This window comes from Epinephelus fuscoguttatus, linkage group LG6 (assembly GCF_011397635.1).
Source record: "Epinephelus fuscoguttatus linkage group LG6, E.fuscoguttatus.final_Chr_v1".
NCBI classification, from domain to species: Eukaryota; Metazoa; Chordata; class Actinopteri; order Perciformes; family Serranidae; genus Epinephelus; species Epinephelus fuscoguttatus.
The window spans coordinates 38767889-38870605 of record NC_064757.1 but is presented as its reverse complement, the minus strand read 5'-3'; the positions used below and the strand labels follow the sequence as shown (position 1 = coordinate 38870605).

The following is a 102717-nucleotide window of genomic DNA, read 5'->3' as shown; positions in this document are numbered from 1 at the left end:
CCATAAACATATAAATACTGCGGTGACCCTCGTGCGTAATTGCGCAAGATGGCACTGGCACATACTCCTTTTTGCCTCCACCTTTAATAAATGTGATTCTTCATGTCGCACATCAATGTCAAACATCCTCAAATTTAAAAGCAACACATCAACTACATGTTAAGGAGTAGAAATATTTGGTCTACCTTTAGATCAGACCACTTCTTTTTGTTCTGTCACTATCAGTGCAGTCCAGCAGCGTTGATGTGTTGCCACTTTTTTTGCTTTATTAGTGATCCCGCTGCTGTGGCCACCAAATAAAACCTTTCTTCAGTCCTCCACCTCCCGTCAAAGGGTCTCTAGCTCAGTCTCGGAGAAATTCCGTTTTTTGGTTTGTTTCTCACACCTGTCGCCGTGACTCACAACGAGAGAACACTCGCATGCTGGCTTATTTATATGCAGATCGCATTCATGAGGTGATTTGCATTACCATTTATGGTTGAACTAAGGCGTGAAGAGGGCGGAATATGAGGTGGATCTGGGTGCGCACAACTCCAGGAGGTCTGTGATTTATAAAGAGAACATTGCGTCCAAGTGTGCGTGCACACGGTTTTATAAATCAGATTATTTTTTGGCACACGCCATTTTCAGCTTTTGGGCGCACGTCAGCTTTTAGTATGAATCCTAAGCACTCTTTCATAAATGAGGCCCCAGGTGATTTAAACACTGACTACAGCAGTTTCACATTACAAAGCAGAGTGTCTCCGATGCTGTTTGGCATGTCAGAGATGGGCCGCTAGCCCACCACAAGCCTTTAAATGCCTTTTTCCTTTTTCTCTGATCAAGACGTTAAGAAGATTTTTACTGTGAGCTTAATTATCCACACAGGTCTCTTTCTATCCAAAACATTTCACTAACACCGACCATACCAATAAGTTAGAGACTTTCAATGGTTTATTGCATGTGATAGATTATGGGTTTGGAGGAAAGCATGAAGGGTTGAGGATCGAGGGATTAGAGAATGAAAGGTTAAAGATGGAGGGATGATAGGAGGTATGATGAAGGACAAAGGGATAGGGTCGAGGGATGAAGGATGCGGGATGAAAGGATGAAGATGGAGGGATGAGGGGATGAGGGGATGAGGGTCGAATGAATGAGGGATGAAGGGATGGAGATTTAGGGCTGAGGGATGAAGGCTGGGTTTGTGGGTTGTGGGCAAGTGCAATGATGGATGTGTTGGTCGAAGGCAGGAACGTAGGAGGGATCCCGCAAGTGAGACTCAGCCTCAGACAGAGACCCCACTGATTTTTGTATGCAGAGAGGAGCAGGTGTGGTCTTTGTTCCCGAACCTAGGTTATAAAACTTCATATAATAATAAAGCAGTTTCACGTTACAAATCAATGTTTTCCCAACGCTGTTTATTGCAGATGGGCTTTCAATTACGGTGGCTGACGCAAAAACACAAATGTCCCTATCTAGAGCCAGTGTTTGGTTTGTCTGCTGTTGGTTCCTGTAGAAACATGTTGGTGCAACATGGGGATCTCCATAAACGAGGACCAGTTCCCTACGTAGATATAAACAGCTCATTTAAAGGTAACAAAAACACAACAGTTCTTATTTTCAGCTGATTATACACTAAAGAAAACATACTCATTATATTAGATTCCATTTCCGCTAATATATCCCCCTAAATCCTACACACTGGGGTACATGTGGGCGGAAATCTTGACAACAAAAAAACCCACAGACTTTGAAAGTACTCCCTCCTCCTGCAGCTCTCCTCTCTCTGTTCTAAGCCCCTCCCACCAGACAACCGCAGGCATATGCACGGCTTCATACAGTAACCCAGTGTTTCCCATACATTAATTCATTTGATCTCATCTCATGGAATTACACACAGCTCATTCACTCAGCCCCATCTTGCCCCGCTCCGTCTCTTTGTCTATCAGACCACAAATAGGTTAAGAATTAGCTGCCAGCCACCCTACGCTCCCTCCACCCTGCTCCCTGCCGCTTTGAAGCAGCATCTCTGGACCTTGACTCAGCTGTAGCGACCAGAAATGGGTGTCACAGCCAGCTGGTGGCCAGCATCAGTGCCAGGTCTAACCGGTGTAACAGCAGCAACAGAAAGTTTGCTGATCTTCATAGAGTCAGGGCTGTCTGGTTCCCCGGAGCTGGGGTTTTTAGCTGGCTGGATTCGACTGGGCATCTCTATAGCTACCCGCTCTCCTCTCAGTGAGGTGGTCTGTAGCGCTAAACTATTAGCAGCATTTCTTTCTCCATCTCTGACACACTTCATAATGACGTGTGTTTTATTTTAGTGTTTCTTTCAGACTTCCTTTTTTATGACTCCACCTTCCTGTTTTCAGTTGCTTTGCAGGGCTGGCAGTTCTTGTAAATGCCGAAATAGCAACTTTCTCTGCAGGATTCTCCACCACTGAATCAGGCTTTCACTGAAGGGACGTGAACATGCATCTGCAGTTGTAAAACAGCCAATAGGAACGCCCTCTCTCTGGAATGACCTGTGATTGGCCAAAGTCTCCCGTCAGATTTGCCTAGATTTTCTAAAGCATGAAAGTGAAGTCTAGTTTTCTCTCAGACCACTTGAATTTCAATAAGCTCAGACTTTTATGGGTATATCAGCCCATTGACGTTAACTGTTTATGTTGTACCTTTGTTCTTCTTTGTTGTCCTTGTTTTCAGCTGTATGTCCCTTTCTTGAAGAACATTGTATGTGCACACATACTTGATTAACCTTATTTCTCCTGTTCTTTAATCCTTCCCCCATCTTACTCTTTCGTCTGTTTGTTCCATGCAGTGGTGAAATGTAAGTAGGCACATTTACACAAGTTTGAGGATTTTATACAAAACTTGAGTATGCAACTATCTACTTCTACTCCATTACATTTTAGGATGTAATATTGTACTTTTTACTGCACTACATCTATTTTTGGCAGCTTTGGTTACTTATATTTTCAATGCATGGCTTGCAACAGACTGTATTTAAACTGTGGTAAAGTAATATCTACATAATCTTTTTGCCACTGGTTGTATGTCTAACTCTCTCAGGTGTCTTTGTTTTACACCACTGACCTTTCCTTCCTGTTCTTAGCTTTTCTGTTTCCTTGTAGGTTTCTGCAGCGTCTCTTTCTGTCCCCCTACCTGAGGTTTCAGTTTCCACGAAGCCCAGGGGAGGAAGCTATTGTGGTTTAAAACCCCAACTCTACTCTGTTTTTGGGCAAACTTAGTTAAAACTATTGTGGTCTAATACAAAAGCTCTGCAGCTCTGCAGAAGAACAAAAGTTATAATGTTAAGTCTTTCTGAGGTGATTGAACTTTATGGTTACTGTAATTTCTATGTGTTAACCGGCTGCACCTCAAGAAAAGTTATATTCATCTGTGAATACACTGAGCATGTTGTATTCATTCACAGACACACAGCAGCATCAGTGAGCCATAGTTTATTCAAATGACAATGTGACCACAAGGTGTCGCCAAAATGCCTAAAAACAAAATTTAATATTTGTTTTGTGTCTGGAATTTCCAATGTAATGTGTCTTTTTCATTGACCCATTGTCACTGCTGAGCTCCTGAGTGGCTTTTTGCGCTAATTATGATATTTAGTGGGGCGTCAGTGGCTTAGTGGTAGAGCAGGCGCCCCATGTACAAGGCTGTTGCCGCAGCGGCCTGGGTTTGAGTCCAGCCTGTGGCCCTTTGCTGCATGTCACTCCCTCTCTCTCTCTCTCCCCTCACACTTAACTGTCCTGTCCATTAAAGGCAAAAATGCCCATATCTTTAAAAAAAATTATGATATTTATTGTCCCCAAAATTGTTAGATAGGTGGTAGATGTGGTAGATAGACGATAGATAAACATTAAGTTAATGCTATTTTTAGCATTTGAAGAACAAAACAAAAGATAAACAAACAAGCAAAAAAAGAAAACAAAACCAAAAAGGTGTAGGCCAAAGCCTTAGCCTTTTACACCTACCTTTTTCACATTCATTATTTCTGTCAGCTCCCTTTCAATCATACAGAGCAATAAGAAACTGACAGAAGCTAGCAGTAGTTGCCGTGGCTGCAAAAGACAGATTTGCATTTTGCAAAATCAGTCACCACACTTGACTTTTAACCCAGTAACATTGATTCCTTTGCTGTGGTTTGAGGTCTGTGTTTAGATATTTGTCAGTTTGTACTTTAAGATGAGCAAAATAAACCAATTGATGGTGGATGGATACACAACCAGCAGGATGTGTTTCGGCAAACGTCTCTTTGTAATCTTCTCCAGACTTTCCTCTAAACCAGTGGTGGACTGAATACAATCACTATACTTCACAATGTTGAGGTATTTTACCTCAGTATTTGTATTTTATGACACTTTATATGTCGGTTATACTACATTACACTACACATTATACTATACTACACAAGACATTATATACTATTTTACTCCACTACAATTTTAGTTACTATTCACTTAAAAGATGATGCATTATTGTAGATTAAATAACCCAACAGTATACAAACAACTTAACATAAGCCACCTTTTTAATATAAATAGTATTTTTACACTGTGGTAACTGGATAACTGAATAATATTCTCATGCTGGAGTTTTGGAGACAAAAGGAAAAATGAACAGCTGCTTACATGGTAATAGATTAATACAATAAACACTGACAAATATGAATCAGTGAAACAATTTAATATTATTTATTTATTTTTCATCACCACAAGGACTGAAACAAAGGAATATAATTTGAATATAGCAGCCGCAGGTTGTCTGATGCTGGAACAGAAGCTCCTGTGGCGCCTCAGTCTGACTCTGCCGGCCCTTTCGCTGTCTCTGAGTTGTTCTTCAGGGGAGACACAGCGACATTTCAAAGGACAGCAGGTTTTGCTTGGTAGGAGCTGCAGGAAGGTACAGTAGTCAGAATACTCAGGCTGGGCTTAGTGAAGTTAAAGGAGGTCATAAACAGGTTCTGACAAACTATCAGATGAATAAGGATTGATTGATTGATTGATTGATTGATTTGTTTATTTAAGTGTCATGCATGTTAAAGTGCCCAGCCCACATGGGCTTACAAGACACTACACAATATATGTACAAACAATTCAAAGATGGCAAAAACAAGAATCTTATGTATCCATCGTCATCGACAACAAAAAAAGTCAAAGTATTGTACACTTAGGTGGGATACAGTGTTTTCTGTCTTTATGTCCATGCTTTTTCAATAAATCTAGCTAAGACATACAGTACAGGCCAAAAGTTTGGACACACCTGCAGTGTAAGATAGATACAGTTAAACAAAAGCTATTTAATCTCCATAACAAACAATGGAAGCAGGAGATTTGGAGGAAACCCAAACTTAGAAGCTATGTTCAAATTAAAGAGGACGACTATACAGAACCATACTTAACCTTAAATTTAGGGAGAGGTCAGAGGTCCTTGTGTGCACAATTAAGATCTGGTACCTTGCCCCTGGCGATTGAAGTGGGCAGGTATAAGGGTATCCCTGAAGAGCAGCGTATTTGTGTTTTGTGTTATCTTGATATTGTTGAGGATGAATTTCATTTCTTGTTTCATTGCCCTTTGTACAATGACTTGAGGAAATCTTTGTTTGAAAAAGATCAGGGGAAGAATCCCGACTTATTTTGGATGTCGGAATTTGATATGTTGAGTTGGTTCTTCAAGGAAGAGATCTACAGTACAGGCCAAAAGTTTGGACACACCTTCTCATTCAATGCGTTTTCTTTATTTTCATGACTATTTACATTGTAGATTCTCACTGAAGGCATCAAAACTATGAATGAACACATGTGGAGTTATGTACTTAACAAAAAAAGGTGAAATAACTGAAAACATGTTTTATATTCTAGTTTCTTCAAAATAGCCACCCTTTGCTCTGATTACTGCTTTGCACACTCTTGGCATTCTCTCCATGAGCTTCAAGAGGTAGTCACCTGAAATGGTTTCCACTTCACAGGTGTGCCTTATCAGGGTTAATTAGTGGAATTTCTTGCTTTATCAATGGGGTTGGGACCATCAGTTGTGTTGTGCAGAAGTCAGGTTAATACAGACAGCCCTATTGGACAACTGTTAAAATTCATATTATGGCAAGAACCAATCAGCTAACTAAAGAAAAACCAGTGGCCATCATTACTTTAAGAAATGAAGGTCAGTCAGTCCGGAAAATTGTAAAAACTTTAAATGTGTCCCCAAGTGGAGTCGCAAAAACCATCAAGCGCTACAACGAAACTGGCACACATGAGGACCGACCCAGGAAAGGAAGACCAAGAGTCACCTCTGCTTCTGAGGATAAGTTCATCCGAGTCACCAGCCTCAGAAATCGCAAGTTAACAGCAGCTCAGATCAGAGACCAGATGAATGCCACACAGAGTTCTGCAGCAGACCCATCTCTAGAACAACTGTTAAGAGGAGACTGCGCGAATCAGGCCTTCATGGTCAAATAGCTGCTAGGAAACCACTGCTAAGGAGAGGCAACAAGCAGAAGAGATTTGTTTGGGCCAAGAAACACAAGGAATGGACATTAGACCAGTGGAAATCTGTGCTTTGGTCTGATGAGTCCAAATTTGAGATCTTTGGTTCCAACCGCCGTGTCTTTGTGAGACGCAGATAAGGTGAACAGATGGATTCCACATGCCTGGTTCCCACTGTGAAGCATGGAGGAGGAGGTGTGATGGTGTGGGGGTGTTTTGCTGGTGACACTGTTGGGGATTTATTCAAAATTGAAGGCACACTGAACCAGCATGGCTACCACAGCATCCTGCAGCGACATGCCATCCCATCCGGTTTGCGTTTAGTTGGATGACCATTTATTTTCAACAGGACAATGACCCCAAACACACCTCCAGGCTGTGTAAGGGCTATTTGACCAAGAAGGAGAGTGATGGAGTGCTGCGGCAGATGACCTGGCCTCCACAGTCACCGGACCTGAACCCAATCGAGATGGTTTGGGGTGAGCTGGACCGCAGAGTGAAGGCAAAGGGGCCAACAAGTGCTAAACACCTCTGGGAACTCCTTCAAGACTGTTGGAAAACCATTTCAGGTGACTACCTCTTGAAGCTCATGGAGAGAATGCCAAGAGTGTGCAAAGCAGTAATCAGAGCAAAGGGTGGCTATTTTGAAGAAACTAGAATATAAAACATGTTTTCAGTTATTTCACCTTTTTTTGTTAAGTACATAACTCCACATGTGTTCATTCATAGTTTTGATGCCCTCAGTGAGAATCTACAATGTAAATAGTCATGAAAATAAAGAAAACGCATTGAATGAGAAGGTGTGTCCAAACTTTTGGCCTGTACTGTAGATCTCTTCCTTGAAGAACCAACTCAACATATCAAATTCCGACATCCAAAATAAGTCGGGATTCTTCCCCTGATCTTTTTCAAACAAAGATTTCCTCAAGTCATTGTACAAAGGGCAATGAAACAAGAAATGAAATTCATCCTCAACAATATCAAGATCACACAAAACACAAATACGCTGCTCTTCAGGGATACCCTTATACCTGCCCACTTCAATCACCAGGGGCAAGGTACCAGATCTTAATTGTGCACACAAGGACCTCTGACCTCTCCCTAAATTTAAGGTTAAGTATGGTTCTATATAGTAGTCCTCTTTAATTTGAACATAGCTTCTAAGTTTGGGTTTCCTCCAAATCTCCTGCTTCCATTGTTTGTTATGGAGATTAAATAGTTTTTGTTTAACTGTATCTATCTTACACTGCAGGTTATTATTAAAAATATAATATAAATCAGAGTGAGAGGATACTGCAGAGACATCTCTTGACCAAGGGAAATTATGGGCTCGATCCCATTTAAAAATCTTTTTGGTTAGCCTTTCGTCTGGCAGCCGAAGAAGTCGGTTCCAGAGCTGAACCATTTCGCATCTTTGCTTAACAAGACAGGATTCCCAACCTGTGTCCCCATCAACAACACCCTTTGCAGTGAATTTATGAACTCCAAGATAGCACCTCAGGGCGCGACTCTGAATCGTGTTACTTTCAGGGGAATCCCTAAAGTCCCATATTCCAGCCGCATAAAATAAGACTGAGCCAACCACTGAATTAAAGAGCTTAGAAAATGATAAAAACCCAAGGTCAGGACACCTTTTAATTTTATTCATTACTGACCCTAAAGCCCTTCCTGCTGACTCTGCCAGTGCTTTCCTTCCTTCGTAGAAATTCATATTTTCTGTAAAAATAAAAAGAGGTGTATATAAGAGGTCTCGATCCAAGCTGGAATATATAGCTACTTTGCTGCACGTGATTATTTCGAAAATGCATAATTTGTGTCTTTTCACTATTAATAGCCAGTCGCCACTTATAGCACCATGAACTCATAATATTCAACATCCTCTGTAAATTAATTTCTGTCTCAGCAACCAACAAAATATCATCGGCATATAACAAAATACTTAAAGTCTTCAATATCTATGCCAAGCTTAGCCTGCTTGATTTCTTGAGCCAAATTGTTTACATAAAGGGCATTTCGGTGGTATTTCAGGGCCCACGTGGTGTCTCTCCTCTTGATCCTTGGCCTTGAATTCTCATTTCTTTAAGCATCCTGGGAGTTGACTCGCCTGCGGAGCTTCTGCAGCCCACTTCAACTGGGCAAACCTTTGCTTTCAAGCTGCAATGCTCAGTGTCAGCTCCCAGCTTGGTGTACTTAAGGCTTTTATACGCCTCCTCAACAGCCTCCTCCCAGGGCACAGTGAGCTCAATGATGTAGATGAGGCACAGTGAGGAAGACCAAAGCACGAGGCCTGGTCTGAGGTCAGTAGAGTCGATCTCAGATGGAATTGGATATTTAGTTTGATCAAATCTGAAATGTTTAATCTCGCTCAGTTACTTTCCTTTACTTGGCCCCATATTTCTCACTGCTGTCTCTTTTTATTTTTGATATGTATGTCACATGTGGACAGCGTGACCTGTATATGGGCACTGCCCCTTAGCAATGTTCTAAGTAACTGCAGGTGGTTGAGTAGCAGCCTTCCTCAGCACAGTCATGATTCCACACCCACATCTTTCTTTCCTTCCTCTTTCTCTTCAGCCTTTCCTTCTCCTCTTCACCTTCTGTGCCAGTTTTAGTTTTGTGGAGACCAGCTGCCTCCTTCTCTCAAGCAGATCCTGAATTTGGGCATTCCTGTGTTCCTTTTTCTCTGCATTGCTTTTCAGTGCTCGAAGATTTTAAACACTTATTCCTTCTATGCAGAGCAGAACAACACGAGGCAACTTTGTCAGTTTTAAATCCTTTTAGACTCAACTGATGTTTATTCAGAAATATAAAGTGTTCTCACAGAAGATAGATCCTGTGTCCTAGTAGTGCTTTGTGCTCTGAAATTACAGAGCATTTCAGCAAATAAACCATCACACTGGTGACACAGGTAATCCTTTACGTTAAAGGTCTGTCCTGAATCGGAGCGTCTGGCCTTTTTAGTGCAGATGAGCATATGAGTAACATGGGGAATTCAGGTTATCACAAGCTTTTGAGCAGCTTTTCAAATCTGAACAAACTATATGTCTTTTAACTTAAGATATTTAACTCAACCTAACAAAGGTGGAAAACTGGAAGCAAACTTACATGAATGACTTCTGTTTGACTTATTATCTGGTTTCATGAAAGACTCTTTAGATCTTTCTCTGGCCTTGCTGTAAGCACAGTCAATCCGTTGAGAAGAGTAACTCCTTGTTTAAACTTGCTTTTAAGAGCCACTGGTTTTATATCAAAATCTCTCTCAAAAGAGCAAAGTCTTTGCAGTCTATAGAACTGGCTTTAAGGTCCAGCGTGTAGGATTTCAGGGGATAAATTTGCAGAGATTAAATAAAATGCATGATCGCCTTAAAATAAGATTTTTTGTATTTGTGTTACTTTAGAATAAGTCGTTTATATCTACATAAGGAACAGGTCCTCATTTATGGAGATCACTTAACATGAAGCTGCTTTATTAGGTATTTTTACCCATCACCAAATCACCAAGTTCAGTGAGAGGAGGAGACCTCTGCAGATAATTCAGCTCCCAGTAAAAACCTCCTGAATGTCTGGATCTTAAGTTATCAGAGAAAACAGGGGAGCACACATTAGCAGGTGCTTTTTTCCCCCTGAAACTGCTTTATTCTGTGTTTTTACTGGTTTAAGTGTGTGTTTGTTTTGGAGGAGAGGAGACCTCTGGGAACAATTCAGCTCCTGGTAAAAACCTCCTGAACAACGAACACTGACAGAATTCTAACCAGGAAAAGTTCAGCTGGTTGCAATGTGCAATCCTCGCCACTAGATGTCACTAAAGTCACCTCAGACGTACACACTGTTCTTTTACGGGATTCATTTTTGGTTTGTTCATTTGGCAGGGGTTTATGTAGTTTAATTTTGTTTTAATTTAACCACAGCAGACACAGGTGGCAATGCAGGTGACACAGATGATGACTTGATAGCCAGTGATGTGATTATCCCACAGGATGTCTTGTTATGTTTGGGAATGTATAAAAAGTGTTTGCAACCAGCATTCTTGTTCAGCCCCTGATGAAGATATATGTCAAAACGTTGGGCTTTTGATTCAGCATCAGAAAACACACAAAAAAAATGCAGCTTTTAGCCACTTCACTGTTCCTAGGACCACATTTCTACAGAGATTAATCTATAGGACAGTGATAAAGAAATTCCTGTTTGGGTCAAAATGTCATCAAGTGGCAAAAGGTTATTTACTTTCATTTGTAGTTTATTGTACACATGAGTAATAATCACTGGGAACATACCGTCCGCATATGAGTAACTCTATGTAAATATTTCTTCGTCAAAGTTGAAATGAAGAAAACATTTTTTCTTCTCGATCCCACAAATCTGCTTTTTCTTGTAATAAACTACACCAAAGCTGGCATAATGGCTCTTCGTGGACCATTTAAAGCACAATTTTAAGCCTCATTAATACTGTGAGGGAAGTGGAGCTGATTTCTGTTTGGATACCATCAGATTCACAGGTTTCAGGCTGCACTGTGGGGGATTTCACCACAAGATGGCGCTCTGTACTCAGTAAAGACATTTACATACACTGACGTTTCACAAGAAAAATTTGATTTAAAGTCATTTTCTGTGTCTTCCGCACTCCTCAAACAAGTCAAGAGTCCTCCTGCACAATATTTCTATTTTTATCACCTACATACTTTTGTCTAAAGCTCAGATTCAGCTCATGATTGAAGCAGGTGGGGTCAGTGTTCAGTGAAAGGCAACACACAGGTCATAGAGACAGGCTGATACAATCATTGGTACTGGGGGACAGACTTTATGTGTGTCTCCGATTTCTCTCTAATACTCACATACATGATAGGTTCATGTATTCTCATATTTTCCACCATGGTCATTTATTAGAAATGCACAGAGAAAGTTAATTCAGACGCAAAACAAACTTAAATCTGTTGCCAAGCCTTAACCCCAAAACATCCTTCATTATAAAAGCCATACAATACCTGAGTACACTCTAAATTTGAGATGTTAATAGGAAGTCTGGGTGACTTACTGTGATTATCAGTGTTGTGTGAACTTAGTCATTCATTGGTTGTTATCTGGGACAGGTTTGCTCTGTATTTCCAGGGTCAAGACCAAACAAAGTGAAGCAGATTTTAGTTGCTAGGCTCTCCACCTGTGAAACAAGCTCCCTGAACACCTGACATCTGCTAAACTCATTCAAACCAGGGCTTAAAACATTATTGTTCACTGCTGCCAATAACAAATTTTTAATCTGTGGCTATTTGATTTCTTTTGCTTCTTGTCTTTATTTTCTTTTAATGCATTTTCCCTCATTTTTAATCATGTATTTACTGGTTCTCACTTCTTGTCATATTGTATTTAAAGTGCAGTTTTAATGTTTTCTTAATGTCTTACATTTAATGTGTTTCTATGCCTCTGTAAAGCACTTTAAATCGCCTTATGTCTGGATGGTGATGTACAAATAAACTCACCTGGCCTGGCCTGTCATCATCTGTGCTCAAAATGTTCCATTACATGTATCTCAGGTTGTCCTCACTTGTGTCCTAACCTCATATATCAGAAGAGAAACAGTTGACAACATTACATTTTACTTAATTTTAATTAAATTCATTTGAACATCACACCTAATAGTTAGAGTAACTGATTTAATGTTGCTGAATGTGAACGTATTTCATATTATGTCCCAGAGAAAACGATTTTATTTATGATTTGACTGTTGTTTAAGGAACACAATAAAAACAAAAGTTTAACATTGTTTTTAATCTCATTAAGTCCAACAATCCTGGGCAGATTAGGAGACAGTGGGCTCCTGGGCACAGATATGCAACATGCCTCACCAGCTCTCCTACAAAGGAGCAAGACACACAGATTTTGTAGGGTTTTTTCTTTATTTTTGACTGTTGTTTTGAATTTCTTTGAACTCATTATGCATCATTTTGTGTCATTTTTTTGATATTTTGCATCTCTTCTCAGTTGTTTTGCCCCCTTTTGTAGTTATTATGTGCCTCTTTGCAGCTCCTTTGCATCTCTTTTTGGTCTTTTTGTGTCTCTTCCTGGTCAGTGTGTGTTAATTTGAGTGACCTCTTGCAGAAGAAGGCCAGGGTTCCCCCTAAGACTTTGTACCAGGTAAGCTGTTACCAAACCTTAACCACAAAACATCCTTCATTATAAAGGCCATACAGTAGCAGAGTAAACTGTGAATTTGAAATGGTAATCGGGACATGAGGTCTTTTATTGTTATTATTAATGTTGTGTGGTCTTTCATTACGTTTCATTTGTCATCTGGGACAGGTTTGCTCAGTGATTCCTGGATCAAAACCAAGCAAGGTGAAGCAGAAGTCTTTTTGTATCTCTTTGTGGTCATTTTGAGTCTCCTCCTGGTCAGTGTGTGTTAATTTGAGTGACATTTTGCAGAAGAAGGCCAGGGGTAACACTTTGTGCCAGGTAGGCTCGGTCAGTAATCCATATATAACTATAAAACAGGCCTGGATATTAATTGGAATAAAGGTAATTGCACTTTAAATGCCAATCTACTATGTCTGGTTGCTAATAAACAAAACAAGTATATATTAAGTGTTGATCTGCTTTCATATCGTTCAGCTTTTATGAGTAAAGTTATTTAATGAAATCATTGCTTTGTCAGCGCTCCAAAACGGATTATTTAAAAAAAAATTATTTTAAAAAATATATAGATATATATCAGTGAGAAAATGGGCATTTAAGTCAAATTCGTAAATACATATAAATAAATATATATTAATAAAGTTTGTAAAGTTATTAAAAGACTCCACAGTCCACCTTAAAAGAAAAAAAATATCAGTCGACCTTAAATATGCACACTGAGGGGGCTCGGTTGAGTGACGTCGCTCCCGCTGATTGGCTGAATCTTCGAGGTATGCGGGTATGCAAATAAGCGGGGTGGGCTCGTGGAAACGAGTAGGTGACGTCAGTTCCCCCTTCGCATAGAGCGAAACAAACATGGCGATAGACTCGAGTGGACGGGGGTTTACGCTAACTTTATTCGTCTTTTCTTGTGTTTTTGCGGGCAGACAGGCCGAGGAGGTGCTGGCGGAGCCGAGAGTCACCCCCCGGATACTCGGCATGAGGCTGGAGACGAGCACGACTCCGGCTGGGACCACCGAGAGAGGGGTTATTCAGGTGACCGAGGGCAGCGACATCCAATTCAGGTTCTACGGGCTCGACTTGCGCCCGAACACTTCGCGACTCATCAAGTTCATAGAAATTTACTCCAGCGATAAAGAGGATGATGATTTCGGCACGGTTATGTCCCCCTTCAATAGGACTTGTCCCGAACTCACCAAGGATATAGAAGTAAAGGGGTCCATGGTGGTTACCAATCAGAACACCTCCGGGGTGGTCAGCCTCCGGATCAAGCAGCTCCGCAAGAGCGAGGTAGTGAAGGTGTTCGGCTTGTGCGTCCGTGACCCCCTGGAGAAGGAGGAGACGTGGTACCTGCTGGATGACCAGGACGGCAGAGTGCGGGTGGTGGAGGTGGCGAAGTCGTTGCTGCCCATCTGGCTGCAGGTGATCCTCATCTCCTTCCTGCTCGTGCTGTCCGGCATGTTCAGCGGGCTCAATCTGGGGCTGATGGCGCTGGACCCGATGGAGCTGCGCATCGTGCAGAGCTGCGGCACCGAGAAGGAGAAGAAATACGCACGGAAGATTGAGCCCATCCGCAGGAAGGGTAACTACTTGCTGTGCTCGCTGCTCCTCGGGAACGTCCTGGTCAACACCACTCTCACCATCCTCCTGGACGACCTCACCAAGTCCGGGGTCGGCGCTGTGGTCGCGTCCACAGTTGGCATCGTTATTTTTGGCGAGATCGTCCCGCAGGCGCTGTGCTCCCGGCACGGTCTGGCAGTCGGGGCGAACACCATCTATGTCACCAAGCTGTTCATGCTGCTAACCTTCCCTCTGTCGTGGCCCATCAGCAAGATCCTGGACTGTGTCCTGGGCCAGGAGATCGGCACCGTGTACAACCGGGAGAAGCTGGTGGAGATGCTGAAAGTCACCGAGCCGTACAACGACCTGGTGAAAGAGGAGCTCAACATGATCCAGGGCGCGCTGGAGCTCAGGACCAAAACGGTGGAGGATGTCATGACGCCCATCAGCAACTGCTTCATGATCCACAGCGACGCCGTGTTGGACTTCAACACCATGTCGGAGATCATGGAGAGCGGATACACGAGGATACCTGTGTACGAGCACGAGCGGTCCAACATCGTGGACATCCTGTTTGTCAAGGACCTGGCCTTCGTTGACCCGGACGACTGCACCACACTCAAGACCATCACCAAGTTCTACAACCATCCGGTGCACTTTGTCTTCCACGACACCAAGCTGGACTCCATGCTGGAGGAGTTTAAGAAAGGTTTGTGGAAATATTCATAAGTTAGAGACGCATCTAAGAGAGTGATCGTTAAGGCAGTGCTGTGGGAGATAGTCACATCTTTTACTTTAGTAAAAGTAGCAGCACTACAGTATGGAAATATTCCTGCAGTCAAAATCTTACTTAAGTAACAGTACAAAGTATACGCATCAAAATATTAGAGATGTGTTAATGTGTATATCACTACATAGAATTAGCCACTCTTACCAGCTGCAAAGAAGCTTAACTTAAAACCAAACATCATCATTTATTCACTGATTTATATTTTGTTTTAGTAATCCAAATCTGCAAAGTAACTAAAGGCAATTAAATCTAGTAAGAAGTACATATTTGTCTCCAGAATGTACTTGAGAGGAAGTATAACAAGTGAAGTGCAACAAAATTGTACTGAAATATTTGTACATGAGTTAGTGAGGACAGGAAGCAGGGATTTGTGTCAGGTGTCGCTATCTTCTCACCTGGAAAATACAGGAGGGGCAGAATTATCAACACCATACAGTAACCGTGTAGTTTATGTGGGTGAAGCTGATAGTGTTTGGTTGTTTATGAGACTGTCAGAGGTGCAGGCAGTTCAGACACGAAGCGATGACACATGAAAGTGGCTGCAAAAGTCTTAAGTGTCAAAGTGAGTTCAGTGGCTTGACCTTTGACCCCTGTGTGGAGTTGACCACACAATAAAAGAAGTTTCCATCTTGAGGATTGGGGATGTGTTGATTTATCCTACCTGAGGTTTTGTTGTTTGTGTCGGTAACTGAAAGAATAACCAATACGTGGTTTTTGTTTTATGGGTTTTATTTAATCCAGGGTGTCAGGATGAAGTTCAGCTTTGTGCAGTGAACCTGACATGACTTGGCTGTGGTTGCTATGTGCATCAGGCGTTTTATTCGGAGACAGTATCTGTCTGCCAGACTCCCTCGTTGTCTGAGTATCTGAGTGGAAGTCATATTAGTTTTACACTTCAAGCTGGCGTTAGGCTGGTTGTATTTTCTCTAAGGTTCAGGAGGAATACTCAATTAAGTTGACATCTTTATCACTCACTATGTTCTGCCTGTAGACATCCTTGGTAGGATCACAAAAAGAGAAAGGTTTATTTTCTACAGAGTGAGGAAATGGTGCTGTTAATTTAAAGCTGTGTCTCTGACTCAGCTGACAACACCACGCTGAGGCTTTTTTCAGGAATCAAATGTAACCGTGACTGCGTTTTGCGATGGGCGATATCAAAAACACTTCCCTGTTTTACTTCTCTGTTCTTGCTTTGCTGCCTTTCCTCTTTTAAAACACACACACACACACACACACACACACACGCACACACACATGTGCACACTCCCTCTCTCAGGAGGATGTACACACACTGACGCCATCCCCTGCAGGGATGTATTTTTCCTCTCCCAGGCATCTTGTATCAAGGTCACAGACAGTAGAGACACTTGCTGTGTCTATATCTCAGCGTAGCCAGGAATGAGCGATTGCCTTTCTGTCGTAGTAACGAAGGTAAAATGTGACTGAAGTTTGTCGGCAGCATCAGCTCCGCGTTCATACCACTATGATGAATGCATCTTAACTTACTAAATGCTTTTATTTCACATCTTTTCACCGTTACTTATCTCAGATCGGCCGCTGTAGATTGACTTTTGAGATGCTGTAGTGGTGCACGGCGCTGTGTGACATTTGGCCAAGAAATGGCTCTGCGGCTCATCTTAGTAGGCTTGGCTGGTGAGGTGGGAGGGTTTGGCAACAAGCTGCAGTGCCTACACACACACACACACACACACACACACAGTCCGGCTGCACAGAGAGTTGAAAACAATGTACACTGGCTCAAAGCTTGGCAGAGAGATTTACTGTAAAGTAGTGATGAGAACACTCAGTTTCAAAGTGTTGAGTTTGAGGTTTGTGAAAATTCAGGAGGCCCTCAGTGACAACGTTTACATGCACAATATTTTGCACAATATTCCCGTTTACATCAATGTGCCCTAACATGTTGTTTAACATGTTAAAATATAGAAAAGTGGAACAACTGGATTGCTTGTGCCATTTTGCTTCTTTGGAGCAAAATATGATTTTTACAATGTCTCGCTCTTTCATTCCTTCAGCCACCTTCTTGAAAAGGTCGGCGTTGGGATATTTGCGAATATCCAAAAACCTGTTAATATCAAAGTCTTTCATATTGTTTGGAAGTAGGTGTCTTTCTCCTTCTGACAGGAAATGTTAGCTTCTCTTTTTGCATGCATCTCCACCCAAGAGCAAACTATTCACTGGTTGGTTTGTGTACAACGCACAGAGCTGACCGTAAACAGATAAGAGGCATCAGAACAACATCATCTGAGATGCATATTCTGAATGTGCTGATTCTGAATGTTCAGGCCTAATTTTAAATATCCAAATGAAATGTGCCCATTACATGACCCGTATCAAATAAGTGTGCGTGTAAACATATTCCATGCTGCTCATTACTGGTGGTCAGACACAGACAAGACTATTTTTTTGAAGATCTCAAAGTACTAATAAACATTTTCACAAGAAATGATGTCAAGCAAAAGAATAAGGCTGCAACTAATGACTATTTTTATTGTCTATTAACATGTCCAGTAGTTTCTGGATTAACCGATATGTTGTTTGGTCTATAAATGTAACAAAATGGTGTAAAACGTCGGTAACTCTTTGCCAAAGTCCAAGATGACGTCCTCAAATGTCTTATTTTGTCCACAACCCAAAGATATCCAGTTTTCTGTCATAGAATAGTAAAGAAAACAGAAAATCTTTGCATTTAAGACGCAAAAATCAGAGAATATGAACTTTTTTTTCTTAACAAGAACTACTTAATTAATTTAATAGTTGACATTCAATCAATTTATCATCGCAGTTCTACTTGGTAAAAGCACTATAATTACTTTAATACCAGTGAAAGTCACGTTCAAGGTAAGCTTAGTTGAATTTAGACGTCAGATACAGTTTTAATTGCATTATCAAAAGGTATTGTACATTGACAGCTTACTGGAAATAAGACTCAAGTGCTCCAATATAGATGTGAAAACATAGCACATCTCAAAATTCCAACTCAACGAGGACAAAATACTCACATTCACTCATGTATTTGGCTCACATCACAATATGACTCAAGACTGAAGTGCTGTTGCTGTGTTTTGCAAAGCTGCGGGCAATGCAACTGCTGCACTGTCTTATGAATCTTGAACAGCTTGAAACCAAATGTTTGCAAAATGCATAAAGAGAACCTAACAGGTAAACTGCAAGGCACGACAGAAACATTTAGATAGAGGATAGTGTGGGTGTGTATGTTCGGAGCATCTGTTGCAGGAGAAGGTCAATGTAAATACGGGTAGCTCAAAAATTAACCCTGTGTTTCTGTTGGTTCGGTGCAGTCCATCTAAATGTGGCCATTGTTTTCACTTAGTCACTTCATCAACACTTTTACTCTGATTTTTGTAAACACAGAATGTCTAGTAGCTTGACTAACAATGAGTACAGTGAGACAGAGCCAGTGCCAGGTGGTTCTTGTGAAGAGGCTTCAGCTCCAAAGAGAGTTCCAAAATCTGGAGGTACATAATCGAGGAACTGTTGAGATAATTTCCTCCTAAAGCAGCCTGTTTCCCTCTAAGATTAAGTATGCTGAAGATGTCTCTGGATTAGAAGCCCTTTTTAAATAGGAGCTGTGCAAATTTGCAGGAAAGCCCAATCAGTCTTTTTTCAGCATTGGCAGTATAAAAACAAAATCGGGGAGTGCAGCAAAATGCTGCCTGCCTACTTTTGTTTATACAGAATGTGCCTTTTTCAGGGCAATGGGGGGCGTGAGCAAGTAACAAAACGTGTAGCTCAGCGTGTGATGTAAACAGTGACGCACTCCGGGGGAAGCCATGGCTGGTCAGTCCTTTGGCGAACCCTCATAAGTTGGCCCGTCCTTCACTGTCCCCATCATCTGATGGTTAATGGCCTCTTCGTTTGTGAGGACAAGGAGGGCGCACAATTCCTTGTCTCCCCAGTTGCTCATCTTTACAGTGTCTGTCAGCTTTGCGTTTCCCTCTTGCTACTAGCTGCTCATTCGTGCTATCAGCTGTTTCCTGTTAGTCCACTGCCAGTGGGTCGCACGTGCAGCGTCATCACCAGTTCCTCCCACAAGTCTTCGACAGCCCCTCCCATGGCGGAAGGGTGCCTCGCTCTTTTTAAACCAAAAAGGTTCCGCCAATATGTCTACCCTACGAGGCGGAAAATTGGGCATCTCGGATCAGCTCGCCAATTCGGCTCTGTGTGTCTAAACGCTCACAGCTTGCCGGCAAAACGGCCCAACATTCGCATGTGGAATATCTTTGATCCAGCTGTGTCAAATGCTCATCATAGAATGTGATGAGGGGAAAGGTCCAAAAACTTGATATGAGTTTCCCCTCCCAGAAACCATGTAAATGCATAACCACTAGGTTTGAGTGGCACTTCATGCATAGAGGAGAGACTGCATGATGTATTTAGTGAAGAATTACCGGGCTGAAATGTGACTGTGTTATCTCAGCAGGTTGTTTGTGGTTGTTTGTGAGAGCAAATCTTATCTATTTTCTGTGTTTCATCTAAATACTCATCAAGTGTCTGGTAGAGTTTTGCCTAAGAAAACATAAGGGAGGTGATAATTTCAAATGTTCTTATTCAAAATGATAAGCAAACGGGCAAAGTCAAGAACATAAACAGGAAATTTATCTTAAAGACATGATAATTGCTTACTGAAACTATTTAGTGGATGTTGAAAGTCGTACTTCGTTCCAAAGAAGTTGTAAAACAGTTCTTAGCCTCGACACTGTGACCGCGTTGATGTGGTAACATGCAGACTTGATTGGCTTCTCCTCTGACCCAACTCCCCGCTTACATCTTAAGTTCCTGGAACTTGCTGCTTGGCATCAGTTACCACGGTGATGGCATCCAGCAGCGTCAGTGTGTGTGCACGACCTGTTTCTTTAGGTTGTGCTATTCATGACAAAATCTACTCTGTCGGCACAAGATTTCGAACTGTTTCCCTTCGAAGTTCAGTTCTGAATCGAACGCTAGGAAAGTCATCAATACTTTAGATTCTGACATTTCTGCTTCACTCTGTGTGTGTGTGTGTGTGTGTGTGTGTGTGTGTGCGCGCGCGCTCAGCAGCCTTTTCAGTCAACATGATGTGACCTTTCAGGTGGACTATGAAGTGACCTTTTTAGATGAAATGAAATTTTAATGACAGTGGCTGTCATTGCAGAAATAGCAACAGCAGACATCAAAGAAAAAAAGAAAGTATAGGAAACTTGTATGTGTATCGATACATGAGGATGTAGGTCGTAGACAATAGCGGTGCAGGTTGTAGAGCAGGCTGAGAGCTATCAAAATCCTGGATAAAATATGCCTCTCGTGTGCTCTTCATCACATGCAGGGTGGTTTAAATTCATGCACTCTGGACATCAGGCATAATTTAGAAAACACACAAACACAAGTGAACCATGAATTCACTGGAGGCACATCACACTCTGTCAACAGACTGTCACATGTTGTACCCTCAAGCAGTGTGTTATAATAGCCTGCATTTGGCCTCAGGGTCTTTAAATAGTGTCAGGATAGGATCAAGGGAAAAATGTATAAGACAATCCTTCCTTTGTATCTTTTTGTTCTAGTTTTACCATTTTTTAGGATTACTGTGCAGCCAAAAAATGCTATTGTGATTAAAAAAGGACAACAAACCTCATTTTCAGTAGCAATCTTATTCCTTACTGTAATCGTTTTAGCCATTTTAATCAAAATCTTGAAAACTTAAGCAATTAGTTGAACGGAATATTATTTGCCAGGTATTTTGGTCATCATTTTAAATCACTTTAAGCAAAATCCCAGTCAAAAATCACAGGTACTTTCTACTCAAATGCCAATATTTGCATCTGTTCTTGGTCTTTTATGATGTTAAACCACATGTGTTTGTTTTGAGTGATTATTAAAGTTTGGCTTTGACATTATAAAAAATGATTTTTCTGTTAATCAAGAAGTTAACTTGCAAATATATTGATCATCAAAGTCATTATTAGTTGCAGCCGTAGTTGAGCACACAGCCAGTGGATATCTGTAAGAGGACAATGTTAACAACAGCTCTCTAGTGATGGCACTGAATACTGCACATATGTGGGTCATGTAAACCGAGTGCTAATTCTCGTGGTCACTTGAAAGTCACTAATGCAGGAATCAATTTTGCATTTTGCATATTTGTTTTTGCCTATCACTTTTGGACTTTAAAGCCATGTACGTAACTTTTTTCATGTATTAATAGCTGCCAGTGTGAAGGAATAATAATGGTATTTTAGAAACTGAGACCTTCCCCGACTTTTTCAGTTGCCTTTAACATCCTGTGGACCCTGTGATGTCTTTGTAAAGATGTTTGGATCCATGTGGATGTTCCTGAGTGTCTTGCCTCTCTCCAGCTCCACTACAGCACTAACAGTGTGCAACAGCAGCAAATGTTAGCTAAGAAATGCAGTCTGCTAATATCAACAAACGACCAGCACCCACCACAGCACAGAGTCCTCACTTGATGTTCCTGTGAGTCCCGTAGAGAAAAAGATTGGACTTCCGAGTGATGCTGGTCTGATCTCAGACCGCCCAAAGTCCCTGCTGTATCAGCACACTTGTGTTGGTTGAATTTGAGTTGCTACTGCAGCTATGGTCCAAGCTGCTTTCTGCTCCTTTTTTGAGAATGTAGTGTCCTGGTGGTGGGGAGTGAGGCGGAGGGTCTGGGGGCAGTGCTAACTAGCTAATTCTTGTCTCTTTTGTGACCTGATAAACAGTAAATCCATCAGATTCAGTGCCCCATGTCACAATTTTAGTTTCCACTGCTGCTGAAAAGAAATCTCAACATTAGAGGAAGTGCTGACATGTGAAATTTAGTGTGATATTGTGGTTTTAGCAGGTTATGAATAACTAACGTCAGCTCGCTTGCTAATGCAGACAAATTGTGAGCTAGCTAACGTAGCAAAATACAGTCAGATCAATGCAACATAGCTTAGTTGCAGCTAGCAGGCAACCTTAGCTTGCTCTCTAATGTTATTGCTAGCAAAATCGTACCTGAGTGGTACACATGATACTAACTTATGTATTATGACAAATGGTGTTGATCTAGCCAACAATAAATGATGCAACTGTACAAAGTGCATTGCAGGAATGAAGTTATTCTTTATGACTGTAATTTATTTTCCAGCATCTTATCAACATGATGCAGGTCAATCACGGTCAGCCTCATGTTTGTCACTGTTTTGGCCGATGCACAGGTGATCTCTTGTACCTGTAGAGTCTTGTACTTGTACTTTAAATTACAGTATTTATCTGGCAAAAGTTAAATGTCTTGTTTGATATGGGACATCACAGGACAAAAGGCCACAAAGTTTTCCTGGTTATTTTTGTCGATATTTCAGTTGTAAATAAGTAGTTATTACCGCACTTCTTTGTACTATTAAGTATGGTTTGTGAAACTAAATAGGATGGGATGTGAGTCAGTGTGCAGGTCAAAGACTAATAGACTAAACACAACATTCCTCTTGAACACTTTGAGCCTCTCCAGGAAGTGAACCAGCTTGTGTTTTGTTTGTGGTTGTCAGGACCGTCTGCATTGTCTGCTGTTTATCAGTGTTTGGTCACTTATCAGGCCCCCCCACCCAGTCTCGAGGGCCCTGGCATGTGTGTGCTACGGTTTAATGACCGTTTGTCTGTTAGATAGTGCGATAGATCTTGAAAACATTGATATTTAAGTGTAATTTAGTCGGCCAACCACTGGTTTGATTCTGGCATGGATTAAAGATGTTTTCAAAGTAGGTCACAACACTTGTTTCAGATCGTATCACAGTGACACAAGTTTTACAGAAACAGTTAGTTGATTCATTGATAAATGGGAATTTATTGAGTTATTTTTGAGGTTGTTTAAAAAATACAAACATTCACTGGCTCCTTAAATGTAAAATTTTTGTGCTTTTCTCTTGTGTTGGACAGAACAGGAACTTTGACACTTCGTACTCTGGAACCATTTGATGGCCGTTGTTCAGTAATTTCTGGCGTTTTGTAGACTGCTTTAGGCTTGTGGAGAGCCCTTAAACTAGGCAACAGATTTGTAATTTAGGCCTATCATCCATCAGTCTACCCACAGAATTAGCATTAATTGGTGAGCGCTGATATGATCTGCTGTGGCCAAGTTTGTCATTTTAATCTGCAAACATGAAGGACAGAGCATTTCTTGACACTGTTGAAATAATTTTGGCAGTTGTTGGCCTTTTCTAACTTAAACCTCTCCCCTCTTTTCCATTCAATTCTTACATACGACATGAACACTGATATAGCAGCAAACTACTATAGATGTAGTGGAGTAACGTCGTCCTGAGCAGAACTTTTCTCTTTTTTGTTGCAGTAGACATCATACATGTTAAGCCCAGTTCAGACCAAAGACTCGCGACGAGATGAAACCGTTTTAGGACATTGCAGAGAAAAGCTGCAGCGGGGTGAACTGTCCTGTCCTGTAGATGCCTTCAGGGCTCACAAAAAAACTCTGGCATACTGATTACAACCGCACATTAATGAAATGGTCAAATTATCGTTTCATTTGGCCTTTTTTGGGATTACTGATCGTACATCGTACGGAGGGCCAAATTATCGTACAAATACAATAATTATCGTACACCTGGCAACACTGCCTGCAACTCAGTTTTTCAAATCACCAGCGGCTGGTTTTAGAAAATAAAGCACGTCACCTGTTTCAACAGCCAGTTGGCTTGTGAAGTCCGCTGGTGAAGTCAAAGTGACCGCAGACGGCATGTTCGCTTGCTGCGTTTTTGTTTTTCATTTTTCATCACTATCCTCATTCATATTTTATGAAGCTACAAATTATACTCAGCTACAAAATAAACCTAAAAAGCTGTAAATCAGAACAGAAGTACAGAGAGTTGTTGCATAGAGATGATACTCAGAATGGCACATTGCAAGTAGTTGCCTGTTTCAGCTTGTCTCATTGCAAATCTTTGGTCTGAACTGTGCTTTAGTACATGTAAGTCCCTATGTATATGTGTTTGTGTGTGTGTGTCCCACTGGCTAGCTAACCACCACCACTCTGCACTGTGCTCCTACGAATGATGTTGTTGCAGATGCGTAACGCCCACCCTCTGCTTCTTTCCAGTTGAACACCGTTAGCTCTGTTAGCACTGTTCGCACAGTTTGTGTCGTTAGCTGCTACCTGCCAGCCCAGCCACTCTGTATTCAGAGTGCAGACAATCTCGGGCTGGATTCTGAATCATAAATATGCTCTGAATGTTTATACTGCTCCTTGAACTGTTCGCTTTGTCATGTGCTCTGACAGATTGGACTCAGTAACCTTTGAACCACACTTACACACCCATTTATGAGAGGGATCTTGTGACACTCCCTGCATGTACACACACATCTATACATATATTTGCTTCACATTTGACCACCTCCATTTACTACATTCTTTCCTCACCCCCTCGCCTGAACTCTTAATCTAACTAAACCTAATCTTAACTCTAATCTCAACCTTTAACCCAAAGCCTATACGTGAACCTGACTTTTTAAGACGCGGGGGATCAGGAGTGTTTTCGCCGTTGGACCCTTTAAGTATGAAAGAGCACATAGTTTTACAACTTTTAGTCGAAGATTACCCAGTCTCAGCCTGATAAGGTCGTCACAGGGCAGACCTGAATCTCCACTCCTCTTTTTGTATAATGGGTGTGTCTCATTCACTCACTCTTCCCTCCATCTCTCTCTCCAATCACCCTGTTTCTCTGTGTCTCTGCCCATCTGCTCTTGTTCTTCAGATTTCTGTTTTGCCGATTAAGTAGAGAGCAGTTTGAAGCACTCTCTGCAGTGACTGAACGTACTAATAATCTCTATTGCTGCAAGAAAAACTGTTTTGTAGAAAGCAGCTATTAGGTTATGCAATGACCTCTATATTCACATGGAGGTGTGCCGGTAAAGTGAAGACATGGGAGGACTCGCAAAACAAGAATCTTGTAGATAACTGAACAGCCTGGAAACCAGCCCCTCCTAAATTATTCACTGAAAGTTGTTTATGAATAAATTGAGGCAGGAAATGGGCCGTGCAGTTGTGGCATTGTGCTTTGTTGTATTAATTGTGCAAGGTTCAGAGGATTGGAGACTTTTGAACTCTTATCTGCCTCCGTATTTTCTTATTTGTTCAGTACATTTGTTATCTGAAATTTATATATACTGTCTTCTGGACTCCTGATTTAACCCCGCCCATTTTCAGACTGATGGCTGTCAAAATCTACCCCTAAACATACAGTATGTGTTCAGTTTTTGATCTGAAACTCATCAAATATGCGGTACAAAGTCAGATCTGAACACTTAAATCTGTGTTTTGTTGAGGGATATGAAGGTAGGGCTAGCATTCGAAATGTATTAGACACAAACAAATTTGGAGAAGTGTTGAAATGGATGTGGTATCTTTTATTGTGCGTCTTTGTCTTTTCAACATCAGGTTTAGTCCACAATTGCATAAGAAAATTGCTGTGTTGCACCCTCAAAAACAAATGAAACATCATTCTGATTGAGCATTTATTAAAGAGGGCCTATTATGTTTTTCCTCATTGTGTATATCTGTGTCATATACACAGTGTTACAGGATGTTCATATTTAATGTGGCCAAAGTATCAAATAATGAGGTAAACATATGTAGAAGTAATCCCTGTGAGCAAAGATCTCAGGCTTCAGACCCCTCTGAATACTCTGCTTCCAGTATTTTTTCTCGACTTCGGCTACAAACTGATGTCAGCTCGAATCAGATTTCTTTATATGGTTATCTACTCCAGGTATGTTACTGCAAGTGCTTACTTTACATAGACTGCTACATGTCGCCATGTGCTGCCGTCGGGGAAACCTGGAATTGTGGTGGCAGATGTGAATTTCTGTAAAGGAGAAAATACTGCTATACAGTCTCTCCAGGAGAGATGCCGTGTCTTTTAGGCCTGTAACTAACGGTTATTTTCATTGTCGACTAATCTGTTGATTATTTCTTCGATTAGTCGACTAATCATTTTATGGAAAAATGTTGAGAAATGTTGTTCTGTCTCTCCCAAACCCCAAAATTACATAATGTCTTGTTTTGTACTCACGCCAAAGGGTTTTAGTTCACCATCATGGGAGAGTGTGTAAAGCTGCCAATATTTGAACGTAAGAAGCTGCAATAAGAGTATTTTGGGTACTTTTAAAATACTTTTCTATGAAAAATTACTCAAACCGATTAGTCGACTACTAAAATAGTCACCGATTATTTTAATAGTCGATTAGTCATCGATTAGTCGACTAATCGTTGCAGCCCTAGTGTCTCTAACCGCCTGGAAAACGCAAGGACGTTACTCTGTGCCAACTTTCAAGGACATGGAGTGTTGCACATGGTTGCGTCTGAGGTTGCTAAGCGACCATAACCAGTATCATAGCCTACTTACCAGAAATCCTGAGTGCAGAGCCGATCTTCTTCCAGGTGTTGTTTTGTAAGCGTGTATTAGGGCAAAAATCTTGTCTTTGGGACAGATGTTCCACTCTCTGGGCCGAATTCACAAAAGGATTGCGTGGCTTTTGTGGCTGCTAAACCGGTAAAAATGGAGCAAACAGATACCGTCTAATTCACAAAGCATGCGCAGAGGTTGAAATGCTCCACTAACTGCACTGCCAAGCAGATTGCGTTTCGGTGCTCCGGTGTTATTTGCACATATTTAAATGAGGTAATATGCATATATTTGGCACAAAAATTGCCCCTTTCTATGCAAATGAGCCTCATTGATAAACAATGTCTTATTCACAGCTCCTCGGTGCAAGCCTCTCGCCCAGACTTTCCAGTGATCGTGGCAGCAGTGATGTCTGTTAAATCAGTCTGTAAATAATATTTTGACATTATTATTATAATCATTATTACTTTAATGGCATCCAAAGATATTGATGCGTTGAACAGGTGACAGTCTGCGGTCGTTCTCAAAACGCACTTCTGTCACGCACTTCAAAAGCAACTTTAAATAATTTATTTTACGAAACGGGGGAAACAAACGTGAACAAAAACGGTTCCATAATTCATATTAAATTCAAAAGATAGCGAAAAAACAGCTACAAGTGAGAGGGAATAGTGATAAAGTGGTCAAACTTGGTCAAATCCACAGCCTCAATCCATCCGACACTGTTAGACTGACTCACCAGCAGACATCACTAGGCTACATGAGGGTATAGCCTACAGTACTCAGTACTTTGCCAAACAAAGTCTAATTAACAGCGCTAATAGCCACACGCAGTTAAGTGAAACAAATAACTTTGCCATGTGGCTTATTGCAATCAGGGGCAAATCAGGGGCAAACTGCACTCAGCTGCCAAACTTTGTGGGCGTGTTTGCGCTGGTGTATCATTAGGGCAATATCCTTTGTGAATAGGACGTTAAGACGGAGCAAACTGCGGGTGCAAGTGAAGTGCAATTCAACGTGCTATCAGCGGCTGCAGTTCATTCTTTGTGAATTCGGCCCTCTGTGTAGCTCTGCACCAAAGTGATCAACTTCTTCTTCATATTTACCACGGATATATCTGCTGACTGTGAGTGGTTGGTCCTTGTCACATGACATGTGGTGTGCGCTGCTGTGTTTCAAAAGTTGAACTCAGTTTATCTCAGGGCACAGCTGTCACGCACTGAACAATAGGTGCTTTAAAACGTGTGCACGCATGGCAGCATTGCAAGTCTACATTAAAAACAAAGAATTTGAGGGCGCAAAAAACGCAGCAAGTGTATGGTCCCTAAGACCACTGCTGCAGGACGGGGAGCTCTGTGCCTAGTAGTTACACATGCACACGTTGACGGAGCTAGCTGTTAGCATTACACAGCTAACGTTACTCAATGGTTATTGATGGGTTTAATGACAGAGTTGAGCCGTTTTGGTGTCAGTTTGAGATTGTCATAACCATTAAAGAGCTCTGTGTCGGATTTTAGCTACTTTGTTAGCTCGTGCTAACTGTGCAGAAAGCTGCAAGTAAACTTCTACATGCTAACGTGTAATCTTTGTTGCCAATATTGTTAATTTCACCCAAATTTCAGATCATATTCCTGCTGAAACGTGTCCTGTTGTGTTTAGAAGCTTTTTACTGGTGATTTTTCACAGTAGAAATTGCCACTGTTCTCCGTTATAGTCATTATACAGTCCATAGTCTGTCAGTCCAGCTGCAATGACGGTACAGGGACGGCTTTTTTGGAGGGAGGCTTAAAGAGACTGGCGCTGAAATTGCGTGTCTCAGTCATAAGGTGAATACTGGTGTTCCAGCACAGACATTATAAATGTATTTTTTTTACCATTAAAGCATGTAAACATGTTCTACTAGAAACCCAGAATTCAAGTGTGAACCTGAAATGAGCATCAAAGGTCCCCTACAAGAAGTGGACGGAGTTGAAGTTGGAAAGATGGAGTGTCTGGGTGCCCAGTAGCTCAGTGGGTAGAGCAGTATAAAAGCAGTGTCCTTGCCACAGGCTTGAGTCCAGCCCACGTCGTCCCCTCCTTCTCCCCTTTCATGCTTCAAACTGTCCTGTCACTGAAAGCAAAAAGCCCCAAAATAATCTTAAGAAAAAAGACATGATGGAGTTCAAACTTAAATGTGTGTGATAAATAAGGTTTTGTGTCCTCTTCACGCAGGGGTCATTAAGGCTTCCTGCTGTTCCCGTCAAACAAGTTAGGAACAGGAATGCTAGAGGGGTTAGCAGAACCAGACGCAGCTAGTACTCTGGGCAACCAGATTCAGAAGCTTTCTCTGCCACTGTCATTGTTCTGCAGGTAGCTGTGTGTGTGTCTGTCAACAGATATTTGACTTTCTGTTTTTTAAGCGACAACCCCCCAGGTGTTCTGCTGAGTCACAGAGTAAAAGCACACACACAAACCAACATTCACTCACTCGCGCTTTATATCAGCTGACTCCCTGTCTCCAGTGCTCTGATTTCATTTATGGAAGGCAAAACTTGAATGATTGATTTAGGTCTGCAACCACCAGTGTTTTATTCTCACTGTTGCGGGTGACAGCTTCTAAAAACACACTTCTTAATCTAAAAGACAGGCAGCTACACAGACAGATCATTCTTTCATCTCTTAAATAGGTTCAGTGCCAGATAGGAAAATATATTCTTACATTGCCTGCTGCTATTTTTAGGCTATAAAGCACATTTTGTTTCACACAAGAAGCACTTTTTTTTCTCAGTTACTGTCACACCATCTTCCTCGGCAGATTAAGTTTACACAGTTACAGAAGTGAAGGAGGTGGTCAAATTTCCATTTTTCTGAGCACTTTATAGGGAAAGATTCACCCTGAAGTCTAAAGTACATATTTTACCTTTTACTTGTAGTGCTATTTATCAGTCTAGACTGTTTTGGTGTTAGCTGATCAGTGTTGGAAATATTCGCCTTAGAGACATCTGCCTTCTCATGAATATCATGGAACTAGATGTCACTCGGCTTGTGGTGTTCGAAGCGCTAAAAAAATACATTTGAAAAACTCAACAGCAGCATCTCTTGACCCGGTTACTCAAGATAATCCACAGACCTTGTTGTGAGCAGTTTTATAGGGATGTGAGGTAACATTGGTACGTTATCGTTATTGGCCAATAATGGCTTTAAAATGACCTATCAGAATTGGCTAACATGCTTTTCTTAATTTGCACAATGAATGAATATTACATACAAGTGCTGCACGATTCATCTAATCGCAATCACGATGTCAGGCTGTGCGATTACATAACCGCATAAAAGGCTGCGATTTGCATGACTGCCTATCCTGTAGTGTGTGGAGTTTGTTGACATTACACCCACAAGCTATTCTGCTGTGTGCAGAATGTATGGTCAGGTGTGCAGCAGTGAGTGACCAACATGGACACTGAAGAAGAGCATGAGCATGACCATGAACACGCTGAGTTGGTGGCGAAAAAAACCCCAACGTCTATTATATGGCGATGCTTTGGATTCAGGTACGGCGACGTTGAACAGAAAGACGTGCTGTGTAAAACTTTAAAAGTTAAAGTCGCCACGTCCCGCGGCAACACGACCAATCTATATCAACACTTGAGACAACACAGCACAGGGAAAAGTAGGAAGAGTGCATGCGAGGGAAAGCCGAGCCGTGTAACATTAAAGACAACGAGACAACTGAAAGCCACCAGAGCCTCATAAAACAACATCCAAGCACAGTTACGCAAACATTTGTAAGTGCCATGGGGAAATCATGGACTCCATAACAAACTATATAATAACAAATGCAAAACTGAGCAATTTTGCTCGGGCTCAGCCCACTTGACATGCTGCTGTGTTGTGTTACGGCCTATTCACTTGCTGGAATTTGTCATTTACGTGACAATGCCTTAACACAACACAGGCAACTGAGTGTGTGTATGGTGCCGTGCTGTGCTGCTGTGCGAGCAGCTTGACTGTGCGTAACAGTTGATGGTTATTTACACTGTCCATCACAGTAACTGTGTCAGGTCAGGTCAGTGCCTCCCTAATATAATGTAGGGGAAACACTGAATCAAGCAAGAAGACTATTATACTATATTAGACTGTTATACCTAATTGCAAATTGCGATATTGTCCACCACAATCGCAATCGCACATTTTTCTCAAATTGTGCAGCACTTGAAAAATATTGTATTTCAGGTCTCAATCTGCTGGTGGGCCATTACGATAAGAGTATGCATGTATAATATGATGTTAAATCCACGACAGAAGAGACTTGATGATAACTAAAATTAGGTGGGGATAAAAGTGGATATCGGTCAAATAAGTTGCCAATTGGCACATCAGATATCGGCCAAAAAATTCAGTATTGTGCATCCCTACATTTTGATGCATTGGACAATTTTTGCTCTACCGAACGACATCTACCAACGGTATAACCACTCAGAAGGAAGCATGCATCTACTCATAGACGAGAGGCTCGTGCTTGTGACAGTGCGAGACGTAAATATTCATGGCATCCTCCTCTGCTGTTAGCTCAGTGTTGCCAGGTGAGCTAGCAGTAGATGCATGCTTCATTCTGCATCGTGATACAGTTGGTGGGTGTAGTTTGGTAGGAGGAAAATAGTTCCTACATTAATTGTGCTTTTCTTAATACAACACCATACAGTCATTAATTAAGAACCTCATACACAGAAATGTAATATAAAAGAGACATAAAAGAAAGTGTAAAAGAACAACATTAAATATTTAACTTATCACTACACCACATTTTGCAAATTCTTTATTCTTTATTATTCAGGGTCCACATTAGTTGCTAACACAGTAACGACTGGGGGTCCACACAGAACGCAAGACAAGATATTAAATGATCACATCATAAATAATCCTCAACATCAATAAAATTAAATGAAACAAAAACAAGAGGCAGTATTGGTAATCTCACATTCACAGTCTCATCAGTGGAGGTAGCAAATGTGGCCTGTCTCCGAATATGGGTGGACCTGGACTTCACAAACCTTCACTCCGCCTTATCGAGACTCCAACAATCAGCAGCTGGAAATCAGTAGCAGACAGTTTTCTCCCTGATTCTCTCCCTTCTTATCAGCAGCCTGCTGCTTCGCTCTCTTTTCCTGTCTTGTCGCTGTAGCTTGAAATGCTGACGGTGCAGCCGCAGTTCTCTCAACTTCAACTTTTAGTGTGTTTGTTTTGTGTGTGTATGTGTGTGTGTCACACCAACACGTCCAGAGAGTTGTGTGCCATAATGATATCAGTCAGCATGAAGAACGAGCAGCTCAGCACAAATGACTGGATGTCTCCAACACAAGCACGCACAACTGTCTTGTCTATTTGTTTGAATGGAGGTTTTGCTACACATCATATTACATAACACTGGGCCGAATATAAACGTAGTATTTCTCTTGTGTCAAAAACTATTTTGGAAAAAGAGAGCGGGCTGGAGGCATTTTAGTTTCAGATTTTATGGGCAACAAGGTCAGTTTGGTATCGGATTTTTGGTGCTTTCGCCAAGACGATACTCTATATATACATACTGGCCTCAATATTAACACATTTTCTGCACACAAACAGCTCGGCATAAGTTAAATAAAAGTTTTAAAACAAAAACCAAAGAGAATGAAATCAGGCGACACCTGATTAGTTATTTTTATTGTCAACTAATATGATGAACACATCTTGATTAATCGTTTGTTTTAAAAGATGTGAGACAATTGTGAAAAATGCCCATCAAAGTTTTGTAAAGGTTCGGACACACCAAACCAAGATCAAAGAACGAGTGGCAACAAAGGCCGACTGTTGTCTGTGTCTCAGCCAAAAAGTTGCACTTCCACACGTCACAAAAACCACAGTGCACGTACACTCTGCGCCTGCGAGAGGAGGCGGCGGTGGTCTGTATTCCATCCGTCCATCCATCTCATCCATCCATCCATCCATTCATTCATTTTCATCTGCCTATCCTGGGCTGGGTCACTGGGGCAGCAGGCCAAGCAAAGCACCCCAGACGTCCCTCTCCCCAGCAACGCAATGAATTCCAGCTCCTCTTGAGGAACCCCAAGGTGTTCCCAGGCCAGATGAGATATGAAATACCTCCAGCGTGTCCTGGGTCTACCTCGGAGCCTCCTACCAGTTGGATGTCTGTGTTCGTGTTTCAAAAAGGGAAACAGGAAGACTGACAAGACAGATTGAAGATGCTCTTTAGTCAGTTAGCACATTAACGACAATATTTATATAATATAAATATAAGAACGAACGAACAATATTTACCGTGCGTTAGCGAACAATAACACAAACAGTTATGAGCTGTTTCTGCTAAGGGGCTCAATGGCTAAAAAATTATCTTAAAAATAATTTTAATCTTAGTTTGTTTCAATCTCACGCCCCCTTAAATGCAGTCATTTTGTCCCGTCCTCACTTCTGTTTCTCTTGTCGTACACAAAGCCAAACTGCCAATCAGAGTGACTTCTGTCACTGACGAGCTCTGCTGGCTCCGACGTCGATTCAATATTCTGAATCAGCCAAAAAACCACTGCCAAGGGCCAACGTTGCGAGCCACACCGCAAAACTCACCAACAGCCTGACATTGATCCATGGCCGACAGTTAGCTTGTTGTCTCAGGACCTTAAGTTGACATACAACAATACTAGAGCTGCAATGGTTAATCAGTTGATTTGTTGAGGATTAGAAAAATGATCTGCAGCTATTTTAACAATGGATTAGTTGAGGTTGCTCAGCATTCTCTGATTGCAGCTTCTTCAATTTGCTGCTTTACTCTGTTTTCTATCTTTTTAAACTGCATATCTTTAGGTTTTGGGGCCGTAGCTTGGACAAAACAAGACATTGGAAGAAGTCCCCCGGGCTTTGGGAAACTTTGGTGGATATTTTTCATCATTTTCTGACATTTTATAGAACAAATAGGATAATGAAAATAATCTTTAGATGCAAACTTTGATTGATGCTGCAATAACTTCCAGCAGCTGTATAATCCTGACTCAATGGTGAATCTTCTGTGCACTGTTTTGGTGTCTAATAAACCTTCAGACTTCGACTTTATGGTTTATATTTCATCTCCTCACTGATGCTCTTTGGCAGCACGTCCACACCAACGCTCCCCCCTTGAATTTATTTTTTTGTATGCAGTGCTGTTCCAAGTTTGAATCCAGTTAAAAACTTAACATGTCAACACCTCTGCTGTAGCCAGAAGTAGTGAGCATGTCAAAACCAGATGCAGAAAGTAGTTTTGTTTCAGACAATCAGAAATGAATCTGTTATGCAAAATAAAGCTGTGTCTTTACAGCCTTCAGACCAGAGTAGATTTATCTGCACCGGGCTTCAGTTTTAGCTGGAAAAACAGGTTGGAAGAGCTTGAGCTGTCCCACACAACAAGCGTTTGTGTGTGTGTGGACTGTATTTATGCAAGTGTGTGTGTGACTGTGTATGAGCGTGCATATTTGCAGCCATGCATTTTTGTTTCATCCCCGCACAGCGTGCATGTTTTGCAGCTGGTGGCTGTGGTCACTGCCGCTGATATGTGGCCGGCCGGTTGTGTTTTGTGCATGGGAGGTATGCGTGTGGCATTCCTTTCCCATACAGACTCATCGCTCTCCCCCTCACCCTTTTGTCGTCAATGTTTCATGTCAACAAACAGGCCAGCACGCAAGTTGGTGACGGAAGAGCTAGAGGGCAGAGAAACAGACTGGAAGGTCACCCAACCTGCTGGGAATATCTGTGTGTGTGTGTTTGATTATTGATGAAATGATACTGACAAAAGCAAACAAATCCTCAGCTATTAAGAGCTGCGAGCAGGTTATTGAGTACCGGAGCGGACTCGATAAAATTGTGTGAAGGCAAAACCACTACATCACCTAGAAAACATGGCTCTAAACTGCTGAGGATGTGTGGAAAGGTGTTGTTCATATCCTTGTCTATGTTGCGTTGTGTCAGAGTAAGAGAAGCTGCAGCCTGAAGCTCAGCAGAGTTTAGTGTTTGTGACAAAGGTCAACGTGTTTCTCGGTTCCTGTTTCGGCAAACTGCTCTTCTCTGCTCTCACACAGTTTGCTGTGTCCTGATTTTGGAAGAAATCTGTGGGCGTTCTTCTTTTTTTAGCACAAAATGTGTCTGTTAATCATGAAAGCCTTATTACAAGTCAATTATAACCCTATCTACAGTACAACGCTACTCATAGATAATCATTTAAGGCATTTGTTCAAGCAGAAACGTCAAACATTTTCTCATTCCAGCTTCACAGTTGTGATGATTTGCGGCACATATTTGTTTTATGTCATGGTAAACTGAATACCTTTGGATTCTGGACTGTTGGTCAGATGTAATCAAGCAGTTTCATGACTGTTGATAGACATTTTTCACAATTATCTGGCATTTTATCGACCAAATTATAAATCAGTTATCTATCAGATCAATTAATAATGAAAATAATACTCAATTGCAGCCAAAGAGAGATTACAGGGTTCAACGCCAATTTGTTTTCTTTCCACTTGACTGGTTGGGCAAGTGGGTCAGCAATCTACTTGCCCAAAGGCAGTTATCAAATAACATCAAGAATTAAAAGTAATTGTCTTGTTTAATCTTTCACACATCATCTCATGCTACCCAGCTAAACTTATGCTTCCAGGATAATTGAAATGTTCATTTTAGCTTGAGCTCATAAACTTTGTCTTTACATGGTTGCCATTTTCTTGTAAATGCCCGATTAGTGACTTACATGTGCAACTCTCAGGGAAGTGATATGGCTCACTCCTTAGCTGATTCTATCATCAGGTCTGGAAAAAACAATGTGTGAAATTCTTTTTCTTTTTTTACCACTTGCTCGATCAATCAATCCCTGTTGTTGAGCCCTGGATTTATAGATGGATTATTGATGCCCTGGGGAATATTGGTTTGTAATAACAGCCACACAGTCACATAAATTAATAAACTCTTGAAAGGACATGTGAGGAGGAATGTGTGCTATACATCATGAACTGGAGTTTAACAGTAAAGGCGGAACTGAAATGAGCCCCATGCACTGACACCAAAGATATGTACTCTGTGTAGGTACTGGAGATAATGGCATGTGCGGGTATGGCAAGATGCTGCTTTGGTGTTGCATAGATCAAAATGAAATTGACTCTGACGGTACGTTAAATTGGTATTTTTTCCGTTTGTAGTTTCAGTACCTACATTCAGTCTTAAATTACATGATGTCGTCAACGTTTAGCATCATTGGTTCACTAGGTAGAGCGTCACCCTTGCACGGTTTCTCACTGTGTTTTACTTGTGGATGTGAGAGTGAATGGGTGAATGGCTGGAAAACAAACACTGGGAATAAAAAGCTGAGAGCAGTAAATAAAGGATTAGTGCACTAAAGTGAGTTTATAGGAAAAAGTGACGCGAGTGACTTCGGAGATGACCAGTCTAAACACTTGCCAAAGTCAAGAAGCACTGACGGCGGTCATTGTCACCTCAGCTCACAGCCTGCAGACAGGATGAGTGATGGAGGGATGGATTTTACAAAAAAAAAGCCCCTCACTCTGCTGTCATGTCAGATTCTCAGTTGGATAAGTGACAGCTGTTTGTATTTCTGTGTGAGCCTGAGGTGAGCGTGCTGCACTGAAACACACATCTCAGCAGCTGCAGACACACAGGAGCTGGGTGACTTTGTGGATTTCTTTAAATTGTAGACTCAGCTGACACAGGTCAGACACCAGATGCATGAAGCAGCCTGTACTTGGCTGAACTTCTTTGTACACTGTGTGTGTGTGTGCGTGTTTTTGTGTGTGTGTGCTCTGAAGGAGTTAATAGACTCTCAAGTGACTCTCCAGTAACTGGGGGTAAGTATGTCCCCCGGGGTCCTACTTCCTCTGAAATATTGACTCAGCACCACAGGGAGAGGTCTCGCACACACACAGAGTGCCTTTTCCATTACATGATGTCTCTATTTTTGTTGCTACAGTGATCTTGTGTGGAATGAACAACGATGAGCCAATGAATGCACTCAGAGGCTTTCTTACTGCAGGACATTGTTGTCTAATGTTCTCAATCCTTGTAGAATCACACCTTAACATTATATCACTCCTCATGTGATGTACCTCTTGATGAAACATGATGTTCAAGGTTGGAAATGACACATTAAGACATACATTTTAAGTTAAAATCAATTGAGAATCAGTGATGATGATCTGGTGTGTGCTACAGATGTCAGCTGCCTTGTGTCAAACATTGCATGGAAAGGGTACCTAAGGTCATCACTAAAGACGCACTGTTTTCCAGGAAGTTTAAGTATTTCATGCAGTCCTCAAGTCACTTGCAGACCAATTAGGTCCTAGTTAGAGATGTCCACTTCAAGTTTATTTGGCTTACATCCGATCCAAGCCCTTTAATATTGGGTATCTGCAGATACCAAGTTTGTTCTGATACTTATTAGAATTTTTGGGACAGCGATGCTCAGTGAAGCATACATAGTAAAAGTAATTATACTCATGGTAGCAGAAGGTATCAACGCATTCTCATTGAAGAGTTTGTAGAAAACTGACAAACTATTGGACCTCAGTACCAAGTGAGATAAGACGTTTTAAGATGAAATCATGGCTAAAATCAACCCAGCCTGTACCCATGAACTCAAACACTTGATCGAACGCTATGAAATCTTGTTGTATCTTAATGTTGTAGTTGTATTATTGTTGCTACAGTTATTGTTGCGATGATTTGATGTTGTGTTGTGTTGCTGCTGTTATTGCTGAGGCCGTTGTGTCGTGAATATGTTTGATTTTGTAATTGTGGTTTTTATACAATCTTAGCAGAGAAATTATTCTCTGTTTCCAGCCCAGGGACTACAGATGAAAGTTAGCCTATAGCTAACTCTAGTGCAGCTAAGTAGCTGTGCACTGTCCATGTGAAATAAATAAATAAATAAATAAATAAAATAAAGTACAATAAATAAACATCCTACGAAAAAAACATGCACAACAGTTCATTTTATATCCAGTGAATTACCACCTCATGAAAGACATTACATCATTAGTCTCTATATACAGACTCTCCATTCATCCATCACAATGGTTCAGCATATTTACTTATATATATAAACAGAAATCGGAAATGGAAATTCGCCTCCTCCGCCCAAATCAAACCGGAATGCCAAAAAATCGGGGGTCTGCCCCCAGGGGCTGTCTCGCCATCTGCCGGAAGTCAGACGCCGAATACAGCTGATGGGTTCTGATAATGTTACATCATTAACATACAGTTACGTAATTAACACAAATTTACGAAAGTTAGCTTTAGACAGTTAAAGTTATAGTTAGGTTTAGGAAATTAGTCTGTCAAATTATACAAGCCATTATTAACAGTACCAAATGTCTGAACCTCTAAGGTTGGTTTGCCTCTTTTCTTTTTCTCATGAATGAGTTTTTGTCAGACAAAATAATCTCCTTGAAAGCATCAGTCTGTGCTGGGATCTTGTGAAAAGCACTAAAGGCTAAATGATGAATGAATTTTCTAAAAAAAAGATCCTCGATAAATGAACTTAAAATGAGACTAATCATCTCTCATGCCGTTACAAGAGCTGTTCAGACTGTTTGTAACTTCGCCAAACATGAATGTCCAGCCTTGCGGCTTCCTCTCAAGACTCAAACGTCCAGACTAAATACACAGTACATCATCCGCCCACCCCGGTATCTCATGTCATGACATCACAGACTCCCACTGTAAAGCCGACCTTGTGGGAAATGGATTCCTCAAAGTCCCTCTGCGCTATTCATGTAGTAAAACCAAGCAAGGTCAAAGCTGAGAATGTGTGGGGTGTGTTTGTGTCATCGTGCCAACTGCGCCCGCTTTGCCAGGACATGCAGGCAGACATCAAGGACACACACACACACACACACACACACACACACAACAACAACAAAGACAAAACACTTATAGCCTTTGGTCTTGTTTTAATTGCTGGTCATACGAGCTCTTTGTAAATCCCATTGATCTGCTGCTCTCTTTTTGGAAACAAAGGCAGTTGATGGACCTTTACATGATTTCTCGCTCTCCCCGCCTCGTCTTCTCTCTTGTTTTATCCCGACTTTGAAGCTTGTGGTTTTTTTTTTGGGAGAATGATAATAAAAAGTGTCTGTGTCAGTGTCCTCCTATATTTAGGAATCAAAGCGTCTCACCTGTCCTGCAGTTCAAACCCAATCTCTTAATGGTGTGTGTGTGTAGTTTAAACCAGTTGCTGTCATTTGTATTCCCATATATTTGTTTGGATGGAGGGGAGAAGAGTATCCACTGGGGGGACCAAACCCCCAGATATCCTCTGAGTGCTTCACTCTGGCAGCATCATTAATAATTCAGGCAGTCTGCAGCCGGCCAGCGTCCATCTGCACTTTGAACAGTTTGTCATGTGAAGAGTTCAGCAGGGTTTGTGTGTCTTAGTGTACACGTGTGTGTATGGGTTTTTTTTGTTGTTTTTTTTTTCATGTTGTATAGAAACGCTTGTGGCCAAAGTCCAGACCCAACCCCAACTGTAACACATTAACAGGTTATTTGTGGTGTAAGCAGAGGGAGTGGGCTGATGGGTTAATGTTAGAACAGAGCTGTTATAAGATTGGCATTCATCATGATATGATTGTTTGTGGTGATGGAGGGGCTCGGCCAGGGGTGTATGCTGGACTGTACATACCTGGCCTGAATCATATCAGCTTCATGAGTGCTGTAACATGTGGCTACAACTAAGAGCTGTGATAAGAAACAGCTCTTTGTTACATGAGCTGATGTAAGAGCATGAACTTTTTAAGCATGAGTGTCATGTTGTATTAGAGCTGGGCTAGATCCCTTAAAAAAAAAAAGTATCATTAAAATCTCTGGCAGTTTCAGCGTATGTCACAGTCACAATTTTTTTTTATATTTCATGACTGGGCGTAGTGGCTTATTCGACCGACTAAGAATTTTCCTAGTCGACCAGTAGTCATCATTTAGGGTCATAAGTCGACTAGTCGGGCGCATATTTACGATATTAATTTAATTATTAAATGATATATTTTGGTGGTTTGAGTTGAAGGTGTGAGAAAGAATAGTATCAGTAACATTGTTAACACTGTGCTACATTACAGAGAAATACAAAACCGTACTAATGAACCTTCATTAATATAGGCCTATATTTTATCTACAAGTGCACGTCACACACTGAGCGAGCTGCCTGTTAATGACGCTGTGGGCTAATGGGCATGTAGCTACTTCCATGTTTCAGATGATATGTCATGTTTGTAGTCGACCAATGAAGATGAGTTTACATATCACCTTGGGTTCGTCCTTCACCTTCTCAAAATGATCCCACACTTTGGATTTCCTGCCCGACATGTTATTAACGAGCCTGTGGAATAACCGCAGGTACCAGCCCTGGAAAACACGAGGTCGGGTGCTGGGTGCTACTCTTTTGCCTTTTTTTGTGCCAGCATTCAGGTTGCATAGCTGATAGCTAAGCAACGTTAACAAGCATCATATAGCCTGTTGACCTGAAATCCTGAGTGCAGAGCTGATCTTCTTCCAGGAGCTGTTTATAAGTGTGTAGGCCTATCGTCTGTGGGACAGATGTAAAGCTCTGGGTAGCCCTGCACTAGCATGATCGACTTTTCCGTGTTTATCAGACTGAATATTTACAGAAGAAGGGAAAGATATCTGTCGGCTGTGATTGTTTTGTAACCTGACTCCTGTCTGACTGCTGAGCGTGGCCTCTTGCTGTGTCTGTCCTTTCAAATTTAATTCCCACATGGTCCAGTCATGTAGGTTTTGCCACCAGTGAAAAGTTACCAATGAAATCTTGCCGACTAATGACCTATTAGGGGGCAGCTCTCGTCATGAGTACATGAAATATAAAAAGATTTCAGTTTCATCATAGATATACTAAAGTGTTTGATTATAGGGTTGCTTGGCCCCACAAAATTATACAATATATGGAGGAATCAGCATGGAACTTATGCAAAATGTAAAAAAATTTATTGTATAAAATGCAACGTAGTAAAAATAAATATACATGCCAACAACTTTAACATCCTTTTCAAATCAAAGTATTTTAAGATTGTTGTATAAACACAGTAACTAGAGCCTTCAGTATATCCATGATGACATTAAAATGTTCTTTAATTTTATGTACCCCTGACAGCAGAATAAATCACTTTACTCAAAGTATTCAATACAGCATCTCCCTATCAGTTTAATAAAAAGAGAGGCAAAGATTTCTAAATTACCTGGTATACTGTAATACCGCCCAGGCCGAAAGTTAATCATCTGCTCATTGAATTGCTTAAAATCTATATGTTGTCATATTGTCATCGTGTTTTTATTGAGGCATTACTTGCACATCACATCGAGCTCACAAATGAATGTCTTTCTTCTGCTTTAGGAAAATCCCACCTGGCCATCGTCCAGAAGGTGAACAACGAGGGGGAGGGAGATCCCTTCTACGAGGTGTTGGGGTTGGTCACCCTTGAAGACGTCATCGAGGAGATCATTAAATCAGAGATTCTGGATGAATCGGATCTTTACAGTGAGTTTATCGCGTCTTATTGTTACACTTGTGTTTATTATATGTGCAGATGAGGCTATTTTGATCTCAGTTTAAGTCATGCAGTAATTTATTACAGTTTTCATATCTGAATTATTGTTGTTTGTCTTTGAGATAAGCTTAAACAGACTATTTTTTAGGTATTTAGACGATTAAACACTAATTAACAGAACAGCCATGAAAATCCTGAACAGCTTGGTCTCACTCTGCTTTTGATCCTAAATAAATGTATCTGCTGTTTGTCACTTCTCAGCTGATAACCGCACCAGGAAAAAGGTGGCGCCCAATAAGAACAAGAGAGACTTCTCTGCCTTCAAACACGAGAGTGAATCAAAAGTGAAGGTCTCTCCTCAGCTGCTGCTGGCCGCCCATCGCTTCCTGGCTACAGGTGGGGGATGGACTGCTGCAAGCAGGCACACACACACACACACACAGACGTGCACACTCACTCAACACAGTGTTACAGCCTGTAGATTATTTATAACTTGTAAACTAAGTGTGCATTTTAACATAGGTGTTCAAAATGTAGCCACAACATGAATATCCTCAGGATGTCAGGACGGGATGGACTCTGTCTTCTCGCCATCTGACAACCAGAGCAAGTCCATACATGCAGGGAGGAGGTTTAAATGTGTTTATTTACTCAGAAGGTCTATTTAAGATCCGCACAGTACGCCTGCCTGAGGACTCTGGACCTCTGCCAGCTGGTGTGATGCCTCGCCACTGCTACAAATCACTTGAGAACGTGTCGCAATCTGTCTGCTTAGCAAACGTTAGTGGATATGCTCTGCCAGCAGCAGTTAGCACTAGCCGCTGCTAGCATGACGTAGCACTTCCTCATCTCTCACAGACACTGTGGTGGAGGAGCACGCCAGAGTCTAATACCTCTGCAGGCATAACGTCAGTGTCTGTTGACTGTGTTTCTGTTTTCTTTTTCAGTGTGAAGGTTTCAATTTTCTTTCCTGATTCAGTACACAGGGATGGGATCTTTAATTTCTCGTATTTCAGTCCAGGAAGTTTCTTTTCCTTTTTCTGTTCTTGTTCGCATCAATCATTATTATACCCTACTCTTTTTAGATTGTGTCTGATCTCTGTTGCCATTGATATCTAATACAAGATGAGAGATATATTCCACACAGGTAAAGTCAGTGACTTATAAGGACTTGTGTATTTTGCAGCAGCAAGCTCTGTCAGTCTGTATATGTTTTTTGGTGCTATAAAAAAAAAGCAGGAAACAAACCAGGAAGATATAAAACCCACAGGCCGTGAAAGTGACATGAAAGTCATTGAAAAGTCAATTCAACCTGAGTCACACCAGAAACTTCAATCCTTCTTCTTCTTCTGTTTTTTTTGCGTGAACCAGGTGAACTTGTTGACTTAATACGTAAACCAGAATGAAAGGAGTTTGTTTGCTTTTTCACATGATGAATTCCAACCTTGGTCATATATGCCTCACCTCTCACTGTGTGTCGCATAGGGTTTTGTTTGCAGGGTGGACTGTTTCTTTGTTCTCAGTTCGGGTGGGGTCGAAGGCACTTATGGTGGAGCTGTGATTGCAACAGCCCGGCCTGTGACGGTTGAGAAATTCATGTTAACCAAATACATGTCACCAGATATTTTTAAAACAAGGAAAATTCTCATTAATCAACATCACTGTAGATGTGTTTGTGTTAGCTAGAAGACTAGTGTCACCACTTGGACTGCAGAAAGATGATGTATCCAAAACTCAGTCTTAAATTATCTTTAAAAGGTCTTTAAAGGCATTAAATTTAAGGGTAAACATGTACACTGTAAACTGTGGGACAGTGTCTGAAGACTGATTTACATTACGGCTGCTCATGATTATTTTAATTGCTGATCATCATCTATGAATTGTTTTGTCTTATATGCAAAGACTGAATGTATTGGAAGCTCTAATTTGTTTTATTAATATATATAACGTCCTTCTGTGTCGTGTAAACAATGAGATGCTTAATGTAGTTTTTAACTTGATTACATGACACGTGATCCTTGTAATTCTTTTAATTCTATTTGTGAAAGCTCAGTTTAATGCTGTAAATGTATTACGCTCCCTTGTTAAGTGCAGGATTACCTGTTGTAGAACAGGTGTACTTGGCACACCAGTTTATGTAATTGTTTGTTTTGTTGTACCACACACAAAGGCATGAGTGACTAATTTAATCGTCATCTGAAAGATTGATGTCAGCAGCTTGGTTGCGATAAGAAAGCACGTGGCACTCAGGTGAGTTCTGAAACAAGTGGTGCATCACGAGAATTTAATTTTTTGATTTCGATGCTCATGCACTGATGACATTTCTTTCCTTTTATAAGTGAGAAATTATCTGAATGGGTGTGTCACGCAATGATACATCAAAAAAGCTCTGATGTTCAAGGATAAATAAAAATAGATAACAACCACAATTACGCTACAGGTTTGAATTTTAAAGTATGTTATCGTAATTTTGGTGTCATGGAAAATATCTTTGAGTCCATGTCATATTCAAGGTTCTGCCTACTTTATATTTCATGGGTCATAATCAGTTTTTGCGTGATGTCATTTTAACTCTTGTTTTTTAATCGTCCCTGATGAATGCACTTATTATTTTGTCCCAGTTCTTGAAATTACTTGCCCTTAGATATGGGGGTATTGTCTAAATTAAAAACACAAAGCGGGGGAGTACCATCAGTCTTATCGATTCAGATCATGCCTAATTTGTATCTCCATGCAGTTTTAGTTCAAATTTAGAATTTTTGATTGTGTATTGAACCATATCTGCATCCAGAAATATGTTACTATGCTTTCTGTGTTGTGGGCCAGTAAAAAAAGTCTTAATTAATGCACTTGTCACCTAAAAGTAAAACTCTTCTCCTCCTCTTCTCCTGCAGAGGTGAGCCTGTTCAGCCCGTCTCAGATCTCAGAGAAGGTGCTGCTGCGAGTCCTGCGCCACCCCGACGTGATCCAGGAGATCAAGTTCAACGAAAGCGACAAGCGCTCGCCCCATCACTACGTCTACCAGAGGGGCAAGCCCGTCGACTACTTCGTTCTCATCCTGCAGGTACACAATAGTTTTAGGGAAGAGGGGGGGTGGAGCTTGGCTTTTCTGTCTGTGAGTGCTCGTTGGTTCAGTGTGGGTGAAATAGCAGGAGTTCAGCTCACACTGCTGTGTGTTCTCCCAAAGCAGATCGATTTAAAACAGACTGGTGGATTGAAACACTCCCACACACTCATATATACACCAACACATATGCAAATAGGACAATATCTTGTATTTTTAGCTCTCAGATGATGTAGCCTCTGTTTTGCCGTCAGATTTAGCTGCAGTATGTTGTGTCTTTGTTTTGTTGATTTGTCTCAAGTGCGCAAATATCAACTTTTTTGGATGTTGAATGTTCCTTCTTTGAGGTTAGATGTTCCTTCTTGACCGTTGGAATCTGATCTTCAGTTTGCCTGGTTGTCCTGAAAACAGAGATGGCGAATATGAACCTGGTCCCACAGAAATACATGGCATGACCACACCCTGTTAACACCGCATTACATGATGGTGACATGTGTTGAGATAATGTACTGACACCATGGAAACTGTGCCAATGGAAAGTCAATTAGGATCCTTCGTCATGGTAACATGAAAGTATCCAGTAGGTCTAAATCCACTGTAGTTTAGAACAATTATAAATCTTTGTGGGATGAGGTAAAAGTCGTCTTCCATCTGTTGGCCATTCAAATGAATCTAGTGCTGGAAAATGATTTAAATATTTTTATATATTTAGGCTGTTAATCTTATTTATGCACAGAGCATCAACAGAGAGGCTGAGGGAGGGAAGGAGACAGAGACACTTTGTCCTTGTCTTGTGTGTGAGACGTCCATGTTGTCGCTGCATTTTTTAAAACCGATCTGTCGCCTGCATCCAGGCACTGTCTCAGTGTCACACATTAGACTACAACTACCAAGATGAACAGCGATGCGCTATGATCCACCTCACACACAAACTAGCAAACAAACGCTCCCGTGACACAGTCAAGAAGAAGACGAAGAAGACGAAGAAGAAGAAGACGACCTTATTAATCCTTGCGGAAATTATGTTGTCACAGCAGCAGTGTATCTCTCAGGCAAAAAGTAATGCAGCATAATGGACAAGTAAAACGGAGCAGGTTAATAGGTATTGTACATGAGCTACTGAGCATTAAAAAGTCTGATGGCCGCAGGCAGGAAGGACCTCCTGCTACGCTCAGTCCTACACTGCGGTGGTATCGGCCTGTGGCTAAAAGTGCTCTGGCTAAACACCTCCAGGTTGTGCAATGGATGAGAGGCATTTTTTAATATACACTTCAGTTTTCTGAGCATCCTCGCCTCAGCCACCTGCTGAACTGAGTCCAGCTCAGCTCCAGTGGTAGAGCTTGCCTTCTTTACAAGTTTGTTGAGCTTGTTTCTGTCTGTGGCACGGGCTCCTTCTCCCCAGCTCACCACACCAAAGAAAAGTGCACAGGCCGCCACAGTCTGAGCAGCTCTCAGCTCTGTCTCCCACACATGCAGCGCAGAGCTGTACTGCACGTGCTCCTGCGGTAACTCATTCATCTCACAGACTGATTTAGTGTAGCACGTGCAACATATAGACCGATGTCACACTGTAGACTTATTAACAGACAGATTAAACAGAGGAGCAGCTAAACTGTGAGTGAGTGAGTGAGTGAGTGAGTGAGTGGGGCAGAGCAGTGCTGAGAGAGAGGAGAGATGCACACTAGTATGCGTTATGTAACGTACAACAATGTATGTCGATATAAACAGTGTTGTCGAAATTAATATCTTGCTGGATAATTTAAATAAATATATCGTACATAGTTATATCACCTAGCCCTTGTAGTATCAAGAAAGTCAAGAGCAAGAAAGTCTGAAATGTGGACTTCTTTTCACTTGACTCACTTAAGTCCCATTTTACAACGTACTTATGTCCCATATGAAACAAGCATAGTTGTTTTAGCTGAAAAGACAATATTTTTCTAACCCTAACCCAGTAGTTTTAATGCCTAAACTCAACTGTACAGCCACCATGTAATTCCAACACAATATATGCAACCACAATGTAATGAGGTGTTTACGGGTCGTGGTAATTTCAGGTATTTATGTGACATCGCGCTGTCAAATACCTATTGTCACTAATCACTCTGCAGACTTCTCGTCCATGTCGGTTTAGCAGCTGAGATTTATATTATAATGTTTTGTTTCTTATAAAAACAGAAGAATGGAACTTGGTGTAATTTTGTAGCGACCCAGTGCACAGGAAGAAGTAAAAGTTGTAAAGAAAAGAGGAATGAATAATGGCCGGTGAGCAATGTCCAGAACACAGTCACAAAAGAAACCTAACAGCAGTTTGTCAGACCCCAGTGTGGATGCACTGTGGTGTCATCTTGCAAAATTCAAAATAATAACCCACTAACATGCTCTTCCCCTCCTGACGTCCACAAAGACCAGCTACATACGTCTGACAGCCTCCTGACTCACTGTGATGAACACATCGCGGCCTCTGAGTGACATATCCTCATTGCTTCAGCCTGGATAAAAGTTGTGCAGCTTCGATTATAAGACTGACTCTTCCTCTTTCTTCCCTTGACCCTTATCTCCACCTCCTCCCCTGTTTCTTCTCTCCACCTGTCAACACATCCCCTCACCGAGTGCATCTGGAGCTTAGCAGTATTGATCCGCCTGCCTTGTAGTTAAACGCGGCTTTGAGCTACAGTTTGTAACAGATGGCGGTAGGCGTCGCACGCAGCGCTGACCCAACAGGGGTCTCGAAACTGTTGGTAAAGCAAACTGTGTTGGTGTTTGCCTTGGTTTTGTGTTTGTGTGTGTAAAGCAAAATTAAGCTGAGTCACTGAACAACACAACATCCTCCAAGAGTGCTGTTAACTGCCAGTAAGAAGTTCCTACAAGGAATCAGTTACTGTGTTTTTATAGTTGATGTGATAAAGGAAAGGCTCAATAACTCCCTCAAGGCATTAAATGGCTGTGAAATAGACAGTCATGTGATGTTTGGGTTGAGAGTACACTGAGGGTTGCAAAGGGTCTGGAAATTTCCAGGAAATGGAAGTAAATTTCTGATATAAAAATTGGATGAATTGATAGTGAACTTAATTGGGAGGAAAATACACATGAAATCTGACATGGTGGAAGTCCAAGGAGAGGATTTGGAGGCCTGAGAGGAAAAACAGTCTTTGTTTTGGAGGGAATTAATTCAGTAAACAAGCAACAAGACAACTCATTTAACTCAAGTGTTGATTGTTTTTCTTTTCTATTAGAATGGTATACAGTTATGTCCGCTTATAATCTGGTAAAAGTCTGTTTCTGTCTGCATATGGCGCAGGAATGTCACAGAACCAGACATTAAGTAGTCAATACCAATACTAGTGAAATTCCACGATTCTCTATACCTTGTTCGATACCAAGGTAACAAAACAATAAATCCCAGACAAGATGAAAAATTTTCAACGCTCAGAGACGTATTTTGAAGTGAATCATACACTTTTTGAGTGTCTGAGAGTTCATCTGCTGCTTGTAGATCATAAGATAAGATAAGAAAACTTTATTGTCCATTACGTTTACATGAAATGGAGATCTGTCTTTGGCATCCGACATAGAAAATACAGCATGAAACATAAAGCACAATAAATAGAAGAGGAGACTGTGGTGCATATTTATGTAGAAATATATTTTCTCGCTTTTGTTTTCGACAAACTGAGGTGAACGTGTTGCTGCAGCTGCACTTGTTGCCGCCTTCCACGTCTTGTTGTTATTCTCACATGCTGGTAGGCAGTCGTCTTCTTCCTTTGGCACATAACGACAGACTTGAACACTTGTAGGCATTTATGCTGCCCTGTCAGATCTGGAAAAATTGCATCCCCGGTTGCCGCAGTACACAAGATAAACCAGTACTGTCACGTTGTCAGAATTTTGGCAGCGACTTGGTACCAAAGCATCGGCGAGCAAATAACCCCTATACTTCCATTTTATTCCTGTTAATCCCGTAAATTCCGATTGACAGTTTTAACCTTGAATATTCCTGCAATTTCCAACCCTAGTTGGAGTTCATGAGTGTATTTTCACGAAAAGCAATAGGTTCAGAGTTTTGGAAACATCTCAAAATTCTTCTAATCAGTGTTTACATTACAGAGAGGGCTGGTGAGGAGGGCGAGGTAGAGCAGGTCGTTCACTAATCAGATGATTGGCAGCTTGATCCCGGCTCCTCCATGTCTGCATGTCGAAGCATCCTTGAGCAAGATACTGAACCCAGATTGCTCCAGATGGCTGTTCCATCGGTGTGTGAGTGTGTTAAAACTGAGTAGCAGGTGGCACCTTGTATGGTAGCCTTGGCCACCAGTGTGTGAAGGTGTGAATGTGACCCATAATGTAAAAAGAGCTTTGCGTGGTCGGATGACTAGAAAGGCGCTATACAAGTGCAGGTCCAAAACTTTGAGTTGGGTTTCTTAAAATAGCATTCAAATCAAATTTAAGTGCCCTGACATCTGTGGTTCTAAATGTATGTGTGGATATAAACACGTCAGTAACACATATACGATCAGTCTGGACATGTGCAGGGTGTTTTTTATGCGTTGTGACTGTGTGCTTCCTTGGAGTCGTATTGATTTGTGTGCTGATGCTTAAATTATGTGTGAATTTGGTGTCAGATAGTTCAGTGATTTTTAGGTCCAGCAGTGTCTGCTGCACAGTCCTCAAAGGACAGACATCTCCTGCCACACACCTCTGGTCAGCCACAAAAATTACAACCCTGAGTACGATAGAAACTGTAGAAAAAGGCCCAAATCTCTTTACGAGGTTTACTTCGGGCAGCAATACTCTCTCTTTGTCTCTGCCCTCATAAATCCGTCCTGATTTTTCACAAGCTGGATAAAAGCCAGCCGTTACAGCAGCCATTGTAGAATAAGATAAGAGACATAATGTGTGTTTGTAGTTTGACAAAATTTCAGGTTGTCAAGCTCACATCAGTTACGCCAAAGATAGCATACAGAATGAATTAAATTCCCATTAATCTGTAATTTGCAGTGGTTGCATATATTGTGTTGCAGCTGAGTCTGTGAGTTGTTTTAACAACAACAGTCACTTCTGATCCAAAGTCGATCAACTCTACAAGGAGATTAGCTGGCTACTTTAAGGGTTTTAAGAGCCAGATTTGGTGGAGTGCCAAGCTGGAGGTGGTTAGAGTCACAACAGCTCTAAATGTTTGTAGTTCGGTCCTGTATGGAGCGTGTCAGAAGACTGATTTGGGGTAAATTACAGCATGTTCTCGCCCACATATTCTTCGTAAAGCAGTCCTGCATGATATCTGATTCAGCAAATATTAACTTGACCTTTATTTGAACTTAACGTCTCTTAAAGATTTACAAGCCATCAAGTGAGTGATTAACAATGAAGCCACAGAAAAATGCACACAGAGAATTACACAAGGAAAGAAGCCGTTAGATTGTGGGTGTGTGAGAAGTTAATGTGAGAATCAATTTGGGGAGTTTGTTCCTGACCTCTGAGAAAGCCTCAAACTGCTGCTGTTGTTTTGAGTTTATTGGTGGTCTGTAATGAAGAAAATGGGGCAGTAGGAAAAATCTTGTAAACACTGTGAAAGAGTCTATAAAAACTACACTACTACTAAACCACAGTGAAAATCTGATCAGCTCTCTCTTTATTCCTCCAGCGTTCATTCATACCAGCTGCATGGGTGATTATCCAGCGCGCTATAGTTACAGGATGTGAGTAAACAGGAAGTCCCGCGTTAACGTCCTGCCATTCAGTGCTTTTACACTGTCGGACAATATAACCTGTTCAGCAGAATTCACTCTCTAATAGCATTGAATGATGAAACAGATGGGGAATAAATGGATGGATTCACTATGAGAGAGAAGGGTTGCAAAAGGTTGGAAAATTCTGGTAAATTTCCAAAGAAGTTGAGCTTAGGAATTTTGTAATTTTGGCTCCATTTCAATGTATTTATTGTACCTTTTCTTAGCAAGCTCATTTTAAGAGAAGATATACATAAAATAGCAATACTAGGTCAAACATAATGATTTTAATGCTGCAATATCAAGTTTTATTAGTTTAAAGTATGTCCTTTTTAATTGAATTGTAACCATGCACTGCATTCAGCGGCATACCCTTCCTTCACATGTACAGGTTTAATTAATCTATTTCTAATCATTTTTTGTCTTAAACATTTCTTTTATAAATTATTTGTTCACTTAAACCCTAACAATGTTGAGCTAAGTGGGGCAAAGGGGTCAAATGTTTACTTCACCCTATGCAAATTATTTTGTTTGTGGTTGTCAAATTATAACAAAGTCTTACCTTAGTTAGTTCGTAGACTTTTTCATTGGCATTCTCTCGCTTACGAAGCTATTCTTGGCCTACTTACAGCATACTTATGTGTGTACATTAAGCAAAAAATTGAGAATGGCTCTGCTCTCCGTTCTCAGAATGTGATTTTATTGTCTGTACCAACGATACGTACAGAGTTTGGCAAGCGAGCATTTAAATATGCAGCTCCTTATATAGGGGATCTTCTGCAGAAGGACTTAAAGTTGCACTCTTTGGTTCCTCTCGGCTGTTTCAAAGCACTGTTGCAGGTTTTTGTACACAGTCACGGTGTATCACATCATAGCAGGTCTTTGTAATCATGTGTAGTTGCCCTTTTTTGCGTTTTTTACAGTTCTTCCCTGGTATATATTGACATACTTTTTGGCTTTTCTTTGTCGTAGTCTTATTCTGTGTTTTATATCGCCTGTTTTAGAAAGGTACATTTTTATTCTGTATGTATTTTAGTTCTATGTTGTCGGTTGAAGAAGAGATTTTTAGTCTCAAGGGTTTTTCTGGTTAAATTAAGGATGAATAAAAAAATTTGTTGTCATGACAAACAGTCCTGTTTTATCTGCCTTGCTGTCAAAACTGTGGCAACTGCACAATATGTAGCTGGAGTTTCGCCCACATCCTCTAACAGCACCCAGCTAAACTCCTGTTCCCAGGGTTGTCGAAATGCTCGCTTGCGCTTCAGCTCGTAAACTTTGTCTTTACCCAACACCAGTTTCTTTTAAGTGCCTGATCAGTGCTGTGTATGTGCAGCTCTCAGCAGAGATGAAAATGAAGTGAGATGGCTCGCTGCTTAGCTACTTCCATCATCAGCTCCAGAAAAAACAGTGTCTTTAATTATTTTTTACCACTGCCTGATTTGGCAAGTGAGTTGCTGGATTTACTAGCTGGACATGTCTTTTTACTTTCCCCGGGCAGTCCTCATTGCTGAGCCTCGCTGGATTTCGTATAGCCCACAATGTCAGCTGAAATTTAAAGAACCATTTCCAATTAGTTATATCACTACGTTTTATGTATTTAACAAATGATTTGATTTATTTGGCATATTACTGGATTTTGTCTGCTTAAGTTTCTATCTGCATATGACATGGTTAATACAACCTGAAAAATAACCCCTTTATTTTCAACTTATTCCCCTTATATCCTGTTCATTTCCATGGAACGTTTCTACTTTAAATGTTCCTGGAATTTCACAACCCCAAGCAGGAGCAAGCATCCCTTCATTAAGGCTTCAATGGCAAAATGAATTTTAAATTTCATTAGTGATGCAGCCTGAGCGAGCAGCGATTTCTTTCTCTGTAAATGTGCTGTCATGTCTGAAGTAAACGTAAAACAAAGTGATAGATGAAGTAAGGCTGGGCGATATGACCTCAAATCAATATCACGATTAACTGAACATTTTACCTCGGTTACGATATTTTGTTTTGGGCCCTCATAGTTCACTGACAAGCTTTGTACTTAAAATATGCTCATTATGCGCCCTGTTCGGCGTTGTCTTCACAAAAGCCAGAATGTGCCAGACATGACATTTCTCTTTGGTACAAGCTGCTCAAGTTGCTCAGTTGGCTCGGTGAGTTCTCCTCCATGATGCTTCCAGGTTGCAGACAGGACGGGGTGGAGTCACTTGACTACACACGCAGTAGTATGTTTTTAAGGGGACAGAACAGGAACACACACACAATGGGGAAAGTATTTACAGAAAGAAAAAAAAAAAACGATATTACCGACATGGGCAAGTTGCATGGCGGCTGGAGTCGGTTTAGAATAATTTTCGATTAATTGCCCAGCCCTAAGACGAAGCCAGCAATGACATGTATTCCACATCTGAAAAGGGCGTCAGTAAAGGCAGGGGGAGTTGAAACGGGGAGAAGAGGAAGGACAAATGAGGTTTCAGACAGCTGTGACCTTGGACCGACAGACTGAGAAGGGAGGAGAGCTGTGCTGCTGGTCCTAAAGGATATGCTCTTCACTAATTGATCCCCATTATATAAGATGTCAATAGAGGGAGGGCACCACTCCCCTGCTGTCAGTCAGCTGTCAACACACTTAACACACTCACACTTCAACCTGAGCATCTCCACCTCCCTCTGCAGGCGCACACACTGTAAACACACAAAACTCACACAGCACCTCTCCTGTATCCACTCTGTGTACACGTACATGCGCTCTCACATCCCACGGGGTGGGAAAATTACGCTTCATTGTCTTAATCTCACTCTTTCACACACTTTCATTTCCCACACGTCGGTTATGTCATTGTCCCCAAACAGTCATTAGCCGGTTAGTCCAGTAATCTGAGGATCATTTCAACTTTCTCCCCACTGCTCGCTCCTGGTGAGATTTTCACAGTGGGAGGCCGGATATCATTGAGGATGTTGTGGAGAGACCCCACATGTGGAGTAATCCGCTGAGACCTTTTCGGAGTGGGGCGGCATTTAGTGTCAGCTTGCCAGGGAGGGAATTTTCCACCGGAGAAAGAGAGAGCGATACTGTCAGAACCAGTCGTTATGAATAGTTGTAGCTAGTGAGTGTGACTCTGCAGAAAATCCTCTGGGTTTAAGTTAAATTTTAAAAGCAGTAGATGGACTGATATCCTGTCTTTACTCTGAAGGCTTTGCTGTCTGTCAGGTGCCTCAGATTATGTCTAATTCAGGTAAACAGCGTTAAATTTAAGATCTTAGACAACATGAGATCCAGGTGGTTCCAGGTGTAAACCCCTCTCCTCACTGGGATTTTACATAGATACTCACTTAGAATAGAACAAGGACTATTTTGATTAGATCCTGTGCTGATGAATATTTTATACCCGTAATTACAGATACACTGCAGACAACTCAATAAATTATTAATTTCCAGTTTCTCTGAAGAGTCTTTGACGAGCTTGTGTGTGGACAACTTGGAGAAAATTGGGAGTTTGTGTTCTGCTCATATTTGTCCTGTAAACAAAGCTATACACTCACATTCCAGGAGCGCTTATTTGGAAAGAGAAGAAGGGGAGAAACAGACAGACAGAGAGAGGAGGAGTGGGGAGAGAGACAGAGATGCAGAGAGATTGTTTTAATTTGACGTTTGAGAACATCAAACTGATTAAAAAAATATCTGCTTAATAGCGTGGTGTTGTGTGGAGGGAGTGCTTGCAACTTTTTTGCATGTTGAGAACTGAAAATTAATGACTTGCTTCACAGAAGTAAAACCTCATGTAGACTGTTGAAGTGGAACTTAATTTCAACTTAATTATAATTTTCATGCCTGCGTGCTGATGATAGCCATGGCTGGAGGCATTATGTTTTCGTGGTTTTCCTTTCATCCCATTCTCATGAACACAATATCTCAAGAACATCTTGAGGGATTTTTTCAGCTTTGGCACAAAAGTCCACTTAGACTCAACGATGAACTGACTAGATTTTGACGGCCAAAGGTCAAAGGTCAAGGCCACTCTAAACTCGTCTTTCTTATTCTTGTGAATCCAGTATCTCTTGACCTTGCATCTGTTTCATTTTAGTGAACTTAATATCACAAGAGGGTCTTGAGGGAGTTTCTTCAAATTTGGCACAAACATCCACTTGGACTCAATGATGGACTAACGAGATTTTGGTGGTTGTAGGTTAAAGGTCAAGGTCACTGTGACCTCATCTGTTTCATTCTCTTGAACATGATATCTCAAAAACACTGTCAGGGAATTTCCTCAAATTTAGCACAAACGTCCACTTGGACTCAGCGAAGAACTGATTAGAATTTGGTGGTGGAAGGTCAAAGGTCATTGTGACCTCACAAAGCATGTTTTTGGTCAAAACTCAATAATTTATGCATGAATTATGACAAAACTTCACTCAAATGTCTAATAGGAAGCATGTACCCAGGGTGGAGGATTTGAAACTAGGGTGGGGGAGCCCTTCTGTGCAGAGTTTGCATGTTCTCCCTGTGTCAGTGTGGGTTTCCTTCAGGTACTCTAGCTTCCTCCCACAGTCCAAAGACACGCAGGTTAATTGGTGACTCTGAATTGTTCGTAGGTGTGAATGTGAGTGTGAATGGTTGTCTGTCTCTGTGTGTCAGCCCTGTGTTAATCTGGTGACCTGACCAGGGTGAACCCTGCCTCTCGCCCATTGTCAGCTGGGATAGGCTCCAGCCGACTGTGATCCCCAAAACCTTCAAAAGCTTCTCTACCTCTTTACTGTGACTCCATATTTTTCTTCAAAACTCCTGAAGTCCATCACTCTTTTGTTGTGTTCTTCGTTTCTTTCTTTGTGTCTTTGTTTCCTGAACCTCTGACTGAGCTGTTGGCGATAGAGTTGCATTTTCAGTATTGTTAGCAGCAGGTTTTGCTGAAAAAGAAGAATGCACTGAGTAAAAAAGGCAATGGCCCTCATTTATATGTATATTAAAAAAGGTAGTACAGAAAACTGAATGTACGATTAATTTCACACAAAACTCTGCATTTATCAATCAGGATGTAAGTGGAGGCTGCGATCAAATCTCACGTCAGGTCTCAACTTGTGTATGCAAGTTTGAGTCAGCGCGGACTTACGGTACAGCGTAGTAAGTTAGTAGGCCACATTCGGACAGCCATTTATGTATTTGCAGCCACATATTAATCACTTAAATTGTACAGCTACCACATGGATGCACTCTCTCTATCACAGCTCGCAGCTGCCTGGCTCTTTGGGACTGGCTCTAGGCTGACAGACGGATGAACACCACTGACAAACCAAAGCGTGCTCAGATCAATTATCATTAAAACATCATTAAAAATAAATAAATAAACCCTGCAACGGCGTAAATATTTAAATACTAGTTGTCTATGGGTTATTAAATTTTTACTGGTGTCTGGCTGGAACACAGGTGGTGCATCTGTGTCTCCTTCGCCACCTGTTATGCCCTTTTCATGCCGCCAAATAGAACCAGGTGGTTGGATTCGACCTGAGACATCAGCCTTTCTATTTCTAGCTAAGAAAAGTATCTCCTCTCAGCCGTATTATGCCTCTCCATGTCGCAAACTCCCGAGGCGAGGCCCTTGAACCAGGAATATATTGGGGCGGGATATGTAAATGTTTTCAGCCGCCACATTTATCAGCACCTGATCGTTCCTTACCTTTCAGGAATCCTGCACAAACCCTATCGTAAGATGATTTCTCGTATCTACGCAAAAACTGTCCATCAGTAGCATAACAGTGCAAAGCTGCATTTGTGGATTATTCTTCAAAACCAGGAACCAACAGAATGACTGCTGGTACCGGTACTGAGGCACAGAGGTTCGTTGTGGCGCTCAAAAATCAGACCTGGCAAACTGACAGAGGAAAACGAGCGGAGCAGATGCTCCTGATTATATGTATGTTTGATGTGTGGGAGTCCGATAGTAGATTCATGAGAACTAAAATCCTCAGATACAGATAATTCAGTGTCCTTGTTCCACTCCTTTTATAGTGTGTGTACATTTGCATGTGTGTGTGTGTGTGTGTGTGTGTGTGTGTTTTGCTGGTTGTGATCTTCACTGTCAGCAGACAGGCCGTTTGTTTATGACCAGCGTGATTCATGAGTCTATAACGATGCTCTGTTGCTCTCACAGAACAGAGTCAGTTGACTCGGGCAGAGTTAGATCATTGTTGTGTTTCTAGCTTCGGGAAATGTATGGAAATTTGAACTCGGTCACTTCAAGAATTTGAGCAATGTTTTGATTAGATCAAGTGTGGATGAATGGAAAGAATGATGTTTAGGTCATATACTAAATTAGCTGTGTTGTCTTTGCTTTGTCGTTAACTGGAAAAAAACATTTGGGAACCATCATACCACTGATTTGTGGCATTTCCTTTCTTTGTATGTCTCCTGTAAGTTTCCTGGTGGACAGTCTTACTAAATCTCCTTTTAAGTACCAAGCACCGTACGGTAACAGGGTTTGTACAGACAGAGGCAAGTCAGATTCAAGGACTCTGAGGCAGTCATGTTTTATTGGGGCTGTAATCAACCGAAGAAAATCTTGGTGCACTGAAATTCTACCTGCTCCTCAACTAATTGCTTCATAGTTTAAAACATTTATCTCATATGTTTCATAGAGTCATTTATCTTTCTGTTCTCAGTAATATTCAAGTACCTTTTCAAGGACAAAGTTAAAAAAAAATCTGAATTTCAAAGTATACCAGCACTTAAATTTCTGAGTGTACATCAAGTACCTCAAGCACCTTGTATGAGCCCTGTTGTATAGACAGCTGACATGTACAACATGAAGGCCTGAAGAAAATACACTTACAGAAGATACAAATACAACCTTGCGTGTTTCCCTCCAGGTACAATTTAAGTTTATTTTTCTGCTCGACAGCTTTTTTTATGATCGGGTAGTTTTTAATGAAGTGCAGGGCTTCACCTAATAATCTTTAATAATCTAACATCCAATTATCTGAGATAAAATGATGTCATTAGACTGATTATTCTGTGTGACCAGAACAAAATCCCACCCAAATGTTTCTACATTTATAATAAGATAAAACAGGAAACTCATATTTCACAAGCTAAAGCTGAACAGTTACTCAGTTATCAATATTATCAGTGATATTATTAATGTTCTGCATGTGGTCGAGTGTTTAAACTCTGTTGTTGATGTTACATTCCTGGATAATTACGTCACAGCATATTTGTGAGCAACTCTTCCTGTTGTGGACAAGAGCTGGAAGAATGTCTGTCCTGTGAGAATAAGAAATATTCCTGGACTTAAAAGGAGGCAGTGTGTGTGTGTGCGTTGGCATGTGTGTGTGTGTGTGTGTGTGTGTGTGTGTGTGTGTGTGTGTGTTGAGCTCTGATGAGCCCCCGCAGAGGTCTGAGGAGGAAATACAGTCACAGGTTTCTCAATAACTTATAACAAACCAGTAGGGGCCTCCGCCTGAAACCACACACACACACACACACACACACACACACACACCTCGGGACTGTGTGTGTACGTGCGCATGTGACATTGTGGTTGTGTGCGCGTGCGGTCGTGTGTGCGACAGCCTCCGTGTTTAGTGGTTTGTGACAATGTGTTTGTCATAAAATGAGCTGCTGACTTCAGTTAATGGTCGGTGTCAAAACTGAACAGTTTGTGCAAAGTCACTGAGTCATTTATGCTGTGACACACACACCACACACTTACACACAGTGAGATGTAACAACGTGAGTCAGTGTTCACGTACATCATTCTAAAGCCTGGTCTGACTTGAAGTGTCGATGGTGTGAGGTCTCGCGCACACACAGACAAGCAAAGCATGGCTTCGTATTGCCTGGTTTTTCCCCGTGACCTGTATTTTCCCTCACGTGGAGGCCCTGTTCTAATACTTTAACCTCCCCTCCTTGTTCAGTGACAGATAGAGGCCCAGTTCCAGCACTTTTCTGATCAATGCTTCCTTGTTTAGTGAACGGATGGCTCCCTTTCAAAACTCTAAGGGTGCTTTCAGACCTAGAGTTGTCTTGCTTTGGTCCGAATCAGGGACTAATTTTGTTCTCACGGCAGCATTTACAAGCGGACCAGATCAAATGCCTTGTGTGAGAAAGCTGCTCTTGATTGGTCAGAATTTCCATGTGGGAAAAATCCAGGAAGTAAAGCAAACGTTGAAGAAGAGTACACTTGCAAGATAAATGTGACACTTTCTAATGTCACAATGGAGGGACAACTACGCAGGTTGATTTTAGCGCTGCTCATCGTGGACTATATTGCTGTCATTGTTCATTTTAGTCAAAGCATACAGTTTGAAAACGAGGCGCGGCTCCAACTAGAAAACAATGTTTTGATGCATTGGATGTGCTGAATGTGCATATTAAGGCAGTACAGGAGGAGGTGCACATTAATAATCCTCCAGGACTGTAACATGCTCATGTTTAACCCAAACAATGTGTCATGTGACTGCAGTTGGTTCACATCCAGGTCGGAACACCTTCTCACCACAAACGAACCGCACCAGAGTTCGTTTGTAACCGGACCAAGACCACCTCTTCAAGAAGGTCTCAGTCAGGTTGCTTTGGTGCACACCTGAGTGTGATTGCTGTGTTCACACCTGCCCAAACCAGCCACACTTAGGGGGCAAACAAACTTGAGTTTGATTGAACCGAACCAAACAGAGCAGGTGTGAAAGCAGCCTTACAGACTCTCCTTTTTGATTAACTGTCAAGGCCCAACTTCAAGACTGTGACTTATCTCTCAAGTGTCACTTAATTAAAATGTTTCCTTCCTCAGTATCCTCACAGACATTCTCAACCCAATACTGTCTTTTACTTAATACTTGCACTTACCTGTGCAAATGTAGGTTAACCTAACTCACTCTAGTAACCATATTATGACTATGATGTCTGCATGAGGAACAAACATACCGTTATACTAACCTGCGATACTTGAACAGGTAAAAAGGTGATTTGTCCAAAAGTCTGTTTTTGATTTGGTGAAAAACTGTCTTGAAAAGGTGCTAAAAAGCGTCACGTGAAGGTGTCTGATACCTGTAGACAGCCTGATTATGCACATGCAGTCACTTGGCTGTTGAATAGTGTCAACAGTGTGCAGAAACTGGTAACATAAAATTTAGTTGAACACCACTTTAAAGTGATCTCCCTTATTTTGTTTTGGTTAAATCTGTAAATCCAGAGAACAAACACAGTTCGGCTAATTCCAGTTCCACTGGGTGTTATTTTCATAGTTGTTGACATCATTTCCGCTCGGTGATAATAACACTGTAGTCACTGAGAACATGGCTACATTGGGAAAGAAACCAGATGATTAGGGAGGCAGGTTTTAAACAAACAAACCCCAGACTGTTTAAACACATTTGGAAGAGAAAGCAAAGGCAAACAGTATAATTATCAGCACAGTTGTGGCTGTAAACATCCCAGGTGGGCTCGCTTTCAGTTAGACCTTCAAATAAAGTGGTTTAGATAATCTGACAAACATTTGCTTGTCTGAACATCGGATGCTTCTGGAAGACTTCATTATCTCTGTAACTGTTCAGTGTTAGCATAACTGAATGGCCAAAACTATAAAAATAAAACCTAAGTCGTAATAAAGTGGACTCAAACTGGAGTATAGGCTAATTTAGGGAGTCATTCCTTCTCTAATGTTCACAACATTTTACAGTTCTGATCTCCAGGCCTCATTTCAACACTTTAACAAGCTCCCTCACCTCACCCTCTTACTTCCCCAAAGGCTCTGCCGTAGTACTTTCACTGACAGTCCTGCTCCATCATGACTTCACCTTTCTGCCGTCTCTGACCTTCATTTGTTTTGTCACTGAAATAGAAACTCCTCAGACTCCTCAGTCTAGTTTTACTGATCACTCAGGGTCACACAGAGGGTTGTGTTTGAAAGTTGTTGCCGCAACATACATCACCGCCCTTATGCGCGTCAGTTTGATGGATAGAGTCTGTCAGCGGGTGCACAAAGTTTGAGCCCACGTTGTTTTATGAGTCATAATGCACTGACTTGAACTTTGGCCAAGACCCACCCACAGCACAGGTCCTCGCACATGTCTGAGCAAAAACACACAACCAGGAACTCACACTCCTGCTGAACTTTTAGTGGAGTTAGAAATGTGTAAGAGATGGTGCTCTACTGTAATGATGTCAAAGTACCATGTCATGTGAGGTTTATCACCATCTTCACCATCAGTTTTCATAAAACCTGCGTGCTTGCATGCTTACTGGAGTTTCCTTGAGAAACTTGGTTTTAGATCAATTTGAATTTAAAGGTGTCCTGATCATTGACCTTAAAGAGGGGTAGAGTTAGAGTTTTTACAGAGGCACGCACAAACCGAGTGTTATGACAAATCATTGGCAAGATGAAAATGTGTTTTCCTTGTAAATAAAGTTAGAAAATTGCACTAACTATTGTATTATCTCAGTTTAATGTCGTGTCAATGTACTATGGTCTTTTTTTAAATAGTAAGCATAGCAAAAAATATCACCACTGGTATGCTGATGTCTCGGTACCTAGCTAGCTAGCTAGCTAATGATACATTGTTGTTTATGTGTGCATGACAGTCCCACATTCTGACATATTTTCATGTTGCGTTCCCCGTCTTTTGATGGCTCATGACACCTGAAATTTGTTACTCCTCCTTGAACATCAGTGCAGACTGGATTGGAGCACAGGTTGAGTGGGCTGGCATGAAGCAATGTCCTTTCGTATTATTGACTTCAACAAAGCAAAACAAACAACAAAGTTGATGCATTTGTAACCGCTCCTTGAACATCAGTGCAGGGTGGGAGCACAGGTTGCTAACGTTATCCGACAGAGCACCGCTAGTTGCCTTTTTTTATTAGTGACTTGTTGCATTCCCCTGCTTTTGATGGCTTATGATGCCTGAAACTTAAATTAAGTCCTGCAGCAAAGTTGATGCATTTATTACCCCTCCTTGAACATCAGTGCAGGCTGGCTGGGTAGGATCACAAGTTGCTAACGTTAGCTTACAGAGCACCGCAAGTTAGCTGGCATGAAGCAGCGTTCTTTTTTATTAATGACTTGTTGCATTAGCCCACTTTTGATGACATAAGACACCTGAACTTAAATTAAGTCCTGCAGCAAAGTTGATGCATTTGTGACCCCTCCTTGAACACCAGTGCAGACTGGCAGGGTAGGATCACAAGTTGCTAACGTTAGCTTACAGAGCACCACAAGTTGTCAGGCATGAGGCAGCGTTCTGTTTTATTAACGACTTGTTGCATTCACCCGTCTTTTGATAGCTCATGATACCTGAAATTTAACTCAAGTCCTGCAGCAAAGTTGATGCATTTGTTACCCCTCCTTGAACATCAGTGCAGGCTGGCAGGGTGGGAGCACGGTTTGCTAACGTTAGCTTACAGAGTACCACAAGTTAGCTGGCATGAAGCAGCGCTCTTTTTTATTAATGACTTGTTGCATTCCCCTGCTTTTGATGACACAAGACACCTGAAACTTTAATTAAGTCCTGCAGCAAAGTTGATGCATTTGTTACCCCTCCTCGAATATTGGCGTAGATGGGGTAGGAGGTTGCTAACGTTAGCCTATGAAGCACCGCTCGTTGCCTAGTAATAAAGCAGTGTTCTTTGACTTGTTGGATTGATTGATAACGTGAAACTTAAGTTGTAAACAAATCACAGGAGTCCATGCTTTTCTATCTTCATCAGATAAATGACAAATTGTGATAACCATTACTGCCATAGTTGCTTTTGTTAGCGTAAACCATCAATGATGATGATGATACTGATTGACATAACAGTGTCTCGAAGGGTTGTTTCATTTCATCTGTAAATAATATTCAACCATTATTCCTCTGTTGTGAGTGGCAGAGGGGCATTTGAAAACAAGGGGTAGGATTAAAAATTAGAAATGTTATTGGGACATAAACATACTGTTTTCCAGTTGTTTTTACTCAAGTATCTGTAAGGTTGTAGAAACTGTTCTATCCCACGCTATCTGACAGTACAGTGTGTATTCTGTGTGACTTCTTACTCCACCAAGTTAAAATGTTTAAATGCTTTATGTGTCATTTTAACACACTCCCCCAAAATTCACCCTGACATATTTAGTCTCTTTGGACGCTTTGTTATCATTACTAGAATTAAAAATAAAGTTCTGTGGGTTTGAAAAATATGTCTGGCTGCACAGGGCGGGCTGCATTGACTGTCCTTCCGGCAGGTCAGTGATTTAAACTCAGTATTTATGACATCAGATGTTTATTTCTCAATATGCAACAGTCAAAATTAATGTGAGTTAATCTGCCTAATCAGGACTGTGTAGGTGTGTAAAATTAGTGAACAGTCACCTGCTCAGAAGTTTGTGACACTGCCTTTGTCCCAGCCTCACCCACTTCAAACCGGTGAGAAAACCGAGGACAGACACACAACATATCATGTGAAAATAACTATCACATTTACATATCTAGAAGATAATTCTGTGTTCAGGTTGCTCATAGTGATAAACTGAAGCTTGAAGGAAAAATCCAGACTATTGAAACCCTTAACATTCATATGATGTCATTTGTATCGTAATGTGCCAAAAAATTAGATGTTGAAATAATTAGTTGACTCCCACAGGGTGTGATGAAGCATTTAGCTTAATGTAAGACACCTTTTAGACTTTATTTACTAGATTTGACAAGTGCTATACAGATAAATGATCACTATAATAGCGCATACTGGATTTTGCTGAGGAAGTTTGTGGGTGTTTTTCCATTTATCATAAACAGAAATTATAAAACCAGTGTTGTAACTGTTCAGCAAGTGTTTCTCAGCGCATTGTCGTCTGTAACCACCTGTCAGCTCCTTTGTTCATTGTCTTAAATCATCACGTGTGACAGTCTGCCGTCCTGAAGTGTGACCTTTTGCACATAGGCTTTGACGCAGGGTTATTGCAGATGTTGCGGACTGAGACTGAGGAGGCTATGAAGAAAAATCCTCCTGCACACTCCACAGTTATTCCTCAGCTGAGACATAAGAAATAAGAATGATAAAAGCCTGAGAGCAGGGCTGGTTGTCTGAAATATACTGCAAGTGGTGGACCATGATGACCCATCCATGGCCTCTTTTTTGAATAAAAGCCCAATGTTGGTGCAGTATATTGTTCCAAGAGCTGGCAGGCTGTACTGTCAGTGCAGATCTGGGAAAACGGGTCTGACCGGAGCACCGGCAGGCTTTACACCTCTCACTCCTGTCCTCCGCCTCCCCTCTGTTTCTATTCTTTCTCTCCTCCCTCCCCCGTGCCTCCCTTTTTAAATTAAACACAAGCCACGCAGCAGCATGGATGACTGCAAATCACCCAGAGTCAGCCCTCTGCATGCTCGTGAGGCATGTACGAGTTTTTTGTGTATGTGCACGTGGTGCAGGCTGAAGAATTTGACCCTGGCCAACACTCGTATACACGCAGAGCTGACCATATGTTGAGAGGTGATTAGCATCTTTCCAAATCTGCTCATATACTTTAAGTGGAAGAAAGCTGGCGACAGAGCCGGGGGGGTTGAAAGTCACGCTGCTGTAACCTTGCATACTTGAGGGGGCAACTGCAGAGTAGATGCTGGATAAATGTAGGATTCAAAAAGAAACATCAGTGGGCCAAATGATCTGATAGATAAGTTTCCACTGCATCCTGGTGGTTGATTCTTTTTTATTTGTTTGTGTCTGTACCTTTGCAAAAAAAGCAGATAGACCAGAGGAGGTTTTCAGTAATTATCTGCTCCTTTCCACAGCAAGTTGTCCTTGAACAAGGCATTTGACCTCTTATTACTCATCGGCCAAAGGTAGAACCCTGTGGTTGCACTGAGCGGGTGTGAATGTGTGTAACTGGATGAATTTGGATAAGTGCGTTGCGGCAAAGGCATTCACCTTTGCCTTAAATTAACCTTTAAAAACTTAAGATAAGCAGTAAATATCTCCACACATGTTGACAGACAGAAGGGTTGACACTCTGCACAAAACAGCTTCAGAATCAAAACATTTTATTTATTTTTTTTAATTATTATTTTTAATCAAAGCGTGTTAATAAAACACAAGGAAAGCTCTTTCATGACAACTTTCGCTCTTATTTTGCTCCACTAGACACAACAGCATATACCACACATTTTTCGACAGGTTGCTGAAGTTAGCGAGGAAAGTGGCAGTGGTTAGCATTGTTGCCTCATGGCTAGAGGGTTCCTGGTTTGAACCCTTCTGTGCAGTTTTCATGTTCTCCCATGTCAGCGTGGGTTTTCTCTGGGAACTGCAGTCCTAAAATGTCCGTAGGTGTGAATGTGAGTGTGAATGGTTGTCTGTCTCTATGTGTCAGCCCTGTGATAGTCTGGTGACCTGTCCAGGGTGAACCCTGCCTCTCACCCAATGTCAGCTGGGATAGGCTCCAGCCCCCCCGCGACCCCTAACAGGTTTAGCAGTTACCAAAGTCCTGAAAGGCAATATATTTTTTTCATTAAGTTAATAACTTGTTCACACAAGATAAAGAAAATATATCAGCTTGCGGGACCTTAGGAGCTCTGTTCTACGTTTATTGAGCAAAGACAACAAATATTTATTAGTTACACTTTCTAAAATGTGGGGGTTTGCTCATTTTCCAGTTTTACATCACCATGAATTAAATATTTGTGGAGACGCTACGTTTGGCTCTGAGTATGTGTTGACATGTTGCATGAGTTTTGTTGACATTTTGTAGAGCAAACAATTAATTGACAAGTTAAAAAAAATACACTAAAATGACATTTTAGATGATGTTCATTATTTGCCAGGATGTTGGAGGGATGGTATCCGGCAAAAAAAGAGATGCAAAACAGTCAGCCTCGTGCTTTAAATGCATCGTCAGCGTCAGAGTATCTTTCATGTAGATTAGGGTTCAGTTTGATCAGTGTTGGCGGCGGCTGTGAAGCGTTTGCTGTTGAGCCGCGGGGAGATGTCGTGAGCTTAATTCAGCACAGCGTCTGTGATGGGAGCAGCCTACTTTGTAACTTCAGTGACAGATACACCATCACCACCCCCTCCTCTGTTACTCCCCCCACTGCAATATCTAAGCCAGGTTTCTAAATTGGCACACACCCTAAAATAGCACGAGGGGATGGTTATATCCGATCGTTTATGTTTGTAAATCTCTGTTGCACCAGGAGAAATGGACACAGAGCTTAGTAATGGTTGTCCGCTGGTTTTACATACAGATGATTAAAACGAGTACTTGCTTGTATACTTAAAAAAAACTCTTAATTTCTCCTTTTAACTTAACTGCAAAATCCCTTAAATTTCATCACATGTATACCCTCTGCTTGTTCCAACACTTTCATGATGCTGTATGGGTGAAATATTAACCCAACATGTGATAGATTTTACGTCTGCACTGTTTCATCAAAGGGAAATATTCAAGATGTTTTGTGCATCATTTTTAGTTCGTATCCCTGCAGCCAGTTCTGACGTATTTGATATGTCTGGAAATGTTAAAATCCTGAATTTAACATCATGTTTAACAGGTTTAAGCATGCACGACGTGACTTTTTGCTCCACGATCAAGCTTCTGCAGAGGAATAACTCATGTTGAAATGTCTAAAATGAAATTCTAGCCTAGAATTAAAAATCTTAAATTTGCTTTTCTAATTCAGTCATCGCTGTTTGACACATCGAGCTCCGTGCACTCTCGTTTGTCCCTTTCCCTTTTGTTGCTCTTTTATTTTACCACCTGTTCTGCTTTCATCAGCCCTGTGTGTGTGTGTGTGTGGAGGGATAGATGGAGGGAAGGAGGGATGACAGTGTGGATTAACTGTGCTGTGTTGTTGCTGCAGTTCACACATTCCAGCGGGCCAATTCAGGCCAACTCACTGTACCAACACAGAGGCCTCCTTAACCCCCTTCTGTCCTCTCCTCTGTCCTCTCATCCCCCCCCCCCCCTCCATCTCCCTCTATGACTCTAATATCTCCATCCCTCTGCTAGGTTATCTTTACAGAGAACATGTAGCAGCAGGTCCGCCTCCTTCGTCTCCTCATTTGCATCACATCATCCCTCTGGAGTCACATCTCTTTTGAAATGTGTGAATTCTGAGTGCTTAATTCTGTCTGATCGAGGCCAAAGTAAACATGTTTCCTCCCACAAATGATGCAGAGCCTCTCCAGAGAACAATCACTGATGCAGACTGTACTCCACCTTGTTTTGACCCATGATTGTAGCTCCCTCTAGAGGCCAAACTGTGTAACTCCACAAAAATTGAAAGTCAGGGTTACAAGGCAGTATCACTGTTTTTATGAGTTAGTAATCTTCCAGTCCAGTGTTTTCTGTGGGTCTGTTTACAGCTGCTGCGATTACTCAACGAATAGATCGACAGAAATTTAAACTGTAACTATTTTGATAATATTTTTTGTAATTTTTAAGCTAAATTTGTTGTTTCCAGATCCTGAAAGATCAGGATGACTTTGTCATCAGGATAGTAAACCAAATATTTTGGGGTTTTGAACTGGTGATCGGGCAAATTAAGACATTTGAAGACATCACTTTGGACTCCGTGAAATTATTACGGGCATTTTTCACATTTTCTGACCTTTTGTCAACTATTTACTGACTCCGGACACGTTAATCTGCAGATTGACTGATAATGAAAATTGTTTGTTGCAGTTTTGTAAGATTCAAACCTCCAGATGTTTCAAGTTTAAAAGCGCCTTCAGTTTTTTTCCCACATTTAGATTTATTTTTGGCGTTTCGACTTTATTAGATAGGACAGTCTAGGTGTGAGGGGGTGAGACGGGGGATGGCATGCATGCTGCGGTGGCAAGGACATCGCCTTTGTATAAGGGACACCTGCTCTATCCACTAAGCCACTGGGTGCCCCATCCCTTCTTTATTATTGTTATTTTTCAGTATATTAAATATTTATCATCATCTCTCTCTCTCTCTGGGCTGCTGGTGTCGTATTATGTTACACTTATCTAAAGATAGCTTTAATAAGAATCCTGCTGCAAAGCGAAAAGCAATTTGTGGAAACACTGAGTGACCTTGAAGCCTTTTTAGACTTGATAGCAGTAAAGCTGCAGCCTTTCCCAGCCACAGTCTGAATATGTGATGTCATGCTGATGCATAAATGCATACTGGAGTAGTACTAGTGCCATAAGTATTAGTAATAAGTGTGGTAAGGGTGCAGCGGTAGCTCAGTCCATAGGGAATTGGCTTGGATCACCAGCTCAGGTCCCCTCACAGACCAGGCATGGAGTGTGGACTGGTAGCTGGAGAGGTACAGTACTAGTTCACCTCCTGGGCACTGCTGAGGCACCCCTGAGTGAGGCACCCAATGAAGTATGTCTTTTTTTTCTTTGTAATAATAATGTAAACTTAAATAATGAATTTCTCTCTCTGTCTGTGTCTCTCTGTTTCTGTTGCTCCTTCAATCTATTCCACTTTGAAGTTCGACTACTTCTGCAAACTTTCAGCTCCAGAAACCTTTCAACCACTGTCACTTTATCCTGAAAGAAGAACACAATACAATAATGAATGTATGTGTGCATGTGACTGTGAGAATGATGCGATGAGCGAGAGTGTGTTGGTGCATGTGTAACGTTTAAATGCTGCTAAATGCTCCAAAAAAGTTTTGTTGTATAACACATAATGACAGTAAAGGATCTATTTATCTATCTACAAGACAGTCTGTGAAAAAACACGTCCCCCCTTCCCTTCTTTTGCCTCAAATGGCATCGACTACAATCGGCAACAGCCAATCAGAGTCTCTAACGCAGCTGTCAGTCATGTCATTCGCTCCGTGAACTGCGGTCCTTGATACAGTAACAATTCAGAGGAAACAAGGACATTTTTACACTTTATTTGCAAGGAAAGAAAGATACGTTTTAAAGTCAATTTTAGTTGAATTTTTTTCATCATTTTCAAGTTTTAGCTTGAACCCACCTGTAACAACTGAATGTTGTTCCGACTGTAAGAGTCGTAATGTGTCATATAACACCAGTGTTTGTTTCTGTTTGTTTTTCAGGGACGAGTGGAGGTGGAGGCCGGCAATGAGAACATGAAGTTTGAGACTGGACCTTTCTCGTTCTACGGTGTCATGGCGCTCAGTGCTCCCACACTGGGTGAGTCCAGAACCTCCATCTCTCCTCTCCTCTCCTCTCCTATTAATAATGCACTTTAATTAATCCACAAAGGTTAAATCTGTTTTTGCAGTGTAATGTCTCAGGTTTAAATGCCTCTGCTGCCACCTAGTGGCAAAATTTTAGAGTACAACAGCCTGTTCTGCTGACATAATGTTTATTTAGTTGAATTACAGTGACTTGAACATTAGTAGTGTCGTAACCATATTTTTTTTCTATGAGTATCAGTAATCCTGTGAATTCTAAGGAATAAATAACTGACGATAATGAAAGATACGAACTACAACTATGGATAATTTATGTTTCTTTACCTCCATTCACAGTGCATTACAACAGAGTGTCATTCATCAGCATGAGAGCACATGCTGATGTTTACGTGGCTGCTTCCTTTTTGCTTTTCCACAACAAAGCATCTTAGGTGTTTTTTGCAGGTGCTGCTGAAGGTCTGTTAAAGCTAAAAATATGCTGCAACACATCATCTCTCTGCAGGACATTTTGTCACAGTCACTGAAACCACTGTGGCCATCACTCATCGATATATAATGCAGATGGACCAGCTGCAGATAAATCATTAACACCCATAGAGGGACAGTGGGGGGACATACTGATGAGGCCAACTGCAGTGCAATATTTACAGATCTCACCAGTTTAAACAGCCCCATCTGGTGACTGGTGTGAAGGTGCTCACTGGACTTTATGGGTGTGTGTCTTACTAGTTAAATGTTTTCAATTCATTTTATTTTACTGGCTCAACTGAGGAAGAAATATAAATGAGCCAGAGTCTGTCAGATGCTAAAAAGGCACCCTAGATGCTTATTTTTTAGACTTAAATTTTATCAGAATAATTTCTTGTGATCAGGGTTTTCTTCTTTTAGAGAGTCCTGGCCTAAACCGCAGCACATTTCAACCCCATAACCAGACAAATATTGGCATTGTACATTACTGCAAACCACGGATATGTTACATTTGTACATTATTATGCAGCAGATACGTTAAAACTTTATATTTCAGCAACACTGTGGTAAACGCGGTAAGGTGAGGCACAAAAATGGTGAGGAAAAGATCATGTTTTGGCTGAAAATTCACAGATTTGGTGGCACAATCGCAGCTGTAAACTCAGTGATGTCTCTGTGGCAGGCCGCTAAAAACACCCACGTCAGTAAATCTTATACCGTTGGAAAGCCTGATTGTTTCCCTTTTAAATGGTGCCACATTTGTAAGGATCCCACATGCATTTGTGGGATGAGCAGCAGAGCTCAGTATGTAGGTTGCGCCCTTGAAAAAATTGCCAAATCTTCTCTGCCAGTGCCAAACAGCTATTGACTCTTGTTTTGAGCTGCTGGTACCCCTCAGGTGCTGACAATCATGCCCCCAATTGGCACCTCATTGTCAGGACCTGTGAGCATGGGCCCTGCTACAGTGGTCAGGTGGTGTCTGCTCCAAGAATCGGCATGCCACGTTTGACTGATCTCATCTTACGGACTGTTTGTAGGTGTGTTGGTTCTGCTTTTAATGCTCCGGAGGGTGAAGAGTGAGGGGCCGGGGTGGGAGGGGCCCTTTATGATCCAGCAATGAGGCGTCTCACCCAAGCGTCACACCATCCACCATCCTCTTCACTTCCTGATGACAAAGTCAGCTCGTATACTGCGTCACTTTAGAAACATTAATGTTACACGTCTACAGAAATGTACAATGCCAAAACTTTTCCCTGGCATACCACATGGGTGTCATTTGGTCTTACGACTTTAATTAAGTGCCTGAAGTATGAGACAGTGTAAGATGTTTTCCATGACACCATGTGTTGTGTTTTCATCTCGTAAACTTGTGGTAAACATGGAGCACCCGGTCCATGTAGCTTAAAATAAATGCAAGGATATATCTGAATATAGCAGATATAATGTGCACACACACACAGTTACACTTCTCTAACATGCCCTCCTTCTTTGGGTTGACCTTGATGACCTGCTCGTGAACATCTGTCAACAGATGTGAAGTCCCAGGAGGGAAAAGTGCTCTTTGGACTGTGTGAAATAAAAACCAGAGCTTTTTGGTTTAATTTAGGAAGGTTTGATTTGAGTTTACTGATGGAGGCTCACATTGACCTTTGAACTCCTCCTCCTCTTGAGCGCTTTCTTTCTCTTACACACAAACTGTCACTCCTTTAAAATACAGAAAGTCACTCTTATCTTTCTCCTGTCTGCCAGTTTTCCTCTGTTTTGTTTCTGTTGTTCAAATTCAGCTTCTCCGTCTGTCTGTCACGTCTCTGCTTTTTCAAAATCTGCTCCTCCCTTTGCTTTCATATGTCTGTCTGCTACTTGTTATTAGGGGTGTAATGATCCATCGATCTGGATCGATATATCGATTTAATGATGAATGCAAAGTGAAAACATCGATCCATATCGTCACACTGAGGATAGGCTTTTTATTTTGAAAGTCTGTCACTGTCAAACAGTGGCAGGCAGACGGCAAGCAGCCGAGAGACATACGATGAGGATAAGATAAAAATAAGGACCAACAGACAGAGCACATGCTGTATGTAAACAATATGTTATGAGATAAAACACAACGTAACGTTACCTGCCTGGACGAGCGTCCCACTCCGCTAGCTTCTTGCTTTAGCAACATTAGCTGGTTTGTTTTAACAATGTTTGGCTGAAAAAATGAGCATGCAGGCTGAAATTCAAGCAAGCTGTTCTGTCTGGAGATACAGTGGCTTAAATCACCAGTGAGGAAGAAAAATAATAACGTTACATGGAATTTGTTGAGCTATGAGAAGAGGGAAATAAGTCTGTTATACTATTGTTAAATGATCTTGTTGTTGATCTGTGTTTTATGGCTGTTTGGAGGAGTTTTAAAACAGATAGGAGAAAGATGATGGTTTGGGTTAAAATGAAAAGATTTCTTCCAGAAAGTTTAAAGGGATAGTGCACCCAAAAATGAAAATTCAGCCATTATCTACTCACCCATATGCCGAGGGAGGCTCAGGTGAAGTTTTAGAGTCCTCGCATCACTTGCAGAGATCCAAGGGGAGAGGGGGTAGCAACGCAACTCCACCTAATGGAGGCTGACGGCGCCCCAGATTCAAACGTCCAAAAACACATAACTGAAACCACAAAATATCTCCATACTGCTCGTCCGTAGTGATCCAAGTGTCCTGAAGCCCCGACATAAAAAGTTGTTTGGAATAACGTCATTTGAACTCTGTTTTTAGCCTCATTGTAGCCTGTAGCTCTAACTGCCTCTCTGTGCACGTGAGCGCGGTGCCCATGTCTCACGGTCTCGCGAAAGCGCACACACGTGAGCGCGGTGCACAGAGGTGCACTGTAGTCAGTTTTAAATGAACTTAACTTATTATTTATGTGTTGTTTTTATCTGTTATGGCCAAAGGTAAAAAAGAAAGGGGTGGCAGTGTCCTCCATAATAGACGTATCAAATCAAAATTGTAACGTGGCAGACTTTTGAATATCAGAAGGTATCGTATTGTGATGAAACTGGTGATTTACACCCCTACTCGTTATACAGTTTGTTTCATCCTGTGTACTTTGTCTTCGTGAGGCCCTGAAGGAAAGATGAGCAGGTCAGGATTTTTTCTTTTGCTGTGTTTGACATCTTCCATGATGTGCTCTGTGACGCTGACCAAAAGGGCTGAAAATAAATACTTTAATGTTTCATACCAGAGTGTGTCCTTAGCACCAAGTACGAACGGCTCGTCTGACTCTATATTCATATGGATATTTACTGGTTAAAATCAGACATTTGCCACTTGTATGTTAGTTTGTATGAGGACATTTAACATTTAGAAAGTTTGGTGTCTTTTGTTAAATAAAAAAGACGATCTGCCGCAGAAGCTTGGGTATTTAATCGGCACTAGCGCAGAAAATTTTGAGTCTAGTTGGTGTACTAATCAAAACATGAAAGAGATAAGGGTGAGTCGTGTCTGACCACTTTTTATGTCCTGTAGGTCTGTAATAGAAGCATTTAAAGAAACCATGAACACCTCACTTGACACACAGACTACCAGATGCTGATCCCAGAGTTGCTCTTTCCTTTCTTCCTATCCTGTTTTTCATTTCAACACTCAACAGCTCTCTCTTCCAGGTGCTTCGGGCAGAGACAGGAATGTGGGATGTGCATAATTTTTTCATTTTCCGAGCTTCCAGCGTCAGCCTCATTCACCCATTTCACCAAAAACGACTGTCACCTTCAAACAGTGTTTCTCTGACGTGTGATGTTCCTGTTTGAGATTGTCTTCATGTTTGTCGCATGTCCTCGCCCGGTCTGGACGCAGATCTGTCTCTCTGTCTCCCACTGTCTCACTCGCTCTCCCTCCTTCCCCTTCATCCCCCTCCCCCCTCTGTCCCATTGATCACCTCCTCCTCCCTCCCTCCCTTCCTTCTCTCCTCTCAGTGGCTGCACCTCGTCCTCGTCACCTCTCCTTTAAGAGGTTTTCTCTGTTCTCTCGGTTGCCAGGTAAACTCCGGCATGTCTGGGTCCTTTAACACCAAGGACGGGTGGGGCTCGGGAGGAGGGTGGGTGGGGCTTGAGTGGGCGGGCAGGCCTGGCGCTTGATTCGCCAGGTTTAGCTATGAAATTTTTTGTTGTCACAGAGGGTGGATTAATGATCACTGAGGGCAGGTAGTTGCTCTTCGCTGCTCTGTATGTGCTGAAACAATGGATTATGGATTGCACCTCTTTATGCTCCCCGATCAGTGATACTTTACCTCCTATGACATCACTGATTGCAGCCAATGGTGCAGCAGTTTCACCCCACACACAGCAGTGCAGCAGCAGTTTTCTCCCCCGTGTGATTCAATGTAGATTTACTCTTTAAAGACAGAGAAGAGTTACAAAATAACAGCTGCTTTTTGGGAAATAAGCTCTTTGTTCAACCAAACAAAAACCTACTTTACATCTAGTTTTACTGAGTCAACTTTAATTTGCATGAATTTTGCAGAGCAGGTGAGTGGGAGGCAGAGAGGAGGTGGTTGGTCAGTCTATTCTCAGCAAACACGTGTAGGTGGAGGTCAGCGTTCATGTTACTGTGCAGCGTGAATTAAGATTTACTTTGTCACGAAGAGGTTTGTCTGCTCGGACTCAAATTTCCATGTGTGTGTTGGCCAGCAGCTACAATTAAACTGCAGAGTAGAAACGCCAAAAAATATGTCACCAGTGTTGCCATCACGTAGTGGTGACATGTAACTAAGTACATTTACTCAAGTACTGTACTTCAGTATAATTTTGAGGTGCATTAACTTCTAACCTACACATTTCTGTGGACAAATATTGTACTTTTTACACCAAAACATTTATTTTACAGCTTTAATTACCTTGACAGTCAGTCAGTATAGCAGTTTATTTTGAACATATAAGTCGCAAATAAACAAAATAATCATACAGCAGTAGACAGACATAAAAAAAAAAACAGGTTCCTAAAGAAAGCAAGAAAACTGAAAACAACATATAATTATTTGATTTAAACATCAAAAAAGCAGTTGGAGGAAGTACAAACTTATTTATTCCCAGCCATTCTCCATAAATTAATAATAGTCAGTTATGTATCTCCTCATCAGTATAAAGCTGTACAATAATTAGTTCTTCTAGACCTTTTCTAATAAATTAAATTATTACCAATAATATTTGTCTTACAGCAAGATATAAATAATAACAAGAACATTTCGAAAATAGAAATTCTTATATACACATACATACACAAAACTGATGGTAATAAATAGAAGAATAAATAAAGAGATGACATCATTCATACAAAATATAAATCAACTAATATATTAGAAGTGAAGCTACCCAACAGTGTATAAATTAAATTAAATTAAATTATTTCCACCTTTACAAGCTGCAACATTAAGATGACCACATTTAATGCACCACTAAATAAAATCAGGAATATAAAATGTTTTGTTCTGAAATGAAAATTACAATTTTAATGCAGGACTTTTACACGTGTAACCGAGTAAAAGTGTACAAGAAAAACATCTGAATGCATCTTCTACTGCTGTCATTACATACTTTGTCCAGAAGAGAGCGCTCACAAGTTTATCTTTCATCTGTAAAGAATGTTGCACTGAGTACTTACAGGAGCTGCAATGATTCGTTGATCAACTGATCAAACATTTAACTATTGTTTAAAACAGAAAAGCCTTAAATCGTCTGCTTTCAGCCTCTGACATGTGAATATTAGCAGGTTCTCTTTGTCTGCTATGATGGTAAACTACATTTTTTGGGTTTTGGACTGTTAATGGGACTAAAATAGAGATTTAAAGTTGACACCTCAGGCTCTGGGAACATATTGTGGACAGCTTTAACAATTTTTTTGATGATATATAGACCAAACAATTATTTGAGAACACATTTAGCACAAAATGAAAGTAATCTGCAGCCCTTGTACAAAATATCTTGGTCATATTAACCTAAGGGTGCACTCACCAGCAATCATTTTACTTAATTATTTATTTTATGTGCTGTATGTGCACAACAGTTTACAACAGCATACAGAGGTGGGTAGTAAGTAGTTACATTTACCCAGTTACACTTGAGTAACTTTTTGGATAAATTGTACTTTTAAGAATAATTTTAATGCAAAATACTTTTTACTTTTACTTGAGTTATATTCTTTTAAATTAACAATACTCTTACTTGAGTACAATATTTGACTACTCTACCCACCTTCTGAGTACATAATATATGTGTGTGTGTGTGTGTGTGTATATATATATATACATATATATATATATATATATATATATACATATATACATATATACGTATGTGTGTACACATAGTTAAAGGGTATTGTTTAAAATACATGAATTTGCAGATTATTACTTTTGATTGATTTATAACATTCATGTTCTTATTTGACAAATAAATCAGACGTTACTCAACAGTTATTCAGTATTTGATTAGTTTTTTCACCAAATACTCTTTTACTCTTACTCAAGTAATTATTTGGATGACTACTTTTTACTTTTACTTGAGTAATATTGTTCTAAAGTATCAGTACTCTTACTTGAGTACAATTTTTGGCGACACTACCCACCTCTGACAGCATATTAAACTTCAGGTCCTTGAAAATTGCAAGCTGCGACTTGTCTGCCGGTGTTTGAGCCGTGGTAATGTCTGTACAATCATATTAAAGATATGGAGGAGGAAGGAGGGCATATTAGGGAAACAGTTGATTTTTATTGTTGTAAGAAAGCACATTAGAGTAATTTAATGACAGGAGAAAGAGATGAAGACATGATGTGATTCTCTGGAGACTGGCTGATGAGACTCAGGGGTTCAAGAAAGAAGATTTTACTTTGTTGTTCTGAAATGGCAAATTAAGTCTGTATTTGAAGATGCAGGAACAGAAGAGCTGTGCAGGTACATGCCAACACTACAGTCAAAGCATTAGAGCTGCAGCTAGCGATTATTTTTATTATTCTGCCCATCATGTTCTCAACGAATGGTTTTGTCAGTAAAATGTCAGAAAATGGGGAAAAACACTCCCAGAGTCCAAGGTGATAACTTAAAAGGTGTGTTTTGTCCAACTAACAGTCCAAAAATCCCAAACTCTTCAGATTATTATCATGTATGATAAAGAAAAGCTTCAAATTCTTACATTAAAGAAGCACGAAACCAGCAAATATTTGGCTTTTTTGTTTGAAAAGATAACAAAAATGATTTTAGATCATCAAAATAGTTGCCAAAAAATTTCCGTTAATCAGCTTTTCAACAAATCGACTAATCGTTGCAGCTCTTCTTAGCTTTGCATGGGAAAACAGAAGCATAGAGGGGACGCAGAGGTGAAATGGGCACCACTCGTGTTGTCACAAAGTAAAGCCGGGCTCAGAGTACTCAGGCGTTTTGGGCCACTTTTTCCCCGACCGACCCTTCCTGTCAGTCAGAGGAGAAATGTGGCACGGGATCTTGGTCGGTACAAATGTTCGTCCTAGATTATCTGGGAATGTGAGAGGTTTACAGATCTAGGCATAAACCTCCCGAACTGCTCAAAGACTACATCTGCTTCTCCATGAGATCACATGAGGTGGTGCGTTCATGCTCCCCCTGGCACAGTATCCTCAATAATATCCTGTAATGTGTTTACTCTTTAAATCTTGTTGTATGTTCATGTTTGATTTTAAAGAGAAGAAGATTTGGGGAGTTTCTCTTTATGTGCACGATGCTACCTGATTTCAAAACTGGTTATGATTTTTAAACTCTGTAGTCTGAGCCTGGCTGAAGAAAGTTGACCAAAGAGCTTATCTAACAAAATGTCAGCACAGTTCTTAAACTGGCGGGGCACTTGGGGACAGGAAATGATCATATGGTACCTCTAAGACAAAACGGAGAGGGATAGGACAACATCATGAGACACCCAGATGGTCCTTGAAACCCCTCGAGGGCGTTAAGCTGTCCGCTCTTTGCAGCATCAACTTCGGGTTCATCCTAATAGCTTCAGATGGTTTCCTCCCCTTTGTTTTACATCAGTATTTGAGTGGTATGAAGGAGAGATCGTGGAGCTATTGAGATGCAGCCTGGGTTATTTATTATTTTTGGTTAATGTTGTCCTATCCGTCACTCTCATGGTGTACTATGAACTCTAGTTTTCAAGACTCAAAGTGAATTGATTGCTGACGTAGATTGTAGTCCTTTAGAGCACAACAAATAGTTTTTAGAAAGCCATATATTTCTCTTAACTTGATCACAAATGCAAATGCCCAGTTCCAAATGTAATCCCAGTTCCTACTCAGTCTTATAATTATGGATGAATTTGTTTGTCTTTTCATTATAAGATGTGGCATTAGGGTAGGAGTGTTATTTGGAATTGGGTCCATCACTCGTCCACCTTGATTTTTTAAAACACTAACTCACTCTGCGATCACCAGGTCACAAGTAGAAGTTTGGTTGCTATAAAACATTCACTGATTTCTTGAGTACTGAAGATCCAGTAGGTAACTCCTCCATAGGTTTTAATACTAGACAGAGGAGTTATAAACCATCAAATAAACATGTTTTTTAAAAATGTGCATAAGGTTTTGGTATATTCCTCTCTGAGCTCAGTCCTGAGAGCACATGTTCTTAATCTTAATCGTCCGTCCACGTTTCAAAATAAAAACTGGAATCTGTTCTTATCACGTTCACATGGACGTGTATCTAAATATTTGTGAATATCAAACTTTTGGCTGCGTCAGTTCGTGATGAGTAATGTGACAGAAGCTGAGAAAATGGAAATTCAAGAAACCATTAACATCACGCTTTATTCACAAAGTAAACAGCTCTTCACTTTGTGACGTAAACAGCAAAATACACATTTAATAGCACAAATATTTAGATGTTATTCTGACAGGCTCGTTAATCTTATTCAAGTTTCCCCAACAAAAACAGGACACTGTTAGTCGGTCTCAAGAGTGCTAAAAAAAAAAAAACGGCCTCAGAAACCTGTTGTTGCTGCAGAAGCTAAATAAGTACTGAGTCCTTTGCTTAGGAATAGTTGTGAAGTTGTAGGAAGGCTGTCGTCATGAAGTCAATGTTGGGGGTGGACCAAATCTGCTGAGAGGCCTCAGCATCCCCTCAGGAAAAAAATAAATAAATGAAAACTAATTTTTTATTATTTATTATATACCCATGTAGTCATGTCCTCGTCATCCTATATTATTCATCATGAACAAGTATATATATGTACAGTATACTATGCCTGACGCAATAAATAAAAGCTACTGTTACATAAATAATTGACTCTTCAGCGCTCATATTACATTCTAGTTTTCCACATTTTAATGCATTTGAAAGTAATGAAATAGAGAGAAGGTATAGTGTTATAATTTAGTGTGCTCACAGCTCTTGTACCTCATTGTGTTCTCAATTTGCAGACATTTTTGCCACAATTCTTCTTCTTTGAGTTAGCTGCTAACTGCTATCCGCTGCTTTTTAAGTCTCCCATGTTGGGTCATACGTGTGACATGTCAAAACATCACACTCGCGCTCCACACGATCCCATCTTACCGGTCATCCTATTTATATTGACTTCATTTCGGCGCTGTTACTACCTCATATGCTGGCTTAAAGACGAGACAACTCTGTCCCCTGGTTCTGCGATTGTACCTTTAACACAGAACGGCGAGGTGGAATAACTGTGTGATATTCCCGCCTTGAAGAGGCAGTGTGAAAGGGCTTTGGACAAACTGAAAACACTAGAACTGGTAGTTAATTATTACGATTAAATTTGCTCATAATTGTTTAGGACGATGGTTGCCTGTCATAGCACACCCCAAAAAAAACCCCAAAAAACAATGTAATTATATTTTTTAATCAGTATATTAAGGGGGACATTTTGACCACATGTGAATATTTGGGAGGGATGTGTTCCCCTCAATATGTGTTATAATTACTGCCTTAAGTTGCAGATGTAAATAAAGAGAAGTTGCCTACTGGATCTTAACAAATAATATCTTAAATATATCAACATAATAAATACTGCCTCATGACTGAGTGAAATCTAACCACTAACTAGAACATTAGCTGTAGATATCCAGGATTAACTAGCTAGCTAGCTTAATTTCCTGAAAGCTAACGCAGTTGACGTGTCCAGGTAAAACAGTTTCCTATGACTCACTGAGGCCCCCTGCTGGAAGACTCACACCTACTGGTAATAATACACAGCAGCTGGTAAAAAGCATGAGTGTGAAGTGTGTGTGTATGTGTGTGACAAGTTGGAGAGTACGGTTTTGTTTTGATGAAACGAGCATGCTAACATACAAGCTCAGCAGTCAGCTGGGTAGAACACATGGCTGTTAGTCATTGTAGTTTCAGTCTGACCAAGCAGAGGTGGAAAAAAGGAGGTATTTTCTGTTAATGTTTTTTACTATTGTCAGGAAACTGTTAATAATGATGACTCAGAGTTCTGCAGTAAAAGACTGTTGTCATTTATTGTGATTTCACCGAATTGAGTGTTTTCTCTGGGACGTTGTCCTCCTTTAAAGCTGCAGTTGGTAACAATTATGAAAATAACTATTTGTCATATTTGCCTCGCTACATACACAGAGTTATAAGAGACTAGGGGTGTGTCATGTCATCTTGTTCACCATAATACCAGTATCATTTTTAATATCATATGAAAAATTCATATTGTGATGCTCACAATATTTTGACTTGTTGACATTGACATCATACTGTTACCCACAGCAACAACAAGCATGGCTGAAAGCGAAGTTACTACCAACTCTGCTGTGGTTCCAAAAACAGGAGCAGCTTCAGTATTCAGTAGGAATAAACTGTGGCATCCCGAATGTTTTATGAACAGCCCCGGACTCCTCAGACTCTTAGTGACTGACCGCTCAGAGGGAACTCATTCAGCGGCTCCTCTGGCAGCAGCACAGCGTCTCTCCCTTTCCTCTCTCGCCGTGTGCACACGGGAGTTAGTGTTGTTTTGTCATAAACTTTGGTAATGTAAACTTACGTGACGCTCAGGGCTAGACAAAAAACTCCATATTTGTGAATGTGTGATAGTTGTGGTATCATAGCAGCCTGTCACAGGTTACAGCGTGATGATTAGAGGAGAAATGGCAGAGCATAAAGGTCCAGGTGGAAAAAAAAACAACTCTTTGTATTTGGGAGCTGTTTAAATGTGTAATTTGTGATAGATTTTATTTTGTTGAGCTATTAATATTGTATACAGAATCTGAATCTCACTCTGAGTTACTGTTATTGTTCACAAACTAAAGAAATGAGAGATAATTTGAGTTTCTACTGAATATTTGAAGGCAAACTATAAAACTATATCACTTATTTTGTTGCAATTCTATTTTCTTAAGTATATATATATATATATATATATATATATATATATTTACTAATTTGTCATATCATCAAGAATATCAAAAAAATACCCTGAAATATTGTGATATTATTTGAGGGCCATATCGCCCATCCCTATATGAGACGAGAAAAAAATCATTCCCCTCCTTCTCATCTTAGTGCCTCAAATGGCACTAGGGTACGTCCACACATACACCACTATTAGCCTCCCGTTCACTTCCATTCAGTGCAAGTGAAGGTGTGAATAATTTGCATCTTCGCATCGCATGGAGTTCAACTTTGGTGAACTTTGACTGGCGAGGTCGCAGCCTCAACCAGTCGCAAAGGAGTATGTGTGAAGGAGACTAGATTGTTGCCATGTTTAACCAGCTGATATCACCATGAAGTACAAACTGCCCCCACTGCTGCCAACTCCTCATTAAGAAAAGTAGCTATTGGCTGTCCTAAATGTCGCTAAATGACGTCATCGCCTAATTTGCATAATTGTCCATATGCATGTAATTGTAATGGCTGCTGTAGGAGAGAGAAATAATGTCATGGGAGAGACAAAAACTGAGTAAAAAAAACACCCTGAATATGTTTAGAACTACGAATGTACCTTCTTTCAGTGATTTATATTGGACAAAGAAAATTTTACATTTACAACCCGCCCTGACTGTAAACCAGGTCGGGATCAGCCAGCGGCGGTTCCACACATGCGCGACTCTCTTGCAGTCTGGACGTGGAGGGGTTAACATCTCCTGCTCTGACTGCTGCTGGGAGGGAGGACTGGTCCGCCTGTGAGTGCTTTGGGGTGAGAGAGGAGCCCACGGTAGCATCCGCTGCTTGTTGAGAAGAATAAGAATGATACGTGCTCTCACAACAGAGTCTCCACAAGTGTTCAGTAACATCAGAAAAAGTCACTAGATTTGTCGCTAGTCGCTTTTTTGAAAAAGAGTCGCTAGAGGGGTCTGAAAAGTCACTAAATATAGCAACAAAGTCGCTAAGTTGGCAACACTGACTGCCCCACATGGGAGATTCGGCCTGGCTGCTGTGAGTCAGGAGACAGACTCTCTCATTTTACAGCTAAACAGTACACTAAAACATTTTTATGAAAACATTTGAGGTGAGAAATGGGTAAAGCAGTAAAAAAAAATCTTGATTCATATGTGATCAGTGCTGCCTAGTTTGACAGTGTGACCTCAATTTACGAGCAGTGATTGACACAATTGACGGCTGCGTTAGAGACTCTCGACTGATTGGTTTAGAAGTAGTTCAAGACGATACTTCTTCGTGAATATAGTGACGGTTTCAGCCTATATGACAAAGTTATTTTTTGTAAAAGTTATCGACTGTAGCTTTAAACCACCCAAAATGGAAAAATTGTTCACATTTGTCCCTTTAACACCCGGCCCTGTAGAGACAACATATATTTACACACTGAAACAACCAGCCAATTAATCTATTGAAACACTTTTCAGGTAACAATTGCAAAAATATGCCGTTACTGGCTTCTTAAATGGAAGTATTTTTACAGTTTTTATATTTTATATCACAGAAAGTTGATTTTTGGGGGGTATTGGACATTTTATAGACCAGGTAATTAGTTAATAAATCAAGAAAATAACTGGCAGAATAATCAGTAATGATAAAAGAAAACGCAGTGCCTTGTTCTTGGATCATTCAAACCAGTGTTTTTCAAATGGGGGTACGGATACCTCAAAGGGTACTTTAGAGTACTGCATAATTCCTAAAATAATTACACTGTAAAATGTTCAATAAAAATGTAAACGTAATCGAGTCCATGTTTACACTTGTTATCTATGTGTTTCTACCAAAAATAGTTTGTGCTGGTCAGAGAGTAGTCTGCTAGAAATAGTGTTTCAGAGGGGGTACGTTACTGAGAACAAGTTTGAGTACCACTGATTTAAACAGCTGGGTTTTCTTTTTGATTAGATATGACCAGAAAGCCATAATTACATTTATTGTATGTTTTTATTTCTTGTAACATTTCATAGAACGTCATACTGGTGAACTGGTTTTGACTCCCCTCTTTGATCACCTGCAACTGTGGGTCATGGACAAAATAAATTAAGCTGCCCTGCCCAAACATGGTTTAAATAAGTTTACTTTTTAGGGATGTTAGTATTTATGATAATAACACTTCCCTTTAACCCCATATTTAGAATTTATAAACACTGTGAACATTCAAAAATAATCGATAAGACACTGTAGTGCAGCTGTCAGTATGTGTAAGGACATTTTCAGGTGTTTATGAATGTATTCTTCAACTAATAGGACTTTTTTTATTATCGGTTTCTATACCAGCCCTAAGGAGGAGTTGTAGTTGTTGAAAAATACATTAATAAACACTTATATCTGCTTACAGGTCCATTATGGTGTGTTATAAACCATTTATTAAATGTTTATGTACTTCTTACATATGCTTTTATTGTACAGGAAACCTCTGCATAGTGCTATAGCAGAGCTGAACTCCTCCTTTTACACGTTACCAATCTCGTCCTAACCTGAATAAAATGAATTGCGTTTGAGTGATTACAGTATTTAATCCATTTAATTTACACCTCTGTTATTAAAGGTTCAGTGTGTCAGATTTAGGGCTTTAGTGGCATCTGTCAGTGAGGATTGCAGATTGCAACCAGCTGAAACTTGTCCTGCTGAGGGTTTCACTGGTGTTCATTGTTCATGAGGATTTTACCAGGAACCAAATTATCTGTCCAGGTCTCTTCCTCTCCAAAACAAATGGACACTGTGATTTAAACAGGTGAAACACTGAATGAAGCAGTGTCATGTTAGAAAGCAGTGTGCGGCCTGTCTGCTATGAGCACCTGCTGATGTAATGCTCACCTTTTTTATGGTCCAGATGTTCAGGAGACTTTAACTGGGAGCCGAATTATCCGCAGAGGTCTCTCCCACTTTAAAATCAACAGACCTGGTGATTCAAGCTGATTAAAACCCTGAAAAAAAGCAGTTTCACATAGAAAAATCTATCGAGAGCCAGTGTTTGGTTTGTCCGTTCTGGGCTACTGTAGAAACATGGCGGTGCAACATGGCGATCTTCATAGATGAGGACCTGCTTCCTACGTTGATATAAACAGCTCATTCTAAGATAACGAAAACACACCATTTATATTTTCAGGTGATTAAAGAACACTAAAGAAAACATACTTATTATTTTCTATTCTGTTTCTGCCAATATGTCCCCCTAAATCCTACACATTGTACCTTTAAGCTGTTTGTTAGTTTGCATCCTGCACCACCCAGCTTTCAAAGAATACAACTTCAATGTGCTGGATGTGAGCAGATGACAAATTTGGTTGATATAAGGCATCTTTGAGTCACATTTTGTTATGCTGGAAAATGTTGGAAAGTTTTGTGTGTCACCGCCCTTGGGTGTGAGACAGACACCAGTTTGCAGCTGTGATAGTGAAACAAAGGGTATGTGGTAGAGATGAATGTGTGTGAATAACTTAACATTAACCTCTGTTTTTTTTTTTAGCCCCTTCTGTCTCTGTTGCTCTCACGGATCTAATTTGTTTAGATGCTATTTTGTGCATTCATTACACTGTGTCACGCTAATTAGTCATTCATATCATTGACGTTAACCTGCATTTGAACACTGCATCTTGTGCTGTCGAGGTCGTCCATTGATCTGCATCATAGAGTCCTTATTTCATCAATGGCTTTGAAGAAGTTGTAGAAAGCTGCTTTCTGTAGTGACAAACAATTGACTGTTTGTATGTATGTATGTATGTATGTATGCAGGATGGCCTGATAGATTCTGTCTGTTCGCTCTGTTTTAGACGCTGTTAATAACCGTTTTCCTTTGTGTGTGTGTGTGTGTGTGTGTGTGTGTGTGCAGAGTTTCGTTCGCCGTCCCACCTCAGCGGGTTGAACCGTACTGCCTCTCTGAGCGGAGCTGACCGGTCGGAGTCGCTCTCCGTCAGTGGCAGCAACAGCCAGCTCAACAACAGCATCCCCTCGCAGCAGTACACGCCCGACTTCTACGTCCGAGCTCTCAGCGACTTGCAGTTTGTCAAGGTTAGTTATAAATTCAGTCTTGTGGGAGTGGGAGTAAGTGAGTGGAAACCAGTCATACCACAGTGTCGTATGGTATTGTGTGAGTATTTATACCACAGCCTTGTTTATTTATTTATGGTTACCAAATCAGTCTTCTTTCACATTGGCAGTATAAAAACAAAATCGGGGAGTGCAGCAAAATGCCGCCTACCTACTTTTGTTTATACAGAATGCGCCTTTTTTTTTTTTTTTTTTTGGTTTGCGTTTGTTTGTGTTTCCCTCTTGCTACTAGCTGCTCGCTTATTCTTGCTATCAGCTGTTTCCTGTTTATCCACTGCCAGTGGGTTGCACGTGTGGCGTCATCAACAGCTCCCCCCACAAGTCTTCAACAGCCCCTCCCGTTGCGGAACGCCGCCTCGGTCTGTTTAAACTAAAAGGGTTCCGCCAATATGACTACCCTACGAGAAAAAATTGGGCTCCTTGGATCCACTCGCCAATCCGGCTCTGTGCGTCTAAACGCTCGCAGCTTGCTGGCAAAACAGCCCAACATTCGCCGAAAATCTGGCAGTGTAAAAGGGGCAACTGACTGCATATAAAGATGGACTACGTGTCTCCACTCCCTCCAGCCGTACAAACATAAGCCAAAACATCCTAGATATGGCAGCTAGCTACCATCTTATGCTGGTGACGTCATTTGGAGCCTACACAGTAGCAGTCTCAGTGATATCAAGTTTCGCCGTCCAACCAATCGTGAGCAGTGCCAGTGATCACAAGCTCTCTGATTGGCACACACAGCTGTCAATCATGACGTCAAGCCCCCTTTTTATAGCATGAACAACCATGGTTATAACCAAAATGATCTGAAAAATGAACACTTGAACAAACATCGGTCTCCAACAGCAGGTCCGTGACCTCCATGGGGTCCTCAGAGATACTGCAGGGGGGCCGCCATAACTTTCATTTAAGATATAAGATATTTAAAATATGTCTGAAAATACACATCAACATGAATCCAACACTCTATTAGCAAAAATAAAATGGCCTAATTTAAAAAAAAACAACAACAAACATTTAATTTACAGTTTTAAACATTAATGATTTTGATTTGATTTATTTATTTTGAATATTTAAAAAGAATAAATTTGAAAAAAAAAACTACAAAACAGAGACAACAATAACAACTTAACTTAACACCACTGCACTTCTTAATACCTGATAACCAATATTACTTTGTGTATAAAACAAATTATAAAACTGAGATTTCCGGCAACATCATCACCCTGAGTGTGTTTTACATTCCCTCTAATTCTTACTGTACCTTGTGAAGAAACCGTCTTTGTACCTCTTTGTAAACTGTCTGATATCTTTACTTTGTTTTCTTCACCCAGTGTGTTCCACAAAATAATAGCCTGTTGCCAAAGAATCCTTGTGCTGTCATGTGAGCCAGCTTAAGGTAAATCATTTGTGCTCTAGTATCTGATCAAAATGGATATGATTCAAAGTAAAGTGATACTCTGGATCAAGTCCCAGGAAATTTTCCTGCTCTCTCAACACTCTGCCTTATCTGTCGTAGCATTCTTTTCTCCAGCACCTGTCATGATAAAATCCGTGTTTACCAGCAGCAAATTCGAGGCAGGCGGAGACATGTGAGCTGGGATTGTGAACACTGCACACAAGAGAGAGAAATGGGTTTTCTCTGCTTGCTCAACAGCACGAACTGTTTTCATTTCAGCATGAAGTTAGGACCTGCTTTACATAAACATACAGTCATTTAAATGCTGTTGAATGAAGCAATAGAACTTAGCAAAGACAAATTAAAAATCTAGATGCACAGATGTCCATTAACCTGCAAAAATAAATAAATCAGTGCTTACTGGTTTGATGTGTGTTACAGTGTAGTGTATTTTTTTTTCCAGGGATATATTGTTTTCATTCAGAGAATTTCCTCTCTTCGTTTATTTGCAGTAAGTTAGGAAAGAAGATGAATATAACACATCTGTCTGTTCAGTATATAGCTTCTTATTTACTGTACAGACGTAAGAGTGATATCAGTGTAGTCTAATCTCTATAAACCGATATCTGCATGTGTATGTATGCAGAGTCTGTGAGCGATAGGACAAGATTTTGATATCGTAAGTGTTTTAGTTTCTGTTTGTCGTCCAACTAGTGTTGACCAGTCATGTTTGAGCAGCAAGTAAACAGTGTGTATGGAGAGCTGAAAAGGCAAAACACAATTGCAGCCAGTTTCTCCGGGTTAGGTTGCCTTCAGTGTTCATCATTCGGGAGGTTTTTAGCAGGAGCAAAATTATCCACAGAGGTCTCTTCCTCTCCAAAACAAACGAACCAGGTGATTAAACTTGTAAAAACACTGAATAAAGCAGTTTCATGGTAAAAATCAATGTTTCTCCTACGCTGTTCAACTCGTTGGGAAGAGGCTGCTAGCCCAGGTCCTTTTAATCTGTGCTCACCTTTTTTCACTGATAACTAAAGATACAGACGTTCAGGTGGTTTTAAGTGGGATCTGAGTTATCCGCAGAGGTCTATTCCTCTCCAAAACAAATGGACTAGGTGATTAAAACTGTTAAAAACACTGAATAAAGCAGTTTCACGAAGGGGCTGGAGCCAAGCTGCTGCTAACATTAGCTTAGCTTGTTTTTCTGATAACTTACAATCCAGATGTTCAGGACGTTCTTACCAGGACCTGAATTATCCACAGAAGTCTCCTCCTCTCCAAAACAAATAGGTGATTAAAACTTTTAAAAACACTGAGTAAAGCAGTTCATGAAACAAATTAGAGTTTCTTTGATGCTGTTTGGCACAGCAGGGGCTGGAGCGGAGCTGCTGCTAACGTTAGCTTAGCTTGTTCTCTGATAACTTACAGTCCAGATGTTCAGGAGGTTTTTAGTGGGGGCTGAATTATCTGCAGAGGTCTCCTCATCTCCACAACAAATGGACTAGGTGATTAAAACTGTTAAAAACACTGAGTAAAGCAGTTCATGAAACAAATTAGAGTTTCTCTGGCATTGTTTGGCACAGCAGGGGCTGGGGCGGAGCTGCTGCTAACGTTAGCTTAGCTTGTTTCTCTGATAATTTAAGATTCAGACGTCTGCTGACTAAAATCCTTCATTCGGTTAAAATATATAGTTAAAAATGACCATAAAATGTGGCTTAAAACTGGATAAAGAGTCAATTTATGACAGCTTCTGGCACACAACGCAAAGAAGATATGACACTGCTGTCAGATGATGGAGACCGAATGACACAGACGAGTCCCTGATTAAAATTAGAGATTTTTCAGGGTTTGAAAATAGTTGGAAATGTTTGGGATAATGTAAGTACACAACACAGCAAGATATATGACATTGGTCTGGTTGTTTTTAGTCATTTTAATGTGGGAAAGTTACATAATGTATCTTTAAACTTATCTGCATTCAAATAGAGTGTGCCAGGGCTGACTTCAAAACCCGGAAGTTTAGCGTCGCGCTGGTTCCCGCAAGAGAAAGTGAATGTGATTTTTGCATTGCGTTTTGGATTATGTCAGAAAATAAGCTCTGTGGCTAACTCACGTTTATGATACTTACAGGTTTTGTTCAGCGAGATAATCTTCACATATGAACACCTTTCATACCGCATTTGAAGCTTAAATGCAATCGCCAGAAGTAAAAAGCTAACGTTAGGCTTTAATGGACTACATGACTACTCCACGGTTGCATGACTCTTGATGTCACCGCCACTAAGCTTTCAACTGATTTCAGCCGCTTTATTTTAAAAACATTGTGTAATGGGGAAATCGGACTGTTTAAGCTAAATAAGAAGCTGTAATGGCGGACTGCCAGCACTCTTGCCTGTTCGGGGGTGATGACGTTTAATGTCCCCGACAGAGTTTGTAGTCGTATTGAGCAACTTGTTAGCAACCACCTTTTTTACGACACATAAAAGCTTCAAAATTCACAAGTAGGGTATTTACTGACGTGTTTTATGTCGTAGAACAAAACCTGAAACTCGCTTAAGCTTTTGTTAACCACAGACCTTATTTGAGGCATTTTACCAAAATCCCATTCAAAAAACGTATTGACTTTTAGACGAGAGAACCAGAAGTGCTAAAAGCGCTAACGGAGTTCCGGGTTTACTGGCACACTCTATGCAGATATCAACATTAGCCGAAATGAGCGGTGCAAGGAAGAGGATATCTTAGCCTGCGTATCTGCTGACTACACTGTAATATTGGCCGTTACTTTCAGAGGCTTATCATCATCAGACTGATAGCTGATGGTTTCAAAGACCGGATCTTAACTAATTCATTCAGCATGAGAGCAAATGTTCCTCTTCCTCTAAGCTTTACCTTCAACACCAACCTTCAGCTTTGATCTCCCTTCTCTTTCCTTCAGATCACACGTGCCCAGTACCAGAACGGCCTGATGGCGTCCCGTCTGGACAGCACGCCCCAGTCCCCAGAGAGCGGCCACAACACGATCCGCTTGGATCAGACCACTCCCCCCGCCACCGCCAACACCACCATCACAGACCTGGGAGCGGACTCCACTCCGACGGAGAACGGACCGGACGAGACAACGCTCCTCCTCCTCAACGAGCAGAACTCACCGCACACAGCCAACCACCACAGCCAGCTGGAGAACAGCATTTGACGCCCCGCCCCCCTGGCCCGACCCCCTCCATACTCTTTGCACGCATGCACTACTACGCTCGAATGTATGCTGAGGAGGGGAGGAGTGTGTGTGTGTTTGTGTGTGTGAGTGGGAATGCAGACACACTGACATAAAGAGACAAGCCATGTGCGTGCATATTTTGTAAATATGCAGGGATTAAACACACACACACACACACACACGCACACGTTTCCATCGTAAACAGACTCACCACAAACCCAACACTCACCTATGGTAGTTCATCGACAGAACAGAGTGTCTGTACGTGTGTGTGTGTGTGTTTGTATGTGTTTGCACATGCTCCTTAATGTATTAACTGACGACAAAGATCTGAAGGACCTGCTTGTCTGGACCAGGATGCTCCTCCCTCTCATGCCCATCAACGTTTTTCAGAGGCCTCGCTGATTTGCGAACCTCCTCCTCTGTGTGTGTGTTTTTAAATGTGTATGCGTGTGTCGCTTCCAATCACTGTCCCTAATCAGAGACTCAGGGAGACTCCGCCCTCTTCCTCCTCCTCCTCCCCTTTGCCGACGTACATACAACATACATGCAAGTGTGGTCCAACCCGAAAGCCGCAAACCAAACCCACCGCCGCATGTGTAGCAACCCGCGTCCCCTCCTCACCATCCATACAGCTAGAAGACAAAGACGACCCGAGCATGTCAGCGGAGTTCAAACAAAGTAATATATGTTCCGTAGAAATTTATAGTGAGATATTTATTGATGAATTCTGTGTGAGACGGACTCGTGTTTCGAGGGGGGAGGCTTTGAGGTGGATTTCTTTTATAAAAATTTTTTTCCTTCTTGTTTCCTGGATAGAAGCAGTAAGTAGCCGAGAGCCTTTATCCCAGAGTTGTTAAGAGATTTAGCAGCGATAGACAGCCAGTCTGTATCGTGATTAAGACAATCAATATGATGATTATGAATGTGTTGAATTAAATGTGTAGGGTACGTTAACTGTGGCCCCCCTCATGCTCTCAAAAAGATTCCTCTCTGTGAAAGGTTTTCTTCCCCAGTGCCTCGATTTTTAGTTTCACCCACGACGGATCTGAAAAGGCAAGTCGTGCATGAGGTGGTAGACGTTTGAGAGCACTTTGAATTGGCAAGCCCTTTCCTGCTTTGTAAGCGAGGGGTGCGTGTATGTGTTTGTGTGTGTGTGTGTGTGTGTGTATGTGACCAAAATGGCCGTCACCAGACTTGGTGGGAACAGAAACCACAAGAGGGAAGCTTGATCACATTCTGACTAGAATATACTTTAAGAAATCTGAGACTTTATTTATTGAGTTCGATACGTGTGTGTGTATATATATTACTGTCGATGACGGGGGAGGAGAAATGAGATTTTTATTTTTGCCTCATTGTGAGATTTTACATGTTAAATGTCATTTTGCATTCAGTGGTTATGTTTGGGTTTCCTTTTTTGTAAATCAGTTTGGGGGAAGGGGGTCACTCCGAACAGCAAACCTTATTGTTGTTTGTATTTTTGCAGCCAAACACGCCGCTCAGCCCCGACATCAGCCAAATTTTTTTTTCTGTTATCATGGGAAACAATGTTGTATATTTTCTAATCACCACAATGCATGTTTTTTCACAGAACTGCACACACTCCAGATATATTTTACTGTAACTTCTGAGGAGATTTTAAAGGAAAAATCCTTCCTGAAACTCTTAAATGTCGTGTCTTGTGACAGGTTTTTTTCTTTGCCTGATTTCTAGCAGAACCACAGTGGTGTTTCATAGATTTTGTTTTAGTGATGTACAACATGAAACATAAGTCATTCATCAGGTTTTTGTGTTTGAAACCAAAGACAAACAGCTGCTCTATAGTCTTGTTATTTCTGCGAAGACATCTGTGGTAGGGATTGAGTTCCGCACTAGTAACTACATATACCAGAATGCAATGCAGCCACAGGAAAAGCTGTGTTTTCACCATTTTCTTTGTCTTTGCTTCTGTCAGTATCACTACTTTTTTTCACACTTAAAGGGTTGGTTCGGGTTTTTTTTCGACCTGGACCCTTTTCTCCTATGTTTTCTTGTCTACGTGACAAATGGGAACAACAATTTTTTTAAATTGGTCCTGTATTGAGCGAGAGAGCTGCAGTTGGAAGCGGCAAAACAGGATGCAATGTAACCAGTAGGGGCATTTGTGCACTGTTAATTTACATCCACTAAAAGTGTTTGTTTTTGCCACTGACAGGCTCAGATTGCTATTTCAAGTGTCAGACAGTTTTAAAGAACAACCCGGTCTCACTCCAAAGTTGTCAAAATTCAATGCTTGGGCGGCATTAGACACTAACGACAAGATCGGCATGATTCACATTATAGTTTAACAGTGCTCAGCGGCATCGGGGAAACATGGCTGGACAAGAACTAAAGTGAAGGCGGCGAAAGTCTGAGTAGGGCAGGTGGGAGAGTTGGTGGATGGGTCCAATAAACACCAACTTTCACCAGGGAGAGCGGTGTTCGCGTCTCGCAAGATTATAAAGCCAAACCTTGTTCTTTTTTTTCCTACACCTAACCACGGGCGTTAGATGTTGGAGGAAATAAAAATGTCAATTTGCGGTGTTGTACCAATGTAGTTTGTTTATTTTGAAAGAGGCCGTATATAAACTGTAAATTTCCTGTGAAAACGCAAGTTTATTTTGGAAGAAGACAATTCATGTAACAGGCAGAACTTGTCAGTCACCGACCAACACACCCAGGGTACCTTGCATGTCGTATCTGGACGTGGAAGGTCCATGACCAAATGTCGCTATTTGCCGAGGTTTGAGTGAGAATGTGTTTTATGGACTCGTTCTCTACAGATAAATCTTTTGTTTAACCACAAACAACCCTGAAATCGGCGTTACCACTTCCACCAGACTCCATTTAAATAATCAGTAATTTTATCATGTGAAACACACTTCATACAGAGTTGACAGAAACAAAATAAAACGCACATAAATCATATTGTTTCGTCTTTCCACTGTTTCAACATCCACCAACTCTGGTTTGGTTGAAATAAAACCTTAATTCACCCAGTTATAGGTGAAAATATGCTGGCTCCATACATGCTAAAATGACTGATTATATAAATGCAGTCTGATGGAGGTGGCGAAGGTGACTTTGTGCTGGTTCTGGTTGAACAAAATGGGTCTTACTCTTTAAAAAAAAGGTCTGTCTTTGTATGGATCCTTTCCAGAATATTGTCAAACACTTACTTAACAATCTGAGCCTGTCAGTGGCAAAAACAAACACTTTTAGTGGATGTAAATGGATGTTGCGACCTGTCAGCTGTAGCACTGTCGCTCAATACTGGACCAATTCCTAAAATTGTTTGTCTCAAATAATCACTTAGACACATAACATGAGAAAATAAGGTCCTGGTTGAATAATACTTAACTCACCCTTGAATACACATAAATCACGGGTAAATGGGATTCTGGGAAATGTAGGACATCGGGTAAACAACACAGAGTGTAGGTGAAGTGGGTTCACCAAAAACAATTCCATTGTAACACTTGATTTCAGAGGCACACTGAAGATTTCTGAGTTTGCAGACGTGGATTTTTTTTTTCTCTAATGTTGCTGCTTTCCCAAGATCCACAGTGTCCGATTCTCTATCAACAGTCTTAAAATTCCACTTCTGTCGATGAACAAACAGTGTAAAGTTTTGCAGAAGTAAAACTACTGAATCTCTGTTGTGGTTGTACTGAAATGTGACATCACCTTCGTCCTGTTTGTTTCATCCTCTCCTCTGCAGCAAATATTATTCGTTCTTGAAGAGCCTGAAACTGGATGCCTCCTGTCTTAAAAGAGGAATTCTGAAGCACTTGTATTTCCTTTTTCGAATTAATCTGAAACAAAAAACATGACGACACTTGGTTTCATTTCTATTTTCTGATTAATTGACTTGGTATTTTGAAGTTTTCACACTTGGGAAAGCGTAGAGGTCACAAGTGTTTTTAGAGAAGACAAAGAGAACAAAGCTTTTGTACTTTTGAGTCAATAAATTTCAGTCTCCTCTGCTTATGTAATTTTTCCAAACCCATTAACATAAATTTTAGCTGAAGAATTTGCCTTTCAAATGAACACATGAATATCATTCGAAGCAGTGTCGTAAAGTAGCCATGGGTATTTATTTATTTTGTCCCTTTTTGTGATGTGTTTTGAGTATGAAACGACTTTCTGCCAAAGACTCCAGTGGTGACGATCTAAAGAATAATGAGACCAGTTGTTTTCTGGGCTGATGCAGTAGATCTGAGCTGCTCTGGTGTTTTGTCCTTTCAACAGTATGCCAACGATTTATCTACAAGTTGCAATTATTTTAATGCTTTGTCAGTTAACATGGAGAGTACTTTATTAAAGTCATGGTCGGTTTATTTAACCTTAACGTTGGAGGTTGTTATGGAGGCTTGTAACACAGTGTGCCTCACACTGCCTTAAAAACACTTCAGTTTGAGTCTGGTGTCCAGTTTACCTGATCCTTTAGTATACTGTGGTACTGTCCAGTTTGATTATGTTTCAACTGGGAAATGGTCACAGTTACATATACTTAAATGTGGAGTTCAGCAACACTAAAATCACAGCAGACTGGATTTTTAGGAGCTTCACTGGTTGAGTTAAACCTCAGTGGGCGAAGCAAGAATGCAGCCAAAGTTGCTTTACTAGCAAAGAGGGCAAACGATGGAAATGTGGTTTTAATACAAATAAGATTAAAAACTAAAATGCTGCTTTTTAGGCACTGGTAATTTTGCGTGTCCCAGCCTGTTCTCATCCCCACGTCGTCTAATACAGTCCTCTGTGTGTTGTGAACACCAAAGGCACCGTTGAGCGTCTTTTTGAGACACACCAGGTTTCAACTCACTGCAATGTGAACCCATCTGCAGCAGTTCTTTACACTGAGAGCAACTGATGTAAAATGGAGAGTTAGAAAGTCCACGTATGGCAGGAGAGATGGGTCAAGCAAAACAAGACTCATGGTTAATCTCCTGGGTGAATGTGACATTAATTCACGCAGAGTTGTCGCGCACTGACTTCATTTGAAAGACGTTTTTACATCACGTTACGTTATTGTCATGTAAGAAATCTACTTGTTTTAATCCGAAACATTATATTTTTTTTTCTAAATCTAACCAAGTAGTTTTGTTGGCTAAACCTAACCGCACGGTTTCGCAGCACTGACCACATGTAACAGTGTGTTTCAGCTGTGCGTCACAAAGATACGCTAAAGGGTGCATGTGTGTTGCTATGAGACGCCGAGGGGTGTGACAGAGCATCGGCATTTGACAACCTAAGAATGAGTACAGATGGTGTTCCGTGACAGTTCCGCTGTTTTATGTTTAATTATGGACCTAATGTTTTGGATGAATATTCGTAGTATAAGTATGAATAGGTCGTTTATGGCAGATTTAAACCAAAACAAAACCAATTTAAAATGATTGAATTTTTCACGGGCAACTAATGCACACTGTGTCGGCAAGTGGTTTCTCACAGCTGATGACTCTTGGTCTGTTAGACTAGTCACTAAAACAGGCTTTTGAAAATTATAGCTAGCTTAGGGCTACAGAAATAAAGGCACTAGAGGTAGTTTATTTCATTTGAATCGCCAGAAAAAAATGTTGGCATTGTACGTTTCTTTAAACCACGGATACGTTACATTTGATCATTAGTATATAGGGTAGCGCTGTGGTTAGGTTTAGACACAAAATTGTTATGGTGAGGTAAAGATAATGATTTTGCTTACGATACCTTTTTTTTGGTGGCACTAACCCCACTGGAAAAACACCCATGTTTGGTGGCTAAAAAGCAGCTGGAAGCAGCAATAACTCGCTAAATTACAACTGGTTTTGTTGTTTGTTGGTTTTGAGCAGTGGTCTACCGAGGTGTCACGCCATCCACCATCCCCTCCAACTCCCCAAATTTTTTACAGAGTGTTTCTTTAATTTTGAAAAGCAGCAACATTTTCCCAAGGTTTAAAGTCCATGTTCTTGTATCCCAAAGATAACTGGGCATCTACTGTACTGGACTGCATTAAAAAAACACAGCTCCCATGAGACTTTGATAGCATGCTAACGGCTAAAGCCCCAATTGTGCTTTTGGTCACATATCGACCCCAGTGTAAATCTCAAGATTGAATCTATCATCCTGATTTAACCTGTTAAAATCTCATCTAAAAATATATTGTTTTAATCTCGCCTATGTTCCAGGTGATAAAATCATTGCTGGGGGCCAAACCAAAGTTGAACTCAAAAATTTCCACAAGCTCTGTACTGGAGGCTGTGGCTAATTACTGATGCACTCTGTGGAAATATTGGATTTAAGGATTGGTTTGTCCTTGAGGGAAGCATTGCATCATTTTGGACAGACCTTCCTGTCTGGGAGCTTACGGAAGTACCTGAGCCTGCCTGATGACGGGTACAGGAAGAGTCAGGTGTCTGAACAGAGGGCTTTGTGACTCAGTCATTCAGAAATGTTAGGAGTGCTGAGGTCACAAATGGGACTGGCACTGGATGACAGTCATGGCATACATTGTTTTTAAAGGATGTTACAGATTTTATTGTCCAGTTCAGTAGACGCGTATTTATCTTTCTTATCTTTATCTATCTTTCCTTTCAAAAGAAAACCCAATCTGAGAAGGTCCCACTGAACACAAAGGTAGTGATTTTATTTTGAAAGGTACTTGATGTTTAACTCAACCAGTGGTGTTTCTTCTGCGACTGCACATTGTTCTCCTTTTCTTTTTTTCAAAGGCTGGGTTTAAGGAAGTTGACTCGGTGCAGATTCGTGTCTGGTTTAAAAATAGAAGCACTTTAGCAAGGAAAGCAGTATTTTCCCAAAAACCCACAAATTTGCCAAAGTTGCCGGCTCAAGTTGACTGGTGTTCATTCCTGAACTATTTTTGACACACACTCTCATTTCAAAGGACTGTCTTTGTTCATTTTGTAGATTTTTATGGCTGATTGTTGTTGTTTTTGTTTATGTGGCCCCTCCCTCCCTCACCTGTTTTAAATTGTACCGGGTTTGGGTTCATTATGTGTGTGAGTGTGTGTGCGTGAATGCCTGTGAATCGTATTTTTTTTGTACCTCAGAACACTGTCAGTAATCATGGTAAACAACAATCTTTTTTTTTTTAATTTGTCATGAATTGAATTTGGGAACAGAGCGAATGGAGCGACCGATGTTCGGGGGGAGAAATAAACTGATTGTCCTTCATTCTCTCTGGCATGCTGTAACTTAAAAAAAAAAACAACAACAGAGAAACAAGATGTAAATACTGTTTTATAATTTCTGTCTTAATGAGTTTTGAAGATGAAGAAAGTTATTAATAAACCTGAGATATATTTCTCTATGGAGCTTTGTGACTGAGTTGATTTCCTCTCAGGACTTTTGCACTTTTATTTATTCCACAACAAACTGATAAATAAAAGTGGATAGATAAATGAGCAAACAAGCACACTCTGGTAAACATGACTTAAATTCAGGTATTTTTAATTCACCAAAACGTAACAGGATTTGTTAACTCTTTGATATTGTTTTGTAAGTTTTAATCCTTTGATAATATTACTCAACTATTATTTGGTCGACAGTCAATAGTGCTTCCTTTTTGTGCCAAAGTTTGATAATTAGCTAAGATGATTTACAAAACTGACAACCTTTGCTGCTGTCACAAGGCAGTCGCCCGATTCTTGAATAGCACCCTCATGTTGTGGAAAATTAAACATGTTGCCAAGACATAAATAAAATAAGTTTAAATAAATTAATTCAATTGAAGCAAGTTTTGATATACACTCTCCTGTTCCCCCACATCCCAAAGGTGCTCTATTGGACTGAGATCTGGTGACTGTGGAGGCCATTGGAGTACAGTGAACTCATTGTCATGTTCAAGAAACCAGTTTGAGATGATTTGAGCTTTGTGACATGGTGCGTTATCCTGCTGGAAGTAGCCATCAGAAGATGGGTACACTGTGGTCATAAAGGGATGGACACGGTCAGCAACAATACTCAGGTAGGCTGTGGTGTTTAAACCATGCTCAGTTGGTACTAAGAAAATCTCCCCCACACCATTACACCACCAGCAGCAGCCTGAAGCGTTGATACAAGGCAGGATGGATCCATGATGCCAAATTCTGACCCTACCATCTGAATGTGGCAGCAGAAATCCAGACTCATCAGACCAGGCAACATTTTTCCAATCTTCTATTGGCCTGTGTGAACTGTAGCCTCAGTTTCCTGTTGTTAGCTGACAGGAGTGGCACCTGGTGTGGTCTTCTGCTGCTGTAGAGCAGGTGTACCTAATAAAGTGGTTGGTGAGTGTATTTTATCAACTGACTGGCAGTGAAGGAAAACTGACAAAGGTTCTCTCTATTTTTACCGACTGCTTTAGGTTGAACGAAAATAGTTTTTTAATATATATTTTTTAAATCTCTATATTTATTGATATATCTGGTTTTATTTTTGACCCTCCCTTTTACTGCCCTTTGCTGGTCTCAGGCCTCCACTGTTGTTACTGATGAGCCTAATGTTTCCTTCCTCCTTCCTGTGTGACGTGTGACATTCTTTGAAACAGATTTACTCACCTGCATGTGTGATGGTAGAACCAGATAACATTAATTGCTGGTGACACATGCTGGTTGTTGATTGCTGCCAGTGTGGCAGGTCTGTAGGACGCGTGAGCGCCGGGTGTGGGCGAGGAAGTGCAAACAGCAAGTGTTTTAGGAAGTGGGTTCAATTTTGCTCTTGAGAAATCCCAGAGATGCTGCTCCTGTCTGCTTACATCACTGGGAATTTTGTTTGTCAAACTGGTTCCACAGGATATTACTGACCCGGTCATGAACAGAGATGGAGAAAAGATTAATGTAACAATACAGTATTTAATTACGCTGATGAAACTTCCTTTTGTTTCTGAGATTCCCACAGGTTTTATTGCCATGTTAGCCCAAATTAAACATTCATAAAATCAATATAAATCAGCAAGACATCAGTATGAAAATACTCCTGCATTCATAATTTTACTGTAGTGAAATTAAAAAGTATTACCAGTAAAATGTGAATAAAGTACCAAATGTAAAGTACTCAAAGAGAGACTAGCTTAAACAAGAACAATTAAAGACAAATTTACAGATCAGCAGTGCACTTAAACAAGTAATGATTCTTGTCTGTATTAATATAGAAATATAATATAGCATATAATGTAATAAAACAGTCTAATGTGGAATTTATACTTTTGTATGCTGAAACCATTCCCACAGTTTATTTAGTTTAGTTTAGTTTATTTAATTTATCAAGGGACAGTGTGCAATAGCATTAATCCTCTAACCGCTTCATCCTCTTGAGGGTCGCGGGGGGGCTGGAGCCTATCCCAGCTGACATCGGGCGAGAGGCAGGGTACACCCTGGACAGGAGACAGTCAACCATTCACACTCACATTCACACCTATGGACAATTTAGAGTTATCAATTAACCTAGACCCCAATCTGCATGTCTTTGGACTGTGGTAGGAAGCCGGAGTGCCCGGAGAGAACCCACGCTGACACGGGGAGAACATGCAAACTCCGCACAGAAGGGCTCCCACGCCCGGGATCAAACCAGCAACCCTCTTGCTGTGAGGCGAGAGTGCCAACCACCACACCACCGTGCCGCCCCATAGCATTAATCATTTACAAGAAATGAGGAGATGGTTGCACCAGATTTAGCTATAACTGCTAATTTCCATCTGTAGTCCCAACATATAATTCACAGTAGACACAGACCGCAATCTAAAATACAAAGGAGAAACCTAAAACACAGATGAACAGTGGACAGCACAGAGACAATACAGACATACAATTTCCACATTTAAAATGACCAAGTTGTTACAGTGCAGGGAGGAACAACACACAAAACACTAAAAGGCAGTCCAAGTAGAGAAGAGACACAGAGAAGAAACAATAAATTATAAAGACTATAAAGCCTCCAGAAAAATAGCATTTTAAGTCTTGTGTGTGATTTATCCTGGCTTCATATGCGCAGAGGAAATCTCTGCTGGTCGCTAGGCTAATTTATACAATGTAAATGTAATGTGTAATGTGTGCTAATAACGTTAACATGTTGTATTTGTTTGGAAAACGTGTTTAGTATAAGACAGTTGTTTTGTCAGTGAACCCTGTGAGTTGTAATGGAGCCAAATTATGCGCCGTTACTTTTGTTAAATGTTGCTGTTATACCCTGGTTTTATATAAGAAGAAACAATCGCTAGCTGCTTGGCTAATTAATACAATGTAAAATGCCATAGGCGTGTGCTATTAACATTAGCATGATGTATTTGTGGGGAAAATGTGTCCAGATAAACACACATTAAACACACATTAAACATGGCTTAATAGCTACAATTTCAAACACAAGTACACAAATCAGCTTCACTATAACTCGCAGCATTCACAGACAAACACTTGTCTTTATCTGGACACATTTTCCCCACAAATACAACATGCTAATGTTATTAGCACAAGCCTATGGCATTTTACATTGTATAAATTAGCCAACATTCCCCAGGAATAACAGCGACATTAAACAAAGGTAACGTTACAAAGTTCGGCTCCATTACAACTTATAAGGTTCACTGACAAATCAACTGTCTTATACTAAACATGTTTACAAACAAATACAACATGCTAACGTTATTAGCAAGCCTATGGCATTTTACATTGTATAGATTAGCTTAGCGAATAGCGGACATTTCCTGTATTGATATGAAGCCAGGATAAATCACTTAGAACGACTTAAAATGATATTTTGTGGAGGCTTTATTGTCTTAAATAGAAGCTTCGTTTCTACCGAGACACTGAACTGAGTTCACATCTCAACTATGGTCCATTCTGGTTACTGAGACCAGTTTTGAATTTTTGCAAAGTTTTAACTTTTTTTTATATATATAGTGTGAAAGAGTTTGTGGAGTCATTCTTGGGATTATTCCATTCCATTCATGACTTTGTGTCTAGCAGTGACTCAGTGAAGTGTCTGTCTCCAACCAACAGAAGAGTGTTCAGCTGTGCTCATCAGTTTTCTTTCCATTCCTTTTTTCTTTTTGTGTGTGTGTGTGTGTTTTTCCATAGGTGACACACTCTGGTCTTTAGTTTTAAGATATTTTGGGGGGCTTTTTGCCTTTATTTGACAGGACAGAATGAAAGGGAGAGAGTGAAAGGGTTGACATGCAGCAAAGGTCGGTGGGCTGGAATCGAACCTGCAGCAGCTGCGACAAGAACACAGCTGCGACCCTCTGGTTTCTTTTTACGGGGTTTTGTAATGTGGCAAATTTTTCACATCATACTGTGGGAATTTTTGTAAAAAGGGACAAGGGACCATTATGGAGTATTACCTGAGCATCTGATTTCAAATTCAGTTATATCATTTGGGCATAATTTTGATTTGTAATTTACGTTTTTCTGACTTCATCATTTTGCCCAAGTTAAAATTGTCTCTGGATCTTGTTGCCTTCCAATCTAAGATGATATGAAACACAAGAAAAGTGATCACTGTTAACTATGTCCAGTCAGTGCTGATAGTTTCATCCAGGGGTGTGGTGGTCGTTGATAAGGTGGGTGTACTAGTAGGTAGATGGGTAGGTCACAGAGGAGGAAGTAGCTATACTCTCTTATATTTTCAATGGTGGGTGTTCTGTAAACTGCCAGAAAAAGTGTTGGGCATACCCCATATAGCTGAGTGTACCCTCCACTACACCACTGGTTTTAACTTTTTACATTATAAGTATTTATTGAGTCGCAATTTTCCCGCAGTGGTAAAATTTCAAAATTGTGACCCATTGCTTTTTGTAGGATAACACAACTTAAGATATTTTCAGATTTCATTAACACCATTGTACCATTTCCACTTTTGCTCACGTCCGCCAGTTTAATAAAAAATAATAATAATAAGGGGATGTGAAAGTGCTGCTCCGACACTGATAAACAGGAGAAAAAACTTGAGTCAGCAGCCAATCAAGGGGAGTGACTCACACAGAGGAAGTGCACGAACATGTCAATGTGGTTAAAAACACACCCTGCTTATTACAAGCACACACACACACACACACACACACACACACACACACACACACACACACACAAATCAAATCTTTCCACTGCTTTCCTGTTGATCAGGCTGCACCTGATGATCGGATATCAAAACAAGACAGTCCTGATTCTGCAGCTTTTGCCCCAGTTTCCCAAAAAAGTTTGATAATAGAAATAAAACAAAGATTGAAAGACATTATATAAAGAAACTCAGGAGTGACTGTGGCTCGGTGTTTCCGTGGTCGGTGGCTTGATCCCTGGCCCTGCAGTCTACATGTCAAAGTGTCCTTGGGAAAGATTCAAAGCCTTAAAGTCCAATTGGTGTTTTAATGTGTGTGACTGTTTATCTGATGAGCAGGTGGCACCTTGAATGGCAGCCTTGGCCATCAGTATACGAATGTGTGTGAATGGGTGTGTGGTTGCTCAGACTAGAAAAGCGCTATAAATCTATTTACCATTATTTTTTTCACCGTGATGCGCAGAAGTTAGCTCTGGACTCCATATATCTGTGTCCTAAAGGCAAGACAGTTTTGTATGTGTAGCATTTTTCAACAAGGCAGATCATGTCTTCTAAGAAAAGACACATACATGAACAGCCCCATATTTAATTTGGTAACACGAAGTGGCAAACAGAAAAGTTTCAAACCTCAGTTTAAGAGTTTTCAGGGAGTTTGTCTAAGCAGATACAGACGAAACGGAGTGATACCACTGGAGACTGTGGGGGCAGGGTAACGTAGTTCAGGAGAAAATTTAAAAGAAATTTAAATAATAGCAGAATGGAAAAAATTAGTAATATAGTGAAAAGAATTCTTCGTCCACATGTTGGGATCATAGCGTTAATGGTCACGCCTCAGTTTAATGGTACAATATTACAACCTCTCCCACCGTCGCTTGCTCTTGTGTGAAACTTTTGATTCTGCCGTCTCGTGCCATCTATTGACTGTATCTATGACGTCATAAAGAACACATGGAAGTATGAGGGTAGTGACGTGTACAGCATTTGAAATGGACGTTTCTATTTTAGTACATAAATGGAGTATAAATCAGCCGTAAGTCTGTTCGTTTAGCTTAGTACAAAGACTGGAAAACCAGGCTGGTCTCACAACCAACCTGTCAACTCGTCGTGGTCTAACTATTTTTTGGCCCCAGATATTTAACTTCCTGGAGTCTCTACTGGCCAGCCACAGAACCACAGAGCCACAGGTCGGTCCACCACTTTGGTCCTCACTACAGGTGTATAGATGTATAGACTGACTTGAAATTTGATGCAGACATTAACTTGTTTTTCAACCAGACATCGCTTTGTTTCAAGTCTGGATTGTGCCACCAGTTGCGGGTATTCTAAGCCAAAACCTGATTTTTTGTCCACACCGTAACCAAGCGGTTTTGTTACTAAACCTAACCACATATTAACCTCAGTGTTGCTGAGGGGTAAAGAAACGTGAAGTTTCATTGTATCCACTACGTAGTTTTGTACAACTGTCCCCAACCTCAAACAACTGTCTTTTAGTTACCAATCTCTATATTTCTAGCCAGGATAGTGCCACAAGATGCAGTTGTATTTTACAGGGACATCGCGCCGTTTCTGGCCGTGATAGTGGCATGAAAAGCAGTAGTTTTATACCGGGACATTGCTGCATATCCAGCTGTGATAGCGCAACAAAAAGTGGTTGATTTTTACTGGGACATTGCTCCATTTCTGGCTGTGATAGTGCGAAAAAAAGCAGTTGTTTTTTACCGGGACATTGCCAGGATAGTAGCATGAAAAGCAATTGTTTTTTGTTTTGTTTAACACAACGTTTTTTAAGCCAAAACCTGATTTTTTCCTAACCATAACCGAGTGGTTTTGTGGCTAAACCTAACCACACATTAGCCACAGCGTTGCTGAGACGTTAAAAAAAAAAAAAAAGTAAAGTTCATCGTATCCGCTACATAATAATGCACAAATGTAATGTATCTGTGGTTGCAGAAATGTACAATACCATCATTTATTCTGACCATTAGGCTGGACTGACCGATTTCAAATTCCAAGTTCCAACAGTATTCTCCCCTGGCATGCAACACTGTGGGGACATCAGCTTGATGGAAGTTTAAATAATTGAATCCTTCTTGGTCAAAACTATTGTAAATAATATATTTGTTGAATGACTTATACTGTTATGATGTCAAAATAGCCATTATTGAAGAAAAGAAGAAGAACATATAACAATATAACAGCCGGTTAAAAACTTTGGAACTGTAGTATATATACTCTGTTTGGTCCTGTTTTATAATTATTTTTAGTTTTATATAAAGCACACTCAGCATATGATGAAAATGTAATCACAGCCCTTTCACCTACAGACAGTCTGAACTCTGTGT

General features: G+C 40.8%; 1 protein-coding gene across 1 annotated transcript; it reads left to right on the top strand.

Moving 5' to 3' along the window:
* The first annotated feature begins 13427 nt into the window (after positions 1-13427).
* On the top strand, positions 13428-95657 carry LOC125890074 (metal transporter CNNM4). Its single transcript, XM_049578494.1, has 7 exons — positions 13428-14871; positions 40774-40917; positions 41189-41323; positions 43822-43991; positions 67712-67808; positions 83503-83681; positions 88049-95657. Exons 1-7 carry the CDS (start codon positions 13458-13460, stop codon positions 88304-88306), a joined length of 2397 nt encoding a protein of 798 aa, XP_049434451.1. The 5' UTR covers positions 13428-13457; the 3' UTR covers positions 88307-95657.
* The last annotated feature ends 7060 nt before the right edge of the window (positions 95658-102717 follow it).

Bases quoted from the DNA above. Each gene is read 5' to 3' on its own strand.
- LOC125890074 (XM_049578494.1), top strand. From the start codon at position 13,458: ATGGCGATAGACTCGAGTGGACGGGGGTTTACGCTAACTTTATTCGTC. The intron at 40,918-41,188 runs GTGAGTTTATCG...GTCACTTCTCAG, and splicing joins GGATGAATCGGATCTTTACA to CTGATAACCGCACCAGGAAA. The intron at 43,992-67,711 runs GTACACAATAGT...TTTGTTTTTCAG, and splicing joins ACTTCGTTCTCATCCTGCAG to GGACGAGTGGAGGTGGAGGC.